The 144,179-nt window shown below is 38.9% G+C and overlaps 5 protein-coding genes and 1 long non-coding RNA gene across 30 annotated transcripts; 1 reads left to right on the plus strand and 5 right to left on the minus strand.

Annotated features, from left to right (window-relative positions):
- The first annotated feature begins 598 nt into the window (after window positions 1-598).
- Window positions 599-19,070, plus strand: vapal (VAMP (vesicle-associated membrane protein)-associated protein A, like). Of its 2 annotated transcripts, none has more exons than XM_027150542.2 (7): window positions 599-752; window positions 1,514-1,654; window positions 12,706-12,858; window positions 13,831-13,934; window positions 15,758-15,838; window positions 17,148-17,330; window positions 17,869-19,070. In XM_027150542.2, exons 2-7 carry the CDS (start codon window positions 1,597-1,599, stop codon window positions 18,028-18,030), a joined length of 741 nt encoding a protein of 246 aa, XP_027006343.1. In that variant the 5' UTR covers window positions 599-752; window positions 1,514-1,596; the 3' UTR covers window positions 18,031-19,070. The 2 variants fall into 2 exon arrangements, with proteins under 2 accessions (XP_027006343.1, XP_027006344.2); XM_027150543.2 differs by having other exon boundaries at window positions 619-752; window positions 1,339-1,654.
- A 410-nt stretch (window positions 19,071-19,480) lies between these two features.
- On the minus strand, window positions 19,481-33,131 carry LOC113645168 (protein APCDD1-like). Of its 3 annotated transcripts, XM_027150541.2 has the most exons (7): window positions 32,694-33,131; window positions 29,187-29,332; window positions 27,809-27,992; window positions 26,728-26,938; window positions 25,600-25,914; window positions 21,258-21,579; window positions 19,481-20,992 (listed from the first exon to the last, which is right to left on the minus strand). In XM_027150541.2, exons 2-7 carry the CDS (start codon window positions 29,212-29,214, stop codon window positions 20,535-20,537), a joined length of 1,518 nt encoding a protein of 505 aa, XP_027006342.1. In that variant the 5' UTR covers window positions 29,215-29,332; window positions 32,694-33,131; the 3' UTR covers window positions 19,481-20,534. The 3 variants fall into 3 exon arrangements, with proteins under 3 accessions (XP_027006342.1, XP_027006341.1, XP_027006340.1); XM_027150540.2 differs by lacking the exon at window positions 29,187-29,332; XM_027150539.2 differs by lacking the exon at window positions 29,187-29,332 and having other exon boundaries at window positions 27,809-27,995.
- Window positions 33,132-64,133: 31,002 nt separating this feature from the next.
- On the minus strand, window positions 64,134-95,478 carry LOC113645174 (band 4.1-like protein 3). Of its 20 annotated transcripts, none has more exons than XM_047806275.1 (23): window positions 95,349-95,478; window positions 83,864-83,956; window positions 82,255-82,381; window positions 80,875-80,979; window positions 80,746-80,788; window positions 80,548-80,623; window positions 79,639-79,857; window positions 78,916-79,003; window positions 76,798-76,962; window positions 76,549-76,646; window positions 76,253-76,428; window positions 75,917-76,095; window positions 74,896-75,369; window positions 73,856-73,891; window positions 73,592-73,627; window positions 72,522-72,710; window positions 71,868-71,948; window positions 69,850-69,906; window positions 67,232-67,327; window positions 66,983-67,081; window positions 66,747-66,827; window positions 66,233-66,348; window positions 64,134-65,191 (listed from the first exon to the last, which is right to left on the minus strand). In XM_047806275.1, the coding sequence occupies exons 3-22, from the start codon at window positions 82,306-82,308 to the stop codon at window positions 66,238-66,240; spliced, it is 2,463 nt and encodes an 820-aa protein (XP_047662231.1). In that variant the 5' UTR covers window positions 82,309-82,381; window positions 83,864-83,956; window positions 95,349-95,478; the 3' UTR covers window positions 64,134-65,191; window positions 66,233-66,237. The 20 variants fall into 20 exon arrangements, with proteins under 20 accessions (XP_047662231.1, XP_047662223.1, XP_047662228.1 ...); XM_047806267.1 differs by having other exon boundaries at window positions 82,255-82,384; XM_047806272.1 differs by having other exon boundaries at window positions 82,255-82,384; window positions 95,258-95,386.
- Window positions 95,479-96,161: 683 nt separating this feature from the next.
- LOC113645156 (transmembrane protein 200C) lies at window positions 96,162-104,815 on the minus strand. 2 transcript variants are annotated; one of them, XM_047806135.1, is made up of 3 exons: window positions 104,550-104,815; window positions 97,050-98,460; window positions 96,162-96,515 (listed from the first exon to the last, which is right to left on the minus strand). In XM_047806135.1, exons 2-3 carry the CDS (start codon window positions 98,425-98,427, stop codon window positions 96,322-96,324), a joined length of 1,572 nt encoding a protein of 523 aa, XP_047662091.1. In that variant the 5' UTR covers window positions 98,428-98,460; window positions 104,550-104,815; the 3' UTR covers window positions 96,162-96,321. The 2 variants fall into 2 exon arrangements, with proteins under 2 accessions (XP_047662091.1, XP_027006306.1); XM_027150505.2 differs by having other exon boundaries at window positions 96,374-98,460.
- Window positions 104,816-127,997: 23,182 nt separating this feature from the next.
- On the minus strand, window positions 127,998-129,705 carry LOC113645345 (CD59B glycoprotein-like). Its single transcript, XM_027150884.2, has 4 exons — window positions 129,597-129,705; window positions 129,378-129,430; window positions 128,806-128,925; window positions 127,998-128,319 (listed from the first exon to the last, which is right to left on the minus strand). Exons 2-4 carry the CDS (start codon window positions 129,424-129,426, stop codon window positions 128,219-128,221), a joined length of 270 nt encoding a protein of 89 aa, XP_027006685.2. The 5' UTR covers window positions 129,427-129,430; window positions 129,597-129,705; the 3' UTR covers window positions 127,998-128,218.
- A 5,399-nt stretch (window positions 129,706-135,104) lies between these two features.
- On the minus strand, window positions 135,105-139,087 carry LOC113645348. 2 transcript variants are annotated; one of them, XR_003441203.2, is made up of 7 exons: window positions 138,691-139,087; window positions 138,259-138,335; window positions 138,085-138,138; window positions 137,844-137,963; window positions 136,101-137,140; window positions 135,479-135,598; window positions 135,105-135,155 (listed from the first exon to the last, which is right to left on the minus strand). It is a non-coding gene; the product is annotated as an uncharacterized LOC113645348 (long non-coding RNA). The 2 variants fall into 2 exon arrangements; XR_003441201.2 differs by lacking the exons at window positions 137,844-137,963; window positions 138,085-138,138; window positions 138,259-138,335; window positions 138,691-139,087 and having other exon boundaries at window positions 135,981-136,117.
- Window positions 139,088-144,179: the final 5,092 nt, after the last annotated feature.

Below are 144,179 nucleotides of genomic sequence, written 5' to 3' on the forward strand. Positions count from 1 at the left end.
ATAGTTGGTGTCCCCCTGCCCACTCTCCGGGACTTGTACGATACAAGAACCAGAAACCGGGCAGGGAAAATCACTACTGACCCTTCGCACCCTGGACACAATCTCTTTCAGCTCCTCCCTTCTGGCAGGTGCTACAGAACTTTGAAAAAACCGAAAACTGCCATGGTTCTTTCCCCAGGCAATCACCCTGATCAACAACTCACCATAATTATATTCACTGCTTCTTATCATAAGTACTGCATTATCAGGACTGTCAGTCATCAAATCATCTGTATATTACACACTACTACTGCTGTATACCGCACAAAAAGCATATTACACAATATTGTTATTTGCACTCTCACACTTTATGTACATAACTGATTGTTCTTATTCTATATTCATATTTTATATATTTTATTCAATCTATATTCATATTTTATACTCATTCTGTCTATATTGTATCTCATTGTCTGCATTGCTTTGTTGTATAGTATAGTGTTATTTATGTCTTTACTTTGGAGAGTCACAAACTGCTGGAACCAAATTCCTTGTGTGTCTCAACAAAGTTGGCCAATAAATCTGAATCTGATTCTGATTCTGATTCTGATCAGGAGCTAATTTTGAGCTCACCTTCTGGCATTCGGTTAGGAACTATTCACTCTTAGTCAGGTACTCGTTTAGGCCTAACACCGTTTTAGAATATCCAATCCAATTGCATGCATGATTTAGTAAAGTGGTATAAAACTGGAGAACCACAGAGGAAACCACAGGTAGACTTTTTTCAGAAGCTCTCGGTAGGACTATTACAAACTGTTGTAGAAAGGACATTATTTACATTTACACTATTTACTGTAGCGTGTCACCCAAATGAGGATGGGTTCCCTTCTGAATCTGGTTCCTCTCTCTCAAGGTTTCTTAATCATGTCTTTTTATATAAATCCTAAACTTTAATTGTATATATTCATTAATTTCTTTATATTATTATTTTTTCTTATTCTTATGATTATATATTTATTTTCTCTTTCTCTCTCTTCTGTTTCCATACTTCTGTGAAGCTGCTTTGAGACAATGAGAATTATACAAATAAATAATAGAATTATATAATTGAATTGAATAGAAATTTTCTCCATGACAGAAGTTGAACTATTTGGAGATAGATACAGAAATATAATATAATATAATATAATATAATATAATATAATATAATATAATATAATATAATATAATATATCAGACTATATATGGAAATACTGCATACTGGTCATGTATTTCCCTCTGACTGTACACAATTAGTGAAACGACTATATTGAATTTATTGTAGCTAGGAACAGATAAATTGAGTTTGTTTAACTCCAGAGGCGGATAATTGACGGCGGTGTTGGACGCTTGTTCTGGCGTGTGGGATCTGCGTGCGCGCTCCCGTGTGTGTGTGTGGTGTGTGTGTGTGTGTGTGTGTGTGTGTGTGTGTGTGTGTGTGTGTGTGTGTGTGTGTGTGTGTGTGTGTTTTCGCGCGCGCGCGCTCCCGTTTCAGTGGTGAGGACTTGGATTTTGTACGCGCTCGCGCTCGGTGGCTCTCTGGAAACGGCGATCCGGCGCTGCGAACCCCCGGCAAACATGTCCAAGCTGGAGCAGATCCTCATCCTCGATCCCCCGACTGACCTCAAATTCAAAGGTAAGGCAAACGCGCTTCCGACCCGCAACTGACACCCGATCAGGAGAATGTTTATTATATATAAGTGAGCCACGGATTTCACGCTGCCTGTATTCGCCGCCATGTTTGAGGCAGAGGAACTCGGGCAACTGCGGATCCTCGGGCTCGAGTGACGTCTCTATGCGGCCAAGCACTCACCTTACATCGGCTAGCTTCACCGGCTAACTCCCCTTATACGTTACACAATACAACAACCGCGACAGAATATTTATTCTGATCCCAGACTTACACTAATGATGAGTTTGACTTCTTGGTCATATTTTTTCTTAACTACACACAGGTCATTTCAGTGCCCGGCTTCTTTTTTGGCACGGAATTGATTAGTTAGCATCTGACGCTAGCGTTAGCACGAGCTAGTCAGTGTGGATAGGGTTACAGGGACGACGTGGCTAATGCTAGCTAGCTAGCAAGCTAGCAGGTGCTGATGTAGGCTAATTCGTTGGCTGGCGTAACTTTAAAATAGCCATATTAGACAAAGGTATATTTGACACGCACAAGTGTACTTTTAAATCCAAAAGTATGACACGTGTGTGTTTTATTTAATGAACTCGTTCAGTCGAATCGAAGGTTGTCCGATAGCTCACATAAATATTTGATGCTCTGTCAGACAAGGTACATTACAAGAAGACGAATCAGTATCAGAAAGAGCTTTATTGCCAGGCATGTTTTCACATGCGAGGAATTTGTTATAGTGACAGAAGCTCCACAGTGTAGCAGAATGACACGTACAATATAGAGAGATGTATGTACAAATGTGACCGTGTTCCCAGTTCAATATTTTTGAAGGAAGCCATCTAGCAACCCTTATGTTTTAGTCAATTACATTTTGTTAGTATGGTTTTATATATAAAAAGGGATTAATTTATTAATAGCTCGACTCTGGGCTCGGTGATGTATCTGAGGAGGGCGGGGTTCTGAGGACGAAATAGGACTTTAGCTTGATGGCTTCAGCACGAAAGCACCAGGGTGTGTGCACACAGATCAATTCTGCATTATCATCTGAGTATCCTACATTCAAGCAGCCTGTAAAGTGACTTTAAATTATGCAAAAGCTGTAGTCTGGGAGGAAAAACACAACACATAAACTCATATTTAACATCAATGATGATCTCGAGCATAAAATAACAATAAAAGACCAGTTGCTGTGTGCCTTGTTTCTTACTACTAGGTCCCAGACAACATCTGATAGGTTAGTTTGACAGATTCGATGTTGTAAATGGACAACGAAAACATGCAGCCAATTAAATCTCACTATAATTGTCACATGGACACCTGTTTAACCAATCACAACACGGTTTGTCATGTGAGCGAGTGAAGAGGCTAACCATTAATATAGGATAATATAGTTGAATTTTATTTTCAAAATGTAGATTCGTATTTCTGCCTATACTCTATATGTAATTGTCCAAATTCAATAGAATCAGAATCAGAAAGATCTTTATTGCCAAGTATGTCTTCACATATGAGGAATTTGTTCTAGAACAGAACAAATAGTTCACCGTATAATATAGTTCAACAGTACAGTTATACAACAATATGACCATTCATACATTTGTATATGATTTCAAATCTAGTTAAAAATATAGTTTTGTACATGCAGCTAGACTCATCTTGTCCATGATGATTTTGGAGGTCATGTTTGGCAAAAAAAAAACCAACACATTATGTAGACATTAATTTGGACCTGGCGTACATCACTGCTGTCTGCGACACAAATCTTCCAGAACTGTTATTGGACTTTACTTGGATGTAAAACACAATTCACAATGAGATTTCCATGCTGTGAGACATCTTACAACAACCAAAGTGACAAATTTAATTGCTAATGCGATAAAATCCTATTTCAGAGACCACACAGGATTGTCCTGTTGATGGTGTCGATAGTGCATGTTTGTGACCAGAACTTGGTCAATTATTTGAATCATAAAATCAGGAGATTGATTGATCATGTCCCTTGACATATCTTGTCTTGATGAGTGTTTGCCGGACTGTCTCTCTGTCCTTTTCTATAAACTGTCAATCTAATCTATAATGATGCTCAACATGTTGCTCAACACCTCAGCTGACTTGAATGCTTTGTAGTCGAATCTTAGCCTGTAGAATGCTGTTTCCTGTGAATTAGGTCAGGATGCTGTACAGATGGCAGTTGTGTCTGTGTAGTAAAATGCTTCCAATATTCGTGGTCATCATCCATGCTTTGATTATTTTTCTGTGTTTTTTGCTGGAAAATAAATTCTTAACTAACACACATTTTTAGCGATTGACTTCCATGACTACCCGCTCACCCAAAAACACAAATTGAACCACCACGTTATTAAAACACCATTTTAAACATTTCATCCCTCTGGTCATACATTAACTAGCTGCACTCGTCCTGAGCTGCACTGTTGTTTTCCACCATTAGTCACATGATCTGGCAGCAAACCTTGCCTGCAGGTGCAGGTCGAATCAAGTGTCCCTGTATCACCCGGCACAGAGATCTCCCACAGTTCATCGGTCCAGGAGGAACGTCTTCGTTTAGCTCCTGTTTACACGATTCTCTCAGCACTGAACTGCTGCTCAAGCTTTGAAAGGCCAAAGCCGCTGTGTCCACTGAGCTAAAAGCAGCAGCAGCAGATCTGCAACTCTCTCTCTCTCTCTCTCCCCGTCTCTCTGTTTCTCTCTCTCTCTGTCTTTCTGTTTCTCTCTCTCCGTCTTTCTGTTTCTCTCTCTCTCTCTCTCTCTCACACTGACACACACCTGCTCTCTTTCTGTGGCCATCTTCATCTGCTTCTCTATTCATCAATTCTTCCTGACATGTGTTTAATTTAATTTGTCTCTCTAGTTCTCTCCAGATTCTGTTTTGTCCCTTCCATCTATTCTTTCTCACTTTTTCCTCTCTGCGTCTGTTGTCCCGTCTCTTGTTCTTTCTATTCCTCACTGAGTCTGATGTGTTTCTCCATCTCTCTCTCTCTCTCTCTCCCCCCTCAGTCTCCCTCTCCCCCTCAGTGTTATTTATAGAGACAGGGAGGCCTGGGAGACTGGTACAGCATGAGTGAAAGTGGAGGAGATGGTGAAGCCACTGTAGAGAAAGAGGACACAAGCTTCCTAGTACAGAGTAGCCTTACAACATTGTTTTTCTGTGAAAACAAATATACAGTGAAGGCAGTTACAGCTACTAGTGTACTGTAGACTACAGGTAAGAATAAAAATCTTATCAGTATATAATCCAGATACAAGATATTCAGATGTTATGGGGTATCTTATTACCTGAAGATCATCCCAGTGTGGGCATTTTGTAACACATTATATGCCGTGCAACACGAGTAACCAGCACGCAAGTACGTATCTTGGCTGTCTCAGTCACTGAGTGCCGTGGCGTAGCACGGACATTTACCAAGGATTAGATTTACAAATGGAAGCTGGATTGAATCATGAATCCATTTAGCAAACGGACAGGCCTCGAAACCCTATTTTGCTTCCGCGCCTGATTCGAGACTGGAAGGGAACAAGGAATAGACCTAATCTCATGAGGAGTGGTTCTGTCAGGTAGTTTTCACTAGGTATTTGGAAATAAAGCCATTTCTGTGGAAATTTAGCCAGCTCGGATAAGCAAAACATAAATGTACGAGACCAGGCAACAGGAGTAGGTGGAAAAATATAACTTGCGTGTAATATAATATTGTATAGAACAATACATGCAACACTGTCCACTTGAGGAAAGACTGACATTGTGATTAGCTACGGTCTTGGCACCATGTTTGGGGTGGGAAAAGCAGAATATTAACCACAACCCAAAATAACCAAATGACGTTTTCTCTGCGTCTTGTTTTCTGTAGCGTCACAGGCTCTAAAGATAAATAATTGAGGACACCCTGTTGCAGAGGAAATGCTGCAGTTCTGTAAAGTCTTGTTTGTTTGTATGACTGCAGGAATACGATCAAGAGTAGATCTTACACTGCTGAGTGAATGACCAAAGCCTGCAAGAGCAAGTAGTCCACGCTTAAGTAGTAAAGCACTTTCCTGAATCATTCACAATGACCTTTTATACGCATATTATTATTATCCGTTACAAACCCGGCTATCAGTAAAGCCTTGTGATCGTAGCAGGCGATGGTCTGAGTCATAATGAGCCGAGTCATAGAAATGCCGTCTTCGCTTTTGTCAGATCCAAACATGTAAAACAAACTTACTTATTCTTTTTAAGAATGTTTTACTCAGGTAAGCGATGTACAATAACGAAAGGCACGGAACACTGAGTCACGGCAGGTTTCATTCTTTTAATAATCTTTGGTCTAGATTTATCAAAAAAAAAAAGATGTCTCAACATATACAGGGCTGAAATTAGCCATCCTTCAGATTTTGGACGGAAGGAAAAATACAATCTTGTGACTTCTTTTTTTTTTTTTTTTGTCTTTTTGTGTTGTTCAGCATTTTTTGCGACGGATTCTTGAAGCAAACATGTGACTGTGTTGACCGAAACTCTTACACAAATACATGGGGGTGTACGAGGACCATCACATGTTATTAATTCATGTTAATGAAATCGTATGGCCTGTTATTTTAAAAAAAAAAATAAACCGAAATAAAAAAAAGCCAATTTTTCTTGTAGCGTAGGAGGAGATCTTTCATCCATCACCGGAACAGTTGGAACGCTTTTAATCCCTGTGCTGTGACCTGACCGAGAGTCTGAGCTGGTCAGTGCTGTACATGAATGAAGAATTTCTTCTAATGATGCTTGCTATTTGCTCAAGCATCTAAAAAGTCAGTGATCCTTAACTCCATTTTTTTTTTTTTTTTTTTTTAGTTCGATGCTCTCGTTAAGTGCAGACGTTGGGGTTAGTGCAGGATGCGATGCCTTGGCTGTAGGTTGCTTTCACTTTTAATGAGTATATTGGTCCAGTGATTGTGGCCTTCCATGGTGATTCGGTTGTTTTTTTTGTTCTTTTTCTTAGTTCAGCTGGGTTGTTGCAAATGTGTTATTTTAATGAGGCTGCAGGTTAGCTTTAACATCAGCCTTTCATCTGTTACAGATGTTGGCGGCGAGTCCATATTTGGTGGGGCTCAGTTTACTCGCTCGGTGCTATTGGCAGATTAATTCCAGGCGCTAATATATTTTCAACAGTAATTTCTGCCTTTTTTTGATCAGAAAGGGCTTCAGGTTTTCGGCGACTTTTCAAGGAATCGGTGTTTAGTCCTCAGCGTGATTTATTTTTTTCTCGCAGGTGAGAAGACGACACACACTCAGGTGTGGAGCAGGAGCGTTAAAGAGAGGTTGCTTCGGGCCACTTCCAAGGAAACTCTATCTCGGTTTCAGTTGCAGTGAGAGAGATTCTAGCCAGAATTAAGCAGGTGTCTCACTTTGGACGAGACACAAGCTAAGCAGACTCGCAGGACTGTCTGGCTTTTTGTTATTCTTTTTATAAGATATAATTATTATACTACCTTTTTTTTCTTTTCTTTTTAGTATGTTTTGCAACAAAGAGTTCTTGTTCTTTTGACAGGCATTCATTAAACGTTTGGCTGTGTTTTCAAAACAAGTCTAACTATCTGACCGTGTTGTAGCACACCTGATGATGGCTAATGTGCTAATACGAGTCATGTCTGGTCAAAAGATCCATAGCTTTGTCCTAATTGAACTTCATCTCAATCGGTGCTAAAAGATGCTACCACCACCACGTTTCACAGATGAGCTATGTATCGGATCATGAGACTAGAGTCTTACCTTCTCCACACTCCGCATATCCAATTTCCTCTCTCAAGTCTTCAAATGGTGGATTATGATGCCTTCGTGCCTTCATGTCACTGAATGTTGGTTTTGAGCTTTTCTTTAAAGTTCTCACAACGATTGACGTCAGCTGCTGCTGTTTTTATTACAGTGACATGACGTACAGCTAAGTATGGTGACCCATACTCAGAATTGCAGTCTGCAAACACACACGCACGCAAACACACACGCACACAAACACACACACACACTGTGAACACACACCCGGAGCAGTGGGCAGCCATTTATGCTGCGGCGCCCGGGGAGCAGTTGGGGGGTTCGGTGCCTTGCTCAAGTGCACTTCACTCGTGGCCGGCCCAAGACTCGAACCCACAACCTTAGGGTTAGGAGTCAGATTCTCTAACCATTAGGCCGCGACTTCCTTTTTTTTTCTTCTTCTTTTCCTCTTCTTCTTTTCCTCCTCATTACAGTGACATGACATACGGCTAAGCAAGTATTACACGACATATTCGATGTCTGTTGCTCAGTATTAGAGGTTTCTTTCAAATTATTGTATTGGCTATGCCCAATGTTCATGCAATGTTTCTGACCTGTGTTTTTCCCTCTTTTCTCTTCTTCAGACCGGATTGACTTTTTTTCCCCATACACTGCTTATCCTTATCCTCGGCTTATCCTCATTAACAGCAAATGCAGTCTTGACGGCTAAAAGCTAAACTAGGAGTAAATATTTAACAATCAATCTAACAGTAAAGGTGACTTGACTTGACTTGCCAAGAAATACCTGTCAGTCGCGTGCTCCATTATTATTATTTTTTACCCGCACTCATACAAAATGTGCTATATTCTGTGTAGTTTAACACATCTACACATAAATACCAGGAAATTATAGATGAAGTCATAGTCACCTTTTGGTCACAAACACAAATGTCTTCAGTCTACAACAATAACGTATGAAGGGGTTGTACTGTTCCGATAGTTTTGGAAGATGAACTGTGTATATTAAATTAAAACTCTCTAGCGGAAAGGTAAAACTGCTAGATGGCTTCACTAAATTGGTTATTAAATTATAACCATCTAGTCTAGTGGTGACTGTAGGGAATTGCTGGATACTTCACATGGAGACCTCTGAAGCCTGTAGTGAACAATATGCTCCACATCCTGTTATGGGATCAACATATTAAGCTGTTCCTGGCAGATTCTGAGTAATAGTACATATTCTGAGTAATAGTACGCTGCTAAATGAAAAGGTATCGATTTGGGATCTGACAACAGATACCGATTCGGTCTCAACTGACTCGCAGCTGGTAGTACATCGAATCTGTAAAGCCACAAGTACGCGTCAAGGTCAGGTTTATGGACAAAGGTGTAAAAAGAAAGCAGAAGAATGTTTGGTATTGGTTTTGGGCAAGCAGATTACAATGAAATGACATTTGGGACTCATTTAATAGTTAAGCAATAAATCTCACAGGTATGCTGTGATTAGGAAAATAGCTGGACTCAACGTTCTTATTATAGTAGTTAGTTTCCTGAAACACTAAGTATAATGAGCACAGAACTTGTTCTAACAGTGTTAATACTAACGTGTTTATTTTATTTTTTATTTTTTTTAAGAACTGTTTCTTTACAGAAAAGCTCACAGTATCAAATACACTTCATACAAGCCCTAGTGTGGTCTGTTATTATAAAATCGATAAGGAAACCTCTCATGGAATGTAAACCATACCGATTAATAGGATTTATTACCTTAATAAATCTGATTTTTAAATGTAAATCAGGAACGGAGTGCGTATGATTCCCACAAGTTTTGAGTGCCGCCTTGCCCGTATGCGAGGTTAAAGATCTTTACAAACTATCTCATTAACCATTGAGTTAATCATTGACCCTGAGTATCAGCTTGTATTCTGTAAGAAGTGTTTGTCAGTGTTTTGTATAGCTGCCATTTTCAGTCGTGTTCTTTGTGCCATGGCCTGAAGACAGGTGCGATCTAGAGCAAAACCAAAGCACATTCTGGAGTCTCTCTCTCTCTCTCTCTCTCTCTCTCTCTCTCTCTCTCTCTCTCTCTCTCTCTCTCTCTCATTGCACAGTGCTTTACTGTTGGAATGTTCTCGATGAAACACTCTCTCCTTTACCACACCCAACTGTAAAGCAAACAATCTCTGGAAAACAATGGGGCTGGTTCAGCAGTAACTAAACAGCAGATAAGCAACGTTATGGTCCAAAAGTCTGAGTATCATTAACTATTTTTATCAGTTGCTATACAGGCAGGAGACGATTTAAACAAATGCACTGGGTCTGTAAGGATGTGTGTATTTTGCTGGCTAAGGTGTAGGTCGATGTGTCAGTAAGAATCGTTCAGCTGATCACCTTTGACCCATGATGAAAGATTGTTATCCTGACGTTCGGTCAGTTCCAGGATGAGCCGTCCATTTCGACAGAGCTTCAACAGCAGTTATCATGACGACGATAATGAGGTAAATCGTATGCAGTGGCCAAACAGTCAAACCAGTTGAACACCTCTGCGAGATTTTGCAATGTTAGACCGCGGTTTCTACCACCATCATCAAAACACAATCATATGACCAAAGGTTTGTGGACACTTCACACCCTGTATGTGGGTTTTCCCTCATTCTGTTACCACAGAGTTACTCCACAGAGAACTAATTGGTCAAAATATGGTCCACCCTTGTGCAGAAAGCAGAGCCCATGAAAAGACATGGTTTGCTAAGGCTGAGGTAGAAAAACTTGAGTGTTCCACACACGGCCCTGACCACAATCCCACCGAACACCTTCGGGATGAATCAAAACAGACTTAACCCCAGGTCTTCTCACCTGACCGTCAAATGCTCTTGATAAACCAGCACACTGGAAAAGCTTCTCAGAAGACTGGAGCTTATTGTAACAGCAAAAGAGATTCAATCTGGAATGTAATGGTTTGGTGTCCATAGCTTTTGGACATGTTTGGTATTAAGGGAACTAGAATAGTACTGATTGTTCTGGTTAAGAACTTACTACTTCTTTTTTTTTTTTTAATTTCTTTTCACCAGACTGTCGTAATCTGTTACAAAATGGAAGATCTATGTCTTTATATCAGCACTTTTAATGACTTAACATGGCATGCTGACTCACTCACTACTGTCCTTTATGATGGGACTCATCTTCACTTCTGCTTCTTATCTAACCATTTTAGACTTGAAAGGTTTATTAAAAATTTATTTTTATCGATCAGCACTTGAGTTTGGACGTTTGCTTACCCTACAGTTATACATGTCAGGAAATTAAACACAATGGATGCACGACGGCAGCCAGGTCCGTCTTCATAGCCTGCTACCTCTAATATTCTTTTCCTTTATTCCCTATCGACAAATAATAGCCGCCATGTCATAAATTACCAGGTTACGTTAGCTAGCATTGAAATTGATGCTTTTTTTCCCAACCATGTTTGTCTTATTTTTATGTGTACTTATTATGGATTAATAACATAAGCGTATCTGTGCTAGACAAGTTTTTGTTAAAGCATATAATGAGTTCCTTCACCACTAAACTACCATGGCATTGCAATGGGCAGACTTTTAAAGGGGGCATTACCACATAATTCATTAATCCATTTCATTGACCTGTTCTTGTTATGATATATTTTTTTATCTACAACAGTGACCTACCATTTTTTAATAGTTGTAAATACTTGGGTAAATAAATTCCTCACCATTTTGTGGAATTTATTAATTATTTTAATTGTTGCAGCCAATAATGCTCGATTTTTTTTTTTTTTTTGTCGGAATTTGTGATGCAACTTGAATTTCTTTTGGCAATTTTTTTTCCCCTTCTCTTCACTACTTGAATTTGTAAAATTGCAAGCACAGGATTCTTTTAAACTAACAATTATGACACAAATGTAATTATGTTCAGCACGCCTGAAGCAAACATGGCTTTGGCTAAATTGCCATACGACGCATCCTGGACCAAAAAAAACTGTGGAATATCTGAGGTCATTCTTGCAAGCTGCTTCGAATGTTGTGTAGCTAATATCTGTGGTCACAAAATAAGAACTAGGATCTAAATGGCCACCACGATCAACCAGTCAACCGCTAGCTATTAACATGTATGCTATTAAGTCATCAGTAGTGTGGCGTTTATTTGAATTACCTTAGTAGTGACACCCCAACATTTCTACCTTTTTGAGATGCTTCATCGGTTTGAGTATCCATGCATTATTTAAACTGCATAAACTTATTCTTCACTAGCAATGAACAACTCCACAAAAAAAAAAGGGTAAAGACAAGGTAAGAGATTAATGCTAGGAACAGGCTAACACCATCAGTGAAGTGAAAACACATTCAACCTGAACACTTCTCTCTGGGGTTTTCCAAGTCATTATTTCCACATTTCTCAGTTAGATGGTGTGAGTAGCAGCAGTTTCAGCCTGTGAAGAGACGGTCAGGCTGTTACCAGTACGCCATGAGTTCTCCGAATGAGCGCAAAATTGAGATTTCACAATAGTGAAGTAATTACCTGAGTAACACTCATTTACAAGCTGTTAAAGCACAAGGGACTGTGTATGTTCAAGCTAAAAGTGCAGTGTTTTGTTTTTCTCCTCCCTCCTCAGAGTGACTCGACCGTGTTTGTGTTGAACATCCTGCAGAAAGTAAGACCTTCTAAGGTCATGTTAAACAGACTGGAATTTGTGAACCGCTTCATGAATCGCTCGAATATTCTAAAAATACAGCGGAAGAACTGACCATGAAAAGTTAACAAATTTTTCTTCCTTCGTTTATCGTCTTATTGTCTCGTTAGTGAAGGAGCAGCACGGTTTAAAAAAAGTCGCTAACATTTTTAAAGAGGAATACTTGGGTTTGTTCTGACTTCAAATAAATGTACGCCGGATCTCGTCTATTTGTCGTGCAAGTGTGTAGTCAAAAGCGGTAATGTGAAGCGCTGTTAAGAAACAAAACGTAACCACGTAATTAAATCCATATTTTATTTATAGCTATGAATGAATCATTAATGGTTACGCATTGGGAACAAAGGGAACGGTTATGGCTGGAAGTCTAAGCTCGGTGGTTGAGATGTTGTTGTGCTATTGATCAGAAGGTTGTTAGAGTAAATCTCATGACCATCAAGCAGGCACTGTTTGTACTCGAGCAGTGGCCTTAACCCTCAACCGCACAGTTATTTAGATGTTAGAAGTCGCCCTGGACGAGCGCGTGTGTCAAAATGAGATGGAAATGTGACTGACTGGTGACAAACAGATGTAGCCAGACATCCGTTAGTAGCTGGACCTTGCTAAAATGTTCTCCTATTCCCTCAGGTCCATTCACAGATGTCGTCACGGCTAACCTGAAGCTGACGAACCCGTCAGACAAAAGAGTGTGTTTCAAAGTGAAGACCACAGCACCACGCCGGTACTGCGTACGACCCAACAGCGGCACCATCGACCCCGGCGCCTCCATCACCATCTCAGGTCAGCTGCACTTCCAGCTCTTAAAACCAGTCGTCAATCACCTCATCTTACTTTATACATTTATAACCAGCAGTTACTTTAAGGGGCAGGACAAAGTGTAGATGTGTTTACATTCAAATGTTGCCTCAGAAGGAATTATTAATATTTCAGCTGCCGTTATTGGAATTTTTAAAAGGCCGATGCAATCCAGTTAAAGCGAGACTAAAATACCTTCAGCGTCATCATTTATTAATCAAGTAACTCTCGCATTTCCTATTCTGAAATACTTATAATTTTTTTTATGCTGCTTTGTCTTGATGTTATTAAATATCCCCGTCGTCCATGTGTATTTAATACGTATAAGGTCACAGTTTTTAGTTTTGCGATTGAGATCCAAATATAAAATAAATGTGAGAACTTATTTTGACTTAATTATTTTTTGATCCTGATCCTGCTGAAAAAATAGAAAAGCACCCTATAAAATAAAGAGGATTTAGTGTTGCCGAGCTGCACTTGGGAATTTATTAGCAAGCACGTGCAAAGGCTAGGAAAATCAGCATTTTTTTAAATTTTAATTTTAGTCTGAATTAGCCTACAAAAACATCCACACAGCTTCACGCAAGCATCGGGAAACAAGGCCCGGTGCGGCTTAAGAACCATCTTATATTTCTGCAGAGGTTTATATATTTAAAGCAGCTCACAGAACGAAATCCTCTGTACTGAAATGGTTGCAGTTTAATTCTGACCGAAACTGAAGCACTAATTCTTTCTGCAGCAGATTTATTAGCGATTAATTATTTGTTACTGCTTTACGTAGAAGTATTAAATGTGCGATCATGGAAAGCTGATGTAAAATGTACTGTAATGTGTGTATAAAGGTGGAGGTTTGTTTTTTGAATACAGAGTTCTCTGTCTAAACCGTTTAGCTCTGAAACATTTCTCATCTGTCCCCCCCCCCCCTTTTCTGATTTTATTTATTTATTTATTTTACAGTAATGTTACAGCCTTTTGACTACGATCCCAATGAGAAAAGTAAACACAAATTCATGGTGCAAACCATCTTCGCACCGGCCAACATCGCAGACACAGAGACCATGGTAAGTGTGAAGTGGAGATTTGTGTTGTATTCTTCCTTTTGAGTCAGTAGAGGGCAGCATTTGTGCTTTTTTTTTTTTAATCACAAATATGCCATGATGAGTCCCATGATGCCTTGTGAAAAAGAGGGATAAATGTACAAAAACACATGTTTTATAAGACGCCGTCCTGCCCCTCATCACTTGATGATGGGAGTGAAAATATTTAGTTTTAACATCTCAGAGGTGCATTATACATCGTCAATGCAGATATTAAACATCCCCAGGATCTGAGGTGTTGTCCATGACACCAATCTTATCTGGCCATTAAAGCTTCTGTGTATACCCAGACAACAGGAACATAAATCACACCCATGACCCTTTTTACCGTTTCATGCGTTCGGCTAAATGCAGCACAGGATTACAGCCTGACGCCACTCCCTAATAAACCCACAAATCCTAGACAACACCATGTAATTGTTTATTACTCAGACCTAGCAGAGGTTCACACTCTACATCTTGATGCATGTAAATCCTACACGTATATATCTGTTGCAAATCATGAAAGAATCCCTCGGTCGCGAGTTAACATCTTCGGACTCTTGATACGATTTAGCACATTCGCAAGCAAAGGCGGTCGACTAAACAGGCCCCAGCAGACATCCGGGAATGTGTGTGTGAATGTCAATGTTGCATTGTACGACTATCACGACAGGATCTGAATCGCGCAATCTGATGTGCAGCACACGTGACGTTACCGATCTCACACAGACTGCTGTAGACCAAGAGCAAGTCAATTTGGCCAAGATTTTTTTTTTTTTAGTGTCGTGTAAACTCACAGTATTGTTAGCACACGTTACCTGAAACGTATAGAGGTATAACCTTATGTTCTATCGAGTCTATAGGGTCGAGATTATAGGATCCAGACCCTATAGACTCAATAGAACATAAGGTTATATATTTCCTTGTTTGAACACAGCACACACAACCGCATGACTGTGACCGAGCACAAGAAGCTAGCAGTAAACAGCCACTAGCGCTTCAGAGAACACACCAATCCTTAAAAGTTTACCAAAGAGCTGATATTTAATTTTATTGGCATGCTGCTGAGAATCAGAACAAATCAACCAAAACCCCACTGTCTCTATTACAATTCAGTAATTATTGTTGTGTAGCATCTACATCTGTAGCAATGTACTGGAGACAGAAATTATACAAGATTTCTTTCGCCTTGTGTTACAAAAGCTCAAAATAGCAAGGCTCAGATCAGACCGATCCGGACGTGATCGAATTTATCGCCTTATTTAAAACATAACTAACATGTCGGCAGATTTATTTGCAGGCAAATTTGCAGGCCTCAGATCATGGGCACAGTGCAGTGGGAAAATATGCAGTTTAATATATTAATGTCTGTTATTGAAGAATTACTGAAAGGTAAATTGTCTTAACATTTGCTATTGAGCCAAAGTTCCACTGGGGGATTTACAGAAAGTCTAAAAGCATCAAGACTTTCTCGTCGCTACAGTCGAGCTGATTTAATAGAACTGCGGGTGTTGGAACTTATTCAGCCCTTCATTGCACCTGCGCTACTGTAACGTGTCGGACGTTTTCCTGGCTGCAGATTAGCCTTAGACTTGAACCAAAAACCCAGTCAGTGGTATTTCTTCCTTGTTAGTCTGGGGGGTGGGTCACAGTTTGAGCTAGGTGTGCTGGCATGTGTGTAAACATGTGGTGTGTCTGATGTGTAACTGGTTCACTGTGACTGCTTGTGTATGTGTGCGGGATGAGGTTGCAGCTGCTCGCTTGTCAAGGCTGATGAATTGCATGTCTGTGTTTCGACCCTGCAGTGGAAAGACGCAAAACCCGATGAGCTCATGGATTCCAAACTGAGATGTGTGTTTGAGCTGCCTTCTGAAAACGATAAAATGGTGAGTACATGAGTATTTGTAGGACAGGAGGAAGAAAAGGGGAATCGAGGAAGAGGAGGATGGAAAATGTACAAAATGGCAGTGAAAGAAGGATGGAGAAAAAGGAAATAGAGCAAGGAAAGAAGGGAACGATGAAGTGAGCAAGGAAAGAAAAACAGGAATGGAAATGGGGGGATAGGACAGAAGGGAAGAAGTTGAAACAAAAGGGAAGGATGAGAGATCGATGAATGAAACAGGAGGAAGGAAGGAATAGAGGGGAATAAAAGGCTGGAAAGAGGAAGAGTGGGGCGAAAGGGAAATAACCCAAAGAAGCAAAAAAAAAAAAAAAATGCGACAGGAAATGAAAGGAAATATAAAACTGATCAGAAAAAAGGGATCAAAAGAATGAAAGAACATGGAAAGAAAGATAAAGAGGGTTGTATGAAAGAGAAAATAATTAGGTGATGGGTAAAAAAGGAAGCAAAGTGGAAAAGAGGAAAATGAATGAAAAGAACTGAACAGGGAGGAAAAGTACAAAATATATGATGGGATATGATGGTCTGGAAGGATAGGAAGGAAAAAAAGAAAGATGGAAAGAAAGGAACAGGAGATCTAAGAGAAAGTGTGACAGGAACAAAATTTTCTTATTCCTTCAGTCTTATGGGATTTTAACTAATTCATTATTCCAAAAGGAATAATAATAATAATAATAATAATAATAATAATAATAATAATAATAAAAACACACAGTGTACTTGTCAGTATTTAATATCAGTCTCAGTTCCTGCAGATAGATACTGCCTCTGACAGGGCACCACAACTGCCCCTCACCTCATTGCCACACCCACCTCAACCTGGTCCACGTTCCTCACCCATTTGGGAGCCCGTCCACCCTTTCCCCCAACTCCCAGTAGTCTTATTGGTAGGAGTGAGCTGCAGGGTTTCATGACTGCACCCAGTTCTGAGACCACGAATAGGACCCTCATGAGTAAGGGTCAGGCACAGGGATGCAAGGTAGGTCAAAGGTCAAGGTTTACATCGGCCAATCAAGAGGTGGTGCAAAAACACATTCCAATGTGTCAGTAGTAAGGAGACAAAAACCATACAGTTTATGAGGAGTCAATGGCTGACTGTTTGATTATTGTTGTCTGTAACAAAGCAGCAAACCACAATAGCCCCTTTTCATTAGTGTGATGTCGTCACAATTATCGTTGCTGGCCACGGCCCAGATCAAGCTGCAGACTAGTGCCAGTGCTGCTCCCAAGTCCTGTTGCTTTGACTTTTCACTGCGTTTACACGTCTAACTCTGAGCTTTTAATGGCGATGGCAGAACGATGTGGATGCTGTGAATAAGGCTGCCCCCGTGTTGGCCTGCTCCAAGGTGGAAGGACTGTCTGCACCCAAAACTGCGAGCGCTGCCCTGGACGACACAGAGACGAAGAAGGTTCTCGAAGAGTGCAAGCGACTGCAGTCGGAAATGAGCAAGCTGCAGGAGGAAAACCGGCAGCTTAAGGTAACGTTAGCACAGAGAGTAGAGCAGTGAGGGGGTGGAGTTAAAAATGTTTGAATTGTGTGAACAGAAATTGGACTCGGGATGAACGAACATTACTTGGAATTGGAGTTCATCTTCAACCACTTGGAGACCACTGGAACTCACGCCAGTCTGAAATCTGAGTGGTTTCTAGGCTCACAACAGTTTAAAATGTCAATGCGATTTGACCGCTGTCTGTTTGAATTAGTCAGTATAGTGTTTTAGCTCCAATCAGGAAGTGGCTTGGTGTTTAACTACAAAGAAGACAAGAAAGTGAAATTATAGTAGCTGTGAGATAAAAACAAAACAAAAATCTGACAGGAATATTATGGAGTTGTACATAATATATTTGGCTGTATGACAGTCAAGAGAAAAAGGTTTTTGCCGGTTATGTGTATTTTACCATAATTCTAGCATTTGACAAATCTTTAGATCGTCAGCTGACACTCTGAAGTAAAAATCACCACTGATGTCGAGCGCCGTGTTTGAATCATGTATTGCGTTTACCCTACTTTCTCAGGATGATGGATTAAGAATGAGGAAAGCTCAGCGACCCGAGAACACAACCTCCAACTCCAGCTCTTTGATTGGCCGGGAGGTGGCCACCAGCTCCCTCCCATCACTCCTGGTCGTCATAGCAGCCATCTTCATCGGATTCTTCCTCGGCAAGTTCATTCTGTAGATGGACGAGTGAGGGGAGTCTGACGTGTTTGCCTGCCCATCAACCGGTTCCAGAGAGAGGGAAAGAGAGAGAGAGAGAGGGAGGGAGGGAGGGAGAGCTCTCATGGCCTGGATGAAAGGAGATTGTCTTTCTGTTGACTTTGCCATATCATTGGTAGCTGGGCCAGCGGCAGAAACACACATCTGTGCGGCATCATACCGTCCCCAGCCTCACACACAGTCCAACACAAGAGAGAGGAAAAAGAGAGAGAGAGGGAGAGATGGTGGAGACTAAGAGAGAACAAAAAGAAGGAGCAGATTTGAAGCTCTTTTCCTCTCTGTCTCTTTTTATTCCCACACTGTATTTTTCTTTGATATAGATAGAAGGTAACTCCGTAAACAAGCTTAAAACACAGCATTGGTTTAAGAGAGAGTGATGAAACCATCACACACAGAAAAAAAAAAAAGACAGGACCTCTCAGAGACCCAAATTCTAAATGTGTTTATGACTCTTTTTGTCCTCTTTATCACCACCATCACCACCACCACATTCCTCGCTCTCTCGTCCTCATTTTTATTAAAAAGTTCAATGGAATTTTAGGTGTCTTGTGAATGTAATTTTAAGCCTTTTTAAAAAAAGGAAACAACCTCAATCAAATCAAAACAAACTTAAGACCTCGTGACCCTTTTCACCCCCGGCAGCATCAGAAAGACGGCAGATATTTCTACCCTTCGCTGCCTCTCCATTTCCACAGGAACGTCAACAGTTGGGCTGGGATCAAAGATGCCTCCTTTTGTACATTTGTCTTTTTTTCCTGTCCCTAATGATACCGATGCAGACTTTTATTACTGTTCTATCATATTATTAATATTATTAATGTTCTTTATTTTCCCTCAATACAAAACATTTATCACTACTTGAGGCAAATGTTGACTGAAGTTCGAGTCTACACCTCTCCTATCCTGTCCAATGCTATTAAACATTAAAGAAATAAAGTGGGAAAAAAACTCCACTCGTACAGCTGTGGGTTTTTCACCCCTCTTTGTGTTCTGTCTGAGTCATCCATGTCCTCCTTTTCTAGACATATGTACACACACGTACACACACGTATATCTAAACCATCATGTTTAAGTTTCCAGAAGAATTTCAGATGGCTATCATACATAGTCTCCTTGTGTAAGACCTTAAGGACACACACTCGTATATATACCGTACATGCTAAAGCAATCTGTGACACTGACCCTGTCTTTTTAGGTTGCTAACTAGTACCTTGCAGCCACATATCATGGTTTAACCTTTTATTGCCTCATCACAGCGACTCTTGGCAATACCTGTGATTAGCGTACGACAAAAAGTCAGTTTATACTTGGGGGTTAAAAAGTGAAAAATGACTAGTATAAATCTGACAACCTACAGGCACATTTGTTATTACCACAGATTAAAAGGAAAAACCAAAATAAATGGCATACAATCCATTTAAATATTTTATTTGTAGTCTTACAATCCAGTTATTAGGACAATGTCTTTTTAAGGCACTTGCAGGTAATGATGCACGTAGTTCAGCTGAGGAGCTACATAGGCTTTAGTAACAATATAGTACTCTGTATCAAAACAAACAAAAATCTAAAATGCCTCATAACATCTTGTCTCAAACAGGATCATATTTTACTCCGCTTGCTTTTTCAGCAAACACGAGTTATACCAGTGGGGGAAATTAATATTGCCGCTTTATTTCCTCAAAAGATCAAACTGCAGGGAAGAATGTCAGTTTTTGGTGGAACATCCAAAGCCACAATTGAATGTTCTTCGTGCCATAACCCAATACAGTATGCAAAAATGATAGCTTTCGGCACACATGCAGACCTCATGAACCATCAGGAAATCAGAACTGGCCCTGTCAGCCGCCCTGTTCCGACTCTGCTCCAAACTAAACATGAACATTGTGTCGCACTTTTACCCGTTCCTGTTTCAAATGTTAAACAAATGTTAATTTTTTTTACTGTCCAGTAAGAATTCATCACCGATAATATGATAGAATGTCGTTCCCTTTCAAGCGACACGACCCTGAATTGGTTCATTTTGACATTTCGAATGCTCTTGCACACACACACACACACACACACACATCATACCATAGAAAAATATCTCTTTCTTAGCATAAACATCTACAGTAAAGGTTGAGAGAATAAACAGGAAACCCTCTTTGATGAAGCTAATAACAAGAATTATCTTTTTTTAAAAACAAATTGGAACTGTAAAAGTTCCCAGTTATGCTTGGATTTTTTTTTTTTAAAGTGCAGTTACTGTGGTGCAGCAATTTCAGTTCTTTGCAGTCTGTTCAGTACATTCTGCCTCTCCACATGCTTCTCCATCTCCATTTATTCCAACTGTATCCCAGAAACCAGACGTCAAGTCAACTTGTTCCCAGATAGCCAGAGTGTGTTCTTAGATATCTCTGATCCTCCTTGTGTGGATATGTACAAAGATGTACAGAAACATCAGTTTAGCTTCTGGAGTGGTTCATTTCAACCAAAGAAGTACATAATCAGCATGTTAAATCCAACAATGACCACAGTTTCCATCAGGTAGCTTTGGTGAGCTGGGCGACCGCTGTTATTCAACCTTTGGTGCAGTTTTGTATGGTGACTAAGATTGACCTGTGACTTCTGGCTGTTGACTGAACACTGCACCAGAGGCGTCTGGTAGGAGGTGGCACGTTTGTCAGGCTGGTTAGGACTGGAGCCATCGCTGGGCCGCTGGCCATTGTAGAGCAGGTAGCGACCGTGAGGGTCCTGTTCCATTCGAAAGAGCTCAAACTCGGTGTGTGGAAGGCGGATTCCCAGCGCCTTGCAGCCATTGGTCTGTGTCACGTCCTGCTCCACTCCGATCTGCCATGAGCCTTGAGCACCACATTCATTCCCATTAAAAATGTTCAGGAGAGATGTAGTGCCTGGGTCCATCGGTACCACCCGCATGTGGGTCACTACAACCAGAAAGACAGAGTTAGATAATATTTTCCATATTTCATTTTACACTCATGTCTGGATTGAATTCCTTTGGAAGTATCAATAGTTTGGTCCCCCACACTAGATCATTTTAGTTCCATAGGGTATCCTGACTACCCTGAGCTTTTGAAATCATCCCCTAAAATCCCTGCATCTGATCAAAAAACAATTAGACTTGATGTGCTTGCAGTGGCACTACCCAGCCTCACAGTTCACCAGCTGACAGAATTTAGCCACACTTACCCTTAAAGACAAACTCGGTTCCACCCATGACTTGTGTGGAGCGGACACCGTGGCTGTACCTCCCCCTGGCAAAGATGCTGAAAGTTGGGTGCTTGCAGATGGGATCTGAGTAGTGGTAGTAATGACCCTCCCATGTGTTGTTGTTATCGTGGAAGAAGAAATGTCTTGTGAGGAAGAGTGCGTCTGGGCGAACTTCGCACCGCTGGGAAACCCATTGGCCATAGAGGTCTACAGCGAGCTCGGGCTGTGGCGGCAGGATCGGAGGGTGGAACTCGTCCGAGTGTGAGATGAGCCGACACGCGATGCAGTTCTGCTCATGACTCTTAAGGTAAGAAGGTGAGGAAAGAGAGATCAGAACTGAGATAAATGTCACCGCTAGAAATGGGTTCTTTTGAGCATGCTACCAATAGTATCCATTGATTAAAAGGCATTAAGTGGTTTGAAAGGAACAGCAACCCCCCACCCACCTCAACACACTTCTTGAGGTTTATGCTCCCTCCCTTATGTGATTGGTTAACAACTGATGTCTGGTAGTACCTACTCAAAGAGGCATGAGGTCCTTTTCCAGAACTTTCAAAAAACGGATGCCCCTTAATGATGGAATGAACTTAGCAGCAGAATCCATCGCTACCTTTAAAAGACATCTTCTGTGAACATGTAATTATTCCCTATTCGCTTGCCAGCACCCTTGTGTGGTAGCATTAGTCGTATCGTCCCTTGTATTTATCCTTTGTATTGGATTTCTTGTTCTACCCAAACAAGAAGGCTCAGTATAGGATGCGAGCAAAAGTATATTTTTTCCTCTTAAAAGTATTGTATACTTTTGCTCAGTTGTTTTTAATAGCTAACTTTGAAGAAGCTGAACACTTTTTCACATATTGTGAATGCAGGCCATATGGGGGATTATCTCACACAAGAATGTAGACTTAATTGTGTGAGAAAAAGAATCTAAATCCCATTTAATCACAACACTAGTTACTGATAAAACTGTTTTTATAAACTCCAGATAACCACCAGGGACAGTGTCCAACACTGAACCAATAAAAGTCTACAGCTGGGTTTAGAGGGACATGAGAGACACGTTATTTGCTAGTTTTACGTACAGGTTACATTTTTTCGTTGTACACAAATTCATGTTCTTTAAAAAAAAACCATAGTCCCAGATTTAGAGCTTAATTCATGAAATTCAAGTTCAATATTTTGAACAAGAAAATCCAAAGATTTTTACGAAAATGGTGGATGGTGGGCTATTTTTTTTTTCAACCAATTAACAACAACAACAACAACAAAAGCAAGGCATATCACTAATTACTAATAAAAACAAAAGATACCAGACCCACTTGTTGTTTTACAATACTGGCTGAAAATAGGTCAAATTTCACCACTGCAAAACAAATTTAAAAACAAAAGTGTGTCTTTAACGTCTCAGCTCTTTTCCCCCCCTGAGTGAATTGGTTTTTATGGCATTTTACTGTTGTTTGCCCTGACATCTACTTTATCAGTTTTTAAAAGAAAAAAAATATTCAAGTTGGCTCCTGTATTGACATAGGAATAAATTAAATATTTGCAAATGCTATGACTGTAGTGTGAGAGTTTCCACCTCTAAGAAAACATCAGTGGAATAATCATCGGCCCTTTAGACGTCTTTTAAAAGCGCGTTTAATTCAAACGGATTATCGGTTGTTTTCGCAATATATGGAAATGTTCAAATTCTAGTCCGGGTTTCATGATTAAAATGTGGTGGATAGAGATTACATGAAAAACACAAGAAGCTCATGCTTTTTTTGAGGAATATGAAACAGTGTGTGTCAAAGTTGAGGTCAAACGAAACCAGCCACATGTTTAGTCTTTACTAGCAAAGAGGGGCTATGAAACAGGATCGTCAGTTTTTGCTCAAATACTTAAGCAAGCTGCAGCGTCTAACAGACCAAAACCATTGTGTGTCCAAAGGATTATATGTTCTGTCTGGGAAAAGAAAAACTGTTTGGACTTTTTAGATACCTGCAGAGCTAGGCATGTCTTTCCTGTTTTTAGTATTATTTTATTTTATTTTATGGAATGGAATAGCGGGAAACAGTGGGCATATTTTCCTTCCTCCGGTTTTTATCTACTTCAGCGTGCAAACCAAAATGTTTAATGATGTGCTAGAATAAGGCGTCTTTACTCGGGTAGAGACTACAACACAGGAAACAACAGAAAGAAAAGAAAAGAAAAGACAGACTGCATGTGTGGACAAGATGTGTTCACCCCATCCTGCTGATGAAGATTTCAGTTGATGAATCCCTGCTCTTCTGGCTAACCTCAGGCTTAGAAATGCAACACATCTGACAGCATGTCTCAGTCTCTCTTCCTCTCTCACTCCGCCTGGCTCCAGTTTTTCTTTCATCTAGCCAAAACGATCCAAAGTCATTTGGAAGTTGTGATTGCCTTAGTTAAACACACCACATAAGAAAAACGATGTGTATTTTCCTTTCGCATTGCTTTCTGCACCATTAAAACATGATAACGCCAACATCTAATTTGTGTGCTGACTTACCCAGTTGTGCCAATCAATTATCAATCGACAGTCCTAACAGACCGGCTCGAACTGGTTTGGGAAGGGACAATGGAAAGCAGTGGCAGAGGAATGGGAAACAAGAAGAAAACAGTTGTGACTGCTGCTGGCCTCTGCCCATGTAGCTCTGATCCACCCACTAACCACAAACGAACAGAGTGGCACTCTCGAATCCTCTGAAAACAGATCCGGACCTGGGCACGAGCTGCTATTTGTGATTTATGGCTGGAATTGTCATTACGGCAATAAAACATCTAAAAAAAAAAAAAAAAAAAAAGGAAGGAACCCTCCTCCCGTGCATGGCAGAGTTGTTAATTAAATCTTTTATTCGTGGTTCTGCCATATTTGGCTGATGTGGTCACAACGCATCCAAGTGGAGACCAAATCGTTAGGCTTGATTAGAATGAAAATGATGCCACATGCTTCGAAGCTCATTTTCGGTTGTTGTTTTTTTTCCCCCCTGTGGCTCAGTCGTTAGAGCGACTCTTGTTTGGAATTCGATGTGGCTGGATTGTGCAAAACCGTTTTTTTAACAGCACACATTTATGTGGACATCGTTTCTGTAAGACGGCCTTTCTGTCTCATTTAATCTGAAATTATACCAGACACCAAAAGTTATGAGCTTTTGGAAAACTGGGAACGTTTTCCACATATATGTGTATATTTTTAATTTATACTGTACAGTTCATGTGTCCAAGGCCAGCCAGCTCGTTTGTGGTGATCTTTGCTGTGTTTCTGAAGCATTCCATATAAAACACTTGAAAGGCGTTATATTCCATAAACTCAAAGGCCAGTCTTGAATGCTGCTCTTATTTTTGCATTGTGGACAAAGACAGAGGGAGAGAGAGATGGCTGAGAAACAGAGAACTGCCTCAGGCATGCATGAAATCAGACCTGGAATGTGTTTGCTGGAATAATTCATACAGCCACGAGAATTCTACAAATACCACATGTTGATTTCCAGGAGATGGGATTGGGTTCACCGTTCGTGTCCTTGCTTGGAAGAGCTTAACACTGCAAAGCTCCTCGTTGGACATCACGGTTCCACCCTGTTCAGTAAAACGTTGACCCTATGATGATCTGTAAAACGTTAATTCATCTAAAACAAGGCTTGGTTTATTTAGACAGCTGTTTTAACGCCCAGCTACAGTACGATGTGACCTGCTCAATGACATGTATCCAAATGAGACAATTGCTGGACAGAAATGCACACGCTTGTCTAAAGGGATAAAGAGACAGACAATGTGAGTGATTGTGAAGGACTAGAGTATGAGCCAAAGTGTAAACAGACTGAAATGTTCATCAAAGCTCAAATCGGGGCAATTTCACTGTCGATTTATTTTGAGTATTTGACATCGCAGTGCCAAAGTGTGGTGAGCAAAAAAAAAAAAAACAGTTTTATTGAGGACTTTGATCTTAAAACGGGTCCATTTTATTGAGGTAAACAAGTCTGAAGTGGTTGATGTAATTATGCTTAAAAGAAGAAGAAAGAAAACACCCCCCGAATAGAGCTGAATTTGTGACTTCCTTCCTTCCTTACTATATACATACATGTAAAGTTAATTGACAAAATGATAATCGGTCCGTCCAATTTCTGCCTTAACAGCTGGAGAAACCAAATGTTTCACTTTCACTCATGATTTCAATCTGATTTGCAATATTAAAATCATTTCACGTATTCCTCAACTCAGGTAGAGTCAGTACAGAAGTTCTTAAACCGCCCTCCAGCAATCTTTAAATGTACATATGGAAAAGTTCATTAAAGCAGACGTCTGCACAAACACTGACCTTGACGTTCTGCAGCGGCGGCTGATAGCTCGAGGGCCTGTGGCTTATCCTCCGGTGCGGCTCAGTATCAATATCACCTAGGAAGAGCTCCTCCACGGGCTGCTCCACGTTCCTGTTCAGGTATTGCTTCTCGACCCGCAGCAGCTGCAGCTCAGGCATGGCGAAAGTCATATCATGAGTGCAGTTGCAGCTTCCTTCCTCACTACAGAGCTCATAACTTTTGTTCAGCTCCAAGGAGGTGCCTTTGGTTTCCTCGCAGCTCTGTAACAGACGCCTGCTCAGCTCCTTGGCTGTGTCCATAGAGTGCCACACCACCTGGGTTTCAGGTAGAACGTTATGAATACAGTCTCGCAGTATCCCATATACATCACAATAAACCACACTGCTGACGGAGACCAGGTTCAAATTTAATCACAGTTCGCAATCAATATCCATAATAGTCTTCAAGATTGGAATGAAACCATGACAGTGAGTGGAAATAACTTTAAATAAAATTTTCTTTTTTTATTCCTACATAATTTTCATTCCTACAAAATATTATTTTCCACCTTATAGAGTAAATCCATGAGTGTAGTAAAGAAGGGATGGAGTGTGAATAGACCAGCACCCTAATAGAACTCGGCTATTGTGCAAGATGTGTGACCCAGTGCATATTTGACTTATATGATTTTACATTCTCCTGTCATACATGACATTTAATGAGAGGTCATGCATGACAGGAGAATTAGGAGACATGATTTGTGCGTCTGGTGAATGTATGTACTGTAGCTAGCATGCTTAGCTTGCTTTGCTAATCGGCCAATGAGGCTAGTACAAGGCTTGGCGCATTACACATAAATCCATCTAACCATCCAGATTCTGTTGTGGTTTGTGGAGAACCTGGTGTATATCCCTAGGGACTTGGGGCACAAGGCAGTGCACAATCACACACACTTACACTCAATTCCATACTGCGGACAATTTTGAAATGCCAATCATCTTAAAAAAGCATGTCTTTGGACTGAAGTATGAAACCCCCAAAACACAGGGAAAACATGTTTTTAAATAACATTAAATGCTGATAGCTTATTGCATACATTAATGTTGGTACAGCTTTCCTTGTCATGGTTTACCATTGAGCTGTCTCACCTGTATGTCATGGATGTGGTAATCAGCCTCTGTGCCACCGCGAATGACCCACGAGGCCTGGCGCATGTGCACACGGCCCTGAAACACCAGTGTGTAGGTGGGCACTGTGCACTGGTTGTCAGCGTAGTAGAACTGGTGGGCCTGAAAGGTGTGGTTGTGCTGGAAGTGGTAGAAGCGGGTGATGAACTCTGGGCCAGGACGTACCTCACAGCTGCCACAGCAAACAGAAAATGAAGGGCGGAAGCAAGGTGTGGAGGGAAAAGGAAGAAAGACAGGAAAACAGAAAAGAGGATAGAAATAAGTGTACAAACATTCGTTTTCTATCAAATATAAGTCATGAAAGCTGTAATGTATTGCTTATTTATTTATTTATTTATTTATTTATTTATTACATCTTTCAAAATGTAATGTAATGTTAAATAATTAACGATGTGGAAAAAAAAAAAAGAACTGTCGTGACAACTTTTAAAGGTGTTTGTGGAAAAATGGTTGAATTATTATTTCACCAAGAAAATAGCAAGTAAAATATTGAAATAAATATTTAAATATTTAATTATATGAATAAATTACTTGGTAATTTATATTTTATGGAAAACTTTCTGTAGTATCATTCTCCTGAAAACGCATCATCTAGAAACTGGGATTTTTGTTTTTGGTATTTGTTTATTTGTTTGTTTTTTATTCATTATTAAAATCGTTTTTTTGTTGTGTTTCCACTCTAGTTATATGTATATATATAAAATGCTATATATAAATATAATTGATTAGCATGAACAAAATTGTCTTTATTACCTGTAGTGTTTTGCCTCAAATTTGTTTTAAATTTATTTCCCCAGAAGAAGCAAACAATAGAGCTAAAACACCAAGTGAAACGAGTTACTCAATGCTCAAGTCTATAACACATTGTCCCATAAAATTGTAATGCTCTAAACAGACCATGAAAGACAAATTGGTAAATATATTCCCTGAATAATCCATCATTTTCTTCATTTCCTGTATGATGTTAAGTCTGTATTTTTATATTCAGTGCGATTCACGATCACAGTTCAGCAGCAAACCTGACCTCAGGTCACACACTTACCTGGTGGAGACCCAGTGGCCTTCTATGTTGGGGGGCATCTGCACGGTAACACGAGCTCCATTATGGAGACGCTTTAGCATGTGCTGACACTGCGTGTCTTTAGGTGGCCAGCTCAAGCTCTTCTCCAGAGCCAAACGAGGTGATCGACCATCCGAGACATACAGAGATGAGCCCACTGTCCATCCTGCTGAACACACAAGCATATCACACACTGTTTAGGGGTATAAATTAAAGCACTAATTATTCATTGAGAGCTACTGATGTGATGATTGATAATTGACACTTACTTCAGAGTGATTTATATGCACAACACTTTTTTGTGAGAGTTCACACAAAATAGTGCGAAAAACAAAAAACACAGTCAGGAGTAGTCCTGAGGATGTATGCACTTATGAGAGACATCATGAGAGAAAAAACTGAGCTGATCGGAAGGGTGACTCAAAAAAATCCTAATGGTTAGAGAGTTTGACTCCTAACCCAAAGGTTGTGGGTTCGAGCCTCGAGCCGGCCAAGACTGATGTGCCCTTGAGCAAGGCACCGACCCATAAATGGATGCCCACTGCTCCGGGTGTGTGTTCACGGTGTGTGTGTGTTCACTGCTGTGTGTGCACTTTGGATGGGTTAAATGCAGAGAACACATTCTGAGTATGGGTTACCGTACTTAGCTGTACGTCACGTCACTTTCACATGTTAAAACTTAAGATAGATAAGCTACCAAAGAGGAAGACCACATCAGGTCCACTCCAGTCAGCCACGGACAGGAATCTGAGGCCGCAGTGAGCACTGCCTCATCATCTCCTTTCATTATCAGGTACATCACATCAGATAAATTATTGTCTAAGAACTTTTCATTTTTCAACATAACAGATTTTGAAATTATTCATTCATTCATTTTCTACCGCTTATCCAAACTACCTCGGGTCACGGGGAGCCCGTGCCTATCTCAGGCGTCATCGGGCATCAAGGCAGGATACACCCTGGACGGAGCGCCAACCCATCGCAGGGCACACACACTCTCATTCACTTACACAACCACACACTACGGACAATTTTCCAGAGATGCCAATCAACCTACCTTGCATGTCTTTGGACCGGGGGAGGAAACCGGAGTACCTGGAGGAAACCCCCGAGGCATGGGGAGAACATGCAAACTCCACACAGAAATCGAACCCCCAACCCTGGAGGTGTGAGGCAAACGTGCTAACCACTAAGCCACCGTGCCCACAAATTAGATGTTGGCTATTCGAAATTATAATAAAGTTTTTTCAAAGCTAATGAGCAGCATTTTGACCGGTGAGGAAAAATTAACAGTAATTTTTCCCAAGTTATCTGAAGGCTGTAAAAGCAAAAGTGTAATGAGAATCTTGACCCAACTGACCAATAAGTCCCATGAAAAACTCATTCATGTCTCATGTAAGTGTTCTATAGTGCATCCTCCTATCTGTCTGTCCGTCCGTCTGTCTCTCTGCACCCTGGGGACATACCGGCTCCATTTGCACCTGCACCGACTCCCACTCATAAAGCCTGCCAAGTAAATAATTCAAAACTGTGATATCTGAAACCTCTGTAGAGAAGTTGGCTACGGCAAAACCCGGAAGGCTTCTATTATGTAAACACACTGCGATAACATGAAAAGGCAACCTGACATGTCTGCTGTTGGGAAAATCTCTAACGGCACGTTAGCACCCTAGCCTTGTCATATAGTTGCACAACTTCAGTTTTTTTTTTAAAGGAAGGCCTGGGATTTTGTATTGAAAGCATTTTAACAGAAAACCTTGCTGCTATTGATCCACATGTTAATAAGTCTGTTGTAAACATTGTTTCTATCCATGGAATTGTCAGAAATTCGAACCCAGCTAACTAGAAAGACAGAAGACAGAGAGACCTAGAGAGATGACAGTAGATTTGATACTGCATGAAGCTTCATAGACAGAATAAAGCCAGTACAGTGATGATACTTTGGAATAAATAGGATCATCCTCATATAAGATCGCCAGCATTTTGAAAGCATACATGATGCCAAAACATACAGTATAAGTATTCAGTGTCACTGAAGCATGAAGCGTATTTATGTCCCATGACCCACAGAGGGTATTTACGATCTACTGGCGTCCTGCAGCCTGGGTACAGAGAGTTCACGACTCGACATGAACTCATTATAATTCCCATGCACGACTATGCTGCCAGTCTTTGTCTACTGTATTCTTCAATGTTACTAGTATATCTGTGATAGTGCCTGATGCTGCCTGCTTTTCTGCTTTTGCTTAACAAATCTGCTTTTTAAAATCCTTCATATGAGGTTTAATTGTCAAACCTCCATGCATGGAAGCCAAATAGCCCCTTCTACCCCAGCCTGAGGCCCATAACCACTTTTTCCCAAGCTCTAATTCAAAGCACCCACTCAGTTCCCCATGCTTTAACCACCAAGAACATTTCCAGTTGGACAGATCCCATCTGTGAGCTAACGGTACTGGGACGGCTGACAAACGGACGGACGAGCTTCAGAGTCAAGCAGAACTGGTGAGGGATATCCAGGATTTCTGTGATATGCTGCATCTCTCCTTATGCACTTTACCATGTCTGTCTCTCTTTATAACTGAGGGACAACCTGTCTCTGAGAACACCTTTTATTAGTCGTGTGTCGATACAGGTGATATACACAATTTTTATGTATCCACAGGAACTCTGTTAGATGCATAAAAAAGGAAAAAGGCCTTAATGTGCACAGGATGTAAGTATGTGTATTAGATTATTGCCTCATACTCAGTTGTGCATATTATCCATCTGCCATGCTTCGTGTTTAATCACATCTGGACTGAATTTTAATCGTTTCTATACATGATTAATGTTGCTTTATACTTTTTATTGTGATTTTCTAACCACATTATCTTGTATATTAGTCTATATCACAGCTTTAGCGTCAGTGTGCAGGAAAGCGGCTTTATGTTCCATCTCATCTCTAAGCTCCTCCTTTGGTCTCTTCATCCTTATCCTGATGTCCCACCCCCTCAATAAATTTACAATATGCTTTAATCCAGCCTGACATCGGCAGTTTTACGGGTGCAAGAAAAGGCTGCACTAACATGCCACTTAATTGAAAGTTAGATTCCTTTAAACACACTCGAGAGTTAAGTGGATTTGAAAATATCGCATTTTTTTTAAATCTCTGGGCCCCATTTGTAGTGAGAGCTGAATGGTTGTCCTCTGGCTGTCATTTCTAGCAGATGGAACGGGTCAAAGGCATTGCAGTAATCCGTCTTTCCCATCCATGCCAGACCAGCATCACAGAGAGCTAAAGCGTAGCCTTCAACTCCAGGATGACCGTCGTCTAACCCAAGAGCCCCAGGGAGAACGCTTTATTGCTTTTTCTTCCTCTGAGAACAAATGATTTAAACATAATCTCCCTGTAGAACCTCTATAGTACAGAACCTTTGCTCTTACAAATGAGAGCTGCAGGCCGTCTATGCAGTAGGCAACCCCCCACTGTCCAGAACATGTGGTGTTTTCCCTGCCCATGTCAACTCAGTAAGTGCTGGTAATTATCTGATGAACTGAATCAGGTGTGCTGGGAGCTGATAAAATACTAAAATATCAGGATAGGAGTTGACTCCAGGACCTGAAGGTGTTCTTGAGCGCCCTCTGTGTGCCATTACTAACCATGTTGAAGCAGACCCAACAGCAGTTACAGTACATGGCCCAAAACCTGCTGCGATTATCAAAGCTTAATAAGTGCAGACGAGTTGTTAAGTACAAAGCAAAGCTGATGCTGCCGCATTAAATCCAACAACAGTGAAAGAGATGTTTTCATTAAATTACCCATAAAGTGTCTTTTGCAGTTCGTTTAACTTGCCGCCAATAAGCATTAGAAAGTGTGAAGTTACCTATTTTTTGTTTAGCAATTTTAGAAAGAACTACAAAATGCAATTAGCTGATTTTATCAAGATACCTAAACACACCTCAATATCACCATAGTGCGAGAAGGAACGCACGACTCAGGACACCATTTGGAACACAATCAAAACGAATGTTTTTTTTTTTTTTTCTGCCAAATGACAGACCGATATTTTTATTTTTCCAATCAACAGGTGACTACATTTTGAAAAGCTGCCAATTCAAACTGAACATATTTGCAGATATGAATCGAGATAGATATTTTGATGTGCTAAGTGTGATATGAATAAAACTAGGATCTCTTTTGGATCAATATCATGAAAGTGTACAAATAATAATGAACAAATGACTGAAGCTCATGAAACATTAACGTTATGCTTTAAGTGTTGTCTATATAGGCTGCATAACCCATGAGACTGTTTGTATATCTTATAATGCATTTTATAAATTAAGATTTTGCTTTACATATTAATGAGATACAGGTGACAAGGTGGCACATTTTAAGAAAAAAAAAACTGTGAGCTGTGAAGAAACTAATACTGGATTTGAGGATGATGAGAAACAGCCAACAGTTGTTTGTTGTTATGGTAAAATCAGGGTTATGGATGTGACATGTGAAATGAAATAAAAAAAAAAAAAACCCTGAGGCCTGATTATAACATAATTCTTAATGAAAATATCGAGAATAATGATGTTTAAATCTCCTGTGGGTGGATAAAACATGCTGCACCTTATATCTGATGGATATGTGATCAAATATGATAAAAGGTTTAATCAGGACAGTTAAATACACACCCAAGCAAGAAATTTCACACTCACATGTGTTCATTTAATGTATGCATGCACACTGTGCACATTTTGGGAAGTATCCAATGGAAGTATTATAGAAATAAATGATTATAGATAGAATTATTATAGAATTCAGTGTGATAGAATTATTATGATACATAAGCTCCCTGTGAGAGTAACACAGAAAGCATGAATAAGGACTCACCAAGCAGCAGCAGCAGTGTTACAGTCATGTCCATTCTCCTCATGCAGTCTTCATGCAGCCCCACTTTGGTGCTGGCAAAATAAAGCGCAAATCAGAAAACCCTTAAAGAAACCGCTGGAGACTCTGCAGGTTCACACTGAGCCTCCTGACCCACGCTGAGTCGCCTGATGAACCGCGAGTGTCGGAAGAAGTGTCGGCTCGTAGCCCAGCAGAGAAGCGCTCGCGCTGACGAACCGAACTGAAGAACCGGTGATTTTTGTCGGTATTTTAAGTGTTTGGAGTTTTTTTTTAGACCAGAAAAAAGAGCGAACGCATTTCAGATGAGCTAAAAGATAACTCCCGTTAGCGAACATTCAACTCCAGGTTCGCAATCACCACTGAAGACTGATCTCTAAAATCGGAGCCTTTTGCTAGTCACAAGCGATCCGATTCACTTTACTGATCCGACTCTTTTGAACATACTGTTACGCTATGACTGAGCCGAATCATGCGAGAGTCGATGTACGTTTGATTCACCACTCAGAGAAGTAGAGTTAAACTGTACTCTAAAAAAGTCTATTACAGTCTATACAGCTTAAGCAATGTATTCCCTAGTTTCAGTCCTCTTTACAAACTCTATGCATTTCAAATCTATTCACTGTGTAAATATTTTATTGTAAGTTTTATTCCTGGTCACAAGTGTAACATCTTAGACAGGATAGACTCTTAAAATTAACTAAAGTTGATCAGTTCAATCCAACATGTTTAAAATTACACCCTTTAGCAACTTTTTTTTTCTTCATTTGCAAAAGTTGCTATATTTAATATAATATGGACAAGTAGAATGATGAGCTGCTGTGTTTCCATCAGATTCACCTACAACTGTTCATGTTTACATCTCATATTATTAATACTGTAATTAAACATTATAAATGTGACACTCATTACAGTTGAATTAAAAAGTCAATCGAGACCTATTTAAAAATGACCTTTATCAAATAAGGTGAATGTAGACTATTTGTATTATAATTGGTTTATTATTTTATTTCTTTTATAGGAATTAAGTACTAAGTATTAAGGAATAAAGTCTCAGGTACAAACTTAAATTAGAATAATATGGACATGTTTACTGTAAATCACATTCAACTCATCAGCTCATTAATAACACCTTTATAAAGAAATAAAAATATGAGTGTAAGAGCTGAAAAACTCTAAAATATAGAGTTACTACATTAGGAGGATTGGTAACATTGTACTATTGTAAAAGTTTATTATACGGTTATATTGAGTATGTATTTTGCGTTAACATAATCACAGTCAAAACTAATTTACATGATGTTAAACATGAAAACTTTTTTCTTTTAAAGATTTTCTCTTAAAACTTTCACTTTATATTTTGGATTAAAACTTTGAGAATGTACAGGAAAATAGAAAGTGCTCTACTCTCACTATCCTATCTAAAACCATTAATGTTTTCTCCTATGGTGTTAACAATATTGACGAATTTCTAAACACAACAGTGCCTCGGGGAAGAGTTGTGTAATTTCCTGCAACTGTGATAACCGTGTGACCTTATGGAAAAGGAAAAAACACAAGTGTCCAAAATTTGGGGTTGGTTTCCATGTGTTCAAAAGACTTTAATCTCTCAGTTTGGCTACAATTGGACATAGGTTTTTCTCTCTCACTCTCATTTTCATTTATTTGTCTCCATGTCTTTCTCACAAGAGACCCTGCAGCTGTAAAAGTGAGAAAATAGAGAGGCCGGGATGGTGTCTATAAAGCAGTGACTTCATGCATATCTGTTACTGTCAAACTTGGTTATTGTCCCTCACCCTCTCCATTGTTCTAACTAAATGTTTTCAGTTTAGGAAAACCACAGGTATTGGAAAAAACACCCCCCCCCCACTCTCTCTCTCTCTCTCTCTCTCTCTCTCTCTCTGACACACACACACACACACACACACACACACACACACACACACACACACACACACACACACACACACACACACACACACACACACACACACACACACACACTTTCTGCAGTGTTCTTTAGTGAATAGCATTCTGAGATCACAAGTAAAGACAAGCTGAGATAAAAAAAAAAATCCCACTTGGCAGGGATGAAAAAAGCCTACAGAGTTTATTATCTGTGGATTTCCAGTGACCTCAAACCTAATATGAGCTAACTTCAACATGGAGACTTCTCCTCTAAAAGCATAAAGTCCAAACATAAATATAGACCTTTAACAATAAATCAGTGCATATTTAATCCTGTTGAAAAAAAAAACAAACCTCTAATGGAGACATTCTTGCATTTCTACGTGAAAGTATAGTGCCTTTTTTTAGTCATAATTATTTCAGCCAAAACTGCATGTGTGTCATGGGTTGGGTGCAGTGTATATGTCTAAGGTGTGGTGTACGTTCTAATTTATCAGTTTTATTATTCTTCTGTAACACCTTATTGGCAGAGATCCATATGAGAACTGCAGAAATCCATAAACACCCCTAACCCCCTGACCATTGACCCCTGATCTCTGTTTCTTGGGTGTCTGTGTGACCTGTTGCTCTGATCCATGAATTGATTTTACACAAGCTCTCTGAGGTTTGTAACCTGTATGTGTGCATTGGGATTCAAAACAAACACCAGCCTCCTGCCTCAGGCACTAGAGAGACCTCTGGGATGAGTTCCTGCCTTACTCAGCACTAATTCACCCCGCTGATCCACAGCTCACAGGACTAACACCATAGCTGGCTCTATATGCTGCACATAATAAACTGTACTTCTATCAGCTGTGTTTCTCTGAACATTATACAACCTAAACAAACCCAGGCAGATATACAGAATTCAAAGATACAGTACACGAGGGATGTAACCAAATCTAAACATTAATCCATTATTCAGAATGAACAGATAAAAATGAAAATATGAATATTATGTTTTGGCCAAAAAGGTTGGCAGAAATATCAATAAAGGCTAATGTTAATTATTTTACCAGAGGTAACAATAGAAGTTCAGCATTGTATTTCATTGCCATGGGACACTCCACAGTGATCATTAATTGCTCAAATGTAAATAGACTCTCAGTGCTTTAAGTATTTGTATTAGTTTCATAAGTATTTCTGTTTTTACTGTCTACTAGGGACAGTATATTCATAGCAAAGGTCCAAAAAATCCTGATAATGAAAGCCAATAGTGTGTTGATTAATTTTATATACGACTGACAGAAATTAAATAATTAATTTGTTTATACTGATTAAAAATGACTGATAAGTAAATAAGGCCCATAATCAGGAGATTCTATGTAGTGAGTGGTATCTCAGCTAAGGTATTGGTTTACTGATCGGAAGGACATGAGGTCGAATCCAAGGTCCACCTAGCTGCCATTGCTGGACCCCTAAGCAAAGTCCTTAAGTCTCAATTGCTCGGTTGTGTAAATTAAAATAAAATCTAAGTCACTCTGGATAAGTGTGTCTGATAAATGTGAGAAAGATAAAAATAGATCAGACCAGTTCATTAGCTAACATCAGCAGCTTATTTGAATGCACAAACTTCAGAATTACAGTCTTATGGAAATCAGGACATTTGGTGAACATGTAAAATCATATTAGGCCCTTGTTCTTGGCTGACATTGTCTATGTTCTGTTTCTAAAACTTATGCCTGTCTTTTTCTGTCTCTCTGTTTCTCTTTCTTTCTTTCTTTCTTTCTTTCTTTCTTTCTTTCTTTCTTTCTTTCTTTCTTTCTTTCTTTCTTTCTTTCTTTCTTTCTTTCTTTCTTTCTCATAAAATCATGATTAAGAGATTTTGGCCCACACCCAGCGTCTCTAATTAAATTTATTGTTTGGGGATTTCTTCTCCTGTTGCGTTACCATGGAGTTTGTCAAGGTTTCACCCTTCCTTCTGCACGCTCCGCTCTGCTCCACACATCCCCTCGTTCCCTCTCTCCTTCAGTCTCCTTCTTTTTCCCAGATTACGGATAGGCAGAGGCCAGGATCCGGAACAATGCTCACAGAGAGAGGAGGGATTTAGCAGCCTGGCTTAGAAATGAGAGAAGAGGGAATGAGAGAGGAAGGGAGACAGAGCAGTCACGGTGTGTTAACCCTGTCTGTGTTCAGTAATCAAAGCCTCTGTGGTTCCTCTTTCGGAATCAGGATATGCCTAAAGAAGTTATACACCAAGGTTTCTATAGAAACAATAATTAAGTATGCTTATACTTTAAGCCTCTGTACTAACATTGAAACTTATTCCTTATACAAATATTATGTAATACATTATAGCACAGAACTATTATCATAGCAACAACAGCTCATTGACAGGAACTTGTCTGGAGGACAATCTAAATAATTTAAAATTAATGACGGACAAATTAAACAAACCGAAAGTCTAAAGACATTGAATAAATAAATACAATTATAAGATCATTAATATAGCAAAGAGATGTTTATTTAACATTTTATGGAAGGAGTCTCCTGTGTCAGTGCTTTTCCAAGAATGAAGCAATTTCAAGACAGAAAAGTTTCAGATAAATAATTCTATATATATATACACACACACACACACTTGGGACTTGCTGATATTGTTAATGAATTAACTTTTGGATGGTAAAAGAAAGTAACTACAAATCATCACACCATCCTGTAATTGATTACTTTTCCATAATAGTATTCCATGTTGTGTTTTTTTTCTTACACACACACACACACACACACACACACACACACACACACACACACACACACACACACACACACACACACACATTTCTGTTGAATCACAGCTTTGAATCAGAATATTACACTGTCACCTGCTCTCTCTCTCTCTCTCTCTCTCTCTCTCTCTCTCTCTCTCTCTCTCTCTCTCTCACACACACACACACACACACACACACACACACACACACACACACACACACACACACACACACATTTCTGTTGAATCACAGCTTTGAATCAGAATATTACACTGTCACCTGCTCTCTCTCTCTCTCTCTCTATCTCTCTGTTTCTCTCTCTATCTCTATCTCTCTCTCTCTCTTTCTCTCTCTCTCTCTCTCTCTCTCTCTCTCTCTCTCTCTCTCTCTCTCTCTCTCTCTCTCTCTCTCTCTCTCTCTCTCTCTCTCTCTCTCTCTCTCTCTCTCTCTCTCTCCTGTCAGGACAGTGTGCTGTGCTGACTGTTGATGGACCTCTCAGTTTTTGAGCCACATATCCACCTTTATGTCCATCAACACCTGGATTATTGCTTGGATGTTGAACTTGTCACAATGAAACATTTGCTTTTCAGTAAAACCGGACGTTCACCTTTCTGTCCTGCAGCTACTGTACGGTTGCTTTGTTGCTGAACTTGTCACACTGAAAGGTGATCTTCTCATTCTCACTTCCTAGCTGACGGCTGCAGGCTTTTGTCGAAACTTCGCCTGTATTTTGTGCCATCCATCTTCCATTAAATCCTGACAAGTACCTCACTCCTAGCTAAAGAGAACCACCTGCACAACCGGATCCTCTCACCACCATCTTTTACCTCAGAGACGATGGTTAAAAATACTGGCTTTTCTCCAGACATACTTTGGATGAAATCCAAAACTCTTTTTTTTTTAGTTCTGACCACAGCACCTTTTTCCACTTTGCTAGAGAATATTTAAAGTGGTATTTAAGTAAAACCTAACTGAGACTTAATGTAGCCTTGTAAAGTCCAGGATCTCTTTCATGCAGGAAGAACTGTCAAGAGATTGTAATATTTCTGTCAGCTGGACACATTGACCAGCACTTGACATAAAAGCTGTAACTCGTTCAAGGTTTACATTTACATTTTTTTTATTAGGTTGATGCTTTTTTCACCCCAATGTGATTTAGAAGTGAGACAGGATTTAATCCAAGCACACACATTGAAGACAGTTAAGACCCTGACTCTCAGGTAGCCCTGGGATTTGGACTCATAAACCTTTGAGACGTTAGTTAAGAGCCGAGATTTTAACGTCAACCTTTTGGCCCATTAGGGATAAAATATATATTAAAAAAAAATCTACATCTCTAAAAGTGACATGAATATATAATGATAAAGTTACTTGTATTCATAGTCATCTTATGCACTCTATGTTTCTTGACTAGATGTGTCTAAATAAGGATTTGCCTTTAAGCCTGTAAAAACATCAGATAGAAATGTAGACATCCAGAGTGGCTTAATCATTAGGGAATTTAAATGTAATATTTATATAATTTATTGCTGTAAGTATGTAAGTATGTGATGTAAGTAGATGTAAGTATGTCTCTAAAGCTGTTTTGTGACAATGTCTGTTATTAAAAGTGATACACAAATAAAATGAAATTAATTCATTAATTATTTTCTTTTTTAAGTGTGAAAAATTGTGGTTACAAATGAACAGACAGTGGCGCTGGACTCAACACTGCGTTTAGTTTGAGCTAAAATCACACAAGAAAAATAGGGCCATGTCCAAGCGTAGAATCCCGAGTAACCGAAGCACACATCTGTTTTTGCTAAACTCCACCCCACTTGTCTGTAGTGTTTGGCATATCTGATTTCTAAATACCGATGTGGATCATTTTGGTATCGATATAGGAAATCCTCGATACACACGTTTAACACAGATCTTTATACGCTGCTATAAAAACACCAATAAAGTTTATCCAACAATTGATATACTGAAATATTTCTTTTCTTATATTTACAAATTAATATAGAGGAATTTAGATGAGCAAGGATATTCCGTTCCGTTGCTTTTTATCATTATCATTGTATACATACAGTTACCGTAAAAATACAGTATGTCTGAGGATCGCTTCTGTTCTGATTTTTCTGACTTTGACAAAGAAAGATACTGCGTACTGCGGGTATGCTGTAATTACCAGTAAATACAATAAAATAATAATCTACAATAGTACAAGACCGTCTTTCTGGAAAAGCTGATAGCTGAACAATAAGCCCTCAAAGCTCAGAAAGTAAGTAGGAGAAGGAGAAAGAGGAGGAAGAGGGTATGAGATCAACACTGTTTGGCAGTCATCGGGCCAGAGCTGAGCTTCAATATGGCCAGCATCTGCTCAGAGAATGGCTGAGACTTGTTTAAACAAATCCAGATTTAGAGCAATAAGAGTGAGAGAGAGCTAGAGAGAGAGAGAGAGAGAGAGAGAGAGAGAGAGAGAGAGAGAGAGAGAGAGAGAGAGAGAGAGAGAGAGAGAGAGAGAGAGAGAAAGAAAAGGTTCTGGTGAATCGGACTTACAGTACATCTTAGCCAGGTTCAAAAACATTACAGCTAAAAAATATGATCTCACAGAGAGAGAGAGCGAGAGAGAGTGAGTGAGTGAGTGAGAGAGAGAGAAAGAGAGAGAGAGAGAGAGAGAGAGAGAGAGAGAGCGAGAGCGATACATCTACAGTTCCATCTTCCTCACACAGCAGCCCACGCCCTTTCAAACATCCAACAGAGAGAAAGAGAGAGAGAGAGCGAGAGAGAGATACATCTAAAGTTCCATTTTCATCACACAGCAGCCCACACTCTTAAAACATCCCAGAGTGTGTGTGTGTGTGTGTGTGAGAGAGAGAGAGAGAGAGAGAGAGAAAGAGAGAGCTGTGACCCCTCTTTCACTCACATTTCTCTCTCTGCCATCCTCTGCCAGATCGCTGCTCCAGAAATGGAATCTCTCTGTAGTGTGGCCACAACCCCACAATGCCCCACCACGGCCTCCCTGCACAGTTCAGACCTCCGTGGGTGAGCTTTGTCAAAGCGTCTCTCTTTCTGTCCCGTTTGATGTGGTTTGATGGGAAGATTTGCCCCAGCACTGGATCTGCATCTGAGCCTCTGCCTGTTCTCTATTTAACAGGTGATCACCATTCCTATAAAACTTGGAGTGCTCGCTTTGATGCTGATGTTTACAGTAATTGTCTGATTGCTCCATGTTTACCTGAAACAGGAAAACTCTAAAAGGCTCATTTTCTTTCTAAAAGATCGCTCACTACAGAAATACAGAATTCCTAGATTTAATCCACATCAGAAGTGGAAAGAAACAGAGCGCAATTACTTTTGTCACTGTACTTAGACACATTAAAACATTTTCCTCTCATAAAAAAACCTTCTTTCTACTCTCTACATTTTCTGGAAGCCTTAATGTGACTTTTTTTTCTTTCATCAGACAGCTTTAAGCAATTGATCCAAATTCCAAACAAATGTAATCTCTAACAGATGTGACAAGCAAGAACATAGGGGCAGGCAGATGATCTCTTCACATATATATTAGTACATTTCTACTCTACATCCAGTAGTCATATAGCTTTTAGTTAGATATTAGCATTTCATCATGCTAGCTTTAAATGATCGTTATTCTTATTGCGGGTTTCACGTTGTTTTCATCAACAATTCAGCGTTCGATATGAAGCATAGCCTCCTTTGCATTTATGTGTCTTGTAATATTATTTTCACACTAAGCAGATTCAGATTTAGTTACTAATACTTGTGTCCAAAACAAACAGCAGCTGTCTTCCTGCGAGTGATGCTTCATCCGTCAGCAGAATTTCAACAGCTGTATATGAGACATGCTTCTTAGGCTGCACATGCTAAGTTACCAGGATACCTACTGTATATAGAAAAAAGTCTGCTAAATAAAAACAATAACGATACCGGTAAAGGTACATAAGTACTGTAACAGCTACAACTCCTGAGCCTATGTAAGATAATGGACTTAGCTAAACGTACAGTATGTGTAACCATGGCGCCGGTTTTGGATCTCCATTATTGACCATCACTGAACATTTGATGGCTTCAGCAAGAAGATAATTAGTTTTGAATTTATTATGAATTCAGAAATGATGCTGATTTATGTCCTGGTTACACAATTCAATTCGACTATAAACAGATGTAGAAAGGACATTATTTAGAATGGTTTTATTTAAATGTAGGTTTCTTCCTCATTTTGTCTCAGGGAGTTTTTCTTTGCCACGGTTTTCTCATGCTTGCTCATTAGGGATAAATCTAAAATTGAATTTTGCATTTTTTAAAATTTGTATTCTAAATGATTACATTTCTATAAAGTTAACTGAATTACTTTAATTATCAGCCTGCAGCCAAGACAGTCAGTTTTAGTAAAGTGTGTATTTTTATTTGTTACACTCGAAGCATGCCAATGCAATCATAAACATTTCAGATGATGACGGCTTAAATAGAGACAGAAAGATGATGGAGCCGATCCTCCAGATTCTCTCTCAGATATCTAACACCACAACGTCTGTAATATGAGACCTTTCAACTGTTCACTTTCTCTGACTGCTGCATGAATGTAATTATATTGCAGTATGTACATGGCATGAGCAGGCAGCAACCTGCAGTCAGCTCTGTGTGTGTGTGTGTGTGTGTGTGTGTGTGTGTGTGTGTGTGTGTGTGTGTGTGTGTGTGTGTGTGTGTGTGTGTGTGTGTGTTTACAGAAATGTGTCAGTCTGTAAAGATACCTCCAAAAGCTGTTATCATTTGGGGGAATTCTGCAGTGGAGGTTTGGAGCAATGTGCACTTTAATTAAAAGGTAAATAATTATTAGCTTCACATTTTTACTATAATTGCTTGCAAACACACAATATACAAAAAATATCTACATGGAATTTGATCTGTAAGCATATAAATAAACAGAGAATTAAAAATTCACCAAATTTTCAAGCAATTTAGATTTTGGTGGCTCTTTAAATATAATGGTTGGGTAGAATTCGAAAGGTAATGCCTCGTATTGAATAAAAATCAATTAGTAGTTGTTGGTAAGCTGTTATTGTTTTTCTGTGGTGCAAGAGGAATAAAACACTATTATTATGACATAATTGTAAAAACTCACAATGTTGTAGTTTCATCTGCAATGTTGTTGATTATTTTCCTGAAACAGCATGACCCATAGTGTGTATCCAAATACTACAGTACAGTATTGTACTTCATATATGTTGTGTATTCACAAGAAATACAGTATGTATCTATAATTAACTATATATATATATAACTATAATTAAACACTAAGAACTGTTTTGCTTAAAAGTCAAAGCGATGTAACCTAAGTCAGTCTCTCTCACAGTATTGCTCTCTCTCTCTCTCACTCACTCTTTCACTCATTCTCTCTCTGTGTCTCCTCGGTCGTCTCTCTCTCTCTCTCTCTCTCTCTCTCTCTCTCTCTCTCTCTCTCTCTATCGGTCAGACCGCCTGTCTGTGAAGCATCAGATGCTCTGGAGCATGGCTAGAAGCAGAGGCCTTAAGCCTACACACATAAATAAAAAGCAGCCTTTCATGCCAGTGCAGTTTACTTTTATGTTCCCCCCAAAACCTTCTAGTGTTTATGAGAGAGCAAATATATTCAAAACATTCTCTAGCCACAAAATTAGTTCTGCTGAAACACGCCCCATCGGGACCCCAATGCTGCCATGGAAACAAAATGTTTCTAATGTATAACAAATAATAGTGCCCAATGTTTTTTCTTTTTCTTTTGAGATCTCTCTTTTTGTTTACTTTTTCATTTGGTCTCTTTTAAATATGGCGTTGTATCGGAGAAAATAGAAAATCAACTGTAGTTGACCTTTCATAGGGAAACAAGTAAAAGAAAGAGTAAAAAAAAAAAGCGATAGAATGGACTCCTCAAAGCCCAAACCCCTCTCTCTCTCGCTCTCTCTCTCTGGTTATTCACCAGGCCACTACTGGCTTTCTAAAATCTCATTACTGTATGATTCATGGTCCTTCACTGATACTTTAGTGTTTTGCTCCAGTCAGGAAACCATATATCACTGCGCATGACCTGACCACATCAATGGCAAGACCAAGTTAGACGAGTCTTATGGCAGAGAGCGAGAGAAGCCTGTATCTCACACTGTGTGTCAGTAGAAAAATCCTCTTATCGTGGTCAGAGGAGGAGCATGTGACAGTGTGATATAAAACGTGATTAACACTTCAATCTCAAAATTTTGATTTTGTGGTATTTTAAGGAGTTTCCAGATACTAAATTTTATTATATACCCCAAGTTTGACCTTTTAAATGATCCCAGGGAAACATTAACAAAAAAAAAATAAATTGCTGAAAATAAATAATAATTGAATGAGTAAAAATAAATAATAATAAAAGTTACTTGTAAGTGCTAAGCTGTTTTATATATAATAACTAACGCGTCTTAAAACGACAGTTTTCAGTGACACCGAAATATAAGTGATACCGAGATATTGAATGGATTTGAATTGAATTTGAATGAAACGAATTTTGACACATAAGGAAAGAAGGAAGGAAAAGGAAAGAACTAAGGAAAGGACAGAAGACATCTTTTCTCACAAGTTTATTTATTGTTGTTGAGGCGTCAATAAGACGGTTAATGTACAACTGCTGTAGAGCGGTTCAGTTGATTAGCTCCAAATTTGTATAGTTGCAGATATGGGACTGTTTTTTTTTTTTTTTTCTTCAGTCCAGTCTCAGCAAAGAATTTATGCTTATGTTTTACTGGCAATAGTGTGGCTCTGATGATGCATGGAAACCACAAAAGCTTGGAGCAGGCAAGAATAACCACATGGTTTTAAAAATAATAATGAACCTTTGCCCAATTTTTAGGAGTGTTCTGTTCAGTGTTTGGCACAAAGCAGTGTTTATATCATTTCATATAAAAATATTTGTATATAACCAAAAGAAAGAAAACACTCACTTTTACAGATTCATAATAATTTTCTCATGGGATCATTCTGAAGTAACCAGAATGACTGTTTAGGTTTAACATCAGATAAAACCTCGACATAACAGCTTAGGTAACTTTGTCCTATGTCTGTTTCATCCTAAGCTTAATGGTTGTACATTTGATCTTTAATTTGTTGTTGTTGTGCAGTCAAATATTTGAAACCAAATCCCTTTAAAGTCACCTTTAATCCATATGTTAAAGTGAAGGTAGATGACGGTTGAAAAAAAAACAAGCATCACACCTCAAGTTAAAATTTGAATTAAATTTAGTTTTTACTGAGCCATGATTGTGCTCCCATTAAGCAAACTAAATGTTTCTGTCTAGCCCCGATGTGTTCAGTGTAATATTCTGAACATCTCATTCTTATTTCTTTTATTATTCGTTATTTCCTTTATCATTAATTATGTCTACCTTCTGCTTTATGTTTATGTTCTGTAAAGCTGCTTTGAGACAATGTCTATTGTAAAAAGCGCTATACAAATAAACTTGAATTGAATTGAATTGAACATCTAATGACGCATCAAACAAAATATGTAACAGACCAAATGGTATTCATCATGTCATTAAAAGCAATTCATGGATGTGGCAGTCACCGCTGACTCCGCAGACATTTTCTGGAAACAGCTATATCCATATCTTTCCCCTTGAGACCATGGGACAGTTCATTTCAACAGAAATCTTTCCACTTTATTGAGAACAATATGTTTTCAAAGCCCCAGGCCTTGGTTATTAAACACAAAATCTGTCTTCTGTTGAGACTTTGTTAGAAACTTATCATGAGAAGGAAAAAACCCATCATATTAAATCAGTGTACTCTGCAGTGCAGGAGGTTACAGAAGACGGCTACGTGTCTACAATCTACGGTTCCATCTCTCACTGAAAATGACAAGGTTACAACATTAAAGCTGGTTAAACCTTGTCATTTAAGGTGTTTTGTAAGATTAATGAAAAGACTTGCTCTTATTCCTGAGATGACTCTAATAAAAATAATAATCAAAAATCAGTACAACATGTTTGTGATGGTACAATGTAGTACACTGACTAAAAATTATACTATACAGTACCTACATTTTAGATTTCATCTTAAATTTTGTCTATACACTGTACAGTTTTGACATTTTGCTGTCCTTTAGACTGCAAGAATGGAATTAAGAGAAGTAGCAAATTTCTTAAGTCAAAAGATCCCACATTTAGTGCTGGACCTGTAGTAACTGGGTCACTTCGATTGAACACACCTGAGCCTGCAATGTCAAAGAGCACCAAGTATCCTACATAAACTACTGAACATTCAATAATAAAGTGTGCTTCAATGTTATTTCTCTCTCTCACTCACTCATTTTCTACCGCTTATCCGAACTACCTCGGCGTCATCGGGCATCGAGGCAGGATACACCCTGGACGAGTGCCAACCCTTCGCAGGGCACACACACACTCATTCACTCACACAATCACACACTATGGACAATTTTCCAGAGATGCCAATCAACCTACCATGCATGTCTTTGGACCGGGGGAGGAAACCGGAGTACCCGAAGGAAACCCCCGAGGCACGGGGAGAACATGCAAACTCCACACACACAAGGCGGAGGCAGGAATCGAACCCCCAACCCTGGAGGTGTGAGGCAAACGTGCTAACCACTAAGCCACCATGCCCCCAATGTTATTTCCATTTTCTTAAAAAAAAAAAAAAAAAAAAGTTTGAAATGTTTACCTATTGTTATGTTTCTCCCATTTGGTAGGAAAAGCTTAGCATAGCTGCAAGTACATACTGTAATAGCTTTGCCTGCTAGCTAGCATCTGGCATGACTAGCTAGTTAAAGTAGGCGAATAACAAAAGAACTTTTAAAACATCCAGGAACATTAGATTGCACATTATTACATTTCCATCACTAGTTTCAACAAACTGAAAGTTACACAATATTATTCTTTGATACCAGTCTGTAAACACATTTATACTAAATACTGACTATGGCTTAATACCACAAACAGAATGAACAGACTTTAAAATGAAATTAAAGAGAAGTGTCTGGGATAGCAGTCTCGTTTGCTAATTTTAATAATGTCAGACTCCTTCAAATAATCACCTCCTACACCCCACTTCCATCACACTCTATGAACAGTCGTATCTCTCAGAGTGCTGTATAAACATTGGAGAGCATGTTGTGATATATAAAGTGTTATCTATGAGACTGGTAAATTTTTGTGGGGAAATGTGTGTGTGTGTGTGTGTGTGTGTGTGTGAGGTGCTGGATTACAACAGTGTCCCTCTTTCCTCCCTTTGGCCTCTCCGACTTGTCAAACAGTGTGTTACAGATGAGCTGCAGCCTCAACATTCTCCTACATCCCTCCTGTCTTTTCCCCCACCGTCGTCTTTTGGCAGTTTTATTCTTTCACACAGCACAGGTGGAGCGAGGCGTGTTTTTTTTCCTTCTTAAACATGTCAAGCATGGGGACAAGGTGTAATCATAAGATTTGCAGATTGTAGTCTAAAATAAAGCCTGATGGACTTTAAGTAGATGTAAATAATGTCTCTGCTCTAAAATAATGATAGGATACAATTTCAGGAGTTAGCAAGTTGGGAAAGTACAGTGCTTTGTACAGTACAACTCCACATAAATGTTTTAATGACCGCTGTGGCTTTCAGACTGCACAGAAATAGTGCAAATCTTTACTGATGGATTTTATGAAGTTTTTTAAACATCATACGAAGATGAAGCATCTGTTTTCACTTTTAAAAAAAAATGACCGTAAGAGCTGAATAAACAGAGAACAAATATGTGCATTAAACTCTCAACCATATACTTTTGCTGCACTACAGTCTAAATACACAGTATATTATGCAACACTCATTACATTACAACAATAGACAAATATGCACAAACTATATGCATAGGAACTACAGTAAAATGCACGCTCCCATTCATAGGAACTACAGTCAAGTCCACTCTCCCGAATCATTATTGCTCAGGAAGCTACATTATCCGTCAGAATAAAGGTTCTGCCTTTTTAATTAATTGGAATCGATCCTTATAAATCTACAAACTTAAAAATATCAAATGAGTATTAAAACATGTAACATATTCTGAAAGTGATGACAATCAGGTCCGTTACATTGATTATTAAAAAATTTCAGTCAGCCAGTGAACCTAAAGCAAACTTATGAATGCAGAGGAAACCCATATGAATATGTCATAACATCAAAACTGCACACAAACTGTAACCGCAGCTTAGGATCGAAACATTTTTATTACATTTTTATTAAAACTACAAGAAATCCACTATTTTGCATGTATGATTGACAACAACCCACCAGGAATACCGCTAGTGCTAGTGCAAGAAAACCATGGATTTTCAAGAGACATTGTGTTTATTGTTCTAATAAATACAGTATTAATAATATGTACTTTGTCATATTTCCAGCAGCACAGTGCTCAGGATAAAATGACAGCGCTGCAGGCTAGTCTGTAAGAGAGGTGAGCGTGGTAATTACACCACTTCAGTGCGGCTTTTTTTCTGTTTGGAATGTCCTGCTTTGCCACTGATCCCATATTTGGACTCCTTTCATTGAGACAGGGACACATTTTAGTCTGTGGTGTTTTAGGTTCCAGCTGCAGGCTGATAGCTTACTCTTGGAAAGTCCACAGCTCCAGCAGGCCAAAGGGGATCACCGATGAAGCTGTCGTCATCAGTCTAGCATCCTCAACAGAAGCCTGGTTGACTCTGATTGATAAGTGTAATAATATCCCTCACACATTTTAGTGTTAAGGAGCTTTTCTGTGGGTTCACTGTGAGACTCAGAGCTGTAATGTGGATAATGAGGGTGGATGTGTCCTGGATAGCCTTCACTTTTGTTGGCACACATGGTACTCTAATAACGCATTATACGGATGCCACTGGCAATTATGGGAGACACGGCTACTTGGATACTACTGGAAAACAAGCGTAGTGCTAGGGATAATATGCTGTTAGTGAGAGAGAGAGAGAGAGAGAGAGAGAGAGAGAGAGAGAGAGAGAGAGAGAGAGAGAGAGAGAGAGAGTGCATTCAGTATTTACACCACATAGCAGAACTTGTCTGGAACCCTGCAATCTGAGAGAAAGAGAAAAAGAGAGAGAGTTTGGCCTATACTACAGCACATGTAACTCTACACATTCAAAGGTATAATGTTTATATAATATAATAATATTTAAACTAAAGTGAGACAAGATGTGGGTTTATCAGAACAGACAGGGTAAAACTGTTTGTTAAATTAAAGTGAGACATATGAATTGTAATTTATTTGGAATGATTCATAGATACTTATTGTAAGGTTTCCTATGCTGACTGACTTCTGACTTCACTGCCTCTGCGACTCCTTTACTAAATATATTTCGAGCTAAAATAAGGTGTGAGTCTAAGATCATTCACAAACAACACACAAGTCAATGTTTGTCTGTTTTAAAATATTCGCTGTGTATCCCAATGATGAAGTGCACTTTGTGCGTCATATCTCTAAATATCCTTGACGCGTGGCGCTGGAGTATGAAGTTCTGTTTGAGCTGCCTGTAGCTCTGGTGCTGACAGCGAGGGTTGATATCATCTCAGGGAGATGAAGAGAAGCACTGTGCCAGTCATGCGTTATACAAAAACAGCCTTGTCCTTGTGCCGGGATCAAGCCTCCATCAGAGACACCCAATACAATGCAGGCCTGGCTTAAACATGTCATATTTCAGGTCTGTTTGTCATCAAACCTGGATGGCACCTCTTGCTATGGGATGCAGCGAGGAAGTGATGGAATTAACATGCTAACCCTGTTTAAGGATATGAACACTAGCCTAAACACTGTAGGAGAAATTGCAGAACTGGCTTCAGATATTCCATAGGAGGAACTGTATGGATTGTATGGTCTGCTGATTTGATTTCATATGGGACTTTTACAAAGGTATCTTACAAGATACTTCACACTAAATTGAAACTAACTTACAGTAACAGTAAGTGTTAAAGTAAACTAGCTAAATACGGCAAATTCTGAGGAGTTTCACAAGAGCCCAGGCTCGATGTTGCTTTACAAAAGATAGCACTTTCTTCTAAACATGTTACACTGCTCTGTGATGGAAGACCTGCACCAGACACCATATACATTTTGGGAGCATTTAATTGAATTTACAAGACTAGTATAATTCATAATTTTCCTGAAGGTGACTTAGTGTTGGACTGCTAATTGGAAGGTCGTGTGTTTGAATCCCAGGACTATAATACTGCCACTGCTCTGTGGAAGGGCCTTAACCCTCATTTGCTCAGTTAGATAAAATATATATTTTTAGCCACAGCAGATGACATGGTCCACATATTAGATTGTAGGAGAAATTGCAGAACTGGCTTCAGATATTCCATTAGAGGAACTATATCTGTCTGGTGATTTGATTTCATATGTTGACTTTTACAAAAGTCGAACCCGGGCTGTGGCAATGAGCGCAGGATCCTGCTGCTGGACCACCTGGGGGCAATAAATCTCTCTTTCTTTCTCTCTCTCTGTATAGGATAACACTATGGGAGAGACACAAAAAAGTTGCCAATGTTTTGATTTCAGGGCCACTTTTAGGGATACTCCAGTGGTTTCTAATCTAATCTAATCTGCTGTAAATGAATATTAAGCTAAAGCTAGAATTCTTTAGTTGATCTATCATTATAAATGAATGTCAAATCTATTCACTGATTTAAATGTGTCAAATATCGAACATATAACACGAAGCTACACCTGTTACGCTCTAATAATAAAGGTCTAGATATGAAAGAAAGTCTTCAAAAAGCTGTTTGTGTACTTTTAGGCAACTTATCTGTTCTTTCCATAAGGATGAGGCATATTGAGGCATTGCTGCATTTACATATGGGTCATATAACTGCATACATCTGAAAAAATCAAGTCAGTAATCAAAAAAGGACAATTTAAGTTCTATTCTCAGTGCAAAGTTATCATGTATTTCAACTTTAGGCCGGGAAAAATAAAACAATACTCCATAAGGAAACGCTTTTCATGATTTATCATCCCATTCTAGTTTCTGTGTGTGAGATGCCGTAGATGATGATCCTTTATATGACTGTAAAGATCAACTTCAAGAACTAATCAGCAATAGATGCACAGTTCAAAGAAAAGAGAGAAACCATGACCTACTGTATATCATGCTGGAGTGCTGAATGTATGTGTATGCAGATCCAAACTTCTGTATAACTGATGGAAGAGAACTGGCAGACATTAATGTCATCTTTCTTGTGTTTAGGTTAATGAGATGCAGACACTAGAGAAGTATCAGGGATCACATACTGTACACATGGAAAACAAGCCCTTTGTTAAGGGCTATAACTTCACCCATGATTCCAACTGAACACAAAATGTTAGGAGTTTGTACTTTCAGACCAGTAATTGAGATTAATATGGTTAATAAGGATTGATTAATAAACTGCACAAGATTCACACACGGACTGACTTAAGTATCGAGTCTTTCAGCCATCTCTGCCATCATCAGTTCAAGAAGCGAAGAAACTAAGAACCTCTACTAATTTCCTCTAAAACCTCTAAATTCTCTGCTATATGCAATAAATCAGAAAAAAGTACCTCAAACTTCACATTTAATAACAGGCCAGAAATGTTGCTTAATTTGAACAGCTTGTGTCAACGTACAGTAGTTATGATATCTTCATTTTTATATGTGTGGTAAACAATCATACTTAATAATAACTTACTTTGTATACATCAAAGCAGCTAAAGCTAACAGCTAACACTTAGATATATGTTAAATAAAGACTCGCAAAAAGTGACTTGTAAATGAATCTGTAAATAAGTGGTTCAGATTACTTCAGAGATATGAGAAGTGGTGTTTAATACAGCAGTCAAACTATCCAACCTTACTTAAGGCTATTTAGGATTACTAACAAGTCCAGACTCGCACAAGTTATTCGTGAAATTAATTTCGACTTCACACGGTGACTGTCACTGCTTGTTTCTAAAATCTCTTTGTGAGATAATGACCCAGAGACCTTGTCTGTGTTGCTTGTCAAAACAAAATTAAAAGTTGAAAAAGAACAAAAGCTCGATTTATTCATGTTCGTTTGAAGCCTTGGCTTATGGAGCTTTTATCTGGAAGACGTGGAATAGTTTTCTTGGCTTCATCCAGTGCAAAGATGAAAAAAATCTTCGCTCATATAAACACCTGTGTGTGTGTGTGTGTGTGTGTCTTTCCATGTCAGCACAGATATTCTCAATGAACAGCTATTATGCTAACACACCAAACTTCCTACGATGGCATAATCATATTTAAACACAGGAAGAACTCCTAGACCTTAATTAATCCAATATGTCCACATCTTCATTCGAGATTACAATCAACTCTATTATACGAGCATGACAAGTGCAAAGACGGTTAAAGGTGCCGTCTGCATTCTTGTGTGTTCTTCTAATACAAACCAAATAATTTCAAGCATACCTAAGAAAATTTGTAATCTAGAATATTTCTGTGCAAAGGACATGTGTATTTTCTGCAATTTAAAGCTACTGATTACATTTTACCAGCCCAGAAATGATTAGTGCTCCCGCCATGAAACAGCATGGTTTTCTTTAAAACCCAACTAATGGAGTGTGTGTAGTGTACAAGGGTGGGGGTGGGGGGTGGGGGTCGTTTTGGACAGGGCACGGCTGGTTTGTGTCTTTAAATGTAATTGGGATTTGCTACAAGCTGTAAAAATGACAAACGGCTCCTTTAATAGCTTTAAGCATTAGGTATATGTCACAGACACATAGTGATTTCTCACAGAACAGTGATTTGTGTTTTCTAAGAAATCCTGGTTTAGTATTTTATTAAATTATTCTTTTTTACACCCTTTTTTTGCACCCCTGACTGCATAACTACACAACGACACACTGACCTACACAGGTCACTTAAGGATAAGGGGGAACTTCAAGCTGTACAGGGCAGTAGATCCCCATGACTGAACTGGAGACCCCTTGCTATAGACAGAACATTTATCTTTGTAGAAGAGGAAAGGTAGAACCTTGAGCACCGGCTCTGCATCGGCTCTGTAGCACAAACAGCGTGGATCCGGCTAAGCAGACCAGACCACCCAGTATGACCACTGAACCCCCTCCACCTTCTTTCTCTATCCCTCTCTCCTTCCCCCACACCCTCTCACTGCTTTCTGCTCTCGGATTACACTGCTTTAGTGAGCGAGAAAAGGAAAACGTCACCGAAAAAAAAAAGGAACTTGAACTTCAAACAGGGGCTAATCTGAAGGAGCACCAGCTAATCGCCTGCATCTGTTCCTCTCAGGAGAGAGAGAGAGAGAGAGAGAGAGAGAGAGAGAGAGAGAGAGAGAGAGAGTGTAGAATTGTGTTAGACATGTTGTTTGTAGACTGTTTTGGTGATTTGTTGTATTAAAGGAATACTCAAGTATAATTCCTGTTCACTGCAGCTGTTACATATATGTGATCACAACAGAGCAGAATATTGACATCTTTACCTGCACTGAGAAAAGTACACGCTTTCTTCTTTACTGAAAGATTATTTCTAATGGATGTCAAAGCACATTGTTGAAATTCATCAAGAGATTCTTAGGAAAGTAGTTTAAAAAAAATGGTTGCATAAAAATTTCTGGGGGGGAAAAAATGAAATAAATAAATAAATAAACAAACAAACAAACAAACAAATAATTAAACCCAATCAATCGATGAATGAATCCAAACAATGATATGTAACTTTATACCTTATATGTATGTTGTGAAAATAAGGTAAAAAAATTCTCCGTTTTTGTTTTTTTTCCCCCTCAGTATGGTTACAAAAAAAATCTGTTGTAATCCAACATACGCTTCCAACAGGATAAATTATGGAAAAAAAAAAAGGAAAATATTCCCACCAAAAGTTCAAGTTAGGGTGAAATCTTAAGCTCTTGACACCCATGGTCCTTTTTTTTTTTTTTTTTTTTTTTTTAAAACCTCCTTACCATCAATTGCTCCCTTTTTTCCCCCTCTATAGTGTCTGCATTCTTTCTCTTGACAGAAAAACGGCGACCGCTGGGTTTCGTCTCCAACAGAGACTCGGCTTGGTGATAGCAGCTGAAAGACATGTGGCCAATGCCCTTGAAGGCAGCTCAGTAACGTGTGTTAGCTACACACACACACACACACACACACACACACACACACACACACACACACACACACACACACACACACACACACACACACACACACACACACACACACACACACACTCCCCCTCAGGGTCACCCTAGCATGGCTGTTGGAAGATGATTAGGCAGATGCCAAAATCAAAGGAACCAATTGACTAAATTATAGGACTGCCTAAGACGTTGATCTCTCTCGCGTCCCTCCCTCTGTTCCATGTTAGAATGAAGAATGCATTTCATTCAAGGAGCTCTCTTTAATTTAACTCTTCTCCTCTGCAGATGGATGGAAGTGTCAGTGAAGCAGATTTCCCAAGTTCTCCCCCTCGTCAATAGGAGAAGTGGGTGTTTACTTTGAGGCACGTTCATGCACTGGGGTGATTTCACTCTTACTGCTTTTAGTTTTTTCCTTCGCTATTTAAATTTTTTAATGTTTTACCTGCTTTACAGTAAATAATTCTCAAACCAATTTAGGGATGCGTTTTTTATTATTATTATTATTATTATTATTATTATTATTATTATTATTATTATTATTATTATTATTTGCATTAAAAATACAGTTTTGTTCTTATTTGTCTATAAAAACAAAACTGAATTTTCAATGCAAAAAATAATAATAATAAGAACCAGAGCTCTAGTTTTACTACCAAATCTGGTACATTTTCACAATAAGATATAACAGATGTTCAACAACATTCCTTCACCCGGAGTTTGTCTGTAAACATGGTCATTTATCTAGTTTACTTGACACTTAGTGGCTACAAAAAGCCTTTATCCAGAGAGACTTACATTATATCTCACTAAGCATTCAAGGGTTAAGGGTCTTACTCAGGGGCACAGCAATGGCAGCTTAGTGGACATGGGATTCAAACTCACAACCTTCTAATTGGCAGTCCAACACCTTAATTAACTACTAGGCTAACACATTTAGCATATTTGAATATAATTAGTCTTAGTTTAACTCTTGATAATAATAATTATCGTACCAAATGTAGTTGAACATTAAACATCTATGCACATGTATAACAGGATTAAATGTCCAGGTCATGAGTGATGTTCAACAGATACTACAGCATTGCATTTACACCATCAGAGCAGGCGGATAACAAGGAGCACAAACAACGTTAAATACACCATGAACTTAGCAGGAATAAAAGAAAAAACAATGAATAAATGGCTCCAGTTTTTTTCACACCTCAAAAACATAAAAAAACGACCCATAAGTGGACACGTGAGAATGTGTGAGATTCTCTGTAAGGGATTCATGGCATGTTCTGCATGTCCTCTTCCTTCTAAAGTATCTGTTTTTGTTACACAAGTTATACAGACAAGGATTAGCACAAAGATTAGTACACCAATATAACAACTATGCCAGGCAGCTACCTAATATTATTGACAAAACTATATAACTTATAATATAATCTTAAAGTATCTTCTTCAGCAGATGTTTAGTATCCTGCTTATTGTATAGTCAAACTAGCAGCCAAGCTCGTTTTTTGTCTGCAATCATTAGCTAGTTCTACTAGCATTAATAAAACTTTGAAATGAAAACACACTGCAGCAAATTAGACCACGCATCAGCAAAAGCATGAAAAATCACCCAAACGAATCAGAAACACAAGAGCAAATTTGGAAACACAAAAGCATTAACTCAAAACAGAAAGAAAGGGTTGGTCCTTTTTAAACCTCACATGCTCGCTGCTGATTGACTACAATCTGAGACGATATTACAGTCAGAGGAAATTTAAGCCTAAATAAATTCACTGATCCTTTCATTAATAATCAGGGCAATTCATACAATGTTCTTTATGATATGGTGCCAGCATCATCTGGCATTAAAATGAATATAAGACTGGTGGAAGACTGACTAAGTTATTCAGGACAAAAACAAAAACTTTTCACTGTAATAACTGTACATAACCACATTACACTGTATTACATTATAGATAGAGATGGCAAGAATGAAAAAAAGGTTGTTTATGTACATTCTTTGTGATGAACATAAACCATGAAGAATCAGTAAAAAGCTTGAGATGTACAGTCTGGACTTTCTCTTTCAATTTTGACCCGAGGATAACGTCTCTAAATGTTTTCTTTTTTTTTAAGCTTATGAGCCAATGTATCATTTGATTATACATAAGGGCTGGAAATAATACATAAGGGCTGGAAATAAAACGGATATAGAAATAATGAATGAAAAAAACTGGAAAAAAGTCACAACATTGCACAGAATTTTTAACTTAAATTTAAATTCATTACTTTTAAATATTTTACATTTAGATCCAGATTTGCAGACTTTATAAACTTAATTTTAAATGTATTACTTTACTGTATTACCCACTGGAATGAACAAACAAACAAACAAACAACTAAATAAATAAAGTATATATGTATGCATGTGATGCATCTATCTGTCTATTTTTTTTACTCAGCTCACACACTGACAGTTGGATTAACATTTAAGTCACACTTAACCAGCCTCGAATACCCCCTAAACGTTATTTTCACATTTGGCTTGGACCAGCACAGCAGTACGTGTAGCTATGCTAGCTAGCTTCCTAAAGACGGCAGTGTGCTAACATCCATCACCTAACCATACAATTTAGCTAATGTTAAATGAGCTTCAGCAAGTGTTAGCAAATAAAAAAAAATCACTAGAAAGCTAGCTAATATTAAATAAAATGTTTAATATTTGATTGTGTAACTAAAACTAAAAGTCACACTGATTAGCTCATTGTCTCTGTAGTCATTAGCTAGCTAGGCTAACTTACTAGATTTCTGTTGGTCAGTTAAGTTAATTTTAAGTAAGCTAGATCACAATTATTTAAAAAATATATATATAACAAGGAGAATTATTTCATTACAGTCACACATTTTACATTTAGGCCTCAGGTGAAAGATTAAAAAGACAATTTGATCTAGTCACGCAATAAAGAGAGACACTTTTACAGGCAGAGCTGCTCTGTGATTTTCATGAATGAGAATGATAGATGAGGGAAGTGTAAGACTGATTAATACACAGTTTGGAATGCCAGAAAAAGAAATGGCAGATTCCTGAGAAGAAAAACAGCAGAGTTTCTTTAAAAGGTGTTTTGCCAGGACACACAACCGATCTGATATATATCATTTGCCACATACTCTCAAAGCATTTTTAAGAATTTAAATCCTTTTACATGGTACGCTTGGCTTAGTGAAGTGGCAGAGTTAAGCAGGTTTTGCACATATTCATTGTTTTAAGTATTAGAGAGCAGACAGAGCGCCAAAGGTTGCTGATAGATGAGCGAAAACAGTGAAGGGGAAATATTAGCTTTGGCCCACGAGCTGAGAACTGTGCTGTGTGCTCAGTGCTCATGCTGTGGCGTATAATCTTTCGCTGGGTCTCCCACAGTGCTTTTATCGAACACGCAGTCTTTGTAGGCGCACACACTGAAGTACTCGCCTATCCACACACAACATGTTCAGGTATGTGACCCGGTGCGTTTGATGTGAAGTGTTTCCTGCCTGACTGTCAGCAAAGCAAACGGTGATTTATTGCTGGCCCATACTTCACTCTCTTTAACACACGCACACACACACACACAGCTCTCCTTTCCTAAGACATATGCTGACACATGATCCATCTCTTTCCTCAAATGAAGTTCCTCACACATGCTTTCTCTCTTTCTCTCACACACTCTCACACACACACACACACTCTCACACACACACACACACACACACACTGGCTTCACTTTCAGGCTGTGTGAAGTAAATACAACAAATTAATTAACAAATTGTCTTTTTTATCCAAAGCCTGTTCTATACTCTAAAACATTTAGATTTTGCCTATACAGTAGACAGATGATAAAAGTAATAAAGTGTGTTATATTAGCTGCTCTGTCAGATCTTGGGCCTCGAAGACGTACTCCAGCGTTTTGTTGTTGTTGGGTTGTATGCGATTTCCACACACGAAGACTTTGAGACAATTTTCCTATAGCAGAACTGAGTTTAAGACAAAAGTCAGACAGACACGGGGCTGTGTGCTTGCACCGACACCACAAATCCTAACCATAATCACAGTAAATACTGGTTACAAACTATAGCTTTCTCTCATGTTGATTTCATCTCGAAACCTTTGTACATATTTAGAGTCCTGAAATTTCATTAACAAATTGGACTGTTTACAATCGGAATTCTAACAGCTTCCCTTCGAGTTTCGGTGGGTTTAAGTCAAAAGGGGTTATTTTTGTTCAACGTGTTCTCTTCATAACAGCACATGCACCCGCTCCCTCTATAACGGCGTTATAAGGAACATCCATACACCTGCTCATTTGAGTGATTACCCAATCTGCCAATCATGTCGCAGAAGAGCACTGAATTAAATAATGATGCAGACAGAGGTCAAGCGCTTCAGTTACTGTTTGTATTATACGTCAGGACTGATGAAAGGGAGACTTGTTCGAACTGACAGGAAGGCTGCAGGATCTCAAATAATAAAAATAAAAAACTCTTTACAAATGTAGTGAGCTGAAAAGCATCTCAGAATGCACACGTATTTATATACTTAAAAACCTTATGCACGCGCGCACACACACCCCATCTACCCATCCATCCATCCTGTATTTATACTTATATCTATATATAATGTATATGACTATATACTTTTTCAGTTGTTTGTTCTTTCTGCTACACTGTAGGACTGAGAGAAACACAATTTCATTCCTCTGTATGTCCTGTACATATAGCAGAATTGACAACAAAACCGACTCCAACTTAATGGAAATGCGTCACTGGGTCATTTTGCAGGCTTGAACTGTCTGGTTTAAGTGAATGAGCAGATATAAAGGTGATTGATGTAGTAAGTAGACAGATAGTTGTAGTAAGTAGACAGTCAGTTATAACGCCAAAGCTGGGATCAGTTGTGCTGACTGAGACCTCTTATAGGTTTATATAATACATTTCTAATATACTGTAACTGTACAAAATACTAATGACACGGTTTAAATCTACAAATCTATTTATCTTCCTGGAATTTGTATTACAGTAAGTGAACCACTTTGTATGTTACTTCCACAAATTGAGGTTTAAAGGCTGGTTTAAAGCTTTCATCACATTATCCACCAAGGACTGTGTAATATCTGATCATTTAGTCGGCCGTCTCTTTTTCTTTGTCTCGATCGAACTTGGCTCAAAAACAGCGAACTGTCTGTAGCCCTTGATTGATAATAATGTATGACAGGCATGCTGGCATGCGCACACAAACACACACACACACAATGAAATGTGGTTTATTTAATTCTTTATGAAACTAAGGGCACTGCGAGGCATTTAAAGTCTTCCTGCTCTGAAATCTTAAATGATAGAAGGCTAAATTCAATACTTAGCACAAAATATATATATAAAAAAAATTAAGAATAAAATAAAATACTGCTGGTGTTATTTATACAGACCTTCCAGACCCAGCAGATGTGCCTTATACTAGACCTATTACAATGATTTAAATGATTTAATGCTTGAAGAAGCTCAGCCTGTTAGATTTCTTCAAACGGTGCGTGTTGATACAGATGGTTTGAGGATGAAAAGCAAAAGGAGCGAGGTGGGATGCTGTGAATTCATGCAGGTCAAAAAGGTCACATCATTATTTCTTCATTCCAACAAAACAAAAAAAGAGAGAAAACATTCCTTTAATCATTTATTTACTCTCAGTGGGGGGTTAGTGGCTCATATGAAGCAGACAAAAAAATGCATCAGAACAGAAAAATACAAGCAGACAATGGACGGTAATTGACACGTCATGTTATCTGCTGCTTAGTAAAACAAGCACCACATCTCTTGATGTTGATCATGATAGACTTTTGCAGGCCAACATACATGAGCTGAGATTCAGAGCGAAGAAACGAATCCTAAACACTTGAAAAGTCCGATCCAAACGTAATCTTCTAATTAGTTGAATTTCTCCCAATCATCATCTAGATGGAAGAGAACGCTGGAATTTTTTTCCAGGAACTTGAGTTTTTTTTTCCTACCAACGGAGTGTTTCAATCGCGCAACAGGTTTGATAGCCTCCAAAAAGTATAAGCAGGTATTGGATTTCAGCGGCAAAGCAGAATAAGAATTAAAATATTATTTCAACTCCAGGTTTGCTATGAGCTGAAATTTCAGACAAACATCACGGATCACAGTCTGCGGAGTGGATGCAGTGGAGAATTATCCTGGCTGAAATCCTGAAAATACAAATTAGTCCTTCAAGACAGCATCACAAGATCGAAATTCTGTATTCATATACACAGTTTTCAATCTTAAAAACAAACAAAAAAAAAACTACACTGAATTTTCACTGCGAACTCTGCAGCTTACCTGTGATAAAAACCACAGGTGACCTCTTCATGCCTTACTGATTTATTAACATGATTGTATCAGGCATTCAACTGATCAACAACAGACTCAAAAAACTGTCAGTTTAACTTAATACTTTACAAAGTCCTTGTTTCTGCAGTATGGTTAAAAATCAAAGTGGATGAGCTGTAGCTCTTGTTTAGCTCCTTCAAATGTTCAGGATTAAGGCTGAGCTGTAGTGTTAGGTTTGTGTCTTGTCAATACTGACCTCTGTGTAGAATAATGTATGGCCTGTGATTACACTACAAAGTGTAATAACGTCAGCTATTATAAATAACTTGACTAAGCAACATTACAGAATTTCATGCTGATTATAAAACCAAGCTCATGTGTACAATGTTATAATATTTTAGTGCAACAAAGCTTGCATTATTAATACACAAAACTTTTCTCTCAGTGATCATCATTAACGTTAGTCTTGACAGACATATGTTTGGATAACGTATTCCATCTGAATAGTATGTACAAGGATGAGAGGAGATCTGAGGTGAAATTAGAGCCTATGGATGAAGAGAAGCAGTTAAAGTCCATGAAGAAATAGGAGAGGAGATCTAAAGAGTGTCGGAGGCTCAGTGGGTCATATCTGGAGCTGATTAGCACAGAATGAGGCTTGGAGATGAGAGGAACTCTTCCCAGAAGTGCTTCAAATGACATTAGTGTCATACAGCATGTTCAAAAGCCTTAAATCAAGTTTGTCTTCAGAGGGCATTCAAGTCCTCGAACTCATACCAAGAAGGCCTTGTTTCAGTTAGAGCCGCATAGTGAAGAATCGGTGGACTGTGGCAGGGACGCGGCACCATGTGGGACTGTGCAGCAGCACATGGAACAAGATAGAGTAATAAAAAGAACTCATTAAATTATACTAAGGTCATTGTTATATTATAGGATGAAACAGATGGAGCAGGGAATGTAGTAGTTATGATAACGCTAATGAGGCATCGCATGAAGATGCACTGGCGCCTCATCCAGGGTGTATTAACATCTCACACCCAGAGTTCCTGAGATAGGCTCTGGGTCCACCACCACCACCACACTGACCAGGATACAGCAAGTACCGAAGATGAATGAGTGGATAATGAATCATCACAGGATCGGTTTCTCCGTTTCTCTCTCTCTCTCCCACACACACACAAATTCTCAGAGTGATTTAAAGATAGGGAATGAAAAGCTGAGGAATTTAATTAGACAGAGTTATGCACCATAGATCACACACACATGGTCTCACACTGAGATAGCTGTGTGTGTGTGTGTTGCTCCAGACACATGTGGCTTTGTGACCTCTTGAGAACAAAGCTAGTCTCAGACCTGGTTAACTCTAGAATGCTTCTCCACGTGGCTTATCGCTGGTTTGAAGAAAAGAAAGATCTTCTCCAAGCTCATATCTCATGAGACAGAAGAATAATGGGAGAAAGCACAGACACATGAGCCACATGTGTATCAGTGAGCTCTGTTGCTGTTGTAGCTTATTAGAGCTCTGAGCTTATGTTTGATGGTAAAGATTGTGCAAGATAAGTAGATGTTATGAATGACCTGAACCAGCTGTGTGGAGTGCAAGAAAGAGTAAGGGAGGTAAAGACAGGGAAAGAGAGCGAGCGAGAAACGTTCAGCTATTTAGGTGTTTCACTTGGATTCCTTTAAGGCTCTCAGGGTCAGGAGTGATGACCTGATAAGGTGCGTGTGTGCACGTGCAAGCTGGTGTGGTGTAAAAGAAAGGGGTTTTAAGGAATAATGCAGCATTGCCAAGCTAATCTTGATCCACCACATCTGTAACGTGTGTATGACTACCACGGACAATCGTTTCAACACGGTTTAAACTGAAGGGTTGTTCACCCGTAACATGCTTAGTATGGAAGAAAAAAAGATGGAAAGAATGTCTTTAATCACACACGAGTCCAAAATGCTGATTCTGTGATCTGCTTCTATTTTCATCCACGGATTCGCATGTTCATTTTTGTTTACTGAAAACAAGAAATTAGTTTTGGATATCAGTATCGCATGTGTAACTATTTAAAAAATTAAACCATGGTAAATGAAATGTTACCTGAAACTGCATTATGTTTATATTGGAGCCAAGACATGCTTTAAATGATTTGGACTGAGATATCTTTAAATGTTGATAAAGCACCCAAAGATTGTGACTTACAAATCAAAACAGAAGCCTTGCATTGTACCTGAACATATACTGAATCAAAATACTTTCTAGAAGGTATTCGTCCCTCAGCGATCTTGTTTGCAAAAAAAAAAAAAAAAAAAGATTAATTTTATCTACAATTTCCTTTTCCAACCATCCTTTGGGTGGGGAAAAAAAAGGGTGGTTTTTCATTTTCAAAGTAGCAGCGCTGTTGGAATTTCCTGCTACTTGAATCAATTTCATCTTCAGACAATTTCAGTGGTTTTTTTTTTATTATATGCCATCAGTAATTTTAAGACTTATTCCAAGTAAAGTAATACTTTACTCAGAGGCGTCAAGGTGCCACCCACTGACGACCCTGCAGCTCCATATAATCCTAAATGAGGCTTCTCCACCACGATCGTAATGATGTCATTACAGGAAAACACCACAAGCATTCATTCATAGCTTCATCTAAAAGTAAAACTTCTTTCCGAAGGTCTCGGCACGCTTTGAAGATCCGGTACTCAGAAAAACATCAAGGGAATAATAATAATAGTGAATTGTTAAGGCGAGTGTTAGTGTTAGCTACACAGTGTTTCTCTGCTGATGGAGGAGGAGGTGGTGGTGGTGAAACTTGTGGTCTGGCCCAGTAAAAACCACTGCCTACTAATGCAAACCGGCTGAAACTCCTCCAAAGGACTAAACGCACACAATGATCAAAACACAGGTAGCTCCTTTCATGCTATAATGCATAACCCTTTCCTGGTGCAGATGCTACATGATCAGATGAAGCATGTTAAGCCTATCATCATCATCACCTATTTGAGCCAAGAATGTGCTTATGTTCTTGAACAAGCATGCCCATACAATACCCACTCGCATGTCAAACCCACAATACGCCCCTCATTACCGTGAACATACTGCGAGTATTTTGGATCAGAAATGCAAAAAGCAGACTTGTGGTATTCTGTAATGCAAAGCCACAGACATACAGAGAGAGAGAGAGAGTGTGTGTGTGATTCAGAAAGCAGAACTGTGGTAGAATGCAACACTACTAACTCTGCTTAACTAAACCCCTCCATTGCATTTGAAGCCTGACGTCACTTTTCCACACAGATCTCTTCACATCAGGCCCTGAAACCGACGCTGCCTGCTCTCTCTCTCGGCTCTACATCATTTTTTTCCCTGGGTCTCCACTGCAGAGATGCCGCTGTTCGCGAGTCACCGTAAACCTCTTCGTACAAACGACCAGTTAAATCATTGTGGATCATGGTAAACAACCTCATATACATGATGGCTATTATCCTAGACAACCCTAGATGCAATTGAAGTATGGAGTGATGTTAGGAAGATGCCATCTTGTGGTGAAGTCTGTTTTAGACAAACATACGTCTAAAAGATGGAGTGTCATTTACTAGTCACCCATGATGGCCTGAAAAGGAAAAAAAATGCTATAAGATTGAATAAATTAAAGATATTGAACTATACCCCAGTGGTGATGAATTCTCGAATCTGATTGGTCAAAAGGTATTGCTTAACATTCAGTAACAGCAGCTGTGACGATGCAGAGTCTAGTTCAAAATCACAGCATTACATTATCGATCCCCTTCAACCGAGTTAAGAATCAAACCAGAATAAAAACACAGTATTACTTAACATAATTGTTTAGTGAAGGTTTTAGTTTTTTTTTATTTTTCTGAAATGAAAATTCTTTATAATAGAGTCTCTCTTCACAAAAAAACTCAAAAAAAAAACAAACAAATCGGAATCAGGATGTTGTGCAAAAACCTTTTACATTGGATAAAATTACAAAAATCAGACAAAAGTAGAATGTGTTAATTTTTTCTTACCTGATGCTCTGCTGTGTTTATATCCCGAAAGTATTTACAAGACCTTTAGGGCACCAAAATGCAAATGCAGGCTTTATAAAGCCATTTCTTTGGGCTTTAGGGCATTCCCAGTGTTGCTGTTCACCATTCGTCTGTCATTAATGAGAGTTAAAGTGCAGGCATATTTCTGTGCCAAACAGTTTTGTCCAACAAGTTTGGGAACCATCATTTAATAAAACTGTCAGTTTTAATCTGGGCAACTTTCTTAACAAAACCGATTGTGGCTAAATAAATGGAATGGAAACAGTTGATTTCAATAATATTTAATTAAAAAAAAAAAGAAGAAGAAACCAAAAATAAATCGCATCCAAATGTATTTTTGTGCAACATGTCTAAATTTTTGTTGAGTGTTTAGAGCGGAGAAAATAGCAACAGAATTCGGAGTAATTCGTTTTCAGGTCATCAGATGAAGATGAAATACAAACTGCTATAATCACAGTTTAAAAAAACAAACAAAAAAACCCCTAAGAGATACATTTATAACCCTCGATCTTTAAAATTTGAAGACGTACCATTTTTAACTTCCCCGGAGCATCAGTGAGATTAAAAACAAGTGTTGAAGATGAATGAGTTTCCAAGCAAACCAAGAACAGCCCTTTTTTCATAGTGGCATAGTTTTTAGAACTTGTAATGCAATACAGAATTAATGGTTTTGTAGATAATAAGCTTATATAATGTATATACAAGACTTAACTCAATAACTCCTGGCCTGTGAGCTGGTTTCCTCATGTACACATTAATCCACGTCTTTACGCTGATCTGAGTCAGAATTCAGTGAAAACCTTTACACATTGGAAAGAAACAGAATCTTTGTCAGCAAACTTGGCTCTAATGCGATATCTCCTTGGAACACTGTTGTACGGATTTATAGCTTCCCCGTTGGCACGGTGATTAAGTGTCAGCTATATATAAAATGAAGGTGCATGAATTAAACACTTCATGATTACAAACAAACAAACAAAAAAAAACCCACGTTTTTAAGGCAGTTGCACAAATGGTTTTTTTTTTTGGAAGATTCTCCCCATTATGAAGCTTTCGTGTGTTCATGATGTCCTGGGATTATTGCTGTTAAAAGTAACGTGATCATTCCAATAAGAGCTGAGCCTTTGGTAATGTTGTGCAGGGCTGACTTGAGAATGGGTACGTGTGTCGGAATGAATCATCGCTTATACAATGTCTCAGCACATCCACTATAAAGCTGTCTGGATCTGAGATCAAAGGTCAGACGCTGAAAGTCCATGGGTCCAAAAAGTGAGGAGGAAAAAAAAAAAATGGCACTGGCCTCTGTCAAAATGGTGTTCAGTCCTAAACATAGAAGAGAAAGAAAGAGCAGTCAGTGTGTGTATACGTGTGTGTTACAGTCCGGCGATGTACTCTATTTACACACTATGGTGCTAATGATAATAGCATGAACTAAAAACGTGACACAAACCAGCAGGAAAATCACATTTATGCTGGTTCTGCCATGACACATTCCAGGACATGCAAGTGTTTCAAGAGCAATACCAGTAACTCTTTACACTAGAGCCAGTACCAGACCAGCAGCAAATGACTTCAGCATGCACTGAGAGGCATCAAAGCTTTCTGTACAGCACATGCCAGACATGGAGAAGAGGACAAAGCCGAGGAAAATCTGTTCTCAGAACAGTCATAATAAACAGAAAGCTCTGAGTCACAGAGACTGACAGACATGCACAGATTTCACTGTAAAGCAACACAAAACACCACACAGACACAAACCCCACTCAGACACAGCACAACAAAACGTGCATCACCAGGATGCAGCAGTAGAAGACTTTTTTTGTTGACACAAGTAGCCTTGTGACAAATTTTTTAAGGGAGAGGTCTAGTGTGCTGCACAGAAACCTATCCGATTAGACCAAAAACATATGGCAGCTTATGGAATATAATGTATGCTAGGTAGTTAAGCGCTATGAACAAGCACAGGGTTTGTGTCACACTTCATCGATATTTCAAGGTAGCTGCATCATCTGTGCATGTTACAGATCGTGCCGAAGATGTTGGTTTAAGCTGTGATTTTATATTGCAAATTCCAATCTGGCAACATTTAACAATATGCTGTGCATCTAAAATTAAAAATCGAATTGCCTTTAGTTAAAATGATTTTTAATTAGTTAATGTGTCTCAATTGCAGCAGCAAAGTAAAAAAAGAAAGGAAATGACACCTTAAAGCAAAAAGCACTATTTACTAGCATCGAAGCAAGTTCATGCTGCTGATACAAGCACACAAGCGCAAACACAGCTAAACTAGCACAGTGTGCGGAGAGTCCAGTAACGGAAAGCACTACGGTTCTAATGGAGGCTTGGCTACGCTCCCTCCCTTACCTGAGTCACTGGTCACCTTCGCTAGACGAGATCTCCGTCTCTTTATGAACCACTACTTTGGTGACAGACATGTCTGGATGCTGCTCTTTGATCTCTTTTATGGCCTGAGCCAGAGCCTTGTTCAGAGAAATGCCAAACAAGACCAGCAGGGGGCAGACACATGACAATCATCACAATTACATAATCAATCATTCAATCAATCAATCAGTGAATTAAAGTGTGTTAATGTGATTCATTGGTTTAACATTTCTGCTGCAAAATTACACACTTTCTATTTCAGAAATTTGAAGATTAAACAATTCATTTGTGATCAGTAAAGATTTTCTTTGATATGTTTAGAATAGAAGCAAAGCCCAAACCCAAATTCCATTTACTCACAATTAGCCTCCCCCCATTAAAATAAATAAATAAAAACACATCTGTATTCTAATCACAACCCGAGGACAATCTGAAATGAACCTGAACCCACTTCGAATGAATGTATAAGCATGGATGAACTGGCCAGACTCAGTACCTGGTCATGATCGATGTTGGCGTCCCCAGAGATGATGATTCTCTTCTCGATCCGTGTCTCGGAGATGCCTCCTTTCACCGTCTAACAAAGTATAAAGATGCAAACAAAGGTGTAAATACAAAATGTATGAGAAGGAGATACTCTTGCACTCTATTTGACTAAAAGTTTTATGACATTGCCGTTTGTCCTCGAGGCACTGAACAGTGAATTCGCTTTCTCCAGTTCACTTCACTGACCTTTGTTATTTGCGTGGTGGTCTGGGTGCTGTTGTTCTCAGAGGTGATGGTCTGAGCACTCATCAGAACTCCAGGGTCTGCGTCACCATTAGCATCCACCTGCACATTTGTACACAAACAGGACAACAAAAAATATTTACAAAGTAATTACAAGCAAGTCGACGTGGATTATAACCTACAAATGTGGGTGTGATGTGTAACTACAGTTAGGAAGAGTTAGCAATATGAAGTAAAGAAGAAGACGAGTACCTCAGCAGACTCATATGTGATGGTTTTGGTCTCAGTATGAACAATAGGCACCTCAGTGGTCACCGTTTGCACCGGCTTCTCGGACGCCTCTGACTTCTGCGCAGATCGGAGAGATCAGTGTGATCAGGAATGCATGATTAATCAAAAAAAGAAATAAATAAAAATGCAGAAGTAGCAACAACGCCTACAGTTTTGCTAGAAAACAGACAGACGGACAGACACGCACATGCATTTTTCATTCGTTTCATGCTGAGTTTAGGTGAACTATGACCTATGAATTATTAAACAATTCTCAAACTCAAAAAAAAAATGTGATTGTGGTCTGTTGCTTTTTTTTTTGTAAATAAAAAAAAAAAAGCAAACGAGCGACAAGGCCGCTAATTATTCTCTTGCATGGCAAAGATATAAAAATAAAATCTTCTGCCCCATCTAATGACACCCAATGCTGGCAAATCTGCTACACATTCTTCTTAATTAACCTGCTGGATTTCACATCATTATGCTGGTACTTGAATATATTACTCAATTTTGTAAAAGTGCAGCTTTGAAGTATTCCTTCACAGGGAGTACAGCCAGTGCTTCCTCCACATTAAGGTCTCTTAATAATAATAATAATAATAATAATATTATTAATAGTTGTAGTATTAAAAAGCTAAATCACAGACGGAACATGAGACATACTACATGCAATGGGATACTGTGCCTGACATTTCTGTTGAACACAGTGCCAGCATGAACAGGAAAAAAGAATCTGCATCACTAACATACTTGGCATCACTAAAGTGGTCATGCAGTGCTTTACACACTATCGGACACGTCACTTCAGAAAGAAGACAAAAAGGAGAGGAGGAGGACAAGTCCCTTTTTGAATTAGTCAGAGCTTGTGATAGACATGGAAAGACTGTGAGGTTAAATCATCCAAGTCACTTCTACAAGGCAATGGCACTAACTGTGTTGACTTCCTGCATCGTCGTCATCACTTCCTGTAAAACGTCTTCCACCACGCTCTTGTCCGTCTGTCTATATTCAGACTTTTCTTCCTTTTTGGTTTCAGGGTGTAATGGCTCTGAAGGTATCGAGTTTTCATATCCTGCTGCAGTTTCGTCTTCTTGTAAAATCTGCTCAACAACCAGAGCTTGGTCACAGGGTGACACGGTCACAGTCAGGTGGCCTTCATAAGGTTGGACTTGTCTTTGAATACAGCTAGTGGAAGCATAAATGTCGATACTCAAACTCTCTCTTGATACACGAGAGCAGTTTTCAGCATCTCCACAGAATAAGACAGATTTCTGGGTAGGGATTTGGCTCTTATGACCTATGAACTCGTCCTTCACATCTGGAGAAACATGATCCTCTTCAGCTACCACAGACTCCTGACTCACTCTCTGACTTTTTTCGTGTACAGATTCTTTTTCTTCAGCCTGCTCATATATTTCTCTGTACACTTCCTCTGGAATCGTTTCTTCTGAGAGCTGAGCAACAGCTTCATCTACCACCAAATCACTCTCAGATTCCTTTAAATGCAACTCCATCACCTCTTTAACTTTTAGTTCATGCTCATTTGTCTGGTTATGAGTAGAAGCGTCATCAGTATACATCTGAACAGGAATCTCTTCCTCGACAGAAAATTCTTCTTCTGCAATACAAGTTTGAGCAGACGGTTCTGTCTGACATGAAGGGATTTGTGCAGGAAATTCATCCTTCTCAATAAGATTTTGAGCAGAAAGTTCTATGTTCTTAAAAGCAGCTTCAGCAGAAATTTGCTCCTTTAGACCAGAGTTCAGAACCAGAATTTCTTCTATCTTAGAAGGGATCTGAACAGGAAGTCCTTCCATCTTATATGGGATCTGAACCAGAAACTCCTCTTCCTCAATATGGGTCTGAATAGGAATTTCAATCTTCTTTTTTTGTGTATAAACATAAAGTTCTTCTTCCTCAATGCAAGTCTGAGCAGGCAGCTTTACCTCCTTTAGATGGGTCTGAACATCCTTCTTTATAAAGGCCCGGGAATAAAACGGTTCATTCCCAACATGAATTTGGACGGGTGGTTTATCCTTACCAGCTTGGTTCAGAACCAGAAGTTGTTCTGTGTCAGTATGGGTCTGAACCAGAGGTCCTTCGTTTATACCAGGGGTCTGAGCAAGGTACTCTTCGTCCTCATTATGGGTCTTAATGTAAAATTCTTCAGTAGGGGTCTGGGCAGGACATTCTTCTACTCCAATATGGCGAAGAGCAGGAAACTGTTCCACATTGGAAGGCATGTTAACAGAAAATTCTCTCTCCTCGATATGAGCGGGAAGTTCTTTCCTCTCTGCACAAAGCCCAGGCACTGTGTCCAATGCAAATGTACCTTGCTCAGTAGATGCTCCTTCCATGTGCACCTGAGCATCACCAGTAGAGGACGCCATTGCAGCGTCTTTACCATCACCCTTGTCTCCAGATTCCTCATTCATATCAAGTACTGCCATCTCTTTTTCAGTAAGTGATTTTAAATGTTTGCCTTCAGATATTGAGGTCTGCCTCTCAGACAAACACAGAGAAGCTAGAGGACCAACCTTTGAAGAACTGACTCTCTCACTCAACACATTGTTTGAAGCTTTAAATGGCAGAATATTCACCGTGACTTCTGCTTCCTCTTCCTCTCCTTCCACAGTGTTCTGTTGGTCACCTGAGCTCTGTAAGAGACAAACAGCACACTCATCTATGGTATTCAATTACAAACAGATTTGTGCTAGACATGAATGTGTATATTAATGCATAGGTTTGCGTTTCTCGTGAAGCAGGGATACAAGCAGGTCACTTTAAGAGCATGACAAAAATATATACAAAGATAAATGTGGGAATGTAGTGACTACAGAACTCCCTGAACCGTCATCCTACTGAGATACAGACGATGTGAAGCTTGACTCTCAAATCTAACAGCAAGAAACATCTCTCCTGAATAACACCCATCATGTCTGGAGAGAATTTAATCTCAAAGAACACTTTACTCTCTGCTCACATAAATAATAATGAGGAATGCCAAAAGCGATCATACAGCATGATCATTTAGCACTAAATACAGGATTCATGTCAAACAAGTAAGAAACAGTTTTTAAAAAGTAAACAATTTAAAAAACCATGGGGGATTTTTATCATTATAATCCTATGAAAGCACAACCGGCCCGGAAGACCACACACCTTAACACGATTTCACAGAAACTCGCACTCGCATTTCATTGACGTCATTCGCTACCGTGGCATGTGTTCTATTCTGCAGCGAAACTTGTGTTGCTGCCATGATTCAACAAGCTTGTCTTCAACAAGCCACTTAACTTTGTACATATTTACAATTGCTCTAGCTTTATGCAAGTTTAAATATGTGGATTGATGTAAGCTTTGTGTCGTTTTATGTAGCACCACATCCTGGAGAAACGTTTCATTTCCCTGTGTAATGCGTCAGCTTTATATGGTTGACATTACAATAAAAGCTTTTTGACGACTTTAAATGCTCCATTTTTAATTTTTAGTGCTCCCTTTGGCTCGGGGTGTGTTGTGATGCACTGCCATGTTTGTGGGCTGTAAATGTAAAATCATCCGATTGGTGACGCTTCCCGATCCGCTTGCTCTCATACTTATTCTGGGTGATCTGTCATCCTGTCTGTTTGATACTGACGAGGCTCCTACTCGATTGGGGCAGGAAAATAACCGCAGTGACACCAAACACTTCAACAAGACTTGAATCGGGCCATGCTCCCACTATCACTGGAGGGAGCAAATCAGGCCCAAAATAGGGCATTAAATAGTCTAGCGTGTAGCCAGCCCTAGTCATTTCAAGTGGTTGTCTTTACAGTCATCACTCAAGGTGCAGCTTGATGTGATTATAGTCTTGCTTTGGCCTGCTATCTCTTGCTGGTGCCATCTCGAGCTTTCTGCGTAGCACATTGCTAAAATTATCATGGACCACACCGCTCAAACTGCTTTCTTTCCATTGGAATTTTATCATATATGGTGCACTGGTCTGGGATTGTCAGGGTGTTCACTTCATCTGGCCTTTTGTTGCTTTCTGGAATACACTGTGTGTGTGATATTTATAAAAGGAGAGTGTTTCACCCAGTTTCCCCCCCTCACACCACCGACAACACATCTCTTATGGGTCATTGCCCCACAAGCACAAAGCCATTGCATATACAAAACAGGCACTGGAGAGAATATCTTCACCATGGGATTTGTTACAAACCATTCTAAAAATGGATGGCTTCCAAATATACAAAGTTAGAGCTTGCATGTTAAAAATAAAGACTACTCATCACACTAATATCTACACTGAACTCAAAGATACCTTTAGACAGACCATAATGCATTTAATGTCGGCCCCCATGCCCACACTGACTTCATGCATATCTATGACATCATGTTTCAGACATTCTGTGGTTACAGCAATGGAACCCAGTGGATAGTGGGAAAGCGAGGACTGGCAATATTTTACTAGCTTCCCACAACCACTATATCTGGACAACACTCCCTTTCCAGACATGGTCATTAAATACAAAAGATCAAAACACAACCATCTGAAGGACTCAAGGCGACTGAATCGAGCACTTTTACAGATCATGCTAGGACAGCACAATAATAGAACAGTTGATTTAAACGCTACCTCAGCAGAGTGAGCCTCCACAGGCTCTGGTTTTTCTTCAGAAATGTCATGAGGAGGTTCAGATTTGGCATCTTCTGCAGTCTACAAAAGCAAACAGAGAAAAAAAACCATAATGAGCATCGCTATGTTTACAATATTGCAAACCCAAAGTATATAAAGCCTGTGGGTGCGGGTGTGCATGTTTGGGATGTGAGGCGGATCATGCAGACCACAAGGGCAAAAAGACATGAGCAAAGAGAAAAACCAAAAGGAATGAGAAACCCACAACAAGGGGGTGAAACAAGTAACTTTTTTTTTTTTTTAATAAGTATAACAAAATCCCAATACTGTTAAACAGACCTGCGCAAAGATTAACAACCATGGGGAATTAATAAACACTCTGCAGTGTTTATTAATTAAACATCTACATTAAAATTCTAAATTAAACAGCAATAAACATCTAAAGTATTTACAAGTCAACAAACTCTGTGCATCACACTTCATGCCCTGATACCTCACAGCAAATCAAAGCTCTACAACACAATCAAGCCAATGCAGACCACTCGAAAACCGGCCACTTTAATACTCTACTACAATGTGCGCACTGTTGGTTTGGGAAAACCTCTCACACAGGCATGCATGTGCAAAATTTCCTAAGCCAACAATCCAGCTTACATCCTGTCTGGGTAACAGAGGTCTCATCGTGGCTGTGTCATTCAGTCGGGGGTAGTAAGAAGGGAAAGAGGACAGCTTCTTGTCCCATTCACTGCTTTCTGACGACTCTGAGGACAACTCCACAAACAACCTCTTCAGCTCGCAGAGTTTCGCCTGCCTATTGAGCAACTCCTTTTTGGCATCAACCTCCTAACACAGTCACCAAAGGGACGGCATGATCAGTTGAGGTATAAAGCATTTGGAGTTTAGGTTGTTATTTTAATCAATCACAGTCCTCACGTAGCGTTTAAGTCTCTTTTTGTAGGCCACACGGTGCGAGTTAGAAATCGGTTAGAAATCTGAGCTACACTAACATTCATAAGTTACACAAACCAGAGAGAAATGTTATACACCATGCAAGCAAACGCTACTAGACAACTTCCAGTCCTAATATGTAAAACTGGATCTCATTGTTTTTCCACACAATATTTTCCAATAGACACAACCATTCATAAAGAAGCTGGTTGAGTAGGTTCAGTTTAATCTAACACATTCAAACTTTTCATGCCCTTCTAGCATGCAACACCCACACAAACACTTCACACATATTGCTTTGCAAACCTCCAACATGAGATTGCTGTGTTTGATAAACACATCGTCTCCCTTTATCTGACTTTTGATGCTACTCTAGAAGCAGAAAGGGAAGAGCATTTTATGACAAATGTCCCCAAGGAATAAAACAATATCTAGAAGATTGTAGAAAAACTCAATAAATTAAAAATGTCTGCTGTAATAGAGAATGAACTGACATCTATTAATAGTTTCAGCAAAAGTACGAGCAGAACTTCCATATTTACTTTTAGCCAAGCCTGTTTAGACTCATGCATAAACACAAAGCCTTTACCTGCAACCTTTACTCGTTTAAAAGCAAACTATTGATGGTTTCATGGAAAAATGACTGCAAAAAAAATAAATAAATTATATATAGATGTTGTCCTGGATGTAACTGCATGGAAAATCAGTTTGAGATCATGTTGTATCACAGGGGAATTAAAGAAAACAAGATTACTGAAGATACTGCAATAGAGTACCTGGGTCATCAGTTCTGATTCATCCTCTGGCTCAGACTAAAAGCCAAAGTCAACACAAGAAGAAAAAGAAAAGAAACAATGATTATCTGACATTGTGCCAAAATCCCAAAAGGCTCATTTTCAGTCATCTTTTTCAACTCACAAACAACAATGTCTGAAAATCTCAAACGTTTAGGTTTAGCTGCTAGTTAATTTAACTGTCAAAAACAGACACACAGAGACAGAGACACACACAGACAGACAAAAACAAAGACAGAGACACACCTCAGTTGTTGTCTCGTCAGATGGATCGCTGTCTGTCTGTCTCAGATACGATAACAGACAGGACAGTTTCCATTGGAAAGCAGCATTTAGGGGGAAAAACTCAATCACATTAGATTGCTGAGTGTCAATATGAAACATGCAACAGGATACAGATGGAATGATGGAAACAGGACAGACGAACAGAATACTAATCTGAATACAGAATCACATATGGAAAAAAAGATTCTGATCCATTTACAGTCCACAGATTTAACTTTCATGCATTGGAAAATGTTGTTTGCAAGATTGTTGTTACCAAAAACTTTTCTGGTACAATATCACTATAAATATCAATATCAAAAGAGCAAAAACAAACTGACATACTTTTACATTGACTACAGTGAATTTAAATGAAACCTTTCATTGAAATTTTTTTGATGGAAATGAGATTTTAAATACCTAGGGTTTTTTTTGGTTGAGACACATGATAAATATACATTAAGCATTTCAATTCAGGAAAGCCTGTAGATTTCAGGTCACCGCACATTTAGAGTAAGGAAATATATTTCAGAGAGGTTTTCTGACCATTTGAAGTTCAAGATCCAGAATATGGTCAATAACTGACTGGTGCATCTACTGGGAAATAAGCGCACACGAGGCTTAATGGCCTGATTACAGAGAAATCAGAATTCAACGATACAAAATAGGCAGCTTTTTTCTTCAGGCTCCAGGAACTAGGAGTTTACTCAGTCTTGGTTTTCTTGAAGGTGTTTGTGGTCATGGACTGCCTTTAGTGGACAACGCAGAGATTGTGTTATAGTAATATAAACCGATCAAACCTATTAAATTTAAAAGAATATAATCAGACCATGGGCCTATATTCCTCCGTTAATAATGAAGATGTAGCTTGATATTTCACTGTGGCCCAGCATGCAACTCAGGTTCTTCCCCCAGTCTCATGCATGCAGGCCCAGTACATGAAGATGATGGCAGGTGATCAGAATGAAGAGACATGATGCTGACCTGAATGGCCAAACACATAGACGTACACACACACACACCTCGTCGTCTGAACTGTCCTGAAAGCTGTTGGTGAATGAGGTGGTGAGTGACGTGGTCTTGGGCTCCAGATAGCAGAGGCACAGTGCCAGTGGGAAAGAAAGCGTAAGTGCATAGGGTACAGAAAAAGACGTAGACAGCAGAAAGAAGAAGATGAAAAGGAAGCAGGGCACGAGAGATGGTGATTTGATGGGCAGGAAGTGTTGGAAGCGCTCAGGCAGGAAGTTCATCTCAGACAGGTCAGGGAAACTCAGGTAGCCGTCTTCGTCCAGGAGAGACGACAGGTCTGGGAGGTGCAGTGAGAAGGAGAAAAGCGTTCCCCCCTTGGGCAGGTTCTGGTCTGAAATTTGCTTGCCCTTTGCTGGGCTTTCTGAGGCAGCGTGCTCAGAGCTGCTCCGTCTGCGTTTCCTCCTTCGCACTTTAGTGGAGGAGAGTGGTGAGGAAAGGGGTGTGTGTTTGGAGTCAGGAGGAGAGCACTGACGATGTGGGAGTGAGGACAAAAATCGAGAAAGGGTGGATGAGGCCAAAACGCCCATGGAATAGTGCAAATGGTAGTGTATGAACAAGTGAACCACACATGCATGAACATGAGTGTAGGATGAAAGAAAGGATAAAAAGAGAACAAGCTAATTAGACAAAAAGGTCAAATAGTGCACAGTATAAATTCAACAGGCATCAGAAATACCATGTAACATCTGATTCATAATACACCAGCAACACCTTAAATCTCGATCACAATATGTACTTTCACAGAGCTCAGCTACTTAAAAACCTCAGTGCTTAAAGGGCAACTCAAGCAGTTTTAATATAAGATCATGTCGATCATTTCTGATATTAATGGACAGGAAAATCAACAAAAAGCAAGTCTCTTAAAATTACAGTTTGTACAAAAAAAAAAAAAAATGTATTTACTTGTCCACTGGCCAGGGTGTTTAAAGTTACGGTGTTGTTTAAACATATACTATTTAACAGAACCATCCAAACAGATGAGGGAAGGAGGAGATTGTCTGAAAGTGTGGTTACCTTGGTAACAGGAGTGGGAGGGGCAGGCCCTGATGTCTCTGTAGCAGGAGTGCTTTCATCTTCTACTGCGTTTTCTTCCTCTGCCTTTTTCTCTGGCGTTACCGTGGTGATGAGGGTCCCTGTGGCAAAGGCTGGTTTAGAGTCTTCAATCAAATTGTCATCATTGGCCATGGCTGGTGCTGCAGAAAAGCGGTGTGAAAACAGTTAGACTGGCAAAAAGGCGAGAAAACTGTGAATTATAAATTGGACCTATACTGATTCCAAACGGACATTCGCAAAAAGTATGACCAAGCATCTGTGTTCACCTGTCGAATAAATATACAGGTATCATGTTACCTATATCTAGACTGCGAGTGGTGGTGAGCCGTTTGCTGGAGGAGCGCTGAAACTGTGGTGCACACCGAGAGATCTGGGAGCTGGCACGGCGCGCCTGTGTTTGTGTTCTACCGCTGTAGCGGAACTTGGAGCCCAGAGACAGAAACTTCTTGGCAGGAGGTTCAGGAGTCACCAATCTGCAGAAGAAGCAGGGAGCTATAATGGTTTTACCCAGAGACTAATTACCATAACCAATTCCTTCAATATTACCATAACTAATATCCTTCATATGTGCTTGATCTTTTCTTTGTACTGACCTGAAAAACGTGTGATGTTCCACACACACTTTCCACAGCCTCTTTGCTGCTTTGTGATTAGGAAGTTTGAAACCAATGGTGCTCTCGAACTGCTCCAACTACAAGGAAAAAAAAAGAAAAAAGAAAGACGCATCTGTTGATTAGAGGAAATTGCTGACTAGATATAGTTCCGGTAAGACAAATAAGTCAGAACTAGATATAGTTCCGGTAAGTCAGAAATCTCAGTCATTTCATAACATCATCACGTGCCAAGTGTTTCACCTCTCCAGGGCGTATCTTGATATAGAAGCTGTTTCGCTTGTAGGATATTTTGAGGATTTTGGGCCAGGCAAATCGATTAATGCGCAGTCGGTCTCTGTAGATGAGAAGGCCACTGCTGCACACCCCTAACATAATCTCCACTCCCTCCGAATCCTGAACAGAGAAAAACAAATGGAGGATGACGAGGGTGTAGAAGGAAAAGGAATTAAAGGACTAGAACAACTAGAGCAGATTGAAACAGAAATCTAGTGGGGAATGTACAGAGGAATGAGCATAAATCACTAAAATGACCTACACCATTAAAACACAGGAGGGAAAGTGCGATAGAGAGCACAAAAGAGAAACACAGAAAGTGACTGATGAGTTACCGCAGCACAAACTCAGCAACAGTGGGGGAGGATCCAGACTAATTAGCAGGCATTAAAAATGAAAGAAAAAAAAAAGGGAATGTGGCAAATGTGATCAACATAAAATCATTAATCTTGATAACATACCACTGAACTGTATAAATAATTATGAGTCAGACATAAGAATTATAAGATTTACAGGCTGGATGACTAATGCAGAGAGAAGAAAAAAAAAAAAAAAAAAAAAAAAAAAAAAAAAAAAAGAGGGAAAATCCTGCACAGCACTGCAATGCAGCATGTTGTGAAGAAGTTCTCTCTATTCAGTAGCATGCTCATGCAGAGAAAACAGACACGAGATGATGCACACACATTTACTCACATGAACACGCTGAACCAAGAGTCGTGTGCACAGAAGACGTTCATAATGCTAACCACGTCACATGAGAATGCTCAGGAATAATGTGATGAAATAACTAGACATTACACACGCAGACATGCGTGAACATACGCACAAGACACAGCATCTTACCTCTTCCTTAGCTAGACCTAAGCACTCAGAGAGCTTCCCTACCAACTACGCCATCGATGAGCAGAGAAGGGGGGGGGGGGGGAGAGGAGGAGAGAGCTGAGGCAAGAGCAGCACTGAAAAGGGAGGTGCATTTACATTCAGGAGGGAACACTAGAGCGATAAAGCTAGAGGCATTGCATCCCCCCTTGCACTCATCCTTGATTTTATATATTCTCTTTGCCCACAGGACAGAACATTACATAGAGCATTGCCATCAAAATAAATTTAATTTTTAAATATATATATAAAAGATTTTATGAACACTCCAATGAATATGTCTAATATTTTCAGCTTGTGCATTTATTAATTTGCAAAAGTAACTAAGCAATATATTTCATTCCTCTACGGCCTCTCCACATGCTTTTAAACAGAGTTGTATTCCCGCAGGTCCTTATATTGTTCTTTCCCATGAGACCAGCAGTACTTGTGTCCGTATTAGTAAGATTTCATACAGAACTAAAGCAGAGACCAGCGTGCTGCACTAAATCAGCAGCAGACCAGCGGATGGCAAAAGCAGTGTCGGTGCAGCGGCTTTAAGATACACAGCATCCACACAGAGAGCATATTAATTTCCAAAATCCCAAAACAAACACAGCCAATATACAGCCATGTTAGTTATTTGGACTGCCATTAGATGGTGCTACAATCCCAACAGCAGCCACAGACTGAATGTACTGTATTTGTCGTCACATGCAATATTTATTTTTTCTTTAACATGACAGAATTCTGGAAGAACAAGTAACAAAGCCTAAAAAGGCTACACTCAAGGACACTTTGGGCAAAAATAATTATGGTAATAAATAACAATGATAATGTTGTTGTTGGTGATTTAATTAAACAGAAAAGGAAATATTTCTCCACCTTACTGACGAGTCACTGCTATCTGATATTTTTGGTACATATTGTTTATGAAAATCTCAGAACAGAATCTCAGAGTCTCTCCGTGTTCCCTGAATGCTAATTTTAAATGTTTTTAATGAAGTCAAGTTGTATTTTATGTTACCTTTATGCAGGGTTTATAACTGTTAGCTGACTTTGGGAGTTAAGGATGGGTTCAAATAAATATAAAAAAAAGAAAAGGAAAAAAAAAAAAGAAAAAAAAGGTATTGACTCTGAAACACTGGTCCAAAAATGACGCGCTCAGACCAAACACTGCCCTAAACAGCCTTAAGGTTTTCTCTCACTTCTTACCTTTGCATGATGCAGATCTACTCCATACATTGAAAGCTTCTTAGCATTCTCCAGAAACAGCATCTCCGCCTCAGCAGGACTCATTCCTCTGTAAAGAAAGACAAAAAGAGCAAGCGTGAGACTAAACTGCGGAATAATATCCTTATTCAGAAAATAAAAGAAACAAAAACCATGAGATGAATACAGTAAATGTTCCTAAAATTAGGGGCAAGGAGTTGCCTTTGTCAGGGGTCTGAGAGGTTAAGATGATAAATCAGTAAAACAACTCAAACTGTTGTAACAGCTAACAACGAATCTACTCAACACACACTACTCACTTGTGTGAGAATTTTATAGACTCAGAACAAAGCTGTAATGTGCAGATGGAGATGAGAATACAATAAAAGCTTCAGTGTGACTTTTATGCATTGATGAATGAATAAAAAAGGGCTTATTTTTCCAGTTAATGAGAAAAAGCTTACATGCTGCTATGAAAAGATCTCCAGTTTAAACAATCAAAAGAACGGATCTCGTGCAATTCGTGTTACTGCTGTAAGTCTGAAATATATTCTGCTTATATAATGAAAAGCATCTAAAAAGGGGATAGATGCATTTAAGCATATTGGAATCCACACACAATACACAGATGGTTCTTGTATACAGTATAGTCATTGTCTCACTTTAAACAGATTTACTGTCTACAGGTAAAGTCAAGATGATTGTACTATAGAGAGTTCTGCTCACTTGTAGTGGCGATGCAGGTCCATGACCTTCTCCTCCAGCTCTTTGGTCTGGTTGGGAGCGAAGCGGAGGTCGCTGATGTAATCGTTAGCCAGCTCATCAGGGTCGTAGTCTCCCAGCTCAGACTGGGCGATGTATGAACCCAGGAGAGAATGAGTGACAAAGGAGCATGGCAAACGGCCCGACACGACATCGTCTCTTAGCTGAAGACATAGGTAGTACCTGACCGAGAGAAAGAATTTTCATGATGCCTTGGTGTAATCATGTCAATATCTGGGTTTTCCGACACACGACATATACGACGTGGCAGCAGAATAGTGATGCCAAACAAAGAGATTAATAAAAGCAAAAAGGTTGCGAGACACAAGAATATGAGCAATGTTTTCAGAATGTCATTTATCTGGATATACTGGAGCACTGTTAATTGCTCCATGCAGAAGTAAAGCTAAATAAATAAACTACTTGGGAAAGAGGAACTTGCAGTTTCTTGGTAACATTATAGTTTCTCAGAACTTCAAGTGGAGTTATCTAGCTGTTTGAATGCAAGTGACAACAGGAAGCAACTTGTTTCAAAAGTTATTACACAACAATAAATGTCACTATGGGGGTGGGTTGCAGTTATTGGAAAATAAATCAACACGCCAATAGTGGTGTGACCTTGCCTGTTTTTTGGTGTATGTTTGGCATAAACATCTATAACAGCATGACTTGACATGTTGGATTCCTTACTTAATATCATTTTCTCATACAGGCTTCAATTAAAAATCTGTGTTAAAGTGCTAAAGGGAACCAAGCAGAGAATGTGATCAAGCATGTTTGTGGAAATCTTATGACGCTTCATGTGAATTTATGTTTCCATCCCAAAGAAACAAGCCGTAGTGGAAGCAAACACTGAATTCTGTTGACTCTTACCGGCTGATATCTTCAGACAGCTGAGATGGATCGGGGGGATAAAACTTCACATTAAACCCAAAGTTCCAGGGACCAGCTAATGCACACAGACACACACACAAACACACACAGTGTTCAGAACACAAAGACATGGTGTGAAAAAAGAAAAAAAAAAATTTATATAAGCTTCATATAAAGGAATATATAAAGGAAACATACTTCTAATTTGTTTCTTCAGTTCTTTCAAAGGGTCCATCCAGTTCTGGAAAGAAACCACATAAAGGAAGTACAATTTAATTAGAATGTCATAAATAAGGGTGATACTAAGGGTTTGAAAGCATATGGTACCTTCTGATGTTCTGCGTCACGGTACGTGAGCCCAAAGTAGTCCTTCTCCATAAGGTTGAGGTGGTCACATACTTTATCAAACAGGACCTGGCCTTTGGCTTTCTTCTGTTGATGAAAATGCAGAATAGAAAATGTTGTTGCTAAACAAATGTTAGTGTGGCATAAGATTTATTTGCAAAGTCAGATTGTTATATATGGCACAATAAGGTAAAGCCATGATTAGGGTGGTTTGGTGGTTTTACTGGCTGAACAAACACTTTGAGGTTTCAAAGACGGAGACAAACGGCTTGGTGCACTATAAACACGTCTAGTTCGATTCGCAGTAATGTCTTGCAAATAGTTTCTGCAAGCCAGTTACTTACTCCGACAGCCTCATCGAATGGCATTACCGTGTCGTGTTAAAACAATCCGTTCTGCTGCAAAGCTGATTGCAAATTAAAATTAAACAGAGCTGTCGTGCACTTGAAGCCTTCAACACCCACAACAGAGCAAAAACTCTACTAGATTCTACTTCTTTAAATTAGACCTAGAATGAAAGTAATAAGCAGTGCTATGATGATTTACACATGCTTTAGATTATGCAGCATGTAATTTTGCAAGCTGTAATTTTGGATAGCAGTGGTTGAAAGGCATCGGGAAAGGAAAACCCCAACACTTGGCAGCTCTGGCAGCTTACTGCCTGTATGTACTCACTGTGCCAAACTTCTAACATCACACACAATCCTCAATGTCTCTTGTACATCAAATCTTAACATGAATACCCCCCCCCCCATTAAAGAATCTGAACACTTGTAATGTAAGGAAGAGCTGTAATAATTCACATGGATATAAAAATAAACACACTGTCTAGAATTGTACAAGCAAAATGCTCTGATCCTTTCATCATTACAGGTAGGCCATCGGTTCATCTCTCAACTGCAAGCCAAAACACAGCAACTAAAATAACAAATCACTTCCTAAAAAAATCTGACACTCAGAGCCCTGCAAATATGCAGTAATCTCAAGCCTGTGACATTCTTTAGTGTCAGGCTCCAGTAATCCAGCCTGAAACTAAAGGAAGAGAATTAGGAAATGGTTGACAAACACATTAGAAGCCCTTCTGCATCAGAATCCTTTTAAAGAACAGAAAGCCAAACATCTTGTGGAGGTTAGTGGATTTTCCTGCTTACTCGATTCAAGAAACTTTACCATATCATCAGTTACATACATCACTGTAGTAAATGAGGATAAAACAAGTGTATAAATATAAAGCAAAACCAAAATCATCACCTTCTGACCAATCTGCATTCAAGAACCGATTTGTTTAATATCATCACGATCATTTCTGGTTCTTGTTACTAGTCAGAGGTCCACTTTAGCCACACCCACTGCTCCACCCACCTCCACAGTGCAGGTGTAGTCAGTGCCATCCAACAGCGTGATCCTGCACTCCATGGTGTTTAACTGGTGCGGTCCAGGAAAGTTTCCTGCTTAAAGACTCCTGGGATATTCAGACCGCTTCACTACACTGCTGAAAAGACAAAATGGTTGATAGGTTGTAAAAGATAGTTGTAAAGACAAGTATAAATGATAAAAGAATAGACCTCAGAACGAGTGTTCAAAAATTAGGTTCCTTTCTGCTAACACCTTCATCGATGATTCCATTAGCAAATACGGCACAAAAGGGATGTATAATAAACATCGGTGTGTACTTTCAGTGGCTGGAATAATAAAATCCCTCCTGGTAAATCCACTAAAATGTGACATTCAATTACATAGAGAAATTTAGGAAAACTGGCTTATAAAGGCATTTCAAAAGTACATCAATGTTTTATTTCCAGGGGCATTACATCCAGAGTCTGTAATCGAACTGTAAATCTTTGCTGAAGTAAATTAGTTTCAGTCAAAAACACACGTCGCTTTAAAAGGCATGCCACCAGTGTGAGTCAGTGAGAGTCAAAATGACACATTTTGCAAATTTATTTTTACAGATCAATGGCTCCAGAACTACATAATAAGCCAAAAGCAGTGAAAATATACAGATGACCCGAATTTGATTCTAATAACATGCTGAATTAATTCGGCTCTATTACAGAGGCTGGTTTACTTAAAAACAAAGGCAATAGGAATGGACAGCTTAGAGGAACGCAACAAATCATAATGAACAACTTGGTTGTATGGGAAAGAACAGACATGGGGATGAGAGTTGGTATGTGGGAAATCATATTTGTAGAGTAATGAGCTGTACTATTGTGTCATACAGTGAATGTGAAGCATCTAGGGAAAATGGCTTTCCATTTCAATGGCTGTAATGAATGTTTTTTTTCTGTACTTTATGGAAACAAATGATACTTTTCTAAAAGCTTGACAGTTAAACTCAGATTTATTACCGCCTTAAGTACTATTCTAGAGCTGTAGTCTATCTTCCCTTAACAGGCTTTTATATTCTCATGCCAGCAGGCGCATCACCACTAATCCCGTTTAACCTCAATCTTTTCAGCTACAGAATAGGTGAAAGGCTGGATCTCTTGAAATATTTGCCAAGTCCTTAAGGAATGAGGATTTGGTGATGGATATTGTGTGAAATGTCTCCTTAAATCCCCACAAACCTCAGAAACTGCTGCTGGCAAAAAGACTGGCTTTCTGGTTGCATTACATCACTTCCCCATGCAAGCCATCTGTAACTACTCACACAATGCCACCTGAGAAGAAAGTCTAGATCTTTAGCTATATTTACGATTACAGCAGTGGGGATAAATCACAGTTTTGGAAATAAATAACATCTCTCCTGCTCTGTGGTGTTTTCTTTCCCATTGTTTGGAGAATCTATATTTCATTTACATTTCATTTACTCATTTCGGCTGATGCTTGAATCCAGATGAGGATCTAACAGAGATATCTTCAGATCAATAGTCCATAGCTATAACTGCTGAGCTCCTTATAACTGGATTCTGAGTGCCTAGTTTGTAACGAGTATTGTACGTGTGTGTGGTCAAAATTGCGTCATCACCTATCGCTCCTGGAATACTTGATGGACGATGAGCTTGGGACAGCTGGAGCTGTTGGTTATGATTGCGACTCTGCCTGCCTGCTGTATCCCAGTCTGCATCAGCAGTCATGGCATTTCACACTGTAATTAACACAGATAGGATGTTTTCCAGTCTTTGAAAAGCACTCAAATCAACCAATAACTTCCATCCATCAACATTACTTCATTGTGTATACACATAAGAAAGAGACACATTTCTGAAATGTCACAGTCACAATAAGCGATTCACTTTATACATTTTCACCAGCAAATGAACCTCTCTCTACAATGCTCTAATAAATAATGCACATGTTTCAATGACAGTGTTTATTTACTATTAATTATTGCTTTGGTGTCTTCCTATGAAAATTGCGAAAAAAACGAATGGCTGAATGGCTAAAACATTGCGAGCTAACTACGATTTATGAGAACTAATTTATGAAGCTTGAGATAAGATGCAGATGTTTTTAAAAAAAAAAAAAAAAAAAAGATTCTCCTGCGAGGAACTCAGAACAATCTTTAAATACAATTTGTTCCACTTCAGACTTTTTAATGCTAGAATGAATAGACAGAGAGATAGAGAGAGAAAGAGAAGAACATTTTCCTTAAAATAGGGGAAAAACTCAATACACTATGATTTATGTGCCTTTTCAGATAATACTAGCTTGTTAAATCAGCTTTCTTTCCAGAAACACCAAATCTGCATTAGTTTGTGACTTACTCGGAGTACAATACAAGGCACAATGCTGATCTTCCTGTTACACAGGAACACATCCATGTCTAATGTATCAATAACGCAGGCTAACAAAAAGCATTTTCACGCTTCAAATCTCAAGGAGAATGAAAACTGCACTCTAAACGCTGGCAAACGTCTGTAAAAGCTGCGATAGAGTTAAAGTGAAACTATTCATACTGGAACAGGCATCTCGTTAACCAAACACTTTAACAAACACATCTTTTAACAGTGAGGAACACTAGCAGCAGTTATGCACACAGTGGAGACTCTAAAAGCAAAGAGAAAATGCAGAGTGAATAATTCTCTTTTCCCTCCCTCCCTTCATCCATCCATCCATCCATCCATCCATCCATCTCCCTCACACACACACGGCTCTATTTATTTTAGCCGAGTTTAAACACGAGTCTAGGGGTTCAGGGCAGCTCATTGGCACACATGTAGTCAGGACAGGATCTCTGAGCTGAAGGATTCCGAGATCGGGGTGGGAATGTCAACACAAGGCCAAGCTACACAAAATGGTCACTACTGGGTTAAAGAGCATTTCAGAAAAAGTGTAAAAGAAAATTACTATAGGTCCCAAAACATAAGGGAGACCAATGCAACAGCAAATGTAAGTATAAAAACTGATAATGTGTACAATTCTAATAAATAACAATTATAATTTATGGCAAACTGCTGTGGAATTAGAGAAACAGAACACTACAGCATGTGTGGCTCCCGAAATATACTGTAACTCTACTTTGTGTTTCATTACAGCACACCGCTCAACCGGGGAAGGTCAAAACCATCACAACGTCTAAGACCTATAAAGCCATGCAAATTTGTGCTGCTTTCTGAACTGTTTGAGAAGATGGAGTGTCCTAACACATTCGTAGGAGAGACCTAACTGTCCCCCTACATATGCAGGATCTCACAGTCACCCATGATTGGCTACTGTCACTTTGACATGGGAACGACAGAATACCATCCCTCCCACCAGTCTCAGCAGGATACAAACTTGATCTCCAGATGATAGCATGACTCCTACACCATTTAACTCCTTTCATACACCAAAAGCTCTTCCCCCTCCATTTGGTTTCAGTGTATTACTCCATACGTAATGAGCTCATTCAAGTGGACATAACCTAAGTAGGTCAGAATGAATCACAAGGCAGAAAAATAGGGTATGGAGAGGGAGAGAGAGAGAGAGTGTATGGTGGAAAGGACAAAAAGGTCACTCAGTCAGAGTAATGTGTATGGACATGAAGATATAAAACTACAACTGTACAAGATATAATTTCAAGTGTTCGCGGTCTGTTTTTATGAATCAAACTCAAACCCGACCCCCCCCCCATCCTTCCTGGCTTTGTTGAATATTTTCTGCAGCATCCATTAATAATTACAGAGCACTCACGCTAGTTACCAGAGAAACACCATGTTGTTATAGTAACTCACGTTTTTGCACTTAATCCAAATCCATCCATGAACATTAGATCATTAAAAAAAATAATAATAAAAAATTAACAAATTGTAAATAAGATTCAAAGAGAAAAGACATCCTAAAGCCAGATCTAAACATAGACAAACAATGCTAGAAATCATTTCATCCATTAGCTCATCAAAGAGTGATGATCACTCCTGGCAGAACGCTGCTGGCTGCTGAATCAGCGCTAATTGGCATCGTGTCCCTGGGGACAAATCGACACTGGAACATCGGTCAGAGTTACTGTGCAAATTTTATGCCAGTTTGCCATAGAATCCATGCTGCTAAAATAAGCCTGGTGTGGATCATAATGTAGAGAGTGGGATGGAAGGAAGTAAGGAGTCCAGAAAGCATTTGTATGCTTGTATTTTCCAAGTACATCTGGAAATGTGCGTGTGTTCCTCTAAAATTAGTAAGGTGTCAAGTGAATTACAGGGCTTCTGTGGCTCACAAAGATCCATTTCAGCTCCACCAATCCTAAAACAAATCAGTCTTACAAAATAAACTGAAGAAATACAGAAATTAATAACTTTCCAACTTTCCAACATGAAATATGATCTGTAAGGAGATTAAAATTTTGTATTGAAGAAAAAAAAAAACAATTATTACAGTTTCATTACACAGTTCTGATTGAAATAACTACTTCTTGAGAATTATCCAGTGTTTTGTGTCTCAGATGTTGTAAATGACAAGTGTCAATCTTTGTACAAACGCATAAAGCATGGAACAGAAGAGAGACAAAGCTGCTGGTTTATCCCCCGGCTTCTCATTCACCATGAACACTCACTCTTCTGAATAGCAGCCATGTACGCGAGGTCAAAAGGTCATGCGGCTGTTGCAGAAAAATGCTATCCGGCCACACAAAAATGGCAATTATTTATGTTGCTCAGTGGCAGGCACAGGAAGCCATGTTACACAATGTGTGAGTTGTTAGTTACATGTCTGTGTGTAAGCGTAACTCATAACCTGATATACAGGACTATTCTAGTTATGTAAATCACCAATTCATGCTTAAGTTTTACAAACAGAAAGATTATTATAACAGGACCACAAATGTTTTCTGAAGGCATTAACACCATTGTCACAAAACAATCTATCCTGTATGCCAGATGCTTAAGTCTCCTTTTAAAATGGATTAAACTCTGTATAATAGTTCAGATTAACCATCAGGGAATAACTGTGCCCGTTCTGCCAACTGAATATACGTGACCTCTGACACCGAGCTGGATAAAGTGATTCATCACAAGCTGTTTGATCCACAACCACAAAGACTCATCGAATTAAATCAATATTTATGATTTTGATGCACCAATCAAAAACCACATCCTTGGGAGGAGAATTGCTGATGTTCCATGTTCCTGTGGAAGTGGGTCTGTCTCTCTCACCATCTTCCTGAAAACTGTTGATTTTAGGATGTTTCGTAATGACGTTTTTCATGACCTCATTTACCCCCCCCCCCCCATCACTAGGAATATTGACAGACAACGCAGATCTCGCACATGAACACAAGACGCAACACGTCTTTGCTTCAACCACTGCGTAAACAGACAGCTTGTGTGTACACAATTAGAGACATACTGATCCAATACCTGATATACAAAGTTTGATATCATGAAGTGTCCTGTTAACTATGCAAATGTGTAAATCTTTTATCCTGAATGATTTTCAGGTTTTATTCCAGGCATGATTTTACTGTTTTGAACCAAAAAAAGTAAAATCTCAAGGTCAAGCTCTCAAGTCAAGCTCAGCATAAGATGTGATATGCTTTTTGTGCCATTGCTGTTCAAGACAGTTGATCACAAAATGTCTGTTTATTTATTAAAATCTGTCACTGCTGCGACGAGGCTTGTTAGAGGATTACAAGAAAGTCAAGTCATCTAGGAATACGATAATAACGATGACAAACAATAAACTAAACATTTTATACAGAAAGGGGAAAAATCCTTTTTAACTTCAATTCTTTAAAGAATGTTTCTGTTTATCTGATGAGGTAAGGAGAATCAATTTCTTTCATCACAGGTCTACAGTTAAAAGATCTTCGGTGTATAACTTGTCAATAAAATGATATTTTTCATGTCATCATCTTATACAAAGTGAAAACAATAAATAATAATAATAATAATAATAATAATAATAATAATAATCTCACAAGACTGATGACATGGCACAGTGTAAGGGCGTAAAACCTAAACTTTAATACTTATGTACCGGGATTGAGGGTTGGGATGTTCCCTTTTGTGCAGTTGTGTCTATTTTGGTGACCTCATAGGAGAGTAAAAGAAAAGGTGAAAATTGAAAACAACAAATATGCAAATGTGAAGTGCGCATGCGCGCTTTAGCCCTTTCATAATAACGGTGATGTACGTTGAACGTAGTATTCAATAAAGTCACCTAAAGTGCAAACGGTGACCTGCTGTTGGATTCTCACGCATTGTAGGCAACTTGGCACACGACCAATACAACATACGTGTGTTGTTTTACCCAATAAAACGGCATTAAGCACAAAATGAGCAGTTAAACGCCATTACATTATATAACGGTACGAGAGCTAAAAATCAGCAACTTCTTTATTCACAAAGGCTGTCTAACAAATCACAGAATTCGCTTCAGGTTTCAGATATTGATACTGAAATATTTCTAAAGGCGATTTTTAACTAAAAATTAAATAAAATGCAGCACGCGCACAAACAGAAAAAAACAAACAGTTAGCTTAGCTTTACGTTTGGATCAAAAACAAGCCGCTACACGCTACTACAGACACTTAACACTTCACACACACACACCCACCCACCAGAGAGCACACCTTCAATACACGGCGGTTTAGTTACGGTAAATATTGACATTACCGAGAATTCGGTGTCCGGTCACAGAGCCACAGCCAGCGGTTCGGTTTACATTGAGTGAGACCGCCTTATCAAACGCGCACGAGCTCCAGATGGTGTGCGCGAGATGTAGCGTAGTGACGCAAATACTCCAGCCAATCACAGCGCGCCATACAACGTCAGAGGCGCCGCGCGAAAAGAACGCGGAAGCGCGAAAACTAAGCGTACACGCGTGCGTCAGCAGCATTAAACTATCCGTGTTGATCCATACGGTTCCTCTAAACACCACGAACAAAACCTGGTAACATTAGATGCCTACTAGTGCTTGCACCTACTGAAAGGTTGTCAATAAATTAGTATATATTATATATATATAAGTTTACACTCCCACTAATCTAAATCCAGGTTTGGACGTCTTTAATGATTAGTGCATTTTAAAACCAAACTTAAGAGACACACACAGACAGACAGACAGACAGACAGACAGACAGACAGACAGACAGACAGACAGACACTAGAGGCTGACATTTTTTCGGGATTCCCGCAGGTCACGACTGGGGAAACAAAATCACTATTAATCACGTGACTGGAACGGGACAGGAAAAAAATGTCAGCGGGAGTGGGCGGGACCGGGAATACACAAATATACCTTTGATAAAAAATAAAAATATAATCTGTTTGCTTTGGTATGGCTGGTTAAATGAATGACGTGCTCCACACACCCGTGACAGTTAGTGGCAGTAATGCACCAAGTTGGTATGCCAACTAGAGGCTGACCTTTTTTTCGGGATTCCCGCGGGTCACGGGAAAAACACGGGAGTGGGAGGGAATGGGAGTCATTCTTCTGGTATTGGGACGGGATGGGATTTTCCCCCAGTTTTTTTTTTTTTTTTTTTTGTGGGATTGGGATGGGAATTTTTTTTTGGAGTAGGAAGGGAGAGGTTTGAAAATCCACTTCCGTCTCACCCTCTAACACACACAGAGACACAGACAGACAGACACACACACACACCACTCTGTGTCTGTGTCTCTCTCTCTGTGTGTGTGTGTGTGTGTGTGTTAGAGGGTGAGACGGTAGTGGATTTTCAAACCTCTCCCGTCCCACTCCAAAAAAAAAAAAAAAATCCCCAGACACACACACAGACACACAGACAGAGACAGACATACTCACACAGAGAGAATTTCTTTCAGGAAGTGAAACCGACTTTACTCACCCTCAAGTGTTAATGCAGCAGTTTCTGAACACAAAGCTTAGCTATTTTTAAAACAGGTTAAAGTTGTAACAGACAACAATTAGACATTTGGACAAAGTGGTCATTAGGCAAGGTTGTAGGATCTGTTTTCGTTCTACCGTGCCTTGTCAAAACAGATTTGGAAGACATGTCTTGACAATCCATGTGTACAGTAATAACAGTATACTGTGCGAGTGACAAACAGCATGATGCCTACCCTCCTTCCTACACTGCTGCTATGATCAGGGATGGAAAGAAGGACCACAAGTCTTTTACATGCATATGGCTTTTTTTGTACTAAATCTCTCTCAATAATTAGCTTTTTTCATACCTCATTACTGCAGTGATTCCCATTTCAATAACAGAGAAAAAGAGCACGAGAAAAAAAGATAAACAGCTTGTAAAAAATAAATACTGCAGTTTATCATCTGTATCTGGTCATAGAACTTGTCTTGAATTCATAATATAATGCTCTTCAGCTCATATTCCACTTCTGCGGTGTTGAACTCATGCTTTGGATCAGTCACTGGGAAGTTGGAACTCAGCAACAGCCTCATTCAATGCACTTTAAGCCACTGAAGAATCATCATCATCATCATCATCATCATCTCAGAATGCAAAGAAAAGAGGAAAAAAAAAAACCCAAAAAAACTTGTTCATCAGCATTATGAATAAGAGCAGACATCAGCTAATCTCTGTTCTCCACTCTATTTTGGAACTGGCTTGCTTTATTCTATACAAGCCTGTAGGGGGCATCGCAGGAACACGTCATCCTGATCAGACTTTCACCTCTCCACGATTATGTGCACGTGTAAAGTATCTGCGGTCATAAACTCGTCACAGATATGAGCAGAGTCTGCATGTACACATGATCTCAAGGTGGACTGATTCACACCTTTTTAAACAGAATTCAATGCGGTCGATTAAGCCTAGCAAAACGTTAAGGATCATGGAACAGATGTTTCCGAAACAGCTCCAAGACTTCTGGTGAAAGCAAATTAAAAGGTCTAAAGGTCGTTCTTTCGTAGCGACGTTAACCATATGCTTAATAAGATATGCTGAGCCAGCGTGTGCTGAGAGCTTGTTGAGGCCAGTCAGGGTTTCTCAACACAGGGTCAGCACTTTCATTACATCATAAAACATACAGCACGTCTCAGGAAGCACATCAGCACTTTCTGTAGATCATGAGACACACTAAAGCTTTCTTCATTTTTAAAAGGAAAACGTGAAGAGGCACTGTCTCATCAGGACATTAAACACTTGTCCATCCCGGAGCATATAGAGATTATTGCCAGCTCCAGTTGGGTTCTGCTTCATGAGTTGGTTTCTGCCGACCACATGTGAACTTTGATTAGAAAAACCTCTTCATCGATACACAAAACATTTTACATTTCCACCATTAAGCATTTGAAGGCTTCGGCATTGAGAAGTGCTGAATCTATAACAAACTCAGATAATGAGCTAATTTATGAGTTGCTCAGGAGCTCCTGGTCACACAACTCTAAATGGACTGTATAGGACTATGTAGAAAGAAATTTAAATAGTCACACTCTCTGGTGTCACCCAAATGAAGATGGGTGCCCGGTTCCTCTCAAGGATTCTTCCTTATACCGTCTAAGTGAATTTTTTTTTTTGCCACGGTTGCCTCAGGCTCTCTCATTAAAAGATAAATACAAATACATTTAGATAAAAATCTTATGTTCTGTGCAGCTGCTTTGACACGATGTCCTCCGTTAACTAAACTGTATTCAATTAAACAAAGCAGTGACGTCAGTACAACGTCGAGCGGTTTGAGCAATCGCAATGCAGTAAAACACTTGTTAGGCAAAATCTGCTGTATGCATAATCATCATTTTAAAGGACTAATCTGAAAATCAAACAAACGTAGTTTAAAATCACATTTCTGAGATTAACTTTTAACTTGCTTATAAAACAAATTAATATGATCCGATTCATTTAAAATGCTATACGATGTTTCTCCTAAAATCTTAAGAGCTATGTATTTACAACAACATGTAACTTTGTATTGGCTTTAAGGACAAATCCAAGTTCAGCCTTATATCTAATCGAGAGCCTTTGATCTGATGCTATAATCCCTAAACTCTGAAATATACAGTTGTCATTTAAAATAGGGGAATAAAGTGTCTGAACAAGGCTCTTGAGTGATGGTGTTATTTTACACTAATGCCTGCTTCAATTTTTTTTTCTTTTAGCTATTTTTGGGTGCAGAGAAAGAAAGAAGTTTAGCTTGTGACATTATTCAGATCAGTAAAACACGGCAAATACATTTACATAAACTGTCAACTTTCTATTTAATTAAAAGGTCATAATGGTGCTACAAAATCAAGTTTCCACCAAACGTGCTGGAGAATTAAAAAACAAGCTAACAAACAAAACACACACACACACACAAAAACAAGACAGAACCAAAGGGTCATTCAAACTCAGAACTATAAAAATTTTACACTCGGACTACTGGTAACATACGGCCATCAATCAACGTAACATCTCATACAGGCAAAGTAGAAGATGTGAGGGAAATTCTATACCTCCACACACTAGTACAAAACTGTAGCTTTAGGGTACAAATTCCTACACATACACACACACACACACACACCTGGGAACAAACGTCTGTTACTGCCATCTAACAAAGTTGTAAACACACAAATACACTCCCAAGGTTAAGAAAGTTGGAACAATTCTACTCCAGTTTACATTAGAATCATTAAACTAAGGTTAATGAGTTGTCAAAGACTGAAAGCAATATCATGCTGACAAGGTGACGAAGAAAATACCGAAAGTCTATTGCATTTGATGAACAGTGCATCAGTAGACATCGGTACAGTACACAGCGCCAGCACTAAATGCATTTGGGTTCCATATTAAACTAACTCATGGTGTGTGCTTAAATATAGCTGACATATGAGCTTTTATTTTCCATAAAAAGGCTTCGATAACTGCTATTTTATTATTGATTAAAAGCATGGTAGTAAGAGTGACAAGGCTGGTAGTGAGGGAAGTCAATAAATTCCTGCTTCCTTGAACCAATGCAAAAAGTTTACAATGCCTAGTAGGTGTCAGAGATAATTTCCTAAAGTACAAGATAAGAAATACTGGAAAAGACCTTGGGAATTGTTGCAGAAATTCTTATCGTTCCTTATCCGTGTATGATCAATAATCAACGCCCGGAGCAACCGCAGATTGTTATAAACAGATTCTAATTTAAAAAAAAAAAAAAAAAAAAAAAAAAAAAAAAGTTTCCTGCCAAGACTAACACCTTTCTGAGAAAATCACACAAACGCCTACTCTGAAGCCTTTAAGACACCTCTCTGCTATTAATACCCACTGATGATAGGGTGATATCTCCCCCCCCCACCCCCCCCCGAGTGGTACGTCTATTTATGGGCAAAATCAGAGTACAGCTCATCCTTGAACGTCAGCTGGATCAATCAGAGCTGGAAGTCATAAATGCAGACTGAGCACCCAAACCAAAGTCTAGAGGATGATGAAAATAGGCACAGCTGAGCAACTGAACAGTCAGAACAGGCTTTTTCTGCACCTTGTGACCTCTGAATAATCTTAAGAACAAGAGAACATGGCGGAACAAGTACGAACATGGACTGTGGACTACCTTCAACCTTTGAGCAACATCTTATCATTTGCAGACCTGATAAAGCATGAAATGCACTGATGCTTTGTTCCTGTGACCTTTCATCCTTAGAAAAAAAAACAGTCTAGAAGACACACTTACTATCTAGCACCTTCCATGTGATGTAAGGACAAAGCCTTAGTCATTGTATTTGAATTTTAATTAACATAAAGATCTTAAGAAGTGTACATCGCAATTACACACAAGAATTTAAAGGAGGCTTGATGGGACTAGAAATGTATTTAATTTCTTATGCTATGGTGTTTATGTCTAGTCCAATTAGGGACAAATGTAAAATTTGAAGACTATTTTGGCTACCCTGCTCCAACCATCATCAAATACACTTGCTGTCCACTTTAATAGGAACAACAGGAATGTAAACCAACTAATTCCCGCGGCTGTCTAATCAGCCAATCGTGTGGTACAAGCAATCAGTTCAATGTTCTTAAATTTGCCCCATTTAATTCGATATGTAAATGAAGATATATACAAAATAAATCATTTAGGCAAAACTTTTATACAAATTGTTAAATTGTGTAACAGATTATTGGCAAATTCGTAGTCAGTAAGAAAAAAATAAATAAACGCCTCCTTAAACAAGAGCACATTCGCTTTGCAGGTCTTCTGCTTTTCAGTTGGAGTACTTTTCTAAGCACTCCTACATTATCCTGCAATGAGACATTTCCACTAAAGAAAAAAAAAGTATAACCTATTAATAAAAGATATTAATACAGCAAAGACAGACAGGAAGTGAAAGCCAGAAACAAAGAGGAATCATTTCCTCTTTCTAGCCCACAACCACCACTTCTGACACCTCAGCTGTGATCACCTGACTTCAAAAACTAAACTAACTATAAAATCACTCCCAGACAGCGTGAAATGTTTTAACAGTAAACATGATCAAATGATTTCATGTTTAAATATAGAGAGAAATGGGCAAAAAGTGGAACTGTGCGCGTGCTGAGATGTTTCCTGTTCCATATTAAGCATTCAAAGTAAGTCTGTTTCCACAAAACAAAAGATCTACACACAAACCCCATGAAAGCATGTTTGATGTTTCTTACAAAAAGCGAACTTACCAGAACAGAGGTGATGAGAAGGTCCACACCACAGATTACAACATATTCAGTACATACAAAGAGAAACAGAAAGAGATTAAAATCCTAATCCCAAATCATCCCAGAATTTACTGTGCACGAGCTCAGCACACTACATTCAATGCAATTTCCTTTTATCCTTACTAGATTCAAGATAAAAGCTAACTAACCTAATCGCAATGTTATCCCAGATATATATATATATATATATATATATATATATAGTATTATAATAAACGCCCATAATAAACTTTTCAGCGAGCACGCGCATTCACACCCATCAATTAAAAAGTGCGCGTGAACAACTTAAAAACAAAAACAAAACATTATCCTGCCTGAACACAGCTGTTTAAAGCAGTTAGAGACTTCACTCACGTTATAAGCGACGATGAACAGAAGTTAAAGCTTCTGGGACTTCCGACAGAACGCACTTTCGAGAAGAAATTGAGAAAAAAAAAGCGCTCACCTGAAGAGAATCTGCTTTGATCCACTCGGACGTGCCGAAGGAGTCTTCCTGAGATCAGGAAACCACGCCCCATCCACGCTATTGGCTGGATTTTCTGTATGTCAGCATATAAGGAATAAACCCCGCCCACTTCCACCTACTGTACGCCTGATACTAAAGAGTTCATGTTAATGTTTCTGAAATGAATATAATTTTTTTTTTTTTAACCAAGTCCCAACAGTCAAAGTGGACAAAGGTGGACATTTCAAACCTTTCCAGACACAGGCAGTATATGTAACATTATAAATAACAATTCAAACAGTTGTAAACATCACATCAGCCAGAAAAAGTACCAAAAATTTGCCATGGTTTCAGTATTCTCTCTAGAATACCATTGTAGTAAATGGCCTAAGTGGAAATGAATGGTGGAGTAAAATAATAAAAAATAAAACTACCTAAAAGTACCTAAAACTAAAATATTATTTCAAAAATTACCTATAAGTCGATTATTAATTTTTAATGTACAGTATGTTTGCTTTGAATATAATTTGAATGATATGGTCTAGAATTACAGATAGAAGTAATGACATGATTAATACAATAGAAAAAAAATACTATGAGGCAATTTCCAAAGACAATAATCATAACAGAACTAATTAAGGGGGTAAAACATAAATCTACCATAATGAATCCAGAAATCTTGTCCAAAGAAAGTTCACTACCATTCATCACCAACAGAGGTCAGTACAAACCAAAACATACACACTTTACAAGAACACTTTATTTTTTTAATTAAAGACAAAAATCAGCAATAAAAATTAATTCTGTCATTTGTATGGTTTATGTAATTTATTGACTCTTGACCAGTAACAATTGTGCATGAATTTGACATACATTCAACCACAAAATATTCTATAGGAAAAAAACAACACTTCATTTATGGCCTTCATCATTTTCCAGCCAGGGTTGAAACCTGAGAATTCATCTCTAGCAGTTATTGCTGTTTGATTGCACAACAATATCCAGGTACAATGAAACATGGTTCATGAGGTTGCATAATAATATTTTGTTGATGTATGCAAAGCAAGATGGTTTTTCTTTTACAAATACAGATGCTTTGACTAACAACTGAAACGAGGTCTTTGATTTTAACTGAAAAAGTCATTTGTGTGGTAAAAGTTGGTGAATCTGGAGAAAACACATCAAAAACACAACCGTTTAATAATTATTACAAGGATAGTTACTTAACAAGTGACACAATGCAGGACAAGAACAGCATATAAGCCTAACAAATCAGTGGAAGGCACAAGAACAACTCGTTTCTACTTTTGGACTTGGTCATCTAAATACGGCACAAAAGTGAGTGATGGTCTCCACAAAAGTTGGATTGTACCTCCAGTCTTTTTAAAATACTTATATCTAATTTTTATGAGTGTTGTGTTCAGCACAAAGTCTTATTTAAGCTACAAACTAAGTAAACTGCCCACAGAAGAAACCTACTAAGACTACAAATTACTTAAATGCCTGAACATATAGACTAGTTCAGACCTGCTCAGACCATCTCCCCCTGTTGGAGATTTGTCTTTGGGTCCATGTTTGTATCGGCTGTTTGAGAGTTTGATATGGTAGGTTCTATGTGCAGCTGTGTGATTGAGTTATTGGGGGATATATGTGTATTCATAATACAACTCTGTGTTCCTGCCTGTTCTGGTCCCTCCACACCTGTTTCTGGTGCCCCATCTGGAGCTTCAAATGAGTCCCCTCCTAGTGCTGCCAGTTTTATATAGCCCTTACTACCCAAACGGTCCAGCCTCGGGCAGCTGAATCTTCGTGACCTTTCTTCGTGTCGTGCAGTTCCCAGGTCAGAAAGGGCATTCAGGGACAAGTGGGAGCCCAAAATCCTGAACCCCGAATCTGGCAGCTGCAGCTGTTGCTGGCATATACTGGACACATCACTTGAGAGTTTGGAATCCCGAGATACAGACAAACCTGCCCTCAATACCTCAGCTTTGGTTTGTATGGCAGTGCTGAGAAGTTCTTCTGAACACCCGGAGCCTTGGCAGTCTGGGTGCAGTTTGTCTGCCAGACTGCATGGAGTGGCATGCTCTGCTTTGTGAACTTCCCTCGCTTCCATTTCATGGTTGTTGAGTTTAATCACAGGTAATGTGAAAGCATTAACTGATGAAGAGACTATAGAGCGTGTCTCCCACTCCTTGGGAGCAGGTGCTGGTTCTTTCCTTTGACTCTTTGACTCCAACCTGTTCTGATCTCTGTAAATGGTGTAGATCGCCTCAGTAAGTGACTGCCTTTCTCTACACCAGCTAAACTTTCTGGCAAACGATGATCTGCTGTAATCCTTTTCTTTACACGACACAGTAGAAGGCCATGATCCTCTTGAAGGCATGGCAGTCTTATATGTGGCTGATGTAAGATCTCCTTCCTTGGACTGCGTGCGTCCTAACAGCCCGTTAAGAGGGGCATGGCCTTTTGAGCGCAAGCTATGGATGTCTATAACCGTAGAGTAAATGTCCCTCAGGTCAATGATTTTGGTCTTCTTGTCACGGTTCTCGTGGAGCACGGCATTGGCGCAAATAAAAAGGAAGATACCAATACCCATGACCAGTGGTCCAAACACTTTGAGGTTATCGGAGTACAGATAAGTGGTGAACACGCCTTCAATATATCCAACAGGCCGGAAATTAGGCTTGGTAGCATTAATCACACCATCGCTGCTATTCCAGTGCAGCTTTATCCACAGCTTGGTATTGTTCGTTAAGTTCAATCCTGGCCGAAGGTTTTTTTTTAAATCAGTTGCCTGTCTGATTGGCTGCTTCTCTCTTGGAAAGACTTTTGGGTAAGCAGAGGTTTGTTTGGGCCAGTATCCAAGGACAGCCATCGTTATTCCCACTATTAAGACGATCAATCCGACTGCTGCAACCAGGCCAGATGCAGAGACCAGCTTCAGCTTGCCCTTCACCACCACCACATTGTTCTTCATCTTCTTCCTTGCTTTCCTTCTTCGCTTGTTCTCCGCTCGGTTCTTGTTGCGCAGTGAATCCTGCCGCCGGGAGATCCTCAGGAGCCCGCCTGTCGCTATCATTGTGACTGCTAGACAATGGATCTGTCAGTCAACCTGAAGGAGATACAAAAAAGTAGACATATTCCACATCAGAAGTTTACTTGCTACTACTATTTTGACAAGTTAAAGAAAAAAACATATTTTCTAAACATACAGTAGTTTAGTATCATGTCAGTGATGCCCAGGAATACTCAGTCGTCCAGTCCTGCCTGCTAATGATAAGCTCCTGCACTACACACCTACTGTATTACTCATTCTTCAAGACTACTCTATAATGGTCCTTTCTTCATGGGCACTCATTTATTCTTTGCTTCTTTGTACGATATGTTGGCAGATCCAAGACCAAAGAAATATAATATAATAAAATGTCTGCCATATTTGAGGATAGAATCTTCTATAGTTTTATTCAATTAAAATGATAATAAAATATTACAATTAAATTCTCACAGACATATGGAAAAAAAGGAATGTCTCTTAGCAAAACATCAACAACATAACATAGCAATTCATACAGACATATGACATTTTGCTGAAATTCCTCTGAAAAATTCCTCTGGCTGGCCTCGATCCTATGTTAAAACATACTTGATGGTACATCATAGCATTGTTACGGTGCATTATAAGTACTTGTAGACTCTATAGGAGGCAAAGTGAAAATGTTTTGATGGTTCATGGTTGCTCAATGCCTTACTAAAATGCTTTACATTGTAGATTCAGCATCATGTCTGGTTAGTACAGCTGAATTTTAAATGTGCAAATATTGATATACACTTGCCACTTTATTAGGAACACATGTAAACCTGAACGTTCCTACAGTTATCTAATCAGTCAATCATGTGCAGCAGGGCAGTGCATGAACACAGGCAGCTACACATCAAGAGCTTTAACAAATGTACACCAAACAGTGTGATCTCGGTGACTTTTACCATAACATGATTGTTGATACCAGATGGGCTGGATTGTGTATTGCATAGACTGCTGATTTTCTTGGATTTTCACACGGTACAGTCTCGAGAGTTTACACAGAACGGTGTGAAAAACAACAACCTGTGAGTGGAGGGTCTGCAGGCTGACACAACTTGTTGATGTGAGAGAATGGAGAAAAATGAACAGACCATTTTCACACCCAGTCTTTGACTGTCTAGTTGGTCGCCTTAGATTTTTGTTTTTGGCTGACAGGAATGAAAACTGATGTGGTCTTCTGCTGTTTTAGCCCATTCACCTTGATGTATTATACAATCATTTATTGCAATACACATATTTTCCCCTGACCTCTCTTATCAATGAAACGCTTCCACCAACTGATGCTCACTCAATGATTTGTACCATTCTGTGTAAACTCTAGAGACTGTTTTGTATGAAATTCCCAGGAGATCAGCAGTTTATGAAATACTCAATTCAGCCCATCTGGTACTAACATCCATGCCACAACATCACAAAAAACATCACAAAGAACAGACTTTTTCTTAATTCTGAGGTTTGATGTGAACTGAAGCTCTTGATCTGTTTTTGCATGATTATTTTTTTTTGATTGGCTGATTAGATAACTGCATAAATGTGCATGTGTACAGGTTTTCCTAATAAATTGGGCAGTGGGTGTCTGTTCTGTATATATTTTATGTATAGATTTGAAGAAACTATTGATCTTATTTCCATTTTAAAAACGTGGTATGCAATGCTACATCAAAATCAGGTAAGCAATACGGATTAGCTCGAACCCATGGAATACTACAAACTCTCTCCAGATCATTTCTAAGATCTGCATTTTGTGTTTTTTGACAGGTACAGTACCACCTCACATATGACAACCCCTAAACTGCCTCATCTCCTAAACCAACTGCTTTGAGAAGATGCCATGGCTTAATTGCATTGAATAATGCACAATTCACCCCCGACTTTGCCGGTAGGTGATCCATTTGCTTAATCATTCATAATTATGTGTGGCTTAGGGTGAATTTATGAATAATTCATCTCATAAATGTCTGCCCTGGCACACAGTTTTTTGGAAATGCCAGGGTTTTAGAATGGCAGGCTGTTGGGAATGTGAGCTTGAATGTGCTGGCTGAGACCCCTGCTGGAGCTCCATAACAAACCCAAGGGTCAGGGACCTTCAATGAGAGTCCTTTTAATGCATCTCAATGCAGAAAGACACAACAGCTTAATCAGTATTTATAACAGCCATCTGTATTGTAGTGTACATCCAGACAGTATGGCAGCATTTTAAGTTCAACGTTTGTAATTTCCCAGTAGCTATCTGCAGATCTTCCTCCTCAATGGTGCCTTTGCATAAGCATCATTTTTGTTGTTCCAAATTTATAAAGGTCTTAAAGACACCGTGATGAAACACAGTACATTATAAACTGCTAATCTACACATACACATACACATACACATACAGATACAAACAGGAGGTGCACGATTCATATTGAAAGCTTCACAAGGTACATTATAATAATAAGCAATCAGATATGAAACTGTTGAAGTCTCGCATGATGCATTTTACCGCATTTATTCCTTTAACCTTATTTGCGGATTGACCAGAGTCGCTGTGGTTTAAATTAGGATACTAGATTGTTTATACTTTTGGGGAAATGGAATCAACTAAATTTGATGGAAAATACTGCAGGCAAGTTCAAACAAGAAAAATAATTGTGTGTGTGAGATCTGAAAAGAAAACACTCCCCAAAACATGCAGTTGAAACCAATTATGGCTGCGAATTCACACACATGCCTTCTTCCCGATTTAAACTTCAGCTTAATATACGAATCCGTGTAGTATTTATCGTGTGTTTCAGATCAAACTAATACAGGAATGCCAATTTTAACTTGCTTGTTCTGAACAAGTCCATTTACAAGATTATTACTGACACAGGACTTGATTGATCTGCACTTTTTTCGGCTGGACGATAGAGTTTATGGATTTTAACAGACACCCTTATTCAGAGCGACTTACATTTTTAATCTCATTTTTTATACAACTGAGAATTGAAGGTTAAGGGCCTTGCTCAGGGGCCCAGCAGTGGCAGCTTGGTGAATGTAGGAATTGAACTCACAACCTTCCGATTGGTAGCCCAACACTAGGCTACCACATCCCATGGATTAATATGGGCTGTGTAGGTTGGCATCAATCAATGGTCATGCACATTCAAACATGCAGGTAAATCGAACGCATAAGCACATGTTCATATAATACTGGTGATATAACATAAATCTCTCTCTATTCCTCTTTTTTATCTAAGCAGAGCTGAAAGAACAATGCAAACTGTACTCACATACATACTCCCACACTCACACCCTGAAAACTCCATATGCCTTCCTCATAGGGTCAGTAAAGATCCAGTGCTCATCTTTTGGCCATTTATAGGTTGGCTGCATTGAAGCATGATGTTTCGTCATAATACAATATCACCTCCTTGTGTGAAGAGCAGAGGAGCAGCCTGCCTGAAAAGCACAAGCCTCTCCTTAGGCTTAATGCATGTGAAAGCACAAAGGTCAGTGAACACACACACACACACACACACACACACACACACACACACACACACACACACACACACACACACACACACACACAATCCCATGCACCACACTGATGTATTACTAAGGCTATTTGCACAAAGTACCATGCTCTAAAGAGTTGCATATTTTGCGTATCAAAAAGTTCAAAACTCTTTATTCTAAAGACATAAGAAGGCATAAATGCAGAAAACTTACTTACGGTTACAAAACGCAAGTAATTCATTCCATAAATATTTAATAAACACCTTCTAAACAGTTAAAATGTCTCTATAATAAATAATTATAAGATTATTAGATTGTACAGTATAGATCATCCATCAGACAAGTCCCTGTGAATGAATCGTTACTATAGAAACGATAACCTGTTTGAAAAAGGGCAGATCAGATTTGAGAATTCAACAGTATATTGTTTATTATTTATTATACAAAATCAGTTCTTGTTTGAAAAATCTGGCCCTAGCATCATACTGTTGCTTATTTGAGAATCTTGCATACAATTTTGTAGTCAAACAATTAAAAATAAATATTGATATTAATTTCAGCTATGTGCAAAATCTGGTTGTAGATGAGTAATTCTCCTGAATGAGGTGTTTTGATATTATGTTTAACATTCTCTGATCAAAGACAATGTTAGTCTTTTCTTGCTGACAAAAAATGCAGAAAATGTAGGTTCATTTCAGGGAAAACATCTTAGTATTCTAGCACTTGCCAAAATTTAACTCGTCGTAAATGAAAAACAACAACAACAACAACAACAACAACAACACATTTGCTCTGTCCATGGTGCTGATGTGATAATCACAGAAAGATTAATGGGCTCCATATGACTGAAACATACACATTAACCCGGCTTTAAACGTTAACATTACAGGCTAAAATAATGAATGTTGTCATTCTGTAACGATTGGATATTCAATCTTTATTTATAATGAATGTTTTAATTTTATCGTTAGAAACAGTTAAACCAGTAATGGACCATGTTCATGACAATAGAAAACACAAACGCACTCTCGAACACACATAGCCTTGAGGTTTATATCTTCTGTTCTGACACCTGAAGCTGGAGGGCTAATTAAATGCTGGAAGGATGTTGTGACTCAGGTGTGTTAGAAAATGGAACAGTGTGGAGTCTGTGCTTGTAGTCCTTGAGGAATGGACTGAAAATCTCTGGTTTGTGCAATTTTATAAACACATTATAACACCCCCAACTCAGACACACACATACCCTTAACGCTGCCTCGTTACACATATTCGGCTTTATACTATAAAAACACAGGCCTACTGGGAAAACGGTTCTTGAAATCTTTTCTGAGCTCCATTTTTATGTTAATACCTCCATATGTGACATTTTGGAATGATGAAACAGCTGTGTGTGCTTTCATTTAAAGCTTTGATTTATTTATCAGCATCCTCCATGTGCCAGTTCCATTTACCCTGAGTATTAATGGAACACACACAGAACCACCACTGACCAGACCTTATTATGTCCCATTCTCAGCACAGCAGTGACCCTGACATGATAGTGGTGTGCATTGTGAGTATTGGGGTGATAGTGCATCAGGTGCATCAGTATTATTAGGAATTGATATACCTGCTGTGAACAGAAATGTACTCTAAATGAAGAAGAAAGAAGCAACACCAACATACTAGGAGTGTCCAGTAAATGCATGTGATATATAATAAACGAAATAATTTTATAGTTAATGGAATCCAAATTATGTTTGTCCTTGTTGTTGTTCATTTGGTGCCATGAAAAGTACCTTTCACCTGAAACTGTGCACTTTAATAATAATTTAAAGTATATAATTAGACTCGAAGGACTGTTTAACGATCAAGGCGCATCTCATATACATTCCCAATGTTAAGGAAGGTACAATTTAAGAATGGACCACCACCTGAGTCTCTGGTATGCATGGGGTAAAAGGACGATGACAAATTGTGCCTAGCAACAGATGGGCTACAGCCAGTAACCATACCTACAGAGAAGAACCTGATAAAATGTACCTTACAATAACAAATCAGTGTACTGTATAATGAGTATTAGACCATGCATTATGCGAATAAATTATAGTTTAATTATACCCCAAGCTTTAGTATATTGTTTTAGAGCTGAGCCAGACTCAACGGAGTAAAATAACCTTGTACAACTGACTGACCATTTGCACGACTGAAAGAATGATTATTCATGTATGTTCAAATGTCTGCTTACAACCAGTTGGATACTTCTGTCTGACCAGTTACTCCGACTTTGGATGGAGAGAATGGAGGAGCGCGAGACAACCAAACGCACATAATCACTGAGTGATTTGCATAAGAAGCTTTTCATAGATTCATAGATACATAGAAACCCCAAAAACTGATCAATATGAAGGATGCGATACCATTAAATGAAGAGATTATGTTGTGTTTTTGCGCGGTATTATCGCGGTTATCGCGCTCGGTGTATCATAAGACAACACTGACGGTCGATTTTGAAGGATGAGTGCACATTATTTAACACAATTATGCTATAAAAGTTCCGCCATCTTAATTGCACAACATGTTCACAATTATTGCACGGCGATTTTAATCTGATATAGTTTCCTTTCGAAGACAAAGCAAGCCCTTGTCCGCGTGCGCCTTACCGAAATGACGCCTCTCCATCGCTCGCGCCTCTGAGCTCTCGCGCCTCCACTTCAGTAGTAACGAGCCATGGCGCTGGAGGATCGCTCGCGCTCGTGCGCCTCACCGGCTTCGGAAATAAACCCACAGTCAAGATCCAGTCGCCTAAAGGGGCGGGCTGAACCCACGCGCATCCCGCTAATAAATAGATATGTTGCCAGATCATGCAGTTGTAAACACCCTACACCCTAACTGTAGGATCATAAGTTAAGGGGCTGGAGTGGTAGAGCACATCCCATATCATGCTTGAATGCCACTGATGTCCTCATCACACACACTCACTTTATTAGGAACACTCAGTCATGTGGTAGCAGTGTACCATTATCTCACTGACCAAATCTGAATATTTACAAACAAGGCATTGGTCACATCTTGAATTGTCTGGTTTGATTGAGTCTGTGTCTACTGTAGTCTCAAATCCCTGTTCAAATGCAGTGATTTGTGGCCAAAGAGTGAGTGGCATGAAATACAGCTAAGTACGGTGACCCATACTCAGAATTCGTTCTCTGCATTTAACCCATCCAAAGTGCACACACACAGTAGTGAACACACACACACATCATGAACACACACCCGGAGCAGTGGGCAGCTATTTATGCTGCAGCGCCTGGAGAGCAGTTGGGGGAGGTTTGGTGCCTTGCTCAAGGGCACCTCAGTCGTGGTATTGCTGGCCTGAGACTCGAACCCACAACCTTAGGGTTAGGAGTCAAACGAGTTACCATGTTGTACATTCTGAGATACTTGTCTGCTCACAATGGTTAAAGAGTGATTATTTGAGTATAGACAACTTTATTTGGTCACATATACATTATAGCACAATGAAATTCTGTCTTTGCTTATACTAACTTTGGAGGTCTTGGTCAGTGCGCAGGGTCAGCCATGATACAGCAACCTGGAGCAGAGATGGTAAATGGCCTTGCTCAAGGGCCAAACAGTGGCAGCTTTGCAGTGTTGGGGGTTGAACAATGATCCATTGATCAACAACTAACAGCCTTAATCACTTGGTTATCCACCAATGCCCCATAAGTTAGTGTTAGCTTTCCAGTTATTTCAAACCAGTTGACCATACTCTTCTGAACCTGAAGCTTACTTTCTGCATGATTCTACAAATTGTGCTGCTTCATGATTGGTTAATTGCATGAGCGGTGGCAAGTGAGTTTATTTCACCGTTATCCTATCTGTTTTATTTGTCTTAATAAGTGAATTCCACAAGTACAGATTTTTTGGCAAAACAAATTTATTGCTTGTTATTATTTAAACTTTTAAAGAGATGTAAAAATGAATAATATGGTTATGATTCTTCTATGCAATTTTGCATTAAATATATATAACGTGATTCGTGTCATCTGTATTGAATGTTCTCAGGGAATAGTGAAAATTGATTTGGAATCATATAGGAATTATAATCATATATCATAGTTATAAATTAGCAAATTAACAAGCAAATTAATTTGGCTGAACTTTAACCTGGCTACAAACAATGCGACAATGCAATCTGGCAACCCTTAAGAGAAATGTTGGATTTAAGAGCTTGCAATGCAGTCTTCACAAAGGATTCATAAATAGATTAGAATTAAAATGTCAAATGTAATGAGTTATAGAATAGTGTAAAAAAAAAATTCTCCATAAATGTGCTCAAAGCCTGATGAGCTCCAGGCCTCTGAGTTTGTCTCATAATGTTTGGATAGAGAGCAGCTAATGCACTGAACAGGAACAGGCTATTAAACAAAGGTGTGTTTAAAATATTTGGCAGATGAGCATTGTGTTTTTGTGATCTTGTGCTTGACTGGTTTATGAGTGGTGTTGTGGGCAAGAACAATGGATATGCATTTCACGTGTGGGACTTTTGCTAGAGTGTAACAGCATGTTGACATTCCAACCCTGAGTTCTGCAGAAAAGATGGCAGTGACATAGCACAGGCAACCCATTAACGCTGAAAGATACATGGGTCTGTTTGATATATTTTTTAACTTTTGCCTTGACTGCTGAAAATATTGTCAAGAATAGTCTAGTCAAATTGAGTGACAGTAATTCTTTTAAATGAACTGGAGCAATTGATCCCCCAGCCTTATTATTTTGCATTATTTATTGATCTGCACACTTACACTCACAAAAAACAACAACAAATAGCATTAGCTATAAGTTTGTGTTTAGGCAGCTGTGCAAGCTAGCAGAGCTCCTTTGGTTAGGAGAAGCATATAAGCCTGGAACATCAGGTAAACGATTTTCAGTCTTACTAAACATTTAGAAGAAAACAATGCCATGTTACAGTTATATCTCAAGGGCAATACTTGCATGTTACATGAATATGCAACAAATAAATACTATAATACAATCTTACTGGGTACACTGGTCTTGCTGGTGAAATGATCAAGATTGCGTTAGTTTTCAAGATTCAAGATTCATGATTTTATTTGTCACATACAGTATGCAGTGATATACAGCCTTGCATTTAAATGTCTGAAGAAGAACGGACAGAAATGAGATGAAACTTGCATGAATGAATAAAAAATAGAAACTAAACTGACTCTTAGTGATCAGTTTGCACACGGTTAGCTTAGATCTAGAGTTAGATAGTTAGCATGCATGAAGCATGTATTATAAAGTTCATGTTTATAACAAACAACGCTGGTCTTTATTTCAGCTAAGAAAAGAACATTTAGCAGTAGTGCTCACTCTCATCATCTTCATTTTTAACATGATCTCCCAAGGTGATTCTGACATAGAAGCAGGGCAGTGACCTGCCCCAGAGGACAGATCTTTACAGGTGTGTGGATATAATGTGACAGCTAACAGCGTGAGGTTCAGCACAGAGCACCTGCTGCAGGAAAGACACTTCCGAGCTATTTGCAGTACAACACACTATATTGGGTGAAAAATAAAAGAAAACATTTATTTAGCTAATCCAGTCACCTGGAAAAGGAAGCAACTGAAAGGTAGACAAAAGCAAGGAAGGGTTTATTTAGTTCCATTTTATCTCATTGCTAAAACTCACTCATAAACATCTACTGTAGCTGAACACAAAGCCTATAAAATTGGTTTAAAATCAATATTAATTTACTACTGTACTTATGTCCTGCTCAAGTTGATTTACACTTGACTCAAGTATTATTGTAATTCAATACTTTTAATCCTACCAAAGACATTTCCAAAAGTAAAAATATATTTTTTTACTCTTTACAATTTCCTCCTGACCTTCAGATGACTCTTTACAAATCTTAAGCAGAAGATTATTTCTTCTTTTCCTTTTTTTCGTAAGATGCTCACATGCTTTATTTTTTCGTGATTTGTGCTTTAGCTAGTTAATTTAATTTTGTAATTTAGCCAGTTAATTGTGTGACCTAGTTTTTTTTTTATATTAGTTTGTGTTAATAGCTGGCAAGTTAAGTTTTTTTTTTTTAATTTCTGGTTAAATTTGATGATTAGTTATGTTTTATATATTAGTTTGTTGAATTAGCTAGCTTATTAGCTTTTGTAATTTAGCTATTTAAACTAGCTTATGTTTTAGATTGTTAATGATATGTTGAATTAAATATAGATGATTTAAAAAAGTTAATTACTTTTCGTTGATAATGTGGCTTAGGGTACAAAAGGATTATTCAAATTTTGCTAATCGGGATCGGGGTGTGATACAGTATTCTGGTTAGCTCTTTTTTAATTTACATTTTTTAATTTTGTAATTTTTAACAAAATTAAAAATGATTACATTTTACTGTTGAATGCTTGCTAACATTTAAATTTAATCTATTTATTTACAGTTTCCCTGTACATTGTAACCGACATGCTTCAGGGCATTGAGTATATTCCTTAACTCAACCAGTCTCTCTCTCTCTCTCTCTCTCTCTCTCTCTCTCTCTCTCTCTCTCTCTCTCTCTCTCTCTCTCTCTCTCTCTCTCTCTCTCTCTCTCTCTCTGCTGTAAATGAGGTTTGGGACCAGCACATGGTTTCCCTGGTCCCCGTGTTGACATTTTGCAAATGGGATCCGGTGGCTGAGATCACAGCACACCTGTTCCTCCTCGTTAAGTGAACATATCTGTGCAGGGAAAAGAGTTAAAATTCATTATTCTTGCTTCCAACTGGAGCGATAGAGAAGTCATGGGCTAATTTTGTTTCCCATTAGAAACGGCTGTTCTTTATTGGATGGAGCTGGAGTTGAGGCACCCTGTCCTGTAGTCTGAATAATTTTATTACTTTTGTAAGATCAGGGAGCAATAAGGTCAATAGCACTGTTTCATATCTGAGGTAAAAAGAGATGTCAAGGCAAATTATTTTTCATTTTGTTGTCTCCAGCTTGTCCTCGTGGGTAAAAATCTAGAAAACCTTTACAGAAAGAAGGATACATGAAACAATGGCTGGTTCCAACTTGTTTCTGCATTGAGATCTATCTATCTATCTATCTATCTATCTATCTATCTATCTATCTATCTATCTATCTATCTATCTATCTATCTATCTATCTATCTATCTATCTATCTGTCTGTCTGTCTGTCTGTCTGTCTGTCTGTCTGTCTGTCTGTCTGTCTGTCCATACAACCAAGTTAGTTAACTTTGCTGTAATAATAATCTAAATATGTCTAGTACAATATTAGCAACTACAGTGACTCAAACACCCCCCCCCCCCCAAAAAAAACAAAAAACAAAAAAACAAAAAACAGCAGCACTTATCAATAATTTCCAAATGTTAGTCGTGGAATTCTAACACTTATGAAACTCCCAGTTCTTCATAAATATGAATTATATATAAACTTTGAAAAAAAAGAGAGAGGAATGAGTGCTACAGTACACTGTTTATGACCTGGCACATGCCCACAACTTGCATTATACATAAACGCCATTGAAGTATGAAACATGATTGCTAATTTATTTTAGTTGCAAGAGAGCAAATCCCATCTGCATTTAATAGACAGTAGTTTTGAATGCATTATCTATCATAACAGATACCTTAGTTACACTAAAAGCTTTAAATTACTACTCGGTTGTGAAGTAGTATTAGTTAAAAATGCATTATTATAGCTTTCTTTTTAGCTTATAAAATATTTCATGCTTGTGTTGCATTTCATTAAAATGATGATGACACCATATATGGTCGTATCATGGATCCCACAATTCAGTGCACAGAACTTTCCTGATTCTGTATTCATCCTAGTTAAAGTGGTCCTCAAATCCTTCCTTTTATATTAACATCAATTCTGTGTGATATTCAGATCTTCGTTCTAATAATACACGTAATCCTTCCATCATGTCCTTACAGTACAATGTTCCTCCAGTCCTCCTGTCTAAGCAACACGGTTTCAAGGCTGCTCGAGTGCATGATTTTGCCTGCAGGATTCATCTTTATCTGACAGCTCACCTGCAGACACTGCCGTGGGTGGATGGGATAAATATCAGTTTTCAGGAACACTCTGGAGCCTTCACAGGAATGAGATTCGGGCTCCTCAGTCAGATTTGAAGAAAAAAAAAACACACATCGTGCAAGGCAGAGACATGAGAACTCAATGACAGCTGAATATTTCAAGCTACAGTGTAGAGTTAAAAATACAATAAAACACGATTACTCAGACACAGGTCAAAAATACTCTGTAATAGGATATTCCTGAGTTGCCGTGAGTCACCCTGACAATCCTGTAACTCACAGGCATTCAGTGCTGTGTCAGGGGTTGGAATTGGTTGGAAATTTATATGGAAAATATCATCAGGTCCCAGCTGAATAAGTCACAAAAGAAGAGCGATCAGAAAGTGACTGCTTAAAAAAAAAAGCCAATAAAGAGCGATTGAGAGAGTAAACGATGTCAATATTCATAGAAAAAAGGACTCAAAGCTTTTGTTGTTGGTGGTAAAGTTCGATTGCAATGACAATCTAGTGATGCCAAATGTCTTTAACGGGCTGGAGAAGAAAGAATTATTAGATTATACAACCCAGGTAATAAAATACACACATCATATAGCTAGATTCTTTAAAGGTAGTTTTGAGCTATCTCTGATGCAGATACTGTAGTTACAAACCTACACAACGGCAATATAAAGGTTTTATTCTCATAATACTTCTGTGATGTTGAGCCAATGTCAGATAGGCCACTTCCTACAGTATACAGCATATTATAACACATAATAGTTTGTGATGGAACTGGTGGCCTAGTGGTTAAGGTGTTGGTCTACTGATTGGAAGGTTGTGAGTTCAAATCTCAAGTCCACCAAGCTGCCACTGCTGGGCCTGTGAGCAAGGCTCTTAACGCTCAATTACACAGTTGTATACAATTAGATAAAAATGTAAGTCACTCTGGACAAGGGTGTCTGCTAAATTCTGTAAATGTAGTATGGCATCAGGTTAGACATACTATTTAGTGTGCTTTATGGGGTCTGAGATGCAACCATGAATACTGTCAGTACCTATTAACATATATCTGAATATGCATTATGCTATCTAGCTTCTTCATCTAATCTACATTACTCCAACCATGTTTAGATCACCATTCAGGCCAGTGAGATAGAATACACAGTTAGGAAAGACTTTCATGTTTTCAGTGAACAGCATTTTGAGGCTGTTTGACCGAAACGCTCGCACACACACACACACACACACACACACACACACACACACACACACACACACACACACACACACACACACACACACACACACACACACACACACGTATTATTACACAATGTAATCGATTATTCTAACAGAGAATAACCTTAATAAAGTGCACATAGTTGTCTATGCACAAATATCAAGACAGTGCATCCAAACACCTCATTTCAATGAACAGCTTCCTTTTAACACATTATTTTTTCAAATCAAGATTAAAAATGAAATCTTTGGCACAAACAAGCCCAGGCAGGCCAGTGTATATGAAAGCACCAAAACAAACTGTGCTTTTGATGTAATAAACATAAGACTGAGCCAAAGCCAGCGTATTCTTCCAGAGGAGATGATCTGGAAGTTGGAAGTTCACTAATAAAATTCTGATGGCAGTGAAGCAGTGCAGCTGTATAGACAAGAAGATTTCCCCTCTGAAGCCACACCTTGGCAACAATACATCACTGACACTGTACAAAGAAGAGGAACTGGAACAGGGAAGAAGGATGAGAGATGGAAGATTGCATTGAGAAAGAGAAAAGAGAGAGAGAGAGAGAGAGAGAGAGAGAGAGAAGAGAGAGAGAGAGAGAGAGAGAGAGAGAGAGAGAGAGAGAGAGAGAGAGAGAGAGAGAGAGAGAGAGAGAGAGAGAGAGAGACCCAAACCCCTACTGTATGACCCAGAACACCTGCTGCAATGGCCTCATCTGGAGAGCTTGTTCATGCTCATCTTCTGTTGCTACTCTCTCTCTCTCTCTCTCTCTCTCTCTCTCTCTCTCTCTCTCTCTCTCTCTCTCTCTCTCTGTGTGTGTGTGTGTGTGTGTGTGTGTGTGTGTGTGTGTGTGTGTGTGTGTGTGTGTGTGTGTGTGTGTGTCTGTGTGTCTGTGTAGCTGTGTGTCTGTGTGTCTGTGTGTCTGTGTGTCTTGTTCTTATTCAATGAGCACTTAAAGGTTGATGGGTTGTTAAAACTTTGCTAAAGCCAAAGTGCTTCTGTGACTTATCACATTCCAGAAGTCTGTCTGTGTCAGTGTGGACTTTCATTCATTCTCCCAGTGTCTGTGTGAGTTTCCTCCAAGTTATCTACCCCCCCCCCCCAAAAAAAAAAACAAAAAACAAAAACAAAAAAAAAACAAAACAAAACAAAACAAAAAAAACCATGCTGGTAGGCAGATAAGTGACATGAAATCTGGGATTTCTGAAATTGCAATAATAGTAATATTAATAATATCTGATGTGAAGGCCTTAGATTTTCCACCTACTCTATTTTACTTTCAGTCTTACGTATTTTTAAATCATTTTGAAAATCCACAAATTGCTTTATTCATACCTAAAGAAAATTTCTACATGTAGCTGCACAGCTTGGTTCGGATCATCTTAAATCTTCAAACAGATGGTCGACATCTTCAGGAATTACATTTGTATTAACCACTATTTTTATATAAATCACTTAAAATATTTTTTTTCTGTTATACCAATAGCACCGAACATGTCCCTGTGGATACCCTCATGATTACATCATTTGTACCTTTAAGTATTTGTAAAAAAAAAAAAAAAAAGATTTCAGATACATGATTAGACTTTAGGCTTTAAATGTATGCTACTTGCAGCTTTCTAGGTAAAATACAACAAAGGTACAATTAACACTTTTTCTGTCAATCTTTGTTTGAGAAAGCTGCTATACGAATCTAACCCATGAGTATATTAGTACAGCTGTGGTGTTTTTGGTTTCTTCCTTCATAGATGGATTACAGGCCATGTGCTGCACCGTTACTCCTCCTTTTGAACTCTGCAAGGCTAAATAAAGCATGAAAGCCTGCTCGTGTTTGTAGTCTGCTTTAGACAAGCCGTCTATCCTGCTGCGGCCAGCTTCAGCTTTGAAGTGAAGACAGCAGACCATGGCATATGGACCATGTATAAATGATTGTGATAATATTTCATCTAGCAGTAGTTTGTGTATTCAATCAAAAGAATACATGGAACATGGCAGAGCTTTTAGTTGGACATTTAGTTGGTGCCTTTTTGTTTCTTACCTCAGGCTTCAATCTATGCTACTTCAGTGAGCTCCAGATGGAGAACTTTTTCTGCTTCTTTTACTCACTCACTCTCTTTCTTCTCTCTTGTCATCTTCACAGATGAGGTGTTTGTAATTCCCAGTCAAATCAATCATGCCTTTGCCTGATGAACAATAATAGCTTATTAAACTTCCTTGCTCTCTCTCTCTCTCTCTCTCTCTCTCTCTCTCTCTCTCTCTCTCTCTCTCTCTCTCTCTCTCTCTCTCTCTCTCTCTCTCTCTCTCTCTCTTCTTACTCTGTGTCATTTCTGCTATCATGATAAGGATGTTTGAAAGCTTGTCTCTTTCATCACACTATCCTGACGATTTCGTCATGCCAGTCAAGAGGTGCGAACAGACCACAAAGTCAGTTGATGATGGAGAAAGACAAGAGTCACCACCTTGAGTCACACCATCCTTACTGTGATAAAATAAAGAAAGAATATACTTCATCCTGATGATGGATAGGATTGAAAGAAGACTTACATGTGGAGGGTCAGAGGAACACAAGCAGCCCGAAGCACAAGAGATCAAGCCTGTCATTTTGGATTTGGTTCAGGATGTATGCTGTTCGCTCAGATGAGGTTGTAGCCATGGCAACCGTTTCATAATGCATCCCGAAACACCTTCATACAGGTTTACAGAGTGTGCTGCGTTTTGTTTTTTTTCTATTGAGGCACAGAAAGAGACAGAGAGACAGAGAAAGAGAGAGAGAGTAATAAAATGAAAACTCAGATTCACCGACATTCCTTTAAAAGAACAGTTCTCCATACCAGTTGGATAAAATCCATATTTTTAAGAGTACAGGCCTTCAAATCTATGATTATCCTATATATCAAAGTCAAGAAGTAGAACTGTTTCACACAAGAATTACAGCTGACTCAAGCATGCAGAAAGCAACCTGTAATCCTTTGCAAGTGAGCCATTTTTAACAGCCTTCATCGCTCATTGTCTCTGGAAGTATGGAAGTAATTCACACTGGCAGTGCCTCTCTAGTGGAATGAAATCAAACCATATTAATTCACCATGAAGGACATCAAAAAGAATGAAAAACGTAAAGTGCTTGTGAGATCCTATCAGTACCTGTGGGAGTTCGCGATTGTATTGATTCCTATCTATCTTGACACCTCCATCAACTTAACTGCTTCCATGCTTCTGTATCTGGCTCCGATGCATCGTGTTTATCATGGTAGAGCAAAAAATATTGCAGACAGACTCTCTATTGCTGTATTATACCAAGGAGGAATTTGAGAGGTACTGTAGTCATGCATTTCAGACTAAAGGCCTCATCATAATTCATGAGGAGATGACATTTGGCTGGCTTGTGCAAACAATTTGACATAAATGCAGAGCCTGTGATTGGTTGTCACAAACAAGGCCTTGTGACATGATGGCTAGAGAGATTGTAAAGGTGGTTTATCTTTCCACAAGTCTGCAAAGCTGAGGTCAGATGTACAAGGGCAAACCACATTGTCAATTCATTGATCGCAGAGATTGAGGCAGAGTTATTTAAATAGTGCAGAAAATACTTATTTAATGTGAAATAGTCCATTTCTTGATGATGCATGGAGTACAGGGAGGAATCAGGAGGTAGCGGAGCATGAAAATTTATTCTAGAGGAGAAAAGATGCTTGAAAGAAGAAATATTTTGCCTGGCAGAGAGGACTGTCGGTTTTTTGCTCACAGACTTATTTTATCACTCTATTTATTATTGTGTGTCATAGGTGACACTTCACAGACCTTATTTCATTCATCTTTTTTTTACTTAAAACCAAAAGGGCAAAATAAGAACCTAACCAGAACCTGACAGGTCTCATCAGTGGAGCTGCTGGGCATCAATACAGTAATCTCAGAGACTCAGCTTCCTTCCTGCAGCAGATGGGTGGCAGGTGTCTCTGTGGATACAGCATGACCTGTGGAGATAAACCAAGCTTGAATGAAACAACAATGCTTGATGAAACAGGACTTTTTTTATAGATCAGGTTGCTATAAGATATAAGTGAAAAGATCACAGTCTTTAGTGTGGGCCAATAAACAGGAACACAACAAGAGAACAGGACAATTCATGAAAACAGGCATATAAGCGGATAAAAATAACAGGGGATAAGGATCAAAAATCAACAATTCCATCAGAATGGAAACAACAGAGCATGAATAAGGGCTGGATACAGAAAATGTGCATACATTAGGGAAGCAAAGCAATGATGAGAGGGGCAGAGACAAGACTGCAAACTAAATAAGTCAGGACAAAAGCAACCGGGGAACAATGACTCACTCCGAGATGGAAAACTCGGAGCGTTATGGCAGCAAGACACATGTACAAACCGACAGGGAATATTCATTCATTGTTCAAACTAATTCATCATTCTCACTGCAGCCAAGTGCAATTTGTAGAGAAGATGTGTTATGAGTTTGAAAATAGTTCTATTGGATGATTTATGCAGATAAATTTGATATTTTGGTGGTTGTTGTTTAAAAGCTTGGTGGTAATTCAGTCAGGTAATTCTGATGGATTGTGTTTCTCATAACCACATTGTAAACTTACTTTTAAAATAAAAAAGTACTAAAAAGTACTATGAATTTTAAAAGTTCTTTTAAAATTAAAATGTAATTTTACAATCAAAAAGGACTACAATTTTTCACTTATTAAAACAAACAAACATTGTTTCATGGTCTAATACTGTAGGGATAATCCTGGTGGAATCCATCAAAGACCAGAATGAATTGATTTGATTTGGTTTCCAAGATTCTTGATTTAGGTACAGATCCAGGATTTATTCCACGTGTAAAAAATGAATTTTGTTGTGTCTGAGTATTTGCCATGTTTGTGACTGCAATGTCAGCATCATTGATGAGCAAACTCTTCAAGATTTTCAAGAAGTTAATCAAACCATTTCAAAGCTAAAAAGAACCAAAAGCAACCTGTAACAGTTCCTGAGCTTTTCTTTTCAGAGCCTTGCTGTAGTGCAGTATTACATTCTTGTGTTTTGAGGTTTTCTTGCTCTTTTGCCAGCCAGTTATTTTGGGTTTCTCTTCAGTAAAGATGTAACTGGAAGACATGAGGTATCTGTACATGAATAAAAACACAGACACTCCAGGCACTTATTCTGTAGAATAGAGGAGACTAGTTTTTCTAAAGCTGTCTAGACATGCACAAACTGCAGGCAACCAGCACCTGTGGTGTTCTCTCTCTCTCTCTCTCTCTCTCTCTCTCTCTCTCTCTCTCTCTCTCTCTCTCTCTCACACACACACACACACACACACACACACACACACACTGTAAAGTTTGTTCAATAAGGTCGTTATGTACCTAACAAATGTATTTGCTGCACTACAAGACACAACTGGAACAGCCTGAGAGAAATTTGTTTCTCTTGCTTAGTAGCACTGCAACATCAGTGTCGCCCCAAAATGAAATACTTTCGGAAAAATATTTAAAATAGAAATACAAATGCATTTTACCCGTATAACACCTTTTAGAGTTGAGATAAGCTCAACTCTAAAATTGTCTGTGAAAGATTTTGAATTTGAGCAATATTTCATCATTCTGCTTGAGACAATAGAATTATTACAGAACCAAGCAAGAAAAAAAGAAATCACATTAAGTCCCTGGATAACAGAAAATAATATGCTGCTATAATTAGTATTTTTATCATAAAATACATTAAGGGCTTAACTTTAGTGGCCCATCCATCCATCCATCCATCCATCCATCCATCTATCTATCTATCTATCTATCTATCTATCTATCTATCTATCTATCTATCTATCTATCTATCTATCTATCTATCTATCTATCTATCTATCTTACATATGATATTGCCACAGAACATCTATATATTTATTTTCTATTAAATCTGTACAATGGCGTTTGAGAGCACTAGTGAAAATGCTTTTACATTTTTAAATTTTTTTCTAACTTAACACAACAACATTCTTTACAAGATCTTTACTGATCTTACTGGCAACGCCCCCTTTTTACATTAATGACAGCGTGCCCTTCGGTCTGCATTCAATTTTCTGTAAAAGCCGACGATCTGTTTAAGATCAAATCCACCAGAGCGGCATCTTCAGTACAGGAGATCAGACATGAAGAAAATCTCACCTTTTGTATGAACATGGTCAATATCACACAATTGCTTATTTTTAAATAGTGACAGAGAACCTTGAAGGTGTAAGATATTTACTTTCTTCCTATTAAATATTTTAAAATTCTATACAATTTTATATAAAAAGAAACCAGATTTTCTATGTGGTCTTACAATCTTTTATATTTTAACCCTCAGTGTATTATTTCTTCCATCATATTATTCAATCACTACATAGAAACAAGATAGTAAGACAAGACAAGACAAGACAAGACAAAATAAACCTTTATTCATCCCACAGTGGGGAAATGTCTATGTTACAGCAGAGGAGCAAAGAAAAATATATACACTACAGTGTATAAATACAAAAAAAATTGAATAATAATGAGATAAATGTAAGCTGCTCTGGATTAGTGCCGTCTGCCAAACGCCACTAATGCAATGTAATTTAATGTATGGAATGTATAGTTTGAACTGCTGACCAGACCCTGGTGATTAAGTGGTTACTGTTTTAGTGTTAAGGGACATGTCGTGTTAATGTATTTGCCCTGATTAAATGACTTTTTTAAACATATCTCTTCTACCGACAATGACATTTCAGTTCATCGTTATTGGCCTCATCGCTCTTTGGACAGGTCACATCTGGAATGCTCTCAAAATGATTAACCTATTCACATGCAAATGTGTTAATCAGTGTCTCAAAATAAACCCAGACCAGAGCTCTCTCTCCCAAACCCATTCGCTTTATCAGCTCGACTCGTACTAAACAAATTAACCTTAGCTCATTTGAGGAAGGACTCGATTCTGCAAGCTGCATTATTCTTGTTAAACTGTTAAAATCTTCACAGAAGACACAGTGTGCATTCATTCTTGAAGTCTATGTTATGTATAAATACCACAAATGATTTGACCTCCAAATGATAAGCAACTTACTATAAAATAATTAAATGAGTGATTCCACAATTGGTGTCCTTCCTTTCATCCTTCACATGTTCCAGATAAAATAATAACACTTTAACTACACTTTACCATCCATCCATTTTCTACCGCTTATCCGGGGGCCGGGTCGCGGGGGCAGCAGTCTAAGCAGGGACACCCAGACTTCCCTCTCCCCAGACACTTCCTCCAGCTCTTCCAGGGGAATACCAAGGCATTCCCAGGCCAGCCGAGAGACATAGTCCCTCCAGCGTGTCCTAGGTCTTCCCCGGGGCCTCCTCCCGGTTGGACATGCCCGGAACACCTCCCCAGGGAGGCGTCCAGGAGGCATCCGAAACAGATGCCTGAGCCACCTCAGCTGACCCCTCTCAATGTGGAGAAGCAGCGGCTCTACTCTGATATAAATATAATATAAATAATAAATAATGAACAGGACCGGTGACAAAGGGCAGCCCTGCCGGAGTCCAACATGCACCGAGAACAAGTCTGACTTACTGCCGCTAATGCGAACCAAACTTCTGCTCCGGTCATATAGGGACTGGACAGCCCTTAGCAGAGGGCCCCGAACCCCATACTCCCAGAGCACCCCCCACAGGTCACCACGAGAAACACAGTCAAATGCCTTCTCCAGATCCACAAAACACATGTGGACTGGTTGGGCAAACTCCCATGAACCCTCCAGCAACCTGGTGAGGGTATAGAGATGGTCCAGTGTTCCACGACCAGGACGAAACCCGCATTGTTCCTCCTGAATCCAAGGTTCGACTATCGGCCGAATTCTCCTCTCCAGTACCCTGGCATAGACTTTTCCGGGGAGGCTGAGGAGTGTGATCCCCCTGTAGTTGGAACACACCCTCCGGTCCCCCTTCTTAAACAGAGGGACCACCACCCCAGTCTGCCAGTCCAGAGGCACTGTCCCCAACCACCACGAGATGTTGCAGAGGCGTGTCAACCAAGACAGCCCCACAACATCCAGAGACTTAAGGTACTCAGAGCGGATCTCATCCACCCCCCAGTGCCTTGCCACTGAGGAGCTTCTCAACTACCTCAGTGACCTCAGCTTGGGGGATCGACAAGTCCACAACCAAGCCCTCCGCCCCTGCTTCCTCAATGGAAGACATGTTGGTGGGGTTGAGGAGATCCTCGAAGTACTCCTTCCACCGTCCGAGGATGTCACCAGTCAAAGTCAGCAGATTCCCACTCCCACTGTAAACAGTGTAGGGGAGAGCAGGGCACTGCTTCCCCGCCCTGAGGCACCGGACGGTTTGACAGAATTTCGTCGAGGCCAACCGATAGTCCTTCTCCATGGCCTCACCGAACTCCTCCCAGACCCGAGTTTTTGCCTCTGCAACCACCCGGGCTGAAGCTTGCTTGGCCCTCTGGTAACTATCAGCTGCCTCCGAAGTCCCCCGAGCCAACCAGGCTCGATAGGACTCCTTCTTCAGCTTGACGGCATCCCTTACTTCCGGGGTCCACCACCGGGTTCGGGGATTGCCGCCACGACAGACACCGGAGACCTTACGGCCACAGCTCCGTGCGGCTGCATCGACGATGGAGGTGGAGAACATGGTCCACTCGGACTCAATGTCTCCAACCTCCCTCAGGATCTGGTTGAAGCTCTGCCGGAGGAGAGAGTTGAAGATCTCTCTGACAGGAGACTCTGCCAAACGTTCCCAGCGGACCCTCACAGTACGTTTGGGTCTGCCAAGTCTGTCCAACTTCCTCCCCTGCCATTGGACCCAACTCACCACCAGGTGGTGATCAGTTGACAGCTCCGCCCCTCTCTTTACCCGAGTGTCCAAGACATACGGCCGGAGGTCAGATGAAACAACCACAAAGTCGATCATCAACTTCCGACCTAGGGTGTCCTGGTGCCATGTGTACTGATGGACACCCTTATGCTTGAACATGGTGTTCGTTATGGACAAACTGTGACTAGCACAGAAGTCCAATAACAGAACACCACTCAGGTTCAGTTCGGGGGGCCGTTCCTCCCAATCACGCCCCTCCAGGTGTCACTGTCGCTGCCCACGTGAGCGTTGAAGTCCCCCAGTAGAACGACGGAGTCCCTGGTCGGAGCACTTTCTAGCACCCCTCCCAGAGATGCCAAGAAGGTTGGGTACTCTACACTGCCACTTGGCCCATAAGCACAGATAACAGTGAGAGACCTCTCCCCGACCCAAAGGCGCAGGGAAACGACCCTCTCGTTCACCGGGGTGAACTCCAACACATGGCTGCTGAGCTGGGGGGCTATGAGCAAGCCCACACCAGCCCGCTGCCTCTCACCGCAGGCAACTCCAGAGTAGTAGAGAGTCCAGCCTCAGCCAGTTTGGTTCCAGAGCCCAAGCTGTGCGTGGAGGCGAGCCCAACTATCTCTAGTCGGTATCTCTCAACCTCCCGCACCAGCTCAGGCTCCTTCCCCCCCAGCGAGGTGACATTCCATGTCCCTAGAGTCAGATTCCGTGTCCGGAGATTGGGTCGCCGAGGCTCCCGCCTTCGACTGCCACCCAATCCACATCGCACCAACCCCTTACGGTTTCTCCTGCAGGTGGTGGGCCCACAGGAGAACTACACTTTAACTACACTTTACCCTGAAATATTATTCACTTTGGTTTTTGCATACTGGTTTTTGCTTCTTTAAATAAAATTATTGCTCTTTTTGAATATTCTTGAATGATTTATGTTAAGCACGTTTCTTGTAATGTTGTAATCTATCTATCTATCTATCTATCTATCTATCTATCTATCTATCTATCTATCTATCTATCTATCTATCTATCTATCTATCTATCTATCTATCTATCTATCTGTCTGTCTGTCTGTCTGTCTGTCTGTCTGTCTGTCTGTCTGTCTGTCTGTCTGCCTGTCTGTCTGTCTTTCTATCTATCTATCTCTCTGCCTGTCTGTCTGTCTCTCTGCCTGTCTGTCTGTCTGTCTGTCTGTGTGTCTGTCTGTCTCTCTGTCTGTCTGTCTATCTCTCTGTCTGTCTGTCTGTCTGTCTGTCTGTCTGTCTGTCTGTCTGTCTGTCTGTAATGTAATGTAATGCTCCACATGTCACATGTTCCACAGGAGGTTGTAGCATATTTAAGAATTACATAAGGGGATAAATAACGATAACGATAACGATAAGCGATAATCATTAAAACTCAGGATGTATTCCGATTTCCTTAAGCCTGTGTAAATGTAATGATTAAAAGGGAAATTTTCAGGACTTGTTGATAATAGATTTCTCATTTTATCTTTCTATGGTGTAATTAGAAGCACTGTTTACTCAGCTGAGTGAACCATTAACACTGTCATTGTCTTGCTCATTAACTTCATCTCCTTTATAGCCTCAGGGAGGATATACTGTATGACACATGGGCACAACAGCAAAGCAGGCTTATTCTACACTCTCAGTAGGGTCAGGCGGGGATGTGAATAGGCCTCATTCGCTCAAAAAAGATCAATATGTTGTCCTGTTGTCCCTATCCTTTTAACAAAAAAGAATTTTTAGATTTGGGTGTAGAATTACAGTGAAAAGCTTTTGAGAAACTCAAGTGGCAGTTCGAGAAGCTACATGTGTACAGTGCAGTTAAATCTGATTGGTCTTAATTTTTAATTATTATTGGATTCATTTTCCATAACAGAACGGTTTGGTCAGAAGTTCAGGCTACAAGGTACTGTAAGTCATATTTGTTAATGTTTGGATGGGGTCTGGATTCTCTCAAGGTTTCTTCCTCATATCATCTCAGGGAGGATTTCATTGCCACTGTTGCTTCACTCTTTCTCATTCTGGGAAATTTATGGGCTAGATATTAATTTTATTTCAATCTTTTGAAATTTTTATTCTATGTTTTTATATTTCTATAAAGCTGCTTTGAGACAATGTCCATTGTTCAAATCTCTATACAAATACACTTAATTGAAAAAAAAAATTATAATAAAAAGTTTATAATAAAAAGTGCAAAAGTGTAACCATTCATTCATTCATTCATTCATTCATTTTCTACCGCTTATCCAAACTTCTCGGGTCACAGGGAGCCTCAGGCGTCATCGGGCATCGAGGCAGGATACACCCTGGACGGAGTGCCAACCCATCGCAGGGCACACACACTCTCATTCACTCACACACTACGGATAATTTTCCAGAGATGCCAATCAACCTACCATGCATGTCTTTGGACCGGGGGAGGAAACCGGAGTACCCGGAGGAAACCCCCGAGGCACGGGGAGAACATGTTAACTCCACACACACAAGGCGGAGGTGGGAATCGAACCCCCAACCATGGAGGTGTGAGGCAAACGTGCTAACCACTAAGCCACCGTGCTTCCCTCAAAGTGTAACCAGGAAATTTTAAAACGAAGTCTAGTTTATTTCTCAACTGTTATACAATAAATGTTTGCATGAGATGCAGTACAAAGCCGACTTTATTTATTTATTTATTTTTAAGTAGTACGTTTTTAAGTCTACAGGAGTACATCAGTCAGCGGATTCTAAGCGATGAGACTCCAACCAGAAGTGGGACATCAGGACGGATTGGGCAGTTTCACCAAGCAGAAGGGATCAGTTACACTGGTATCTCAGGTAGAAGTAGCAGAGGTTTATCTCGTCTGTGATTTGTTTTCCGTTTCGATTAACCCCATCAGCGTGTTCACTTAGGACCATCAACTGAACCATCACATTTACCTACATACATTGAATTCATTTCAGTATAGTGACTAGATAATTAACAATAGCCCAATAACTGAATTACATGCTCTGGTTTTAAGGAGTCAATGCACAAGTGATTCTACATAAGTTTATATAATGTGGAAGATTTGCAATAACGAGAGAAAGCAGGCTTCTTTTGTGGTAAATGTCTTTTTTTCCAGCAGGAATTGCTTGGCCTTTGTTTTCATGCCAACTTGTCAAAGTATATGCAGTCCCTCAGGGATGCGCTGCATACGATGATAATTATGTAACATGTATTCAACAGCAGCAAGGCCATATAAAGCAAACCACTGTCACTGTACTGTTTCACATTTCGTATAGATAATGTAAACGAGCTCAGAGTCCTAAACACGAACTGTATTGGACTGTTTCACCTCATCGTGATCCCTAACCTTCTCTCATTTCCAGGATATTCCTGAATTCACAGAAACTGAACCATTTTCCTACTGATGGATGTGAGCATAACTAACAAGTGTGTAAACTCCTATGTGGAAACAAAGCCCTGAACGAAGCGATGCACAATTAGCTCCTCCACCCGTTGATTCTACAGCACCTCCCCCCGCCACTTCCTCGCCATGGTAACAGGTGCAGACATGCAATCCTGCTCCTCTTTGGTAGGGTTTGCTACCATTTCTCTTGCTCTGATTCCCCGCCGCTGCCATGGCAACAGGCCGATCGTATGCAAAGAGGACCGATGCAGGCGTAGCAAGCCGAGGCCAAGCCATCATTGCAGTCTTTGAAAATCAAATTGACTGTTATGAGGAGTTAGTCCGGGGTGCATTCATGCTGCCTCTCACATGCAGACTTTAAACATTGCAGCCTTAGGATTCTGTGGCCGTTGAGGTCAGAGTTAAAAAAAAAAAGAAAGAGAGGAGCTTAAATTTCTTTTCTCCAGGTAATGAGGCATTCTTGACGATTTTTTATGGATGTCAAGTTTTTCTAAAGCTATTATAACACAATAGTGAAATAAGAGTCTGATATTCATGATGATCCAGAAACATTATTCTGTTTCTGTCGGCTGTAGGTTTGGAAATGTGATGTGTACGACTGGCCTTTATACAATCAAGGTTACATTGCACCCCCACCACACATCAATATTATGGGGTTTGTAGTGTGTAGATTTATGACCTACAATCCTGATTAAATCCATTTCCTGTCCAGCTAATGATGCTACAAAATGTGCAAAAAATGTTAATACTTATGCACGTTACCTTTGAACACGTTTTTGTAATGAAAAAGTGACTGAAGAGGACCGCAGAGCTGCTGTTGTTCTGAAGAGAGAGATCTTCTGCTCTCTCTGTAAACACAATCGTCCCGAAAGAGTGGAACACAGGGCTGTGGTTAAGGGAAAGGAATGCTAGAGGTATAATCCAGCTGAGAATATCCAGATCACATATGCAGAGTTCTCTTTACACTTATAAAGATGAATTATGGGCATGCTGTGGGTTAGATCCAGTGTGTGTGTGCGTGTCTGTGTGTGTTTCCAATCAGCTAATCGACACAGCTACTGCACAGTTCTACCAGCACAAGCCTTTACATATCTACATTTTTTTATTTCGCTAATCATTTATTATCAGATAATAACCTCAGTACAAAAAGATAAGATTTTATACTGTTCAGACAGTCTAACTAAAAATACTTGTATTTATAGTTTATTATATTTTAATCATCGTAAAGCATCGTAAAGTTCTTCAAATGTATTCCAGCTGGAGTCTGTCATCTCTGATGAAAGTCATGCTGTAACAGGAAAATGATCAGTGTGATGTAGCCTTGCAGTTTATGCTTAGATGGATTTCTCCAAGTAAAAAAGGTAAGAAAATGTCTCTCAAAAATGAAAGGAAAATAAGAAAAGAAAAGGAGACTCTCAAAAAACGAGAGTGTTGAAAATAGCCCTTTTGTACTTGGCTGTAATTTATGAAGAACCATCTTAAATCGCAATCGTAATGTAAAAGTAAACAAGCCTTCCCCTGTCTCCAAACTGATCTCACTCTCATGGTAAAAAGTTCTTTTGCTAAGAGCTGCCATTTAGGAAAGAAGGTTAAAGCTGACGAGTAATTTTTGTCATTGAGTAGAGCTAACTAGGATGAAAATGAAAGAACTAGCAAATTAAATCTTTAAATTATTTCTAAAATAGTTCAACATTCCAGGATGGACTCGAGCTTAACTACAAGCAAAAACACGTCTCATCCTCTAATTACTTACTGTTAAACCCTCCATCAGTTCTGTTCAGTTCGTTTATCGATCTTCAGCATCGCTTTTTATCATGGCAGATGTGACATTTGTAGGACTGCTGTTTTCTGGATGCAGTTTTTCTGCCTGTCAGTTTATTCTGAGGCAAATCAATCGTTCTATTTTACTCTGACTGTCATAGATGGCCTGAGGAATGCTAAAAGGAGATGACAATCAAAGCCGCAGACAGGAGGATGAACAGAAAAATATACATCAACAGTAGAGTAGAAACCTGTCAACCTAATTAAGTCACTCTGCATTAAATAGATCATCCTGTGCCTCGACAAAGATCACTTAGACAACAAGCATTAGCACTTCACTGGCAGGTGAAACACACACTGAAAAGCATTACCAGTATCAAATGGCTAACTAGCTGTTGATTGGAAGGTCAGGGTACAAGCTGCACCACCACAAACCTGCCATGAACTCTCTCTGCTCAAGTTTATATCCAAACATGTATCATAGCTGACCCTATGCTCTGACCTCAACTTTCTAACATGCTGGGGTATGAAAAGACAATCAAGACAAGGTTTTACCTACAAAAGACAGGACAATAGATGAGTAATTCGCTATTTGGGAATCCATATATTAGCAGGAACACGGTAGTGCTAAGCTTAAAGCAATACATGACAATGCAGTGTATTTCTTAGGCTTATCTAAGCCCATGTATCAATAAAGCACAGTTAGTTAAGAGTGGTAACGACTGCTAAGGGTAGAAGCTCCATCATGCCATGTGCCACCTGGTGACTCTTGGCGGACCCACTGCCAGAAGATCTCATTGGCCTAAGGTTTAACACGGCAAAACTGATGCATCTTAAAAATAGTCTGACGCTTTTATTAATCCTTTAGTTTAGAATGTTTGAGTAGCAGTATCAGCCATAATACGAGGTTCAGTAATAAGACCTTTAGAGTGGGTTTGAGTAGCTCCATCAACCATGCTCTGAGGCACAATAGCAGGAATGTCTGAGTGAGTTTGAGTGGCAGCGTCAACCACACTGTAAGACATTATGATGCATTACAGTTCTCCGATAAGCTCCCGGTAACAGGCCAAGTCTTCTCCAAGAAAGCTAACTGGACTCGGCAGTAAGCTGTGTAGCTTCTATGAAGTATCCTATGACCTCTGCGTCCGGTTGAGATAGGAACCGAGGACAATTTAAATTTTCCTTATTACCTTTATCGTGCTAGATTGTTCTGGTCAGGTCAGTGTGGTGATTGGAGTCAGATAGATTATTTAAGAGAATCAGTTTTTTGTCTATTTTTTTTTATACCACAACAATAGTACCAAATGTATCTAAATGTAAGATCAGTCTTCATTCATGCAGACAGAATTGATCTCAAAGGCCAAATTTCATGGGTAATTATTTTGGTTTGAATTTATCAAGACTTTTCTTTATAGTGCTCTGTTCTAAAACGCTTGAACTCTTGTCGCTGTATGGACATTTGGGCTGATGACGCCTCCTACTGGCATGTCCTGAAGTTCCAGCAGAATTTTCACATAGTAGAATTGAGTCTTAATACACAAGAAACTCTGCTGGTGAATGCACTCATGTAACTTTCAAACTCTCAGGCATTCTGCAAAGATATATGGAGCTGAAAAAGCCGGATAGAGTGAAGAGAAATGTGAACAGTTACAGCACCTAACACTCCAAAAACACACAGGTATCTGCAATCGGAGCCCTTTTGCATAAGATTTTACTATCACATTAACCAGACACCTTTATCCAGAGTGACTTACATTTTTTATACAACTGAGCAATTGAGGGTTAAGGGCCTTGCTCAGGGGCCCAACAGTGGCAGCTTGGTAGATGTGGGAATCAAACTCACAACCTTTCGATTGTCCAACAACTTAACCACTAGGCTACTACATACTATATTAGAACACCGTAAACAATTCTGGAACATTATAACTAGCAGTGAAAGCCACTGGAATCAGCAATGTAATAGATTTAGTATTTCCATTTGCATTATTGTACTTGAAATGTGTTTTGAACAGCCTTTAATTGTGTGTATTCTTAAAGCAGAAGTTATAAACTGAGGTAAAAATGTTTCTTATAAACAGCATTTATAATGACATTCAGCTCATGTTCTACAGTACAGTACTGTATTTCCTCCCAGAAGCCTAAACACCTTTAATGGCTATGATTTTCACCTAAATACCAGAAAGAGATCAGAGCTTGAATTTAAACACAATGACGAGATCGGAGCTTGAATTTATACACAAAGAGATTAGAGTTTGAATTTAAAGACAACAAAGAGATCGAGGCTTGAATTTAAACACATTATTTCACATTAGAGATTATACCTAGAATTAAAATACAAAAATCACACCCCAAGCCTTTCCACTCTTTAGTTATAATCTTTGTAATTAATTAATAAAACACGTTTCCAGCGCCTGTGTCTAGTTCATATGGGATTCCCACATAGTTCCATTATTTCCAAGTTCTTTCATCACTTTATATTTTGTTTTCTTTCTGCAAATCAACTCAAATTCAAAGTGTGAAGCTTGTTTTGCCTACACACAGGGGATTTGTCTATCTGTGTAAGAAACCTCTTTTATATTATTATTTTGGAGCAGGATTTTCCAGTTTTATATTACACTATTCATAGTTATAGAGAAAACCCCACTCTGGGACAATAGATTGTAGCTGGGATTTGAGAACCATCCCTGACAATGGAGATAAAGTATAAGATAACACAGAATCTATATAGCCTGAGTGGTGACTTAGAAATGTGATATTATTGGGAAAACTGGAGCTACATTACACCTTACTGTAATACAGTAAGTATACAGTAATACCTGTTTCACAGCTTTGTCAAAAATAAATAAAAATATTCAAATTACTGCTGAATAGACTTTTATTTTAAAATGCATTTCATCAGTACAAGATTGTCAGACTTTGTCAAGTTAAAACAGACTCGGGTACAGAACCGAACCCACAGAGTATATAATGTTTCTTTCTGAGTATATAACTGAAAAGGGAAAAAAAGGACAGAAAACAAAAGTAATAATGAACAGATCATCCTTTAGATCGTTTAGATGTTCGTGGTTCTGCGTTATCCTAATTGCAGAGGTTTGTCTGACAGCATCGAGCTACGATGTTCGAAGTGGACTGTAGAAGTAGGCAGTCTGACATTGCGATGCATCTCCTGAAGTAAGTAACTAAAGAGATAAAAAAAAAGTAGCAGTCAGTGCAATCTTATATATATATATATATATTAATTAATTAATTCCATGTGAGATGTTAGAGTGTGCCATGTTTTCTAATTATTGTACTACAGAGGTTAGATTTGAGTTTTATATGTAAGATCTGCTCTGCTCTGCTCTAATGTTATATTAAGAATCTCAGAGGTGATCATATAAGGTAATCAATTATCATAAATATAGCGATCAGTGTCAGTTCAGGCAGGCCACATAGTCAAGCTCTGCTATCAGCTGATTGTCAAATAATTGTCTAACCCAGCCCCATCAGCTGATCTGATACCTAAGCACTCAATTGGTCCCTTTCAAATGTAATCAAATGTAATTTTGTCCCGCCAAATGTAATTTTAACAAACTTGCAAAGAAAATTTAAATATATATCAAAAAGAATTGTCTTTATTTTGACTCAAGTGGTCCTGACTGAAATAAACACAAGAATGCACTTACATGGATAGATGGTGAATCGAGCAGAGATACAGGCGTCTTTCTTATAGCCACATGTTCCGATCGTGTTAGTACATCTAGTACCTTTACTTGGAACACAGTTGTTGCATTGGAGAGCAGAACCTGAAATAGAGTGGAGACCAAAAGCTACAATAAACATTCTGTAAACATGAAGGCACTTCCAGAAAATGGGATTATTCATTCATTCATTCAATCATTCATTTATTCATTCATTACTCAACAAAGTCAATCATCAAGTCTGCTCGTGCAGGTTAGAAATTAATAAGACAAATAAGACATTGAACATTGAAACCCTGACTGATATCCTTCCTCCATCATATTCTAGGGCAGTATAAATGCTGATTTATTGTATACTTAAGTTTAAGTGTCTGCTATCTTTATACATATATTTTAGATAAAAAATTTTCTTCCTTTTAATCCACAGTTGTTTAGAAGTATACAACTATACTGTATTATTGTATTTGAAGTTTCCTGTGTAGCATGAACACAAAATTTGCAAAGATGGTGAAGCAGATGCAGATTTTGTTGTAAATGTGAGTCAGATTGATACTCACCACTCATCAGCATCAAGGCAAAAATCAGAGCCAGAACCAGAGTCTTCATTATTCTGCAGTGTAAAAATGTTTTAAAAAAAAAATACTAATAGGTACATGTAGCTGACATTGACAGGAACATTCACATTACATTTTTATTTCATATCAAAGCAAAAAAAAAAAAATAATAAAAATACTAAACGGCTCCATTCGATATTCTGATATTCGATAGGATCTTACCTTCAGTGTTAGAGATCGCAATAAAGGACAAAGTAGTGTATAAGCTTTAACTGTGCACCAGTTCTGCCAGTTCTGTGTTCCAGTGTCCTCTTTTAAATAAATCTAGGGAAGTTCCCACCCTCCTGCTTTTCACAGAGGTATGGACTTTCACCTACAGTATGGGAATATTACACAATAATGAACTGTAATTTCACAATACAAGAAATCATAGTGTTTACTTTAGTCATGTGGCTTTTTGCAGTCTGGTGCAAAAACATATTCTACCCTTTATCTTACAAAACACATTGCACAATCATCACTACCTTTTGTATTAACATAAAGTCTACAGTTTTTAACTTGATATTTATACATCTGCATTTTGTTGCCTTGTACTTGTACTTTTGTAAGGACAATGAAGATAAATATAATTTAAACTTATACATATTTAGACAACATACTGTAATGTTTATTACCAACGATAAAGACAACGACATCTTCAACAATGTGTACAGTATTTCTTCCTTTCTCATCTTTTGTGGTCATTTTTCACATGTAGGAAGTTATATATCCTGTACTGGCACCTGTCAGGGTGCATTGCTCAGAACTAACACTGAAATTCAAGGTCAAGCAAAGGGAACACTGTGTGTTGAAAGTGTGAGTGATATGAATGCTGTATACTGTACATTGAGCAATAAATTAAAAAACACTTTGTGCTAACCTTATGTTCACTTGTGCAATTTGTTATGAAGTTGCATCCATGAGAAAATTGGATTTGGATTTGGAGTTGAGTAAAAGATTATTGTTTTAAAGAATAAACATTATTAGGTTCTGGGTCATTTAAAAGGAAATGCAATTCTGCTTTTTTACAAAAGTGCTGTTGTTCAGGAAGCATGCCATTAAAATCTCCTCTGTTGCACAATACTATTTAAAGTATAAGATTGTGCAAGATTACCGGAATGCCCCACAGCTAACACTAAGTTATGCAAGACACCATTTAATCATAACTCAGTACACCCGTGTTTATTATGTTCCAGCTTTGATCGTGCACTATTACAAAAGGGTTGTGTTGATTGTTTCAGTAGGTTCTACAAGTGTGTTTTCTCTTCCCACCGATTCATTATTTACTCTGTAAACAACCCTTAAATAAACTATTACTCACAGAAACCTCCAGTAAAATAAACCATTCTCTTAAAATATACTATACAATAAAATATATTATTCATTCTTGACTAAGAAAATCTGTAAAAATACATTTACAAAAATGTGTGTCGACAAAAGGTAAAATACATACTATTGACAAGATTACAAAGATTGCATTTAAGGATTGTATAATTGATAATCACTTTTTTATACGGAGCATCCGGAAAATATTATAATAATATATAATATGGTACAGCCTTATTCCAAAGCGGATTCAATTTGTTATTTTCCACAAAATTCTACAAATAATTTCCCATAAAGACAAGAAGCTTGTTTGAATTTTAGCAAATTTATTAAAAATAAAAAAAAATAATAATAAAATAAAATAAAAAACATGAACTCATCCCACAAAATCCAATCAACACTGCTACTTAGACGCATTCAGATATGGAATATTTGGAATAACCTATTTAATATATACGTACTGTTCATTTTGCTTATTTATGCAGTTATTCAATAAGCTAATCGGCCAGCAAAACAATGCAAAAAAATAATGCAGATACAGGTCAGTTATTGTTAACATCATATAGAAAGGGGAAAATGTGATCTTTGTAACTTTATCCATGGCAGATGGGTTTGTGAGAGTATTTGGAAACTGCTGCTTTCGTGGGATTTTCATACACTATACTCTCAAAAGTTTTTTTTTTACTGGTAAACTTACACCTGTTGCTTTTCCTTTAATCATGCCATGGTTAAAGTGACACTTTTCTTCATTCCGATGTTTGAACATTTACTAACGTTCTTGATTTGTATCTGCATGATTCGATGCATTGTGCTACTAGAGTATGATTGACTGATTAAATAACTGCATAAATAAGCAGGTATTGAGGTGTTCTTTATAATAAGGCCTGTGGGGATATTTAACCTTTGTTTACATCAAGTTTTTACCTCAGTTACCATGTTTTTACTGTACTCAATTATACATTGATTTTTTTTTGGGCCTTCATCTTTGGGACAAATGGGTTCCACTGTGCAGGCCTCTCTTCAAGGAATAGTTAGATACTCCCACCTAGTGTTGATGGTGAGTGCACACTGCTGAGTTTGGAGTTCAGGTAAAATCTTATCAGTGATCTGATATTCATAATAAAAGACCCAGTTCAGGGGTCAGAAATTGGTAATTTACAACTTTAACCAGTGCTATAATGAGGCCTAAATCCTGATTGTTAGATTTAATGGACGTTATGTAGGCATCACCTTAATTCCTATGCTACTTTTTAAACTTTTCTGTTTGATATTGGCCAGTAGTTGGACAGCTGTTTGGGGTTGAGGTCATGGGTTTTTAATTATGGGTTTGATAACCACTGCTAATTGAAGAACTGATTGTTTTTAGAAAAGCTTTGAGTGATCTGTTTGTAGAAACGTGAACTGTAAGAGATTATAAGTGTAGTGACTATTTGTCAAATCAAATGAAATAAAAAAAAAATGAATTAAACCTAACTTCAAAATAACTCAATCACCAAGATACTGTCACAACCGAGAATGGAAGGAGACAGACCCGTATGCAGGATAGCTTCAAATGAATGGGGTTTAATAAAAAGATAAAAAGACGATAACTAAAGCAATACAAATGACGACACAACAATGACTAGACAAAACGAAGGGTAAACGTAACTAATGATATATAAATATAAAAAAGACAATAAATAAATATAAAAAGACAATGATGACAATAAGGATCAGGTGTGGAGACGGGGGGGGGGGGGCAGACGAAGGCGGGGCAGACACGTGACAAGGAAGGTAAACAAAGGCACGTGGCCAAAAGTTCGGGCTGAGTCCTGACAGATACACCATTGGTTGTGGTTTACACAGTTAAAGGATTACTGCTGTGAGCTTTATTAAAGGGTTTTCAGGCAAACAAACAATTTTGCATCTCCTGCTCCTTGCGCCCAACTGGCTTCATAATTCTACAGCATAGAGAGGAACTTGTGAATAATCACAAAATACTAGCCTAGTGAGCAGGTTTGACTGTTACATACAGTACAGAGAAAATATATATAAATATTAAATATGTGACTAAAATAATATTTGTATAATATTATTGAAAATCCACCGAGCCATTAGTACAGTATGTTACTCTATAAGATCCTACCTTCAGTGTTATAAAGTGAAGCAACGGAGAAAGTAGCTTTGATGAAACAGTACTGTTTTGAACTCCTTTAATTAAATATATCTGATCTGTATGTTCCCACTCTCCTGGTTTTCAATTTAAATATCGTTTTTAAAACTAACCAACAAAAGCAACAATGTTTAATGCTTCTCAAACCCAACATAGCTGATAACAAGTGAAGAAAGTTAAATCTTCTGGCCCCATGCTTTGAAACCCCTAAATGAAAGAGTATGAAACAGTAAAATTCAAGGACAAGCAAACAAAACACACCGTGTTTCAACAATATGATCAAATTGATGTCATGCCAGATTCATAGGAATTCTGATTCAGTTTCACCTTACTTGATTTTTAAGTGAAGCAATTAATAAGATTTCTCTTATTTCTTTTACATAATTTCTTCTTTTATGAACAATTTACATTTTTTTTTCTTAAAACTTTAATAACAATAAGAATGTTTTTGATTCTGAATCGACAGGACTAGAAAAAGCAGGAAAAGGAATAAAGGCAGGATGACTAACTGGGACCACAGGACAAACTTAGAAGACCATCTGGTGAGGAACAATGTATCAGCAGTATGCTTATATAGCGCAGAACTGCATAAAGGTCCGATGCACCCGAAGTGAAAATGCAAGGTGGCTGCTAATTAAGAAGTGACCTCACTAAAACTGAAAGTGAATGCTGTGTAGCAGGAGGTTTCCCAACTCAAGACTCACCCACTGAACCAGTCTATGTGGGTGGTTCTGTTTCAAAAGTAGGAGGCTGGAGTGAGGCTGGCCAGGACTTAAGCCAACAGGTGGGTAGCTTTTCCCCCTCTGTGTGATGCTGATCATCGGTTAATTCTGATCATTGGTTAATTCTGGTAGGCAGGGAGATTAGCTCACTAAGATCTGGTAAAAGTTCAATGGGAAATAGTTTATAATAAAGCCATGGGGTTCCACCCACTGTCAATGGCGGCAGTTCAGAATTTGATTGTAAACATAGCAGAGACATGGCCGCTTTATTCAGAGGTCTCAAACAGTGTCTGAGTGGCGTCAAGCTTGGGACTAGTAGCGTCAACAAACTTTCGCAGTTGCTCACTGCTGGCAGGTCTACCCATGAATTATTGAATTAAAGATCCAAAAGTTTTCATTGTGGCTAAGTTCTTACATACCACCGCACTGCTGTGCACCCACCACTGGCTTCTGGTAGCTGCATGCATCAGATTCAAAACAACTGATACTTGTCTACAAAGCCAAAAATGGAGCAGCTCCCTCTTACCTCAAACCTTGTACAGTATCACTCCTCACACTGCACCTTGCACCCTCTGAGCTACCAGCACTGCTCGACTGGTCCCACCAACTCTCTATGTAAGAGTTAGGTATACAACAAGACACTTTTCTGCTCCGGCATTGAGGTGGTGAAATGAACTTCCCCTAGATCTCCAAACAGCTGAGTCACTGGCTATCTCTGACCATCCTCTTCCTGAAGCACTTAATCTAATACTTTCCCCTGTTAGTTATATGTGTATTTAAAAAACAAACATACAAACAAAAAACCCTGAACAGAGTTTTAGGTTGATGGTATCCTAAGTCTGTAACCTAGTGAACCAGTGATAATGTATTCATCAATAGACACTTAAAAGCACATTTCTACAACGCTCTGGATAAGGCCGTCTGCCAAATGCAATAAATGTAAATGTAAATGAGGCAATTAAGAATCTAGGTTATTTTGTTATCTTCTATTGGGGTGGAGAGACACAGTATGTTGATCTATCAGTACTAAGAATCATTCTATAGCTCATGTGGTTGTCTTTTCATGCAAGTTGGAACAGTGATAATTTAGTTTTATATTTTCGGTTGGTATGATTTAAGGTGCATGTGTGATTGTTATACCAGGCTGTTGTTATACCATTTACCACAGCCTTGCCAACGTACAGTACAAACCAAAAGTTTGGACACACCTTCCAAAAGTTTGGACGCACCACCTTTTCAACAGGACAATGACCCCAAACACACCTCCAGGCTGTGTAAGGGCTATTTGACCATGAAGGAGAGTGATGGGGTGCTGCGCCAGATGACCTGGCCTCCACAGTCACCGGACCTGAACACAATCGAGATGGTTTGGGGTGAGCAGGACCGCAGAGTGAAGGCAAAAGGGCCAAGTGCTAAGCATCTCTGGGAACTCCTTCAAGACTGTTGGAAGACCATTTCAGGTGACGACCTCTTGAAGCTCATCAAGAGAATGCCAAGAGTGTGCAAAGCAGTAATCAAAGCAAAAGGTGGCTACTGAAGAACCTAGAATATGACATATTTTCAGTTGTTTCACACTTTTTTGTTATGTACGTATATAATTCCACATGTGTTAATTCATAGTGTTGATGCCTTCAGTGTGAATCTACAATTTTCATAGTCAAGAAAATAAAGAAAACTCTTTGAATGAGAAGGTGTGTCCAAACTTTTGGGCTGTACTGTATCTAAGGAGAGAACATTTAGTGGTCAGTGCAAATCCCTGTTCACAAACTAATACAATTAACTTATCTTTTGAGAATGTGCTGCTTATGTTACGTTAATTGTCTGTGAGGTGCAATGATGCTAACTTAACACAAGTGGGTACTTACATGGTTCGTTCTTGAGCTCATAAGTAATACAGGCATTCGCTGCAATGCAGGACTGAAAATCATAGAAACACATTTCTCCTCTCCCTGGATGACAGTAAGCATATTTTAGAAAAGAATCACCTGTAACAGAGTGGAGACCAACAGCTACAGTAAACTTCTGCACAGATTTTATATCATACTATATAACATAAAATAACAGTATCACCGGTCCTGTGTTCACATTTTCACATTTACTCCACAGTCCTATATGTAAACAAATTATATATATATATATATGGATGTTTAAGCTTTAAATCATGCAGACACACTGAAAACTTACAAATAGTTATTTGAAATAGTTTAAAGTGACTCTCTTATATGATACCAATATTGACACGGTTACGAATCAGCTATACAGAAATTTACATATAGATTTAGATTTAAATCTCTAATTAATAGTGCGTGCTCATTAAAATTATCAGTGCCTTTTTTTTTTAATGTGTTTGTTTTGTTTTTTCTTTACCTCTGTCCCATCTCTGGTTTTATTGTGCAGCTCTAAGCCATGTTCTCAAGTTCCATATTTCTTTGAAAATGTGCAAACCAAATTTTGTTTTAAACTAACAGAAGCACTGTTGAAACTCACCTCTCATTACCATCAAGGTAAGAATCAGAGTCAAGAACAGAATCTTCATTATTCTACAGAGTAAAAAGGGTATTTTTTATAATTGCAAAACAACAACAACAACAATAACAAAACAACAACCACTAGTTAATATATATTCAATATTAAATGTAGGTAACTGAAATAATATTTTATAAGAAAATTTCAAATCCATCCATCCACCGAGCCATTAGTATGTTACTCTATAAGATCTTACCTTCAGTGTTTATAGAGTGAAGTAAAGGAAAAAGTAGCTTTGATGAACCAGTACTGAATTCAATTCAATTAAAATTTATTTATATAGCACATTTAACAATTGATATCATCTCAAAGCAGCTTTACAGAACATAACAAACATAATACAACCCAAAGGTTGTTCTATCAGGTTCAGATCATTGAACATTAAAGCAATTGTTTGGAGTGTTGCAAAAAAAAAAAAAAATCCTGTTCAGTACATATTCATTTACACCACCTTCACCATGTCGGACTGCTGACACATGGCAGGCTGGGTCCATGGATTCATGCTGTCGGTGTTAAAAATTCTCTCTCTTTAATGGCATTCAGTATCATTATTGTCTCACTAACTCAGGAACTGGCCACATCATACTATCCCTCATCTTTAGTCCATGCTTGTAAGGCAGCATTGTATGTTTATGATTCATAAAATATTGTAGAGTTAAATGTAAAAGAAGACAGATAATAGATAATAGTTGTGCTTTTGTCTTGATGAGACAGACAAACAAATAAATAAGCTGCTAAAATTATTTTATTATGCATTTATTTTTCAGTACAGGATTTGATTAAAAACAGAGTCTCGGAGTGAACAGAATATCTTACTGATGTTGCTGTTTGCATGCTTCCATTAAACAATAATAATGGAATCATCATTTAGATGAAGCATGTTCATGCTTAAACACGGTGTTAATTGCACAAGTCTTCCTGACAGCATGTGATTTGCAAGAAAGGTAACTTCTCTAGACGAAGGCAGTCTGACATAAAGTGGCATTGCGAATAATGGATAGCTAAGGAGATAAAGAACATTTAGCGGGTAGTGAAAGGTTCCTGACCACAACCTGACATAATTAGCATACAATATGAATATTACCTGAATATTACATACATTGATCTACTGTCACATGATTGGTTGATTACATAATTGAATAAACGTGTAGGTGTACAGGTGCTCCAAGGTTTTCAGTGATTAAATGTATGTGTGCTGTGGGCAAGTCGTGGCTGAAGGGTTAGAGAGTCTGACTCGTAATCCTAAGGTTGTGGGTTCGAATCTGAGGTGCCCTTGAGCAAGGCACCGAACCCCCCAACTGCTCCCCGGGCGCCGCAGCATAAATGGCTGCCCACTGCTCCGGGTGAGTGTTCACTGCTGTGTGTGTGTGCACTTTGGATGGGTCAAATGCAGAGAACGAATTCTGAGTATGGGTCACCATACTTAGCCATATGTCACGTCACTTTTTATCCTTTTTTTATATTATTATTATTATGCAATTAAGTATGTGTGTGTATTGGAAGGCTATGAACAGAACACAGCCAAAGCTACAAAAAAACCCTAAAGTGACTTAGAATGTCGTAACATTACAGTATACATTTAAAAAAGCTTCCTATTTCATTACTGACCATCTACTGAGCCAAAGAAACATGCCCTTGAGGGCCTCTGTGTATGTTCAATCTGTGAGGTGCAAAAATGATGAAGAAACATAAGAAAAGACGTACGTTTCTGAAGCACCCGATAATGAGTCATACAGGCATCTGTGTAATAGCAGGTTTTAGGAATGGGTAAACACTTGGAATTATACAACGGGGCACAGGTGTTGCATGTCAGAGCAGAAACACCTGTAACACGGTGGAGACCAAAAGCCACAATAACTTGCATCCTGCCTCATCATAACTCCACATTACAGCTACTAATAGACATTACTGTAAAAATGTGAAAGAAGTTTTGATTTAAACTCACCACTCATCAGCATCAAGGTAAGGACCAGAGTCACAAACACAAGTCTTCATTATTCTGCACATATTTGTAAAGAGACAAACTTCTATGAAATCAAATACATAAGCATATCGAAGCATAAATTAATTAATAAATAATGCAACAGCTCAATAAGAATGATCTTTTGTCAGTTCTTACCTGTTAGAAAGTGTAGTAAAGGAGAAAGCAGCTTTGACTGAGTCCCAGTTCTAGGTTTTACCAGTTTAGCTTTCCTCCTTTAAATGAATCAAACGTGTAAGTTCCCACCTCTGATTGATATTCAAACTTAACAACATAAGATTTAAAACTAACCAAAAAAAGCAACTATGATTAAAGCTACAAAAAACCCTATACATACAGCAAAGTGGCTGATACCAAGATGAGACACAGAATGTTGATTGTTTCTTTTGTAATCTTTCTGGGATATTTTTGTTATCTATTTGCAATGATTCTCTGCTTTGAAACCCTAAATGAAACAGCTTTAAATAGAGGTATTCAAGGTTATGTAAAGGGTACACACTGTGTTAGCAAAGATATAGAATAGACAACCTTACACAGTACAATAACTGCACTATGTCCATTACCGCTTACCACTGTGTCCTTCGAAAGAATTGGTACGTACGCCTCTGATCCAAGGCTTTGTGTTAGTCCTGGTCGACTATGCAGCATGATTCCCGATTTACCTCAGCACACAGGGCCTGACGAGTGCACTACTGAATTTTTGGATGAATTATTGGTTTTTATCCGATACTTAAAAATATCTGTTATCTATGTCTGTCTATGTCTAACTCAGTACCTGGCCATCAGTATATCACAAGTGTTTTATTATTATTATTATTATTATTATTATTATTATTATTATTATTATTATTAAATAAATGAGTGCAAATCGGCTTAAAGCTCTCCATCTTAATTCTTTCATGCTTGTAAGGCACAATGTCAGCCTTGTGACTCCTGTTCAAATAAAATGAGCAATAAATCTGTAATGAGTCTGTCTGTGTTTTCCTTTGTTTCTGTCTGCTGCCTTGCCCTGTTAATTGTTTGCTCCGCCCACTTCTTGGTTACCATGGACACTAATTGTACTCAATCTGTGTGTTGTCTTTGTCTCTGATTGTCTCTGCTTTGTTATTGGTTCTTGTTCACTATATCTACTCTGTTTGTTCACTTCCCTGGTGTTAGTCGTTGTACTATGTTGTCTATGTCTCTGTTTTTTGCCTGCCTATTTATTTATTTCTTGTTTTGGTTTAGTAAAACTTTAAACTGCATTTGGATCCTCACTCGCCTGTGTCTAATCGTGACAAAATCAAATAGCTGCTAAAAAGACTTTTATAAATAATTTCTCAGAAAAGAAACAGTCTTAGAGTGAATAGAAAATATACTAATGATTTTGCTGTTTACATAATTGAAAAAGAAAAAATGTGTAATAATAAAGAAATCAAAATGCTTGTAGTTAAACATGCTACTATGCTAATTGCAGTAGTCGTTCTCACAGCATTCTACATCCAAAAATAGGAAGTTCTTTAGATGTAGAAAATCTGCCATATGGTGGCATCGCCTGTAAAAGGTATCTAAGGAGATAAAGAGCATTTAGCAGTTAGTTCATGTCCTCGTATACAACCTATTATAATAAAACAACATAATTAACTTGTAGCAGGTGTGAGTGTGGTTTGGTGCTGGTGAATACAGAGAGGTGACTGAGAATGAGTTAGAGCGGTAATATGATATAATATGGCACAACTGAAGCATGTTATAGAACATACATTCACCAAACATTTTATTAGAAAACACTACACTAATACTGTATATGATTTTTTTTTCATCTCAAAACAGTCTCCATTCTTCTTGACATGGATTTTGGAAATATTCCTTTGAAATCCTTGTTGTTATTATTGAATTGTTCTTTTTCCTGCAGATTTTTCAGGTGTATCATCTGTATTATATCCCAAAAGTGTTCTGTTAGATTCAGATCCCGTTACTGGGAAAGCCAATGACAACAATGAGAACTCATTACCGCCTTCATGAAACTGGTTTGAGACGACTTTTGCTTTGTGACATGTTGCATTATCATGCTGGATGTAGCCAATAGACGATGGGTCAAATGAGATCATTAAGGGATGTACATGGGGAGCAGTAACATTCAGCACAAGTAATTCTTATGCTGTAATAATGAATGAATGAAATATACAAACCGTCCCACCACTCAGCTCTTACCTTCAGTGTTAGAAAGAGAAATAAAGAAGAAAGTAGCTCCGAGTGCTGACTAGTTCGGCTTGCCTCTTTTAAATACAACTAATGTGCAAGTTCCCACCCTCATATATTGATTTCATTATAATTGATATTTAACATTTAGGCAACATAAGATTTAAAACTAGCCAACAAATGCAACAATGATTAAAGCTACAAAAAAAACCCTATACATACAGCAAAAATGTCTGATAGCAAGATGAAACAGAGAATGTTGAATGTTTCTTTTGTAACATATTGTTGGACATTTGGACAGCATCTATTGACACTGATTTAATGGACGTTTGTAACATGCTGCCAATGTTGGCTGCTGACTCCATAGCCAGCTACTCCAAAAGCATAAGCATCCTTGAGCCCGTTGCCACTGATCAAGGCTCCGTTTGAAAAGAATTGGTATGGACCTCATTGTGTTACTCCTGGTGGAAATATGCAATGAAAATATACATGGATTTGGAATAAGTGGCTTGAACCACTGATATATGAAGTACAACAGGTAATGAAAGCCTTCAAGAGGTTTTCCTCGTTCAAGCTATTATATAATAACTTAGCTGAAAAAATAGTTAAGTACAGGTTTTGACTAACAACAGAGTCTTAGAGTTAAAAGAATATACGACTGATAATGCTGTTTACAACGACGACAACAACAACACACACAAAAAAAAACACATTTATAATAAGAAAATCATCTTTTCCTGTAGGTTAAACACGTTTGTGTTGAGTCTGAGTTTCACCAGTATTTATCTAATATTCCTTTAAATAAACCTGATGTGCATGTTCCAACCCTCCTGGATTTCACAGGTGCTGATATGATAATTCTTGATATTTCAAATATAGGCAGCATGAAGTATAAAAGCAACAAACCAAAGCAACAGTGATTTAATCTTCATAACCCCCTACACATCCCTTCACAGACTATGTTAAATTTTAAACAAACAGTATTTAAAACTATTACCTTCACTGATAACAACAGCAGACTGGTTATAAGAAGCAAAAATAGAAGGTAACTCAGTTGAGGTGTGTACATCATGTTCCTTCTACAAGCTTGCAGAAATGCAAATGTGTTGTATTGTCTGTTTTAAGATGTTCTACACATATATTTGCTTCATTTTGCTTCATTTATCACCCTAGGTTTATTTTTATTAGACCTTGACTGAAAATTCTTCAAGCTTCAAACATTTAACACTGTAACTCCAATAAATACAAGCAAAAAGCAAGTGATCTGTAATAAGTGATCTCAGATAACAAACTTTCTCGTGATGTCCATTCGATATACAGAAGCGCTGTTCCTATTATGGTATAATTCTCTTTAGCATAAAAGACATGACTGAGAAACATTTTAATACTGCTCTTATGCTGTTAAGTTATTAATTAACAGTATGGATTACTTAACACACTTTTGGTAATCTAGCAATTTGGTGAATTATAAAAAAAAAAAAGTTGGGGGGCACGGTGGCTTAGTGGTTAGCACGTTTGCCTCACACCTCCGGGGTTGGGGGTTCGATTCCCGCCTCCGCCTTGTGTGTGTGGAGTTTGCATGTTCTCCCCGTGCCTCTGGGGTTTCCTCCGGGAACTCCGGTTTCCTCCCCCGGTCCAAAGACATGCATGGTAGGTTGATTGGCATCTCTGGAAAATTGTCCGTAGTGTGTGATTGCGTGAGTGAATGAGAGTGTGTGTGTGCCCTACGATGGTTTGCCAACCCATCGCAAGGCACACACACTCTCATCCACTCCGTCCAGGGTGTATCCTGCCTTGATGCCCAATGACGCCTGAGCACAGGCTCCCCGTGGCTTGAGAAGTTCGGACAAGCATTAGAAAATGAATGAATGAATGAATAAAAAAAGTTCCCTCAGGTTCTGTAGTGTGAGACTAGTGGCTTATATCGTTTTATTTGTTGAGTATGAGACCATAGTGAGATCATACCACTAGGTGGCAATAAAGATGAGTATACTGAAACGGCATCACAATTCCGTGTATTCCGATGTATTTACTGCAGAAATACAGGTTTTAACCTGCAGCCAAGTATACACAAGCTTTGTGTGGGATCTGCAACACTAGTTAACTCTGTTGCTGTATTCTGTACTATTAAAATGGAGAAATATGCTTGTCTACAGTAGCTGCACTAAGAGCTATAATTGAGCTAAGAGCTTCTATGGCTATAATTTGGAATTCTAGCTATTTAGGAAGAATTTTACTTGCCTTCATGACAAGCAGACCACAAGCGGTATAGAACACAGACATCCTTCATCTTCCCTCAACATCAGCACTAGAACTTACCCGGGGCTGTATCATTAGCTCCTGTTTGTTCTAATTGTACATTTATCATTTAAGACGTGTGGTCACTCCTGTCCAACTCTTCGAAATAAAAATATGTTACTACTGAAGACCTATTTGGTTTTGATTAGTTTTTCAGCGGTATCTATATATCTATCTATCTAGGTGCCAACACCTCAACACAAAGTCGCTCCTTGCCCCTGAAACCAGTGTTCGCGAAGAGACATCGGCAAGTCAGCACCACGGACAGCGCTGTTGAGCATTACCTCAAGGTGGGGAGGTCAAAAGGTGTGGCCTCTAACTCTTCACCCTCCGGAATTAGGCCGGCTAAAAGAGCTAGTAGGTAAGGTAAGTGATACGTAATGCTGGATTTTATGCTGGTGTATGCCTACCTCTGTCTCCGCAGTATGTCCGGACTAAGAAAAAGAAGAAGAGCCTCTCCTACAGAAAGCCACGCTCCGCTAATGGGTCTGACCAGCTGCATCCAACATCCTCACTCTCCCTTCCACGCTGCCTGGCTGCAGAGGACCACCCAGCACTGCTCCCTCACCTCCACTAGACTGCTCACTAGCACCCCCCACCCCCTAACCCCCTCACTGCCTCAACTTCTTTTGAGAGAGAAAAAAAGATCACTTTTCTACTGATCATCTGATTCTGTGCCTCTGTATCTGTGTTCCCTCTCGCTGCACAGGTCGCTACATTATCTATCTATATTACACACGTTTCCTCAGTGATGGAACTGAGTTTATCAATACATTTATCACAGGAGGAGCTAGTGGCTTCCAGTAGGTTGTATTTTCGATGAACTTAGATGTTTGTTTCATGTGATAATATTCCATTTACAATATACTGTGTATGACTACACCAGTTCTCTCATTCTCTGGATTGTAACCAGAATAAGTAGTGTAGCGATTTTGGCTCGGTAAATATTTATAAGCAACTATAATGTGTTATAGTGACTTCCAAATATTTTAACCTAAGTTGAAATTAACGGTACTGGAATTAAAGTTACGCTTATTTGGTCTGTTCGTCCGCCGAACAGGCCGTGTAACCTTTATTAATTCTATGAAGGCGGTATCTTCCCGGCCAAGAAAGATTCGCTCTCCTTTTACTGTATACCGTAATTTAAATTAAATTAACTTAATAGAGCATGTAGTTCAGACCAGATATTGCAGGTACCTTAAATTTTGAGCGATACTCAGAGACAAATCACCTGTGGCTCAAAATTATGACATTTAATGAATGAGACAAACACAACATAAAACTAACTACACAAACAAACAAAAGAAATAGGGAAAACGAAGATGAAAATAAAATAAAACAAAAGAAATTAAAATTGGGGAAAGGGAGGAAGAGACTGGAAAGAAGAAACAAGAGAAAGGGAGGAAAGGAATGGCAAGCTTGGACTCAAAAATTAATCACACCCTAACTGGGAAATCGTCACAGAACTTAAATTCACCTTAAGATTCAAAGAAAGATTCCTACTTAAAATTACACATCTAAATTGGTTGGTAAAGGAAACGGTTACTTTCATTGGCTTACTGAACAAGAGTCCGGATGCAACA

This window comes from Tachysurus fulvidraco, chromosome 22 (genome assembly GCF_022655615.1).
Source record: "Tachysurus fulvidraco isolate hzauxx_2018 chromosome 22, HZAU_PFXX_2.0, whole genome shotgun sequence".
Classification (NCBI taxonomy): domain Eukaryota; kingdom Metazoa; phylum Chordata; class Actinopteri; order Siluriformes; family Bagridae; genus Tachysurus; species Tachysurus fulvidraco.

Coding starts and splice junctions, on each gene's coding strand:
- LOC113645156 (XM_047806135.1), bottom strand. CDS start 98,427: ATGATAGCGACAGGCGGGCTCCTGAGGATCTCCCGGCGGCAGGATTCA. Junction 96,516..97,049: donor AGATGGGGCACCAGAAACAG/GTGTGGAGGGAC, acceptor TGTTTTCTCCAG/ATTCACCAACTTTTACCACA.
- vapal (XM_027150543.2), top strand. CDS start 699: ATGCATGATTTAGTAAAGTGGTATAAAACTGGAGAACCACAGAGGAAA. Junction 12,859..13,830: donor CGCCTCCATCACCATCTCAG/GTCAGCTGCACT, acceptor TTTATTTTACAG/TAATGTTACAGCCTTTTGAC. Junction 17,331..17,868: donor AGGAAAACCGGCAGCTTAAG/GTAACGTTAGCA, acceptor CTACTTTCTCAG/GATGATGGATTAAGAATGAG.
- LOC113645168 (XM_027150539.2), bottom strand. CDS start 32,736: ATGAGGAGAATGGACATGACTGTAACACTGCTGCTGCTGCTTG. Junction 27,996..32,693: donor AACACTGCTGCTGCTGCTTG/GTGAGTCCTTAT, acceptor TTGTGTGTTCAG/CAGGATGGACAGTGGGCTCA. Junction 21,580..25,599: donor CGCCGCTGCAGAACGTCAAG/GTCAGTGTTTGT, acceptor TCTTACCTTAAG/AGTCATGAGCAGAACTGCAT.
- LOC113645345 (XM_027150884.2), bottom strand. CDS start 129,426: ATGAAGACTCTGGTTCTGGCTCTGATTTTTGCCTTGATGCTGATGAGT. Junction 128,926..129,377: donor TGCCTTGATGCTGATGAGTG/GTGAGTATCAAT, acceptor ACTCTATTTCAG/GTTCTGCTCTCCAATGCAAC. Junction 128,320..128,805: donor TCGATTCACCATCTATCCAT/GTAAGTGCATTC, acceptor TTATCTCTTTAG/TTACTTACTTCAGGAGATGC.
- LOC113645174 (XM_047806275.1), bottom strand. CDS start 82,308: ATGGAGTGCAGGATCACGCTGTTGGATGGCACTGACTACACCTGCACT. Junction 71,949..72,521: donor CTCTGTTACCCAGACAGGAT/GTAAGCTGGATT, acceptor TTGCTTTTGTAG/ACTGCAGAAGATGCCAAATC. Junction 66,828..66,982: donor CCACCACGCAAATAACAAAG/GTCAGTGAAGTG, acceptor ATACTTTGTTAG/ACGGTGAAAGGAGGCATCTC.